At 38.9% G+C, this 115,065-nt stretch overlaps 3 protein-coding genes across 3 annotated transcripts; 1 reads left to right on the top strand and 2 right to left on the bottom strand.

The window, feature by feature from the left end:
* Nucleotides 1-11,420: 11,420 nt before the first annotated feature.
* On the top strand, nucleotides 11,421-65,698 carry KMO (kynurenine 3-monooxygenase). Its single transcript, XM_023216185.1, is given in 16 exon segments — nucleotides 11,421-11,662; nucleotides 28,361-28,430; nucleotides 29,210-29,307; nucleotides 30,487-30,576; nucleotides 41,091-41,139; nucleotides 46,888-46,975; nucleotides 48,389-48,554; nucleotides 50,724-50,795; nucleotides 52,196-52,317; nucleotides 54,207-54,354; nucleotides 59,631-59,688; nucleotides 62,210-62,292; nucleotides 63,798-63,899; nucleotides 63,990-64,049; nucleotides 65,499-65,636; nucleotides 65,639-65,698. Coding segments are annotated over 16 exon segments (1,458 nt in total). The 5' UTR covers nucleotides 11,421-11,608.
* Nucleotides 65,699-67,412: 1,714 nt separating this feature from the next.
* OPN3 (opsin 3) lies at nucleotides 67,413-114,528 on the bottom strand. The gene is made up of 4 exons (XM_023216184.2): nucleotides 114,014-114,528; nucleotides 78,393-78,712; nucleotides 71,564-71,815; nucleotides 67,413-68,509 (listed from the first exon to the last, which is right to left on the bottom strand). Exons 1-4 carry the CDS (start codon nucleotides 114,384-114,386, stop codon nucleotides 68,246-68,248), a joined length of 1,209 nt encoding a protein of 402 aa, XP_023071952.1. The 5' UTR covers nucleotides 114,387-114,528; the 3' UTR covers nucleotides 67,413-68,245.
* On the bottom strand, nucleotides 107,372-114,153 carry CHML (CHM like Rab escort protein). Its single transcript, XM_023216183.2, has 2 exons — nucleotides 114,014-114,153; nucleotides 107,372-110,199 (listed from the first exon to the last, which is right to left on the bottom strand). The coding sequence occupies exon 2, from the start codon at nucleotides 109,887-109,889 to the stop codon at nucleotides 107,919-107,921; it is 1,971 nt and encodes a 656-aa protein (XP_023071951.1). The 5' UTR covers nucleotides 109,890-110,199; nucleotides 114,014-114,153; the 3' UTR covers nucleotides 107,372-107,918.
* Nucleotides 114,529-115,065: the final 537 nt, after the last annotated feature.

Here is a 115,065-nt window from a genome sequence, read left to right as displayed (position 1 = left end):
ATATTTAAAATATAAAACTTCAAATGAGATTGTAATAGTTGAACTACAATCAAAACACACTAGAAAACTGAATGCAAGTTCTTTAAAACATTGCTAATAATGGAGTGACATTTTGTTTTCATTCTCCACCTTCCCAGCAGGTATCATTATTTTGTATATCATTATTTTGATGCATCCTTTCAGTTCTGTGTATTTTTTGCTTCACACACTAATATGCAAACAATGGTTTTAATATTTTACTTTAAAGTTTTGCTGTTGTATAACTGAACTCTATGCTTTTAAGATATAGCCATGATCTCTTAAAATTAAGCATATTGCATCACATGATTATGAAATATTTTATTTATCCAGTTTCTTAAGAACATTTTTATTTGCTGTTACACACAAGTCTTTAATGAACATATGTCTATCATTTCTTCATAGATCATCTCTTTCTTCATTGAGTAATGCCCCTCTTTACTGTTATTGTTGCTTGTCATTTTAAACTTTTTGAAACATTGATATTTCTCCACCACTTTTGTATTGGCTATTGTTTGCCTGATGTATATTTCTCATTTTATTTTATTTTTTGTTTCATTTTTGTTTCAAGCATGTTTCTTATTTTTACCATACAGTTGAACTTTTCAAAATTCAAATTAATAGCCTTTTATAAATAGGTTATTTTAATCCCTTTTAAAAATCACCTATGACACATATTATGTTCTAGAATTTTTCAAAGCACTTTACATGTATTAATTCTTTGAACACTGAAAACCCTAGGTGATAGGTCTTATTATTATTCCTGTACATAGAAGAGAAAAATTGATGCCCAGGAACATCCAAGTGTTTATTTGTATGTTTTACTTCGATGTATTAGTGAAACTGATTTTCTATCTGCAGCAGTAATATAAAGTTCCATTTTTAATTAAATATTCATTTTATTTGAAGTAAAATATTAAGTATATTAGGAAGATGCTATTAAATGACTAAAATTTGGGAAATGTTAACTTTATTTTTGTTAATTAGTAATAAAATTACATAAAGCCTTTAAATTAACAAAGGCTAGACATCTTAATTTACAATGACTTATTTTATCTACTTGAAATAATGTTTTTACTTTGCTTAGAGTTTGGGGTTTTTTTTTTAACTTTGGACTTGTCTGATAATAATATCGACCAGCTTTCTTCTTGTTGACACTTGCCCGGTTTGTTCTAGTTCTTGTTTTACTTTGCTTTCTGTTTAAGGTGGGAGATGTGATTGGTGTCCTGCTGTGAGGGACAAAGGAACAGTGTAATGGTTTTCTCTTGCCTGTATTCTAAATCTCATCACCTGGCTGACAAAATTGATAGCAAGGTACAAATCTTATCAATCAAAATGTTCTCATTATTCAAAATACTTTTGCAAATTCTAATTTAGGATACCTCCCAGCCTGGGAGGTTACCAGACGGTTTCCTAGAGGAAGCTTAATAGAAAGTTTGGAAATACAGCCATAAAAGTCTCCCAGAAAGTACAGCAAATATTCAAAGAGAAGGAAAATAAAAGAAGTAAATAAAATTAGAGAAACAGTTCAGTATGTCCAACATGTGAATAATGTAGGGGAAACATTAGGAAAAATGGAAGAAACCTTACAAAAATTAAAAAAAAAAGTTGTAGAACTAGCAGATATGAACTAGCCAGAATGAGTTATGTCAGCAAGAAATGTTAGAATACCAAGGGCAAAGAGGAGAGACTGGAATCTTTCAGAGAGAAAAATAAATAACTCCCATACAAAGGATTAGAAATCCGTAGACTTCGCAATGACAATATCGGAAGCGAGACAACAGTTGAATGATGTCTTCAAATTGTTGAAGGAAAATTATTTCCAACTTTATATTCCATACCCAGAGAAATCAAGTGTGTGAATAGAATTAAAATGTTTTCACATGGTCAAGATCTCAAAAAATTTACTTCCATCTCCACTTTTCAAGAAAACACCTCAAGTAAGTGCTCCACCATAACTAGGAGTAAACAAAGGAAGAGGAAATTATGGACTTAGAAAATAGGGTCTTCAACACAAGAGACAGATGTGGCATATTGCCTGGATGAGGCTATACGGCTGTGCACTTACCATAGAGAGCAACCATCTCAGACGGAAGCAGGTCACAGCCTCCAGAATAGATTTATTCAAAAAGATAAAAGTGCTAATGCCTTGAATATATTGAGAAGGAATTTAGCTGACTGGCAGAGAGTTTGAGGGTTAAATTTATGATAAGTCTTAGAAAGGTAACCAAAGGGAAAAAGCATGACAGTTATTATACTGACAAATAAAGATAGTTGTATTTTGCAGGAAAGGAAAAATAATCATTATCAAATTTGAATGGCCATAGTTATAATAAATCAAATGTTGAATATTGATCTAATTGAAATATTGATGTAACTGTACTGAAAGGATGGGAAGATGGAAAGAATGTGAAGGTTTGGAGATATTCAGACATGGTGATGAAAAAACATTAATCTTCGTCTTCAGTATTGAGAAGTCATTATCTAATACCTAAAACCACAAACTGAAAACACAGAAACAAAAACCAAGAAGTAGTCTTTAGAGATGTGGAAGTATATATCCAGGAACTGGAAGGGATGCCTCTGTGCAAGGATAAATGGCATAGAGGTAGCAAGGGTGATGACTGTTTAGGTTGGATGGCTTGCAGAACTTTTTTTACTCCTAAGACTATGTGCACGTACAGAAACTTTGCAAAACACTAAAGTTACCAACTAAAAAAGTTAACCAACCTCTCTCCATTCTCCAGAAAAAGATCAATACCTCAATGTGCTGGATCCCATTCCCCCTCAAAGACAGTACCTACTCTTTTTCTTACTTCCTCCGGTTATTTCTCTTAATTGACCCATACTGTAAGTTAATACTGTAACTTTGCTGTCTCAGCTCTCATGTTAAAAACAAACAAAAGCTGCCTTGACTTTGCATCCTACTTCAACTCTCTCCTCATTTCCAGGACATATTTGATCACCATCTTCACTTCACTTCTCATTCTTTCTTCATCCTATTACAATCTGCCTTCTGTACATGTCACTCCATTGATACTGTCCTTCCCAGGGTCACCAGTGACCTGCAAGGTGCAAATACAATGAACAGTTAGTTTCCTATGTTTTCAGCAGCACTGACACAATTGACACCCCTTCTCCTTGGAAATACCTCTTTCTCGCTCTTTGAAATATCAAACTCTCCTTATTTCCCTCTCCCAAACTTCCACTTTGTTTCACTAGCTACTCCTTCACAGTGTTCTTTGACAGATTTTCACTTATAAATAGGGAAGGGACTCAGGAATCACTCCTAAATAGTCTTTCCTTTTTAATTCCTTTTAAAAAATGTAGTGGGACTTCAGGTACAGAGGGTTGAGTAAATACACTGACCTTATAACATTTTATGGAGTATAAGATCCATTCTCGTTTTATTCTTTCTATTCTTACTCTCTTTTTTTATTTCAGTAGTTTTGGGGAAACAGGTGGTTTTTGGCTACATAGATAAGTTCTTTAGTGGTGATTTCTGAGATTTTGGTGCACCCACCACCTAAGCAGTGTACCCTGTACCTAATGTGTAGTTTTTCATCCCTCACCCCCTTCCATCCTTCCCCCTGAGTCCCCAAAGTCCTTTATATGGTTCTTATGACTTTGTGTCCTCATAGCTTAGCTTCGCTTAGCTTCTTATTCTCCTATACCCTTTCTCCTTTCAGACCCCTAGAAAACTATTATAATGTGTTTATTTTGTATCCTTTTGTTTAGATGTATTCCTGTAAAATTTGTACAGTTGTTTTGCGCAGTTTAAATTTTTATGTAAACAGTATTGAATTATGCGTGCTATTCCCTTTGTTAATGATCTTCTCAATCAGTTATCTTTCCATAGGTGATATCTTCATTCCCATGATGTTCAGTACCATCTTTATGTTGATATACTGATGATGCCAAACTCATTTTTCCAACCTAGGTTTCTCCTAGCTCCAGATTTACGTTTCCAACTGTGTGCTTAGTATCTCTATTTATCTAACTCAATACTCACATCTCAAACTTAATATACCCTAAATGATAAATCTTAGTTGGCACCCCGCCCTAGTCTTTCATGCTCAGTAAACTACCACCAGTTAGTCAAGCTAGAAACCTGCGCGTCTTCCATGATTCCTGAACTCTGCCCCCTTTTCCCAAACATATGCCTACACTATGCCAAATTTACCAGCAGATCCTGGTCATTTTACCACAAATTTATGTCTTGAATCCATTCACTTTCCTCTCTTTTTACTTTCACCAATATCTATTTGTTAATAAAACAAGTAAACTAATAAGCCGGGTAGTTTCCTAGAATAGTGAACACAGTAAAGGAAACAACATGTTTAGAGAATGATTGAGAGGTTGCTTCTTTTAGGTAAGGTGATCAAGCTAAGGATATCGTATCTTAGCTGAGAACTAAGCAATGAGAGCCAGCTATACAATGATAGAAGAGTATTCTAGGCAGACAACTGCAAGTACAAAGGGCTTGGTTGAATGAATAAACAATTGTTGAGCAAGCTGATGTCGTCAAAGGGAGATAATATTCTGTCAATTTAAACAGTCTGAGAATGATGAAAACATCAGAGTAAATATTGTTTTAATTAATCCTTTGCTAAATTTTAATTTCTTTTTGTAAATTTTTATTATTTCCAATAACGCTGATTTGTTAAATATATAAATATGTGTAGAATAAAGTGGAAATATTCAGTGTCTGATGTAAAGTATCCTCCTCTTGGAGTCATTCTATTGTAAAAGTGCCAGTTTTAGGGATTAACAAATAGCTGAATCCCAACCAGGATGAATTGCTTACTGCTATTGACACAAATTGCTCTATAAATCCCTACTTATCCTACACGCTCAAGTTCTTCAGGCTCAGAGAATGGGGGAAGCTAGTCTATCAGTTCTTCTCTCCCTCAAGAATATCATCCAGAGAAAGAAGTGACTGTGATCTTGAACTTTCCTGAAGCTCCCCCAATGCAATGCTTTCTACCTGACTTTTAGGAGGAACAGCAGGATAAGTAGCCATGGTCAAAATTGTAAGTTTATAATAATTAAGCTTTGTTCAAGCTTTTGCTGCCCTTTCTCTTTCAGGCACTCTGGACTCTCATGTTATCCTGCAATTTCTAAAAGTCATCAACTGGATCATTCTACTCAGATCTGTTTTCTCCTGCCTAAGCTGATACAAAAGTTGATTACCTCTTCCTTCCTCTTCCAACTCAAAGATCATCAAATCCAAATTATTCAGATGTTATTATAAAATGTAACTCTCCACAGACATGGAATCAACACATCAGTGGCAGATTGGATAAAGAAAATATGGTGCATATACACCATGGAATACTGTGCATCCATAAGAAAGCATGAGATCATGTCCTTTGCAGGAACATGGATGGAGCTGGAGACCATTACCCTCAGCAAACTAACGCAGGAACAGAAAATCAAATACTGCATGTTCTCACTTATAAGTGGGACCTAAATTATGAGAACACACGGATACAAAGAGGGGAACAACAGACACTGGGGCCTACTTGAACGTAGAGGATGGGAGGAGGGAGAGGCTCAGAAAAAAATAGCCATTGGGTACTAGGTTTAGTACCTAAGTGATGAAATAATCTGTACAACAAACCCCTGTGACACAAGTTTACCTATGTAACAAACCTGCAGATGTATCCCTGAACCTAAAAGTTAAAATAAGATAAAATAAAGTTAAAAAATAAAATATATCTATCAATTTAAGTTTCCTTTAGTTTGGATTGTCAAAAAAAGTAAAAGCAACATGAGATATGAAAATTGGCACTTTTTTAGAGTAACAGTCATTTATTACTGACTCTCCCTGTAACAGAAATTGAGGACATTTCTGAGAGGTAATAACAAAATTATCCATTCTAAGAATGAACCGAGAAAACTGGCACTTACTATCAAAGTAATAATAATCATTATTTATCAGTTTATTAGCATATTGTTTACATGCTGCATAGATGTCATGATTCATTATTAGTCTCTTTTATCTCAACTATTGACTTGACATAAAATTTTTTGGCCCATAAATGGAGAGTTATTTGACTCACCTGATAAGTGATGTAGAAACATCATAGAACAATAGTTATCAGCATCCTTATAGTCAGTTTTAATGTCATAAAACACTGTTTTAGCCAGATTATTTGTGAGATGGTCACAATTTGTTACACATACGAGTTAAAGTATCAAAATTTGAAAATTATTTTAAAAATAAGTAAAGCAGGTGCAATACTTTTTTACTCAGATAATATAGTATTAATACGTGCGCTTCTTTGAGTCAAAGAAAAAGCGTATGTTTCTAGCTATTAAGCAGAGAATTGTATGTAAACTTCAGGCTATCGTATCTGTGCCCAAACTGCTAATATTAGTACTTCCATGAGAGTTCATCTTTCAGATGAATAACATGTAAAACGAAAGTGTCGTGTGTTGTGGAAAAGGGTTTTGAACTTCTAGGCTTAAAGAGAGCAAGTAGCCTGACGATCTCTAGTTTTGTCCTATATGGACTATGTAGATACCAAAGGAAGAGCTATTCCTAAGACAGACCTCACTGATACTGCACACGGAGTGAGTGCTGAATCACCAGAAGCACAAGGCAGAAGCAAAAATAAATCTTCTCTAAAGCAATACACTGATGCCTGAAGCCTCAAACTACTTACAAGTTGTTTTTTTTTCAACTGCCATTTTGAGCACTCAAAGTTTAAAATGCTCACAGGGAAATTAGATAACATAAGTATCTACAAAAGATAAATAACCATCAAAACAAAGCCACAGTAGAAATTATCAGACACAGACCATAAGACATTCATGTTTATTATGTTAAGTAATAAACATAAGCTTGAAGATTTTGACAAGGGTGCTGGAAACTAAAAATATTGTAGTATATATGAAAAAAAAAATTCCAGAACTAAAAATTTACAATAATCAAAGTTAAGAACATAATGGATGAGTTTATCAGCTGACTAGACAGCAGAAAAAAGAACTGGGAAATTGAATAATACATTAAAATAACTATCCATAGTGAAGTACAAAAAGACAAGCGATGAAAATACAGACAAAAGGATAAGAGACAAGGAAAGAAACCAATCTCTACTTAAGCAACCCAGTGATTTCCTAGTAGGATCTATAAAAATAAATTTTTATCCAGATACATCTTAGTGAAATGACAGAAAGCCAAAGACTCAAGTTAAAAGATAAAGATTAAAGACAAGACTGGATTTTAAAATGTTCAACAGAATGATGTTTACAAAGGCCACATAAGAATAAAGGAAAGTTGAAACCAAAAGATTGGAAATGATATAATATGCAAATGCTAACCAAATATAAAAGCTAATAGTAATATCAAATAAACTCTGAGGCAAAAATAATTATTTGCTTCATAATAATAAAAGCTTTAGTTTACCAGTAATGGATAACAGCTTTAAATGTGGATTGTTCAATATAGATAGGAATGCTGAAGAAATAGACAAATACCAATCACAGCATGAGATTATTTAACATACCATTTTCAGCAACTGACAAAACAAGCATACCAAAAGTTAGTGAGAGTACAAAAGTTTTGAGCACATGATTAATAAACTTGACCTAATGGATATATGTGGGCAAATATATACACTAATTTCAGAATATATATATATATATATTTCAAGTACACACAAAGCATTTACACAAATTTACCACTTTATGGCCATACAGTTAGTCTTAACCAGTTTCACATGTTTGAAAATCTACAGCACTTATTAGCTGGCCTCACTGGAATTTTGCTAAAAACCAATAACAATAAGAAAACTAGGATGTCCCATGCATTTGGAACTTAAGAAATAAACCTCTATTCCACCCTGTACTGAAGGCACTAGCCAGCACAGAAGGGAATTATTCAATCAGTCAGTGGGGGAGGAGTTGGGGGGGGGAGAGAGAGAGAGAAACTACCGTGATTGTGGTGAAAAGAAAAATCCACCATTCAGTCAATAGGAAAGAAAGACAAAAAAGGAAGGAAGGGAGGGAGGCAGGGAGGGAAGGAAGAACAATCATTGTGATTAGGTTAAAAAAAAATCAAAAAAATCTACAGATAAAATTAATAGAATTAATAACTTTTGCAATGTTGCTGGATACAAGCTCACAAAATGGAAAATAATGTGTTTCTAAATACTATTAATAGTAGAAAATGAAATAAAAGATATTATTTGCAATAAAATTTTAAAAATCAATTACCTAAACATAATAATAGGGACCAAACCTCTACAGGGAAAGAATATAATTTTATAAGCCTTGGAGATGACAGATAGACGGTGGGGAGGGCATATCATATTCTGAATGGAAAGACACAGTGGTCAAAATAGTTATTCTTTCCAGATAGATGTATAACTTCAAAGCAATCCCAGTCAAAAATCCCAACAATGTTTTCATTTTAGGGTTTTTTAAAAAATGGAATTAACAGGTTGATTCTAAAACAGATGGAAATACAAGGCACCAAGAATAGTCAATAAATTATTAATGAAGGGCAAGGTGGGTGAATCGATTAAGACATTAAGTATCATATTAAAGCTATTGTAATTTGGTGTTGGAACTGGCATTAGTATAGGCAGTATAAACTATATGGAATGAAATAGAATAGAAACCTAGAACAAGACCCACACATATATGAACACTGGACCTACACCAAAGGCAATGAGCGAAAAGGAAAGTCTTTTCATTTAGAGGTACTGGGAATATTGGGTATTCATTTGGAAAACAAATAAAATTTTAACATCTATATCACAGCATTCTAAAAACAAAAAAGCTAACTCCATGTTGATCATAGACCTAAAAAATGAAAGGCAAATTATAAGTATTTTAGAAGACAACATGGAAGAATATCCTCATGACCTCAAGGTTATAAAAAAAAAGTGATAAAACATGACATGAAAAACTCTAACCACAAGGGAAAAGAACGTATTAAATGAAGAATATTCTTTCATCAAAAGACACCACTAGGAAAGCAAAAAGGCAAGCCACAGAGTGAATGAAATGTTATTTGTGACATATATAAATACTAAAGTTCACATGCAATGGAACTCAAAAAAGAAAAAAAACTTCCCACTGCCCCCCCGCAAAATTAACACTATCTATACAGAGGAAGAAAAATAAGTTCTTTTTTATTTGCTCAACTTCACTAATAATCAAAGGACTGCAAATTAAAAGAATAATGAAATATAGAGCACATCTACCAGACTGGCAAAAATTAAAAATTCTTGGCAATACATACATTGGTGAGGATAGAGCAGAAGACAAATTTTACACACTGCATCAAGTAAAAGCTAAAGCCCTATTTGGAATGTAACTTTCGTTTATTCAGAAAGGTTAAAAATATGCATAAACATGGCTGGGCGCAGTCGCTCACATCTGTAATCCCAGCACTTTGGGAGGGAGGCGGGTGGACCACTTGAGGCCAGGAGTTCAAGACCCGCCTAGTCAACATGGTGAAACCCCATCTTTACTAAAAAAATACAAAAATTAGCAAGGTGTGGTAGCAGGCACCTGTAATCCCAGCTACTCGGGAGGCTGAGGCAGGAGAATCACTTGAACCTGGGAGGCAGAGGTTGCAGTGAGCTGAGATTGCACCATTGCACTCCAGCCTGGGTGACAGAGTGAGACTGTGTCTCAAAAAAAACACAAAAAACAAAAAAACAAACAAACAAAAAAGCATAAACAGCATATGAAACCTAGAGATACTCATACATATGTACATCACATTGTATACACAAGAGTGTTTATGGCAACACCATTATTCATGATATTAAAAATTTGAAAACACCCCAAATGTCCATCAACAGTAGAATGAATAAATAATATATGACAATAAAAATGAATGAACTGGAAAAACATGCAACAACACAAATGGATCTTAAGAAATATAATATTGAGAAAAAGAAGCAAGTTGTAAAAACATAAACAGTATAAGTTCATTTATAGGGAAGTTCAAAAAGTCAACACTAAACTGTTTTAGAGATGCATCTATGATAGTACAATTATATATAAAAGCAAAGGAAGTTGGTATGGCAGTTACCTCTATGAAGGAGGGGTGATTAACAAGGGGCACGTAGACTTCTGGGATTCTGGCAATGTTCTCTCTCTGCACCTAACTGGTAGTTACATGGATGCTTGCTTTACAGTAACTTATTATACTGTTCATTTGTGTGATAGTTCATAATTTTAAAAATATTTTTTGACAATGATACAGTTCTCTACATATTGATATTGAAGAATTCTGAAGTTATACGTTGTACAGTGAGACATATGGTATGGAAAAAGTTTTAAAATGAATGTTTAAAAGGAAAGGAAGGAAGGGAATGAGGGAGAGAGGGAGAGAAAGAGAGAGAAAAAAGGAGAAAGAGAGAGGGAGAAGATAGGAAACAAGGAAAGAACAAGAAAGACATAGTCAACCTGTAGAAGATTATGGTAACCCACACACCAAAACAGTTCTTGTCTTTGGGCAGGAGGAATAGGTGGCCAAGGGTCAAGGTTAGCAGAATTACTGTTCACTGTGTACTCTTTCGTGTCTTTTTAATTTCATACCATGTTAATGTATTACCTATTCAAAATAAAAAAATACCTAATCATGCTTATCCACAAGGGGTCACTATTGAATACCATTTAGCTCTAGTTCTAACGGGGAAAAAACGTTCTGAATTCTTTATGTGATTAACAGGAAGTGAAGGAACAACTTCATTTATGTTCTTATTTTACTTTACACTGCATCATGTTGCAGAAAACAATGGCAATTCGCAAGTCATGCACAAAAGTATGACATTTAAAATGGAGTGAAAAAGACAAAACAGTGAATAGATAATATGAAGTCAGGAAAGAGTTTACAGAAGCATTGTGTCAGTCATCTCCCCTAGTGGTAATTAGATTCTAAATTTTCGATTCTAAAATTAGATTCTAAATTTTCTAGCATCTGGGCTAGAAAAAAAAAAAAAAAAAGGAAGTATGGTCAGTTACACAATTCAAAATGTTGATCAGGAGAATATGAAAACCTTGCAAAAACTTTTCCCTGGTAGAGCCCATTAAAAACAATCCATGAGGACTCTTTAGATGAAATTCTTGATTGGTCTTACTCACAAAAATGATCCACAGATGAATTATAAAACCATGTCATCTTACTCTCTAAGGGAGGTATGAGATGTTTTTGGATTTCAGATGAGAAAGGTTCCATGCATGGTTAATCATGAATGAAAATGAAACTAAGAATATATGCTGTAGAAAAAGAAGAAGAAAAGCCATAAGACTGCTTAAAAACTTCCGTGTCTTACACAGAAGATAGAAAAAATAGAGTGTCTCCAATTGGATGGATTTTTTAAAAATTTGGTTATTGTAATGAATTTATTTTTTCTTAGAGTTGAGCTGATTGTACTTTGGCCAACTAATGGGTTAATACTGTCAAGGGAAATTAGCCCTGACTAAACATTGCCGCTGGCTCATAAATGCACTGGGCTTTGGGTGGTATAAAAACTGAGAGAAATCAGTGTGTAGGAGAGACACAAATCAGTGTCCCTCAGTGACAGAAGCAACAATAATTGTGAAAAATACTTCAGCAGTTATGGACTCATCTGTCATTCAAAGGAAAAAAGTAGCTGTCATTGGCGGTGGCTTGGTAAGAATTTTCACATGGATTATTGTTAGTGGTGGTATTATGTTAACTATTATTACTCGTAATTATTATTATTTGTCACTTCTGCAAATTGTTAATTTTCTTGTGAAAACTTATCTGATATTTAAATACAGCTTTTTTTATTTTTTTATTTTCATAGATTTAATATAGTATGGGTTTTAATCTGTTCTTCTTCAGGAAAGGTATTTTATAGCCATTAAATATAAAGGTTTCTGTTTTCCCTCATCATTTTGGTTAAGGATTTGTTAAAAAGCAAAAATAATGCAAATTGAATTTGATTTTATCCCCAAATTGACTATGTTTTTAGGAACAGGAATTAGTCTTAATATTCATTTTAATAAAAACATTTGTCCCACTTTGTTTAATAACTCAGTTAATGCTGTCTAATGAGAATAAAAGGGTCAAGAAACATGAAGCTAACATCAAAGTATCATGTTGAATGTTCACTAGTTATATGAGTAATTGGAAATAAGATTTATGTGGTCGCCTGACTTACTTGACTCTTCCAGTGGAGCACCTACGGCAGTGGAGTGTGGTGTTTACCTTTCACTGAGCAAGTGACGTAAAGGTGCTGGGACTTGCCCCACACCTAGCAAGACAGAAGGAAAGGTCACTCTCTGCTTTCATAGTTATGGTGCCAAAGGTAGTTCTGTTTAACGTGGGTCTGCTTCAATTTAACTTTGCTTTTTCCCCTCTCAGCAGAATTTCTGCTTCAGAATACAGACATCCCAATTAGTCAAGGTTAAATCATTTCCTTATCACCTTTGGTCAAATCATTTGGAGACTTTTAATTAATTCATTCATGTATCCACTCAACAAAAAATTTATTGAAGGTGTAACACTGTTCTAGGCTGAATATAGATGGTATCTTTTATGCCACACATGTATTTATATAGTATATGCTAACTTTTTTGTTCTGCCTTCCTTAGTGTCTTTTCCCCAAAGTGCTAGAAAGTTCTTTGAACATTTATGATTCTAAATTTTCATTTAGAAATGCTATCACATGATGTGTCGGTCACTGGTTGGGACATGTGTTGTCACTGCTTCATACTAGGCTTGTGTCCAATTCTCTTCTATCAAAATGTTGCACAAAATAAGTATTAATGTGTTCAACAAAATCTTATTACTTACTAAGTGCCAACATTGTTTTAGGTAGTAGGGATGCAAGGGTGAGAATTCCAGAGAAGAAAAAGACAAGGAAGAAGAAAACAAACAAGATAATTTCAGTTAAAGTGAAGCACTATGAAAGAAATGAAAACAGACTAATGCTGTAGAGAGTCGCTTTGGGAGTACCTGTTTAGAATGTGGTCAGGGACAGCTGCTCTGCTGAAGGGACATATTCAGCGGGGACCAGAGACCTGAATGATCAGATAGGACTAACCAAGTGAAGATCTTGAGAAAGAACATTTCAGGCAGAGGGAACAGCCGGAAGAGAAACCCTCGGGCAATAATGAGCTGCCCAAGTTCAAGGAGCAGAAAGAAAGGCAGGAACCGAATGAGGCCAGAGAAGAGTAGCTGATGAGGCCAGAGAAGCTGACAGAGCCAGATCTTGTAGGATCTTAGAGGTCCAGGCACGATCAGATTTTGTTCAAATTACAATGGGAAGCTATTGGAGGATTTTAGGCAGGAAATTAAGTTGTGATTTTAGAAGGTCCCTTGGACCATTATGTGGAGAATGACTAGGAAAATTTTAAGAAGACAAGACAGACCAGTTAGGAGGCTGTTACTTTTTAGTTCAAGACTTGGACTAAGGTGGCAGCAGTGATATCTCATTTTAAAAATTGTCTCTTAGAAATCCAAGGGAGAGATAACAAATATGTGATTGGATATATGGTTTTGGGGGGCATAAAATGTGGGTGTCATCCATGATTTCTCCCTGAATAACATGAGATCATCATCATGTAACCATGTCATACATACGCTGGAAAATAGGAGACAAAAATTACTACTTGTGTATTAGGAAGCAACTAAAATTCCTCTGCAAAAGAAATCTATCCATCCCATTGCTCAGGTCCATGCTTAGGCATCATGTTTGATTCCTTTTTCCATTTTATGCAAATGCTTATTCTTCTTTCACTCCATCAGTAAGCCTTGAGGCTCTATATCCAAAATACATTTAAATTCTAGCCATTACAACCATCCTGGCCCAAGCCATTATCATCTCCCATCCATATTCTTGCAACAACCTCCAAATTAGTCTCCCAGCTTTAACTCCTATTCCCTTATAGTCTGTACTACACACCACAGCCAGAAACACCCTTTTAAAACATGAGTCTGATCATTATCACGCCCTGCTTAAAATCTTCCAATGATCTCCCATTACAAATAAAAAAACCCAAACTCTTTACCGAAAGTCCTGTCTGAACTGAGCCTACCTTCCTTTCTGGCTTCACCCCTTTCCCTTTTTATTTTTTAATCTTATCTACCAGTATCAGAAAGTGCACACTTTGGGTTTTTTTTATGGTTTTTTTTTTTAACCTGTTTCTTAAATATCTACTCCAACTAGGATATAAACTCTTATTGACCAATGTATTCCAGAGGTTGGAATTATGCCTAACATTATGTATTGGGTGGACGAATAAATGAGAGGAATGAGAAAACTTAATGATACAAAGGTGAAAAATAATAACAGATGCATGTTTGAATATTGAGAAAATTATTTTTAAAAGTATCTACTAAATAGAGCAATTCAAGAAGGTTAATGTCTTTGCATAGAGGACAAGATTACATTTTTGCCCATCTTCTTCTGTTTTTTTTTTTCCACCCTCCTTTCCCATCTCCTTCTTTCCATAAACCATATCCCAGTACCTTATACTGTCTAACACATTAAAGGCTCTCCCCTGGCCCCTAGAAAAAAAAAGTAAAAGTTGAGAATCTTTACTTGGACATCCAAAAAATATAGTGAACTTCCCTCAATTCTTATCAGTGGTAGCTTATCATGTCTAGTAACCTTGCCTAGTGAAAAGTCACCCTGAGAAGTTGTTCTTGCTCTGATGTAGTGATCATCTGATCTTGAGTTAATCCAGTTGATTTCCTTTCTTTGAAGACACGTTCAGTCAAAGAGATCAACAAATCAGTAAAGAAACTCCTACTGAGAAACAAAAGGTAAAAGAAACTAAACCATAATCATAAACCAGGTAAAGTTTAAATATTGAAAAAAGAGTGGGAAAAGACATTAAAATAGCATTTCAAGAACATTGACCTAAATATTTAGAAAAACCACTGTATTGACAGATATTTTCCTCCTTGTGTTAATTACAACTCCCCTATCCCTTCTCCAGCCAATGGGATTACCTCCTGCTAGTTCCAGAAGGTAACTGCAGGAGGATCAACCTGTGAAGACTTCTCCTTTCTTTAAATGCCTACAGGGCTTTGTTTGCCATTATCAAATGCTGCCTTCTGTCAAAATTTTGTTATGCATAGTTTATTCCCCATAGAAGCTTTTTACTTTGTAGATCTAAAGATTATTTTATCTTTGGCTCCTGCTACCTTTACAAAGGTTTCCCAGTGCCTTATAATGTGAACCACACTAAAATATTTTCTGTGCATGAGTGCGATTTCAGAACAAAGTGGAGAATCACTCTTTTAGAAGTTATGGGAAATTCTTTAATGTTTTTTTTTTTTAACACAATTATGGCATAAGGAATGTAGTCCTTTCAGAGAGTAACTTAAAAAAGGATTTGGAAAATAATCTCAATTTTGCAGGCTGGAAGGAGTTCTACAGGTGTAGCTTTTCAATTCTAGCACATCAGTTCAGGAAAAACCTACGTTACAAAAAAACTGCCATACAAACTGCCTTACTTCATGTTAGAGTGATATGTTTTCTTTTCTTTATGAAGTGGGAGAGAAGTAGACAAGCCAGAGAAGTAAACAAAGGCCATGTAACCTAAACAGGTGACCTTATTCCATGTCTGAATTCAGTCCTTGAGAGTCAGAAAATACTGCTTTTGATAGCTATTTTCAGTGTTTACAGGTATGATGAAAGTGATCAGAGCAAAAAAGCACCATTTCAGTGACAGCTAAAGCTACTCAAGACCTCATTTTTTGACTGAAGCCAAGAGCCTTGGCTAAGAGTATCTCAGCTGCCTCCTGCTGTTGCAATGTATGTCGACTATTCTAGCATATATTTTGGAGATGTATTTTAGGATATCATTCAAATATTTCTTCTGTTCCTTTCTGCATAAAAGAAACCCCACTGTAGAGGGTTTTGTGATCTACTCTCCCTATGTTTGACCCAGCAAAGTTGTCCATTTAGTAGTATTTAGAGGGTGATGAGATTTGTACATGTTTCGACTTATTGTTGATAATTGTGCCCTGCCCCCTGGAATTCAAGTCAAGTCAGTGGACTCTGCTGACGAAATTGCCTTTGAGGCACTTTGACCTTGACTCTATGAGAGTTTATGTTTCACAGCTATAGATGTTAAATCTTGTTGTGGATTTATAGGCTCAAAATGGTCTTGATGCTAAACTGTCCCCAAATGGTGTTTCTGTTCTGTTCTCAGGATTTTTCCCCCTCACCCCTTACTTTTCACTCAGCTTCATGGGATGGAAACAGTGTTATTCAGTGAGGAGACTTGGAATAGCAGAGTTTGCAACCAGCTGGAAGCTCAGGAAATCTTACCCTATGGGTCTTAGTTTCTTCCTCTTGGGCTAAAACTAGATTGCTAGTCTTTTAATGCTAAGATTCTACTGCTTCTTTTTCACACTTTCTCGCTCACAGATCTCTAGCTTTGTTCTCAACCTACTCCTTTCTAAAAGCAGAAATTAAATGTCACCCAGAATTTTCACTTTCCCCGAAGTAAACATCCTTAGCACAGATGAACCATCAAATGGCTTATAATCCTGGGTTGAGGTCTACACAGAATTTGATTCAAGTGCATACTTTTTATTTTTTGCAAATATTAATGAGCTACACCATGAAAAAGACCTAATTACTGTTAACCTTTATTGTCATTATTTTATCAATATGAAAATAAACTAAGCTCTATTCACTCTACTTTTGTTTTGATACCAAACCAGGCTTGTTCTGCCAGCATGCAGTAAGTCAGTTACTGAGATAACAAGTGTATTAGTCCGTTTTCATGCTGCTGATAAAGACCTATCTGAGACTGGGCAATTTATTAAAAAAAAAAAGAGGTTTAATGGACTCACAATTCCATGTGACTGGGGAGGCCTCACAATCATGGCAAAAGGCAAAAGGCATGTCTTACATGGTGGCAGGCAAGAGAGGGCGTGCAGGGGAACTCCCTTTTATAAAATCATCAGATTTCATGAGACTCATTCACTGTCACGAGAACAGCATGGGAAAGACCCAATCCCATGATTCAATTACCTCCCGCTGGGTCCCTCCCACAACACATGGGGATTTTGGGAGCTACAATTCAAGATGAGATTTGGGTGGGGACACAGCCAAACCATATCAACAAGTTTTGCAGTAAAGAGAAGATTTTATTCACAGGAGAGCCCAGCAAGGAGATGGAAGAACAGCTTTCAAATCCACCTCTCCGAAGATAGGGCTTAGAGATATTTATGGGGTAAAGAAGCGGGGTGGTTTAAGGTGTGGGGAAAGGTGATTAGCAGTAGGGAAAATGAAGTCATAGGTGGTCTGAGCACGCATAATCGAGGTTCACAACTCTTCATAGGACACGTGTTCAGAAAATGGTGGCATTAGCATGCTCTGAAGGTGAAATTTTTGGCCTTCTCATGTCAGAAAGTCACTTCTTGGGCATTTGTGCAGGCCCAGTTGAAGGGCCTGCAACTCTCTTCTTTCCTTCTTCTATCTGCTTTCCCATTCTCCTATTAGCCTTACTCCATGGTAATAAGGTCCAGGAGTCAATGGGGGAGGTAGAAAGAGGGTTGGTGGCCTCTCTCAAGTAGTTTAAACTGGATAAGAGCTGCCAGCCTAGTTCCTGAAAACAAAAAACAAAAAACAAAAAAAACCTTTAAGCAACCATTACCATAGTGACATACATGCCAGAGATGTTGTCTATAAGGAAGCTAGTGACAGATTAGATGTATATTGTTTGGCTACATGACTTTTAGCTATATGGGCTTTGAGATCAACTAGAAGTAAGCAGTAAAAAGCAAGCAAGGCAGGCTAAGTTTGGTGGGCCTCACCATGTTAGCCCTGGGTTTCAGTTTTCTATTTCATAGGCTCTGAGCCTTCTTAAATATGAAAAACTCTCATTAGTGCCCCATATCTAGCACCTTCTTAATACAGAGGTGGAATGGATTTCTTTGTGGCTGTGCGTTATAAATCCCACTCTCCCCTCAGGGAATTCCTCCCTCAGAGATTCCTTCATTTGCTATCTGGTGAGAAGTATCTGGAATGGAACCATCAACTTTAGATAGCTCCAAACTTTGTTAAGTACCTGCAAAGAGTGTGACTTTCATTCCTTCTCACTTGGCCCATCCTCCTCCCAAATACTCTCAGATTATTTCCCTTCTGTCCATATTCACTCAGGCATTTATCTAGTCCTCTATCTGTCCACTCAAAGAAAAAACAAAAAACAGCACCCTCATACACTGTTCATGGTAATTTAAGCTGCTATTTTTTTCCTGGAAAAGAACTTGAAAATATACACATCTGTAGTCTTAAAAATATGGAGGATTTGGCCAGGCATGGTGGCTCATGCCTGTAATCCTAGCACGTTGGGAGGCCTAGGCGGGTAGATCACCTGAGCTCAGGAGTTAAAGACCAGCCTGGGCAACATGGTGAAACCTTGTTTCTACCAAAACACACAAAAAATAAGCCAGGTGTGGCAGCATGTGCCTATATTCCCAGCTACTCAGGAGGCTGAGACAGGAGAATCACGTGAACCTGGGAGGTGGAGGTTGCAGTGAGCCCAGATCATGCCACTGCACTCCAGCCTGGGTGACAGAGCAAGACTCTGTCTCAAACAAAAAAACAAACAAACAAACAAACAAAAAAGGTCAGGGGCAGGGATTTGCAGAAAGCAGCAATAGCTACCTCACCCTTGAAGTTGACCTAAGCATGACATTGCATTCAGAGAAACAATTGTCCTTCAGCCAATGAGAAATTAAAAGGAAATAGAAACTAATGTGGGCTCTCAAAAACACCAAATCTGGAGTGTATTCAAAACTCGCAACAAAACCTTCTGAAATAATCTTGCCCCACTCAATCTGAATCTTTTTCATGTGCTTTGCAGTTATTCCAAAAGCAAGACAAAAGAAGATTGAGCAGGCTCCTCTTACACTCTAGACCATCAGTATTCTCTCCCCAGCTCACTTCAGACTCTCTTCTTTACCTCTTGGTTTTCTCATTCCCCTGTTATCCTTACTCCATTCCCCCACTAGTAACAAGGCCCAGGAGCCGACAAGGCAGAGAGAAAGAGGGTGTTGGAGCTCAGGATTTGCCAGTGTTTCAATCTCTTTTATTCAAAATTGCCCTTTGGTGGGCCATTTCATTAGTGAGATTTTATCAAAAGAAACATGTATGCGTCATACAATCATTTATAATGCTAAAGAATTAAAATAACTTGAATATCCAAATATAAGCATACAATAAAATGTAAGGCTAGTATTAAATACTTTTTCTTCAGACATCTTTTGACATGGAAACATATTTAGAGTACACTTTTTATTTTTTGAAAGAAATTGTGAAAGAAAATATACAATCTGTTACCATTTTGAAAAGAAATGTCATGTATTTTACATACATAGAAAATGTTAATATTGGTTGCCACTGGTGGTAAAATTGTGAGAAATTACTCTTTTCTTCACATTTACCTGTATTTTCTAATTCATTAGAATTTGTGGTTTGTATCACAGATAAAAAGATAGACAAAACACAAGCCATACCAATATTATTCCTCTCTGAGACTTTACTGCTTGGTAAAGTCAGACAAGACTATAAATAAATAATTCAAGGCACTTGAGACATTAAAACACATCTATAAATATATATATGTATATAATTACAGAAGAAAAGGCAAACAAGTCTTTTGGAGCATAGAGGTATCAGGAAAAACTACACTGAAGGATAGTATACAAAGGCATGGAAGAATAAAAGTGCATGGCATATTCAGAAAACATATAGTAAATTTAGTATGCCTATTACAGATGGTGCATGAGAATAGTGCATCATGAACTGGAGAAAGAGGTAGGGATCACATGTAAGAATCTATTATGTCATGTTGAAAATTTGGAATTTTATCCTGAAAAGATGAGGAGCTAATAAACAACAGTAAGACAAAAATACATCATTCAATGTCTGATTTAGAAGATAATTAGTGAGGCCGGGTGCGGTGGCTCACGCCTGTAATCCCAGCACTTTGGAAGGCCGAGGTGGGCAGATTATGAGGTCAGGAGATCGAGACCATCCTGGCTAACACGATGAAACCCCATCTCTACTAAAAATACAAAAAATCAGCTGGGCGTGGTGGCGGGTGCCTATAGTCCCAGCTACTCGGGAGGCTGAGGCAGGAGAATGGCGTGAACCCAGGAGGCAGAGCTTGCAGTGAGCAGAGATCATGCCACTGCACTCCAGCCTGGGTGACAGAGCGAGACTTTGTCTCAAAAAAAAAAGAAAAAAAGAAAAAAAAAAAACAGAAGAAGAAGATAATTAGTGATTGGGCATGATGGCTCATGTCTATAATACCAGCACTTTGGGAGGCTGAGGCAGAAGGATCACATGAGCCCAGGGTTTTGAGACCAACCTTGGCAACATAGCAAGATCCTGTCCCTACAAAAATTTAAAAAATTAGCCAGGCATAGCAGCACACCTGTAATCACAGCTATTTGGGAGACCAAGGCAGGAGACTACTTGAGCCCAGGACTTCAAGGTTGCAGTAAACTATGATCCCAGCCTTGTATGCCTGCCTGGGTGACAGAACAAGACCCTGTCTAAAAAGGAAAAAAAAAAAAAAGATGACTAGTTCTAGTGCAGAGTGCAGACTGAATGCATAGAGACTGGCGAAAGAGGGTGATTACAAAACTGTTGCAGTAGCCTGGTAAAAGCTAATGAGGGACCCATGTAAGGACAGAGCTGTGGGTGGCAGATCTGTTGTGAGACAGACTGAAAAGGAACAGTCAGTAGGACATATTGCCTAATTTCATGTATACTAGTAGGTAGAGAGGGGTGTTAAATATTCACCGAGCTATCCTGGTTGGGTGAATGAGTGAGTGCAATTGCTATTCTCTAAGATATGAAATATATAAGGAGGAAGAAAGTTTATGGAATACAGAATACAGAAGAAGGAGAAAGAGAGGGTTGAGGAATGGGAATAAGTCAAATTTTAGCTATGTTGAGAGGGAGATGCCTATAGACAGGTTCGGTAGTCACAGATGGAGTTCAGGACAAAGATCAAGACTAGAGTAAGTCATAAATTTTCTTAAGAGCATTCATGGACTGTGAGTCATTCACCGTCTCGTAAGAGGGAAAATCAAGACCACTGCTGGGCTTTAGAGATCAATTCCAGATGACACAGATTGGAGAACTCAGGGTAAGGATCAAATAATAAAACAATAGTTGGCATAACATATGCCCTTCTGGAAGATGTAATAGTTACTAACAAAGTATGAAGACACTTTGATGGGCTTATTGCATTGTAAGTAGAGTTAAGAGTCTGATTCTTCTCATTGCATTGATATAACCAAAGATCAAATTCTTGAGACAGCAAACTATAGTTTCATGACCAAATATGGATTTCAAAAACTATTAACAAGTTTTTTAAAAGTTGGATAGACAGAAAACTCAGAAACATTCATGATTCTTAAGGATTAGGGAAGGTGTTATATGCTTCATCAAGTCCAAAGTAGTTGACACATGTTTAATATTGCACTATCAGATTAATTTCAAACACATTATATGAAAAGACATAAAATGTATGGAATTTTTATAATCCTGTTTCCCCTTCTTGTTTTATTTGTTGTTGTTGCATATCAGTTCAATGTAAGATTCAAGGGTCAACATTTATCAATTTAATTGGTTTACCGTTTTCTCATGATCACCGGCTACTTGAACAATTGCTGCTACAGGGGTCACATGGGAACTGACAGAAAACCTAAGCAACGGAAGACAGGAGAAGCATACCTTACCATTTACAGAAAGGAAATATTCAAATAGTATTTTTAAGTGGTAGGTTAGGCATCCCTATAATGAACCGAGATGGGGTCAAAAGCACACGACCTGTAAATAAGGAAGTATGAAGAAACAGAAGAAGAAAGTGGAGAAGCGAGAGAATGACAAATTGGGTAAATCCGTAATTGTGTAACCAAGGAATGTCCTCAGAGTCTTGTACACACAAACAGACCAGACTGGTTATTCATAAAATGTTTAATTTGCAAAATTATTTTGTGAGCAAACATCTCACTCTTGTGAACGTTTTGTGTTTCAAAACAAACACAGAAAATTTTCATAATTGTTCGTGTCCTTACTGGAAACTGTCCTGTCTCTATTAAGGTTTTACCCTCAGAACCAGAATCAGAAAATCTGTTTTATTTCTCCCAGCTGTCTAACTCTGTCCAATTTCTTCTCTCATGTTCCATTCTCCTTGACTATTTATGTTCAGGAACCCAGCTGTGCCTTAACCAAGAGTTTGTGGTGGGCTTAGCATGCTTTACACACCACATTTCCTTTCCACTTATATATTTATGTCTTAGTCCTTCCTGCCAGCATAACAACTCAGTGGCACTGATAGTTATTCCCAATTAAGCACTTTTTACAGAAAGTGAGAGGGGAAAGAAAATTACAGTCTGAAAGTTATATTGTTAGCCACACACATTACTACCTCTTCCGGCTGAACTGACATAACATCTACCAATGTATTTTTTCTTTAAATTTATTTGAACTTCAGTTACACAGAATTGGGATCATATTCATATAAGTTTTGTTTCATTACACACTATTATGAAGGGTCTTCGAGAAAACACTTTTACTTCTTTGTCTGTTTATTAATAATAATAATAATAAGCAGTCATGAATCTACTACTCAACACAAGAAGTGGTAGATAGCTAATGACTTCATCAACTCTGTACTTCTCCCCGACCCATTAGAAGCATTATGCCAACTCTTATTTATCACTACTTTGCATTTTTACATATCATTTTATCATATATTATTTACATATTTATCTCATATATACATGTACATATAAATACTAGCTATGTGTTTCAAAAATTATATATTTGCATATATCTATAGTTTAGTCCTGATTGTTTGTATCATGCAGTATAAAATCATCTGAGTCTTATTTTTTCACATATAGTATTGCTAATATATTCATATCATATTTCATTGTGTGAATATGCCATAATGTGTTCATCCATTCCTCTCTGATAGTCATTTGGGCTATTCCCAGCTTTTTTACTTGTCTGTTTTACCTATGAAAGGCACTACACTGAACAGCCTGGCACATGTCACCTGATATACATAGAGCAAAAGTTTCTCTTGTGTATATGCCTTTAAGAGGAATTGCTAGTTTGTTCAATATGTGAATATTCAACTTGAAAAGATAATTACAAGCCATGTGTAAGAGATCCCATTAGGCCTCATCCTCTCTAGCACTTAATATTTTCATGAGCCTAAGTTAGATTTAATCTTATTGTGCCCACACTACCCGAGATCCCTTATTCTCCCATAAAAATCATTAATACATGTTCAACTGGCAAACACATAAGTGTTGGAAAGGTATGAATTGGCCTCTGCCAACCTTAGAATGATTGAGGCAGAATCTCCACCCTAGTCATCCCGCCTTTTCTGAGATCCTGGAATCAATTTTCATCAAAGAAAAGGAACATAACAAACCCATGCAACCAGACCATTGGCCCATCATTGGCTTGGAGCTGATCCTTTTTCAACATGGTCACTGAGAGCTTTGTTTGCAGCATTATATATTGTAGCTCCTTTACTGTGGTTGAATTTTTAGGAGATGGATGAATGGATTTCTTGCTTCTAAATCTCAGTCTCTCTCCTTTTAGGCCATTTCCCTACATTAGATTTTCACTGATCACTTGATGTTTAGATTGTGGCTTTAGCATCCTACTTGCCTTCCCCCCTACCTGTTTTCTCAGTAAGAGAGACTCATTTCTATTAGGCTGATGCAAAAGTAATTGTGGTTAATGGTAAAAACCGCGATTCCTTTTGCACCAGTCTAATAAATGAACCTCCTGTGTCTTCATTCCAACTCTACTGACCCTGTTGTCTTTTGTGATAATTGACTTCCTAAAAGAAAGAAGCAGAAACTTCTGGACCAGTTACGGACTATGCTTGAAAATAACTCAGGGGTAATTTCTACTGCGTTTGTTTTGGTCAAAGCAATCATAGGCCCTTCTAGATTTAAGAGATTGTAGAAATAAACCCCATGTGTTGATGAAGGAGTATCAAGATCACACTGGAGAAGAGCATGTAGAATAAGGGATATCATCATGACCATCTTTGAAAAATACAATTTGCCACATTCGTCAAGGCAAAATTAATCTTTTTCATGTGTGTTTTCTAGGACCTCACTTATTCTTTTCGTTCTTTACATTGATTTTTACCTGTGAGCCCAGAACTATTTTGTAAGAGGTCTGTGAAATAACATGCATACAAAATTTTGAGTAAGTAGGATAAAATTACGTGACTTAAACACATAATTATTTTTAAAGTATATGTAGATGATTTGTGATGAAATTTATTATATATTTTTAAATAATCCATGTTAGAAATTCAAATAATATAAAAGAATCTGCAAATTTTTAATGTAAGAAGTGGGCCTCCATACTCAAACGTGGTTCATTAAGCATTGATACATTTATATGTTTGTCTCTTTTTACTAAATAGGGTGTTTATTGGGCACAAGGACTTATCCTGGTAACCTCTGACTCCCTAAAATTTAGCAGATTAAGTTATATTTAGTAGGCGCTCAATAAATTTTGGCTTCACTTGGTGACAAACTTTACTTAAAAATGTAATCTCTACCATTATTTATACACTGAACAAATATATATAAAGCACTTACTATGTTACAAACACAGTGGTAGATGCTAGGAATAAAATGGTGAGCAGAATCTGTTGCTAGCTTAGAAGGATAGACAGATATTGATTATAGAAGCACTCTAAAGATGTAAATTTTCCATTGTGGTAAGCTCTTTGTTTTAGTTTGCTAGGCTTGCCAAAATGAATTACCACAAACCGGGTAGCTCAAGAAACAGAAATGTATTGTCTCACAGTTCTGGTGCTAGAAGTCCAAAATCAAGGTGTCGGCAGGGTTGGTTCCTTCCGAGAGCTATGAGAGAAAGACCTGTTCCAGGTCCCTCTCCATGGCTTGTAGATGGAAGTCTTCTCTCTGTGTCTCTTCACATCATCTTTCCTCAATGCATGTCTGATTCCCCTTTTTATAAAGACACAAGTCATATTGGACTAAGGCCCACCCTAATGATATCATCTTAACTTGATTACCTATATTAGGATCCTGTCTCCAAATAATGCCACATTCTTACGGTACTGTGGGTTAGGACTTGAACATATGAAGTTGGAAGGATGCAATTTACCCCAAAGATAAAGTTCAAAGCACTGTGAGAACTCACAGTTGCAAGATTTGAGGTAGGGTGGCCCAGGAAGTCTTTTTTTAGGGAGTGCAACTGAGTGGAGACCTGGAGGATGAATGGAAGTTTACTATGTAAAGAGGAAAGATAACATTTCTGGCCATGGATATAATACATGCTAAACCCCTCAGTGAGGGGCAGCATGGTGAATACAATGGCTAAAAGAAAGATAGCAAGGCTGGGGCAGAAGGGTGACATGATTAGATTTGTATATTTTAAAACATGGGGAAAATCTGAGGCCTATGGTGATGTCATTTTTTTTCCAGAGAGGATTTATGTTTGTTTCTTTTGGGTGGCTGTGATTACCAGCAATCAAAAATTAATGCAATCTGATCAGGACTAGAGATGATTTCCAGACAGGCCCTTGGACTACTGGTTTCCTTCCAGTTTGTCCTTCTCCTGAGATGTACCTGTTTAGGGCCCTGATCTAAAACCTAAGGGGTTTATCAGAACCTGCCCTCCTGAGCAAGGGGTGTGGGAGTGTCCCAGACTCCAAATATTGTACTTCTAGTTTCACGAGTCTGTCAAAAATTCTACTGAAGTCCTCAGCCTCTCTTGCATTCGTAGATGCCTATAGGCGTGGCTCCAAATGCCAGGTTCATCTCTCTGCATCTCCTTTTCCTCTCAGTAGAGGTATTAGTTCAAATGACCTATTACACCATCACCCTAAATGACTGCTTGTGGAAAATAAATGGGAAAGAGACAAGATGAATGCTGGTAGAATACACAGAAAATGTGATATTAGTCAAGCATAATGATTCCAATAACTAGAGGCAGAAAGGCGAAAGTGAAAAGAGAGGAGTAGATGGAAAAACATTTTCAGGTAGAATTGGCAGAACTGGAAATAGAGTATCAAGGAGAGATGGTGACTCCTTTCTAGTTTGTGCAACTGGATGGACGGCATATCATTCATTTACCTAGGGAATATGTGGAGAGGATTGATGAGATGGGAGGGGATGATTGCAAGTTTCAATTCGGATCTGTTGATTTTGAGGTGCTTTGAGACATATCAGAAGCTATATCACTTAAATATTTGTATGCATGAGCTCGAAAAACAGATCTGGATAGGAGATATAAATTTTCATATCATCATGGATGGAGAAGACAGACTTGGATGGAGATTTGAGAAACTCCAATATTTGTCTGTCTTTGCAATGGTGAAAGAGGAAAAGTGGGACTGGCCAGAGAAGTATGAAGAAAACCAGAAAATGAGAGAAGGTTAGTGTTTCCAGAAGGTCTAGTTAACGGTATTGATTACTGTTGAAAATTCAAGTATGATAATTATATACAGATGACTTTACCAAATACAAGTTGCTAGTGATGAGGTAGTAAACTATCACAACCTATATAAAGCTATTGGGAAGACAACACTATAAAGCTTTAAGAAGACATAGATCAGAAAAAATTATTTATGATCTCAGAATAGGCAAAGATCTCTTGAACAAGACATTCGTAATTGCATTAAAAATAAAATGACAATTGTAATTACATTAATAATAAAATAAAAGATGGATGAATATGGTTACATTAAAATAAACAGCTTCTCATCCTCAAAATAGACTATAGCGTTTAAGAAGCAAGGCACAGAATGGAAGAAGATATTTTTCATGTTTAAAAATGACAAAGACTATATTCAGACTCTACGAACAACTAAAAAAAGAAAAGAAAAAAGAAAAAGAAAGAAAAGAAAAAAGATAGGCAACCCAGTAGAAAATGGGCAAAAGACCTAAACAGACGCTTGGTAAAAGAGGAGATCCAAACAGCCAATCAATATATGAAAAAGTGCTCACTGCACTCCAGCCTCGGTGACAGAGCGAAACTCTGTCTCTAAACAAAACAAAACAAAACAAAACAAAACAAAACAAAACAGTGCTCAACTTCTTTAGTAATTAAGCATATGCAAATTAAAACTGCCTTCCCCTCTGACTTACCAGGTCGCACCCTCCCACTCCACAATAATGAAAAGTTTGAGAACATCAAGTGCTGGCAAAGATAAATTCTGAGAAGCTGTTGGTGGGAAAATACATTACGAACAAATTTTGAGACAGTTTGGCATCATAAAAGTAAAGGCACATAAACTTTTGACCAGATATTCCATTTCCATGCATAGAATCCTCGAAAAAAATATCATCTTATATGTATCAGAATTCCTGCACACAAAAAAATGTTCTCTGAAGCATTGTTAACATATTCCCAGACCAGAAACAACTGAAGTGTCTTTTGACAGTAGAATGGATGATCTGTGATCTTTCATGTAATGAAGAATCATTCAGTAATAAAAAAAAAATGGATGACCTTAAGTTTACATGTAATCATGTAAATGAATCCCATAATGTTGCCTTAAAGAAGCAAGATGCAAACACACACACACACACACACACACACACACACACACACACACACACACACGGTAATACTAACTATACGGTTAAAAAATGGGTAAATGGCTGGGCACAGTGGCTCATGCCTATAATTCTAGCACTTTGAGAGGCCAAGGTGGGAGAATCTCTTGAGCCCACGAGTTTGAGACCAGCCTGGGCAGTATAGTAAGACCCCATCTCTAAAAAAAAAACTTAAAAAAAATTTAATGGGTAAAATTAAAGTATATTGCTTAGAAATATGTACACCTAAAGGCTAAAATATAAAAAAGCAAGAATGGGTTATCATGAAAGTCAGAATAATGTTTACCTCTTTGTGAGAGGTAGGGGACTATAACTGGGGAGGAGGTGGGGGGAGTTTGGAGGAATGACACTATTCTACTTTTTGACCAGAGTAGTGGTTATAATGGATGTAAGATTATAAAGAATTGCTTTCTAATTATTCCGTAAGCTATATATGTTTTATGTTCTTTCTGTTTGAAAATTACCTCACTATAAAAAAGTAAAAAAAAAAAAAAAAAAAAAAGACTTCTAAAATTGTACTAATCTTGAATAAATATTGCTATTTTTGCCATTGATACTTTTCAGCAGAAATTGAGTAAATCAATGTGATAAATGAGGCTAGTAAAATATGACCACACATGATGTGAGGCTAGTAAAATATAGCCACACATGATGCTTCATTTTGCTGCTAAAAATTCCCTATATTTGTGGAATCAGATAAGTATTTAATTTTTTTTTGTTAATTTCTAGGTTGGCTCATTACAAGCATGCTTTCTTGCAAAGAGGAATTTCCAGATTGATGTATATGAAGCTAGGGAAGGTACGTCCATGGTGAAAAATGCAGGATGAAGGCTTGGCACCGTGGCTCCCGGCACTTTGGGAGGCCAGGGCAGGTGGATCGCTTGAGGCCAGGAGTTTGAGACCAGCCTGGGCAACATGGCAAAACTCCATCTCTACAAAAAATACAACAGTTGGCTTGGTGTGGTGGTGTGTGGTAGGAGGATTGCTTAAACCCAGGAGGCAGAGGTTGCAATAAGGCAAGATTGCGCTACTGCGCTCCAGCCTGGCTGAAAGAAGGAAGGAAGGAAGGAGGGGAGGGAGGGAGGGAGAGAGAGAGAAAGAGAGAGAGAGAGAGAGAAAGAAAGAGAGAGAGAGAGAGAAAGAAAGAGAGAGAGAGAATGAAAGAGAAAGAAAGAAAGAAAGAAAGAAAGAAAGAAAGAAAGAAAGAAAGAAAGAAAGAAAGAAAGAAAGAAAGAAAAAAGAGAAAGAATGGAAGGAGGGAAGGAAGGAAGGGAGAGAAAGAATTAATTGCAGGATGTGGTTCTAATTCTTTGACTTATTTTTCTTTAGCTTTTCTGAACTTAAAAAGTTTCTTTAATAAAACAATTTTTTAAGAAAAACTAGTTTTTTTTAAAAAAAACACCAACTATCTAAATTTAATTTAATATAAATTTAGTGCTATTAGCATTTTCTTTAGAAGAATTAAGAAGGTCTTTAATTTGGTTCTGAATGAACCAATTGTTCAGGTGCGGTAATTTTGCTTATCCTGGACTAGGATATAAAGAGTGTGTAACATGGAGTCTGCTTCCAATGTCTCAGATCCTCGAGTGGCTGACTTCACACGTGGAAGAAGCATTAACTTAGCCCTTTCTCATAGAGGACGACAAGCCTTGAAAGCTGTTGGCCTGGAAGATCAGGTACTTAATGTATCTTTCTTATAGAAGATAATACCTGGTATTTTTCAACAATTGCGTGGATTTGATTTCATCCTGGCTTAAAAAGTACCATTTAATACCAAGAATCTCTGCATGAAAACTCATTCTACTAAAGCTTTTAATATTTGAAATTTGGCAAGAGGGTGAACATTGGACACTAGAGGCACCCGAGGGGGTCCCTGCAACTGGATGATTGCTTCCGATACTGGGTTCTCAACAGGATGGTGCATCACTGCCTGTAGAAAGTGAGAGTCAAGATGGCATCCAGGATAAGAGGAGCCAAATTCCTTTTTTTCCCAATTGCACAGGCCCATAATCTCTTATCTACAATTTTACACTCCAAAAAACTCTGAAAATAGAAAGCTGCTCATCACTCATTGAGTAGCAAAACCTGACCTGACATGAGACTCTTTGTAGTCTTTTAAAAATCTCATTTAGCATAAATATGTTTTGCTACAGAAATTTTGTGTTTGATTATGGGATGGGTTTATGTGATATCCAGCATATGGGTACTACACTACTTTCTAAAATTGAAAAATTCTGAATTCCGAAACCATGAAGCCCCATGGGTTTGAATAAAGAATGGTGGGCCTATAGCAGATTTTCATCATATGAGTTTAATGTTGTAGACCTTTTCACTGTCTACGTGTAACTTGGTAATATAAACAGACGTGATATATGTATTTTTCTTGATACTACTTCGGTGACAATGTGTCTTTGAGCTGATAGTACAAGTAAATATGAGTGCTATTTGCATTCCTACTATTTTCTCCCAGGTAGCAGCAGCCATGTGTAAGAAAACACTTTGCATTGAATGTTAGGAGCCCTGGGTTTTACTCCTTATAACATCCCTTTTTGTCATGATGAGAAAATCACTTAACCTCTGTAACAACAAACCACTTTCCTCAATCTGTGATATTTGATTTAGATCAGATAAATTTTAAGCCAGTTCTAAGATCTAAGATTAAAAAAAAAAACTAAAAGCTTCACGATCACCATTTTCATTGAAGGAGTTTCTACCACGCTGGGCTTCTATGGTCTTTCACAACTTTTAAAATGTCTTGGAGAATACTTGAAATTACATTTAAAAATCAACTTCTATCTTTCTCGCATAATGCCATGTTACTGTCATTGAACTCAATATTTCTGGTTTCATTTCAGATTGTATCCCAAGGTATTCCCATGAGAGCAAGAATGATCCACTCTCTTTCAGGAAAAAAGTCTGCAGTTCCCTATGGAACAAAGTCTCAGGTAGGTTTACCCCGGAGATCATTGTTTGTGCACTGATTATAAGGAAGTCAACGTCTGGAACTTGCCTCTTGATGGCCCCTCTCTCTCCAGTCCTATCTCTTACGTTGCTTGGCTTAGTCTAGACCCCAGGAATACAGATACTAGTTAGCAAGTTTATTCAGAGGAGATGCTCAAAACAAGCTCCAGACCAGAATAAACATTCAAAAAGAATTAGCTGTAACTGTTCTTATTGTGCCGTTTCTTGCCTTTGTGCTGCCCTGCTACCTGGGACACCCTTCCCCTCTTTTCTCCTTTTCAATTAGATGGAGACGATGACTATCTTATTTGTCGTCAAGCATAATGTACGAGAACAATCTAGAAGCTTTCATGATGTTGTTGCCCTTCCCTAACTCACCCTCTTGCTCAAAATTGGGCTTATAATAGAATATATAGAATGATCCAGAAATGCTTTCAGTACTACATGATTTCTGAAACAACAGAGGCCAGATGAAGATGGAGAGTTTATGAAAGGAGACTCATCATTCTGCTGTGTGCTTTCCTTATCTTTCACACAGTAACACACAGAAGAGGGAGAAATATGTATTTCATCTAATTAGACCTTCTGATTCTGTTCTTGAGAGATAATGAATACACCAAACATCCATCGACAAGAGAAAAACTCCAACTTGCTTTATTTTTATCCAGCTATGCCTCCTTTTATGAAGTGCAGGGTCTGAGTGAGATTCATATGCTTCGAAGTCTCTGACCCTCAGCAGAGCTCTCATTGAAAGTAGACCCGTGCTTCTCAAACTCACCCAGGATCCTGTTAAAATGCAGAGTCCGACTCATTAGGACTGGGGTGGAGGCGGAGGTTCTACAATTCTAACCAGCTTCCGGGTGTTTATTTGTTTCACTGAGTTGAGAGTGAAATCAACGTAATCGTCTCACTGTTCACTTGTATTAACAAGGAATGTCCGGAGGAAGGCCAAGTCACCATAGCAGTTCCCGCTTAAAAGACTGAACCAGTGATGTATCCATAGATAAGATACGGTTCAAGTATCAGAAAAGCTAAATGAGGAGAGGGACTTGGACCTGACACCATCACCCCCACCACCGTGTGTGTGTGTGTGTGTCTGTGTGAGAGTGTGTGTGTGTGAGCCAGAGAGACTGCGTGCATACATTCCCCCAGAGAGTGAACGTGTTCGTGTGAGTTCCCACTTTGCGACCTTCAATGCATTACAAGGAGGAAACGGCTCCTCCCGCATCATTCCTGCTACTTCTCAATTCTTAAGAACTGAGTTTATGCAGAATTTACAGGGACCCCACATACTTCAGTTTTTCTTTACCGTTACTTTTATATCTCAGTCAAATATGGCGGCCTCCTTGCCCTTTAAGAACTGCATAAAATTGCTTTACCTGGTCAGTTCCACAGCCTGTGGGAGCACAAAGCCATTCCCATGACTCTGGGATTTCTTCACATCCCCGGGGAGCCCACCTTCTCTTGGCCTCGCAAAGTGTTAAGATTATAGGCGGGGGCGGAGCAAGATGGCCGAATAAGAACAGCTTCAGTCTCCATCTCCCAGCGCGAGCGACACAGAAGACCGGCGATTTCTGCATTTTCAACTGAGGTACTGGGGTCATCTCACTCGGGAGTGCCAGACAATCGGTGCTGGTCAGCTCCTGCAGCCCGACCAGCGAGAGCTGAAGCAGGGCGAGGCATCGCCTCACCTGGGAAGCGCGAGGGGGAAGGGAGTCCCTTTTCCTAGCCAGGGGAACTGAGACACACAACACCTGGAAAATCGGGTAACTCCCACCCCAATACTGCGCTGTAACACCGGCACACCGGAGATTGTATCCCACACCTGGCCGGGAGGGTCCCACGCCCACGGAGCCTCCCTCCTTGCTAACACAGCAGTCTGCGGCAATCTAACCGCAAGGCAGCAGCGAGGCTGGGGGAGGGGCGCCCGCCATCGCTGAGGCTTAAGTAGGTAACTAAAGCCGCTGGGAAGCTGGAACTGGGTGGAGCTCACAGCAGCTCAAGGAAACCTGCCTGTCTCTGTAGACTGCGCCTCTGGGGACAGGGCTCAGCTAAAGGAGTAGAAGCCTGTGAAACGCGAACGACTCTGTCTGACAGCTTTGAAGAGAGCAGGGGATCTCCCAACACAGAGGTTGAGATCTGAGAAGGGGCAGTCTGCCTGCTCAAGTGGGTCACTGACCCCTGAGTAGCCTAACTGGGAGACATCCCCCACTAGGGGCAGTCTGACACCCCACACCTCACAGGGTGGAGTACACCCCTGAGAGGAAGCTTCCAAAGCAAGAATCAGACAGGTGCACTCGCTGTTCAGCAATATTCTATCTTCTGCAACCTCTGCTGCTGATACCCAGGCAAACAGGGTCTGGAGTGGACCTCAAGCAATCTCCAACAGACCTATAGCTGAGGGTCCTGACAGTCAGAAGGAAACCTATCAAACAGGAAGGACACCTAAATCAAAACCCCATCAGTACGTCACCATCATCAAAGACCAGTGACAGATAAAACCACAAAGATGGGGAAAAAGCAGGGCAGAAAAGCTGGAAATTCAAAAAATAAGAGCGCATCTCCTCCTGCAAAGGAGCACAGCCCATCGCCAGCAACGGATCAAAGCTGGTCAGAGAATGATTTTGATGAGATGAGAGAAGAAGGCTTCAGTCCATCAAACCTCTCAGAGCTAAAGGAGGAATTACGTACCCAGCACAAAGAAACTAAAAATCTTGAAAAAAAAGTGGAAGAATTGACAGCTAGACTAATTAATGCAGAGAAGGTCATAAACGAAATGACAGAGATGAAAACCATGACACGAGAAATACGTGACAAATGCACAAGCTTCAGTAACCGACTCGATCAACTGGAAGAAAGAGTATCAGCGATTGAGGATCAAATGAATGAAATGAAGCGAGAAGAGAAACCAAAAGAAAAAAGAAGGAAAAGAAATGAACAAAGCCTGCAAGAAGTATGGGATTATGTCAAAAGACCAAATCTACGTCTGATTGGGGTGCCTGAAAGTGAGGGGGAAAATGGAACCAAATTGGAAAACACTCTACAGGATATCATCCAGGAGAACTTCCCCAACCTAGAAGGCCAGGCCAACATTCAAATTCAGGAAATACAGAGAACGCCACAAAGATACTCCTCCAGAAGAGCAACTCCAAGACACATAATTGCCAGATTCACCAAAGTTGAAATGAAGGAAAAAATCTTAAGGGCAGCCAGAGAGAAAGGTCGGGTTACCCACAAAGGGAAGCCCATCAGACTGACAGCAGATCTCTCGGCAGAAACTCTACAAGCCAGAAGAGAGTGGGGGCCAATGTTCAACGTTCTTAAAGAAAAGAATTTTAAACCCAGAATTTCATATCCAGCCAAACTAAGTTTCATAAGTGAAGGAGAAATAAAATTCTTTACAGATAAGCAAATGCTTAGAGATTTTGTCACCACCAGGCCTGCCTTACAAGAGACCCTGAAGGAAGCCCTAAACATGGAAAGGAACAACCGGTACCAGCCACTGCAAAAACATGCCAAAATGTAAAGACCATCGAGCCTAGGAAGAAACTGCATCAACTAATGAGCAAAATAACCAGTTAATATCATAATGGCAGGATCAAGCTCACACATAACAATATTAACCTTAAATGTAAATGGACTAAATGCTCCAATTAAAAGACACAGACTGGCAAACTGGATAAAGAGTCAAGACCCATCAGTCTGCTGTCTTCAGGAGACCCATCTCACATGCAGAGACATACATAGGCTCAAAATAAAGGGATGGAGGAAGATCTACCAAGCAAATGGAGAACAAAAAAAAGCAGGGGTTGCAATCCTAGTCTCTGATAAAACAGACTTTAAACCATCAAAGATCAAAAGAGACAAAGAAGGCCATTACATAATGGTAAAGGGATCAATCCAACAGGAAGAGCTAACTATCCTAAATATATATGCACCTAATACAGGAGCACCCAGATTCATAAAGCAAGTCCTTAGAGACTTACAAAGAGACTTAGACTCCCATACAATAATACTGGGAGACTTCAACACTCCACTGTCAACATTAGACAGATCAACGAGACAGAAAGTTAACAAGGATATCCAGGAATTGAACTCATCTCTGCACCAAGCGGACCTAATAGACATCTATAGAACTCTCCACCCCAAGTCAACAGAATATACATTCTTCTCAGCACCACATCACACTTATTCCAAAATTGACCACATAATTGGAAGTAAAGCACTCCTCAGCAAATGTAAAAGAACAGAAATTATAACAAACTGTCTCTCTGACCACAGTGCAATCAAACTAGAACTCAGGACTAAGAAACTCAATCAAAACCGCTCAACTACATGGAAACTGAACAACCTGCTCCTGAATGACTACTGGGTACATAACGAAATGAAAGCAGAAATAAAGATGTTCTTTGAATCCAATGAGAACAAAGATACAACATACCAGAATCTCTGGGACACATTTAAAGCAGTATGTAGAGGGAAATTTATAGCACTAAGTGCCCACAAGAGAAAGCAGGAAAGATCTAAAATTGACACTCTAACATCACAATTAAAAGAACTAGAGAGGCAAGAGCAAACACATTCAAAAGCTAGCAGAAGGCAAGAAATAACTAAGATCAGAGCAGAACTGAAGGAGATAGAGACACAAAAAACCCTCCAAAAAATCAATGAATCCAGGAGTTGGTTTTTTGAAAAGATCAACAAAATTGACAGACCGCTAGCAAGATTAATAAAGAAGAAAAGAGAGAGGAATCAAATAGACGCAATAAAAAATGATAAAGGGGATATCACCACCGACCCCACAGAAATACAAACTACCATCAGAGAATACTATAAACACCTCTACGCAAATCAACTAGAAAATCTAGAAGAAATGGATAATTTCCTGGACGCGTACACTCTTCCAAGACTAAACCAGGAAGAAGTTGAATCCCTGAATAGACCAATAGCAGCCTCTGAAATTGAGGCAACAATTAATAGCCTGCCCACCAAAAAAAGCCCAGGACCAGATGGATTCACAGCTGAATTCTACCAGAGGTACAAGGAGGAGCTGGTACCATTCCTTCTGAAACTATTCCAATCAATAGAAAAAGAGGGAATCCTCCCTAACTCATTTTATGAGGCCAGCATCATCCTGATACCAAAGCCTGGCAGAGACACAACAAAAAAAGAGAATTTTAGACCAATCTCCCTGATGAACATCGATGCAAAAATCCTCAATAAAATCCTGGCAAACCGGATTCAGCAGCACATCAAAAAGCTTATCCACCATGATCAAGTGGGCTTCATCCCTGGGATGCAAGGCTGGTTCAACATTCGCAAATCAATCAACGTAATCCAGCATATCAACAGAACCAAAGACAAGAACCACATGATTATCTCAATAGATGCAGAAAAGGCTTTTGACAAAATTCAACAGCCCTTCATGCTAAAAACGCTCAACAAATTCGGTATTGATGGAACGTACCTCAAAATAATAAGAGCTATTTATGACAAACCCACAGCTAATATCATACTGAATGGGCAAAAACTGGAGAAGTTCCCTTTGAAAACTGGCACAAGACAGGGATGCCCTCTCTCACCACTCCTATTCAACATAGTGTTGGAAGTTCTGGCTAGGGCAATCAGGCAAGAGAAAGAAATCAAGGGTATTCAGTTAGGAAAAGAGGAAGTCAAATTGTCCCTGTTTGCAGATGACATGATTGTGTATTTAGAAAACCCCATCGTCTCAGCCCAAAATCTTCTTAAGCTGATAAGCAACTTCAGCAAAGTCTCAGGATACAAAATTAATGTGCAAAAATCACAAGCATTCTTATACACGAGTAACAGACAAGCAGAGAGCCAAATCAGGAATGAACTTCCATTCACAATTGCTTCAAAGAGAATAAAATACCTAGGAATCCAACTTACAAGGGATGTAAAGGACCTCTTCAAGGAGAACTACAAACCACTGCTCAGTGAAATCAAAGAGGACACAAACAAATGGAAGAACATACCATGCTCATGGATAGGCAGAATCAATATTGTGAAAATGGCCATACTGCCCAAGGTAATTTATAGATTCAATGCCATCCCCATCAAGCTACCAATGAGTTTCTTCACCGAATTGGAAAAAACTGCTTTAAAGTTCATATGGAACCAAAAAAGAGCCCGTATTGCCAAGACAATCCTAAGTCAAAAGGACAAAGCCGGAGGCGTCACGCTACCTGACTTCAAACTATACTACAAGGCTACAGTAACCAAAACAGCATGGTACTGGTACCAAAACAGAGATATAGACCAATGGAACAGGACGGAGCCTTCAGAAATAATGCCACACATCTACAACCATCTGATATTTGACAAACCTGAGAAAAACAAGAAATGGGGAAAGGATTCCCTATTTAATAAATGGTGCTGGGAAAATTGGCTAGCCATAAGTAGAAAGCTGAAACTGGATCCTTTCCTTACTCCTTATACGAAGATTAATTCAAGATGGATTAGAGACTTAAATGTTAGACCTAATACCATAAAAACCCTAGAAGAAAATCTAGGTAGTACCATTCAGGACATAGGCATGGGCAAGGACTTCATGTCTAAAACACCAAAAGCAACGGCAGCAAAAGCCAAAATTGACAAATGGGATCTCATTAAACTAAAGAGCTTCTGCACAGCAAAAGAAACTACCATCAGAGTGAACAGGCAACCTACAGAATGGGAGAAAATTTTTGCAATCTACTCATCTGACAAAGGGCTCATTTCCAGAATCTACAAAGAACTCAAGCAAATATACAAGAAAAAAACAAACAACCCCATCCAAAAGTGGGGAAAGGATATGAACAGACATTTCTCAAAAGAAGACATTCATACAGCCAACAGACACATGAAAAAATGCTCATCATCACTGGCCATCAGAGAAATGCAAATCAAAACCACAATGAGATACCATCTCACACCAGTTAGAATGGCAATCATTAAAAAATCAGGAAACAATAGGTGTTGGAGAGGATGTGGAGAAATAGGAACACTTTTACACTGTTGGTGGGATTGTAAACTAGTTCAACCATTATGGAAAACAGTATGGCGATTCCTCAAGGATCTAGAACTAGATGTACCATATGACCCAGCCATCCCACTACTGGGTATATACCCAAAGGATTATAAATTATGCTACTACAAAGACACATGCACACGTATGTTTATTGCGGCACTATTCACAATAGCAAAGACTTGGAATCAACCCAAATGTCCATCAGTGACAGACTGGATTAAGAAAATGTGGCACATATACACCATGGAATACTATGCAGCCATAAAAAAGGATGAGTTTGCGTCCTTTGTAGAGACATGGATGCAGCTGGAAACCATCATTCTTAGCAAATTATCACAAGAAGAGAAAACCAAACACCGCATGTTCTCACTCATAGGTGGGAACTGAACAATGAGTTGAACTGAACAATGGACTCGGGAAGGGGAACATCACACACTGGGGCCTATCATGGGGAGGGGGGAGGGGGGAGGGATTGCATTGGGGAGTTATTCCTGATATAAATGATGAATTGATGGGTGCTGACGAGTTGATGGGTGCAGCACACCAACATGGCACATGTATACATATGTAACCTGCACGTTATGCACATGTACCCTAGAACTTAAAGTATAATAAAAAAAAAAAGAAAGAAAAAAAAAAAAAGATTATAGGCGTGACCGGGCGCGGTGGCTCAAGCCTGTAATCCCGGCACTTTGGGAGGCCGAGGCGGGCGGATCATAAGGTCGGAAGATCAAGACCATCTGGCTAACACGGTGAAACCCCGTCTCTACTAAAAATACAAAAAACTAGTCGGGCGAGGTGGCGGGCGCCTGTAGTCCCAGCTACTCAGGAGGCTGAGGCAGGAGAATGGCGTAAACCCGGGAGGCGGAGCTTGCAGTGAGCTGAGATCCGGCCACTGCACTCCAGCCTGGGCGACAGAGCGAGAGTCTGTCTCAAAAAAAGAAGAAAGAAAAGAAAGAAAAGGAAAGAAAGAAAAGAAAGAAAAGAAAGAAAGAAAGAAAGAAAGAAAGAAAGAAAGAAAGAAAGAAAGAAAGAAAGAAAGAAAGAAAGAAAGAAAGAAAGAAAGAAAGAGACATTCTGGTGTTCCTGCAGGGCTGACAAGTCTATCAGTTCCCAGTTGACTGAGGTGGAAAGAAAATATCTTCTCCATGTAAATTAATCTTCATAATTTGGGCCAAGCACGGTGGCTGACACCTGTAATCCCAGAACTTTGGGAGGCCAAGGTAGATGGATTGTTTGAGCCCAGGAGTTCAAAACCAGCCTGGGCAACATGGTAAGACCCTGTATCTACATAAGAAATTTAAAAATTAGCCGGGCATGGTGGTGGGCGCCTGTAGTCCCAGCTACTTGGCAGACTAAGGTGGGAAGATCGCTTGAGCCCGGGAGGTTAAGGCTGCAGTAAGCCATGATCACGCAACCACACTCCAGCCTGGGCAACAGCAAGACCCTGTCTCAAAAATTTAAAAAAAATTAAAAATTAAAAAACCTTTATAATTTGAATGTTTCCTAACATAATTTAAATGACAAGTTTGATTTCTGTTGAAATACAGTCTATTAATAACCTAGCTTTGAGGAAGAGAATGAAGATGTTTCTGTTCATTTTAAATTATACAAAGACAGGAATTTCCTCTTCAGTCATTGCCACTGACCAAGTTATTTTTATACCAAGTATAGATTTAGCTGTTAATGTATACTTCTATTTTTGGATGAGGTGAAGATTCATAAATTAGTATATATGTGTTAAAAATATTTGGTATGTCCCATAATTTGGGAAATTATATGCTTTAAAATTTTAAAGAATAGATTCACCATGAATTACCAGCTTGCATTATGACTTTAATGGGCCCCAAGTGTTACTTTGGCCTCCATGGGCTCCTTTTCTAGAAAAATAATAAATATTAAAAATTAGATTTTAGGCCAGGCGCGGTGGCTCAAGCCTGTAATCCCAGCACTTTGGGAGGCCGAGACGGGCGGATCACGAGGTCAGAAGATGGAGACCATCCTGGCTAACACGGTGAAACCCCGTCTCTACTAAAAAATACAAAAAACTAGCCAGGCGAGGTGGTGGGCGCCTGTAGTCCCCGCTACTTGGGAGGCTGAGGCAAGAGAATGGTGTAAACCCAGGAGGCGGAGCTTGCAGTGAGCTGAGATCTGGTCACTGCACTCCAGCCTGGGCGACACAGCGAGACTCCATCTCAAAAAAAAAAAAAGATTTTTATGGGTTCATTGGTATAAAGATTAATAAAATCCATGCTGGATTTATTATTACATATTTGTTATTATATAATACTTAACATTTTTCTTTTTTTCCTTTTCTTTCTTTCTTTCATGCTGGATTTATTATTACATATTTGTTATTATATAATACTTAACATTTTTCTTTTTTTCCCTTTCTTTCTTTCTTTCTTTCTTTCTTTCTTTCTTTCTTTCTTTCTTCTTTCTTTCTTTCAGACAGAGTCTCACTCTGTCATCCAGGCTGAAGTGCAGTGGTGCGATCTCGTTTCACTGCAACTTCTGCCTCTCGGGTTCAAGCAGTTCTCCTGCCTCAGCTTCCTGTGACTACAGGCACGTGCCACCACGCCTGGCTAATTTTTGTATTTTTAGTAGAGATGGGGTTTCGCCATGTTGGCCAGGTTGGTCTTAAACTCCTAACCTCAATTGATTGGCTTGCCTCAGCCTCCCAAAGTGCTGGGATTACAGGGATGAGCCACCATGCCCGGCCACTTTTTTCCTACTGATTTAAAAATAAACTAAAATCAAAACATTTAAATGGTTGCAGTGAGCTGAGATCTTGCCATTGCACTCCAACCTGGGCAACAGAGCAAGACTCTGTTTCAAAAAAAAAAAAAGAACAGAAGTGTTGTAGGCCCATAGGCACTGTGCCTACCTTGCCTCAGGAGAGGGTCAGCTTTGCTGAATTGTCCTATAAAGTTAGAAACAACCAACACATGTTCCATGCAAGGACTGGTCCTATTCCTATCAACCTTCATCCCTACCACAGCCAACACACACACACACACACACACACCTTTTACATTGAAATGAAAGCCTTCAAAGTTGTCTCTTCAGGAAATAACACTTTGATTCTAGTGATACTGTCATGACTGAAGTTTTTCTAAGAGCTAAATTTGGAGACCTAAGCTGAAAATATTACATTTATGATTTGTTTTTGATATAGAACTCTCTTGATGAAAATTATATTTTAGCTACAAGAGAAGGATTTGATTTTTTAAAGTATTAAACTTTGAAAATGCCTAAGCATAAACTTGGATATTGTATTATATGTGTTTGGCTAAAGTGTTCTGTTTTAAAACAAAAAAAACAAAGGTCATTTAGCAAAATGGTTACAAAATTAAGCTTGCAACCCTCTGCTAAATAATAAATATGTTTTATTGCTGAGTGAATAACTTGGAATTATATTTGTCTATTCACCAGAAACAAACAGTATCTACTCTACTTTTCTTGCAGTATATCCTTTCTGTAAGCAGAGAAAATCTAAACAAGGATCTATTGACTGGTAAGTCTAATGCTTTGATTCACCAGTTGTCATTTTGAGTAAAGCACATGACACTAATCTTGTCATATGATTTACTGGGTTTGTTTGCTGCTCCTTTTCATGGGTTATGAAGAGCAAGACTACGTACATTACAAAGTCCTTCTTAAAGTTAGGTATGATAGCTCATGCCTGTAATCCCAGCACTCTGAGAGGGTGAGGCCAGATCGCTTGAGCCCAGGAATTTCAGACCAGCCTGGGCAACATGGAGAGACCCTATCTCTACAAAGAATGAAAAATTAGCTGGGTGTGGAAGCGTGTACCTATAGTCCCAGCTACTCAAGAGCCTGAGGTGGAAGGATCACTTGAGTCAGGGAGGTCGAGGCTACAGTGAGATGTGAGCGATGTGATTGCACCACTGCACTCCACCCCGGGCAACAGAGGGAGACCCTGTCTCAAAAAAAGAAAGAAATAAACGAAATCCTTCTTGAAAATATCAATTGCCTAAAGCTTTTAGAGATGAGGTCTTGCTGTCACCCAGAGTGGTGTGCAGTGGTTCAATCATGGCTCACTGTAACTTTGAACTCCTGTGCTCAAGCTATCTTCCCACCTTGGCCACTCGAGAAGCTGGGACTACAGGCAAATGCTACCACATACGACTAATTTTTTAATTGTTTTTTAAAGGCAGAGTCTTTCTATGTTGTCCAGGTTGGTCTTGAACTCCTGACTCAAGTGATTCTCCCACCTCAGACTCCAGAGTAGCTGGGATTACAGGTGCTAGCACCCACTTCACTGACTGTTCTCTGAACTGAAATCATTTGTTTAACACGTACTGAATCCCCATGATCTCCTAGGCACTGAGCGAATGAGTGTTCACGCTGATGAAGAACTCACACTCTAATGGAATGATAGATAAATTCAAACAATTCGCAAAGTGACACAATTATATTTGCCTTTTGGGCCAGACGCAGTGGCTCACGCCTGTAATCCCAGCACTTTGGGAGGCTGAGGCAGGTGGATCACAAGGTCAGGAGTTCAAGACCAGTCTGGCCAATATGGTGAAACCCTGTCTCTATTAAAAATACAAAAATTAAAAAAAAAATTAGCTGAATGTTGTGGCACATGCTTGTAATCCCAGCTACATGGGAGGCTGAGGCAGGAGAATTGCTTGAACCCAGGAGGCAGAGGTTGCAGCAAGCTGAGATCATGCCACTGCACTCCAGCCTGGGTGATAGAGGGAGACTCAGTCCCAATAATAAAATAATAATAATAATAATAATAATAAAGATTTATTATATATATTATTATTATACTATGCAGCCATAAAAAAGGATGAGTTTGCGTCCTTTGTAGGGACATGGATGCAGCTGGAAACCATCATTCTTAGCAAACTATCACAAGAAGAGAAAACCAAACACCGCATGTTCTCACTCATAGGTGGGAACTGAACAATGAGCTCACTTGGACTCGGGAAGGGGAACATCACACACTGGGGCCTATCATGGGGAGGGGGGAGGGGGGAGGGATTGCATTGGGGAGTTATACCTGATATAAATGATGAATTGATGGGTGCTGACGAGTTGATGGGTGCAGCACACCAACATGGCACATGTATACATATGTAACAAACCTGCACGTTATGCACATGTACCCTAGAACTTAAAGTATAATAAAAAAAAAGAAAAAAAAAAAAAGATTTGCCTGTTAGAGAGATGAAAAGCCGTAGTGTGAAGACCGAGAAGGTGTTGCAATCTTCAAGGCGTTTCCATAATCTCTGGGCACAAAAGGGCCCAAGAATAAAGCTATAGTAATGTGGTTAGAAAGTAAGGTGTAGATTCATGGTATTTGTAACAGAACAAATCGATAGATAGGGGATATAGAAAGTTGAGAAAGAGAAAGGTGTAAAATATAGCCCCGAAGTTTTAAATTTGTGTAACTAAAAAAGGCCTACCTATTCACGGAAATGCCACTGGATTAAAAATTAAATTTGTAGCTTGCATAGTCAATCCAATCACACTCCATGTATCCCTTACTAAGTTTAAGCCTACATTGTAGTTGCTTTTCCTCCCTTCAGCATTTGTATTAAACAGATTTATTCCCAGCAAAGCATGCCGCTTAATATTTCTACTGTCTTTTAAACTAGTCCCTCGTGATGGAGCCCAGTAGACTCTGATTTTTAAATAGAGGCTATACATGATTTATCTTTGTTTCTCCACAATCCCCTCAATATATCTATTGAATGTAACTGAATCTAATGGGATTAAACTGGGAGGGGAGGGCTATGAGAAATTTCACTTTAGCTGATTCACCAGATATAAGAAAGAGGGTTTAGTATTATTATTCATTGTATTTCTTTAGTTATATTTGTCAGACTGCCTTTTGGATGGGTAGATGGGTGGAGTGGAGGCAGTTTGCTAGGTATATTCAGGTTGATCTCAAGAAAGCAAATGAACCAGCCAGGTGCAGTGGCTCACATCTGTAATTCCAGCACCTTGGTAGGCTGAGGAGGCAGGATGGCTTGAGCCCAGGAGTATAATTGCACCACTGCATTCCAGCCCTGGGCCACAGAGAGTCGTCAACTCGAAAAAATCAAAACAAAACAGCAACAAGAAAAACCCACAAAACAGCTGTTACAAAAAGCAGTATAGCAGATCTATGGCACCGTCTTTCTAAAATCCTCTCACTTTATCAAGATAAAACTAACAGCAAACATTCATTGAAGCACCAAACTCTATGTTAAATGTTTTACATGCATAGATTTGCATAACCCTTCCAACAACCCTATGAGGGGGGAATTACTTTTATTTCAGTTTCACAGATGGTGAAATGGAGGCTTAAAGAGCTTGGATCACACCGTTAATAAGTGGTAGAATGTGGATTTAAATTTGAGTCTGTTTATCCCAAAGTCCATGCTTTTAACTATTACGACTTCTGCCTCCGATATTATATATAAAACATCTGTTGGCCAGGCGTGGTGGCTCAAGCCTGTAATCCCAGCACTTTGGGAGGCCAAGACGGGCGGATCACGAGGTCAGGAGATCGAGACCATCCTGGCTAACACGGTGAAACCCTGTCTCTACTAAAAAAAATACAAAAAACTAGCCGGGCGAGGTGGCAGGCACCTATAGTCCCAGCTACTCGGGAGGCTGAGGCAGGAGAATGGCGTGAACCCAGGAGGCGGAGCTTGCAGTGAGCTGAGATCCGGCCACTGCACTCCAGCCTGGGCGACAGAGCGAGACTCCGTCTCAAAAAAAAAAAAAAAAAAAAAAAATCTGTTAATACTAAGGAACTTAAAACATGGGAAAGGTACAATCTTAGTGTACACATCAGAAGTTCCCCAAATTGTTTTTCATTAGGAATGTGCTGCATGGCACACAATTTCATAAATGCCATAAATACATCAGTAAAATGAATGCAGAATCTCTTCACTCTTCAACTTTGTTGGGCATATAAAGTTCGTTCTTTGTTTACGGGGCATCAAATGTGGGAGGTTTTCATTCCACATATTTAATCAATTATACATGCTCACTTCTCCCTAACTGCACACCCTCCCCTCTGAAAACACTGTCTTGTCATGATTTCCTTACCTCGGCATTTCATGCGGGATTGTTTCCCGGTTCATCGGCTGTTCTGTGAGGTGTTAATAATTGTTCAGCCAAAGCAAACAGACAAAGGACGTGTGGCCAAATAAGTTTGACAAATCCTGCATCAAACAAGTTTTCAGCCTTTTTTCTTATAGTACTTCTCAGGGCTTTTATTCTATTCTTGGTCTGCATTGCGGATCTTCCAGAGCAGCACAGTCCAACATGTGGCCACAAATACCAGGCATTTGTGTGTACTTTTCAAATTTATACTAACCATGTTAAAAAAAAAAAAAAAGAAGAAGAAGGTGGTGTTATTTTTAATAAGACACTTTAACCTAGGCCAGGCACAGTGGCTCACACCTGTAATCCCAGCACTTTGGAAGGCTGAGGTGGATGGACCACCTGAGGCCAGGAGTTTGAGACCAGCCTGGTCAACACAGTGCAATCCCATCTCTACTAAAAATATAAAAATTAGCTGGGTGTGTTGGTGGGCACCTGTAATCCCAGCTACTCAGGAAACTGAGCCAGGAAAATCTCTGGAATCCGGGAGGTGGAGGGTGCAGTGAGCTGAGATTGTGCCATTGCACTCCAACCTGGGCAACAAGAGTGAAAATCTGTCTCAAAATATATATATATATATATTTTAACCTAATATATCCAAAATATTATCATGTCAACATGTAATCAACATCAGAAAGTTATTCACTGTCATTCTTTTTATATATACTTTTTGTTCTAATTTGCCAAAATGCAATGCAGGCAACACATCTCGATTTAGGATAGCCACATTCCAAGCACTCAAATGCTATATGTGGCTGGACACTAGGACAACACAGCCCAAGACAGAGTATTCGGCATTACTCTTCTGTGTTTGACAACGGAACAGTTTTTTTGAGGGAGTATATCCCAGGACTAATGTTCTCTAAAAAATTATTTAGGATGTAATACTATACACTTGTGTAAAACTTAAACATAATTTTGTGAAAAGTTTATTTCACCAACACATGTTACGTTTCTAAAATATATCCTTGGCATATCAGGTCAACTCTGATTACTTCAAAGTTATTTGCCAAACTACTTCTTATACATAGAGGAATTTCTTTGGTTTAGGGTCTGTCAGGTTTTGCAAGAAAGTTAAAATCTTCAAACCCCAAATCAAACTGAAACAAAAGAGAGTAAAATAAGACAAGATTGAGATGAAGAGGGGAGATAAGTACAGGCGGGAATAGAACTCCTGCCTCATTTTCCCCATTTTTTTCAAATTCGACATTCTTTTTATTTACTTTTTTGATATACAAAAAACTGTACGTAATTAATGTATACAACTTGATGAGCTTGGTCCTTAATTTTTTCACTTTGTGTGACCTCAAGCATTTGACCTTTACTTCCAGAATCTTGGTTACTCCCTTTTTAAGATGAAGGATTTTGAACTAAATCATCTCTGAGGTCTATTCCAGCTCTAACACCTGTATTCTGATTTGTGCCTTTAAGAACAGTAAATAGGCTATATTTATTGATGAATACATGAGCATTAATAGGGACAAAATCATATTTTCCTGTTGTAACAAGGACATACTTAATAGTTCATAAACTGAAATTCACTCAATTCTCTAGAGTGCTAGCAGGCAAAACAGAAAATTATGAAGATAATTTGTTTCAGTTTATTGAGAAGTTTCAAAGCTTCTTACTCATTTCCCCCTAACTATTCCACTGTTTGATTTCAAAGTGATTGAAAGTCAACAATCTCATATTTGCAACAACTTCAATCGGAATTCCAGAAAACTAGCTAAAAAGCGATATAGAGACATGCATAATATGAGGAAAGGAGTTTGGCTGAATATTTCCAATCACAGCAAAGCCTGAGATTAGAGGCGACGTCTGAAATATGAGATGCTTGCTTCTTTCCCAGGGTGCTAATAATTACAGCAATGCAAGAGTTTGCACAGTGGAATCAGTTGGATATTTCCTTTTTGAGATGAGAATAATTGATTTTTATTCATCTGTTTTACTAGCAAATTATACTGAAATAGTTACCAAACAGTTGTCAAATTCCATTTAAGTGAACTTATTTTAACATTGTTATGAATAAAATTCTCTACCATACTGTTCCCAGAAAACAATATTTCAATTTCATTAAGTGAAGTAAGAATTGAAATTTCATTGTTTGCCTCTTTCTCCATTTCCTCAGCTGCTGAGAAATACCCCAGTGTGAAAATGCACTTTAACCACAAGCTGTTGAAATGTAATCCAGAGGAAGGAATGATCACAGTGCTTGGGTAACTATGGGTCAGGTTTTGGACTTCAGAGGTGAAAGCTGGGAGTGGAGAATTGTATCCACAAACTTTGTTCTTTGCCTCTTTTGAAAGAGTTAAAAGATTATTGAAAGGATCAACCAAATAGTTTCTAGATTCAAGGAATTTTAGATTGAAAATAGGCCCTGATGCCATCTGAACGCCAATGCCAATAATTCTTAATTCTCATACTCGCTCACCTTCCTACTGTACTGTATTCCACACTAGTGACTCTAATGTGCTTCAAACTCTCTCCTCTCTCACAAATACGTGACCCTCCACTGCTGTCCTGTTCTCTTTCCAGGTGCTATTTCTCTGCCTTTCCTCGTATGATTCTATTTCCTCTAAGGTTCCAAGCCTCGTATCCCACTCTTGCGATATGCTATGGATCCACATGCATGGGTTCAACAACCACATCTCTAAGATGAATGTTTCCAGTCCAAGCCTCTTTCTTCGTTCTAAATCCTTATAGAAGCTCTAATCAATTTATGTTAATTTCTCATCACACATCCTTGCTGGAACATCTTGCCATTATCTCAAACACATCTAAAACTTTGATCACCTGCTTCTCCCGGATCACATCCCATTCCTGACTTCCCCAGAACTAATGCCCGAATAATTAGAATCATTCATGATGTGTTCTTTCCCCTGTCCTCTCCCATTAAATCTATAACACTCCTCAGTATCTCCTACTTTCTACGGGCTTCAGAGTCTGTCTTCCTCCTTCTAGCTGCAGGACAGTACTTCTGGCTGTCATCCCTGCACATGTAATATAATATGTTTCCATCACCTCATCCCTGTTTTCTGCTCCCTTTGGCATTCTGCCTTCACTTCAAAAGGAAGTTTTCTTAAATTGCACCTCTTCATATGTCATTCCCCTAATAGAAAAATTCAGTTTCCCTTTTGCCAGAATAATGTTTTGAAATATTTTATCTTAACATTCAGGATTCTCTTCTTTTCCTCTTCCTTTCTCGCCCTACCTTGTATTCTTTTCTTAAGCTTTTCTTCTAATACCTCTGCTCAAGCCAAATGTATTGTTAGAAAATCCTGGTCACATTCCTGTGGTTGTACATACAGTCATTTGTACACTTGGAACACTTGCCCTGTTTTCAAGATTCTCCGTCTTCATGCAAAAATCTCAAATCCTGTCACAATTCTGTGGCCTACCATGTCTTTATTAATCAGTAGGGTGTTGTGCTATTCTCATTAGCAAATGTATGACTGGAACAAGTGTTTTCATCTAAATGTTACATCTATTAACTCAAAGCTCCAAATCAAACATGTAAAAGTGAGCTTTCTAAGTTATCTGTGGAGCCACTACTTCTCATACCCAGAGGTACATCATCATTTTCACCACTAGACATATTTTTCTTTTGGATGTTTTGTTCTGTTTTTCAGATCTGACAAAGTTCCCAAAGATGTCACTTGTGACCTTATTGTAGGATGTGATGGAGCCTATTCAACTGTCAGATCTCACCTGATGAAGAAACCTCGCTTTGATTACAGTCAGCAGTACATTCCTCATGGGTACATGGAGTTGACTATTCCACCTAGGAACGGAGATGTAAGTCCTTGCCCTTTCTCAACGCCTTCCCACAACCCTTGCACCATGAGTGCAAATGCATATTCTAGTGCAGTCGTTCTCAGCAACATGTCTTGATCCATTTTGAGGCCTATCAAAAGAACTTCGTAATTAATAATAAATTGGATGCATAGGTATCTTTTTAATAATACAATTATCAGTCCTTTCTTTTTTGATATGCTTTCTTGAGTGAAAAAGAAAGCAGAAGGCTGGGCATAGTGGCTCAGGCCTGTAATCCTAGCAATTTGGGAGGCCAAGGTAGGAGGATGGCTTGAACCCAAGAGATCAACACCAGCCTGGGCAGCATAGGGAGACCCTGTCTTGGTAAAAAATACAAAAATTAGCCAGGGATGGTGGCACACCCTGTGGTCCCAGCTACTTGCGAGGCTGAGATGGAAGGACTGCTTGAGCTGGGAGGTCAAGGCTACAGTGAGCTGAGATTGTGTCACTGCACTCTATCCTGAGCAACATAGCCCAATCCTGTCTTCAAGGAAGGAAAGAAGGAAGGAAGGAAGGAAGGAAGGAAGGAAGGAAGGAAGGAAGGAAGGAAGGAAGGAAGGAAGGAAGGAAGGAAGGGAGTCAATATGGGATAGTGTTGTTAAATACTAAATATCTGCCAGTAAAATCCATATTTTCACATTTCCTTACCTTTCTATTTCATCCTCATGGTCAAAATGCATTCGCTAATTTTTTAGTGCTTTTTGCACTGGTTTTCAGATAGCTTCTATTCTCATGGCCTAGAATCTGTAACTCTGGATTATAGGATAACAGAATTCTGCTGAAAAATTGTTCCACACTTAAGAAGAACTGTGCTTGCTAGATTTAAGAAAGCCCTTTATTTTCTAGGTATACATAATAAATAGTAATAATTGATGGTTTTAAAAAATGTCTCCACTCTTTTAAGAACATTGTTTAGGCATAGCAATGTGACTCAGACATGGGAACATTTTGCCATGGCCCAAAAACAATCTTACGAGACTTTCTCTATTTTTCTTTGTGTCTTTTTTTTCTTTTGTTCTTAATGTAATGCATGAAATAGGCACTTGCACTCCTCTGATGGATGGAGTAGGGGCAAGAGATTGGGTAAATGGCTTTCTACCACTAGTATTACTGTTAAGAAGTAATTGCTTTTCATATGTATTCCTGTTGCCTATTCGACTGCACTGTAAGGTCAAGAGTTATGCACGTACTCATTTCTGTGTCTGTGTGTTGGGTTTTTTTTGGGAGTCTGAGGCTAAAAAAGCACGAAAGGCACAGTCCCTTCAGCTAAGACACAAATAACTATGATACAGTGTAAAAATGTTTGCTGCAAGACTATGCTGTTTTTTCAGTATTCTTACTACGTAAGATATACATGGAAGGTGCTCTCGAAACATCTGTAGAAAATAATACAAATTTGAAATAATTGGAAAATTGTTTGCATATTTCCATGTATATAATACCCCTGAGAACCTTCAAAAATTTGGGTCACTTGGGTCTTTAGGTCAATTGATCTACCCAAGCAATTAATACTTATTCAGGCTGTTATTGCATTAATAGTAATTACAGAGGAATTACTAAAGAGATAAGACTCTTCTCTATTATTTATATTATAGGAAACAAATGATAAGAAGCTTGTTTCTAAAATTTTGGTTTGGCTCATGAAATTTAAATGTAAGACTTTTCTGTCCAGTATAGATAAGTTCTGAAATAAGGCAAAAGATAAAGTAAAAAAAATTATATAAGTATATACATAATGTGTGTATATATTATACATGTGTGCATATACACACATGTACACATCTAGATATGTACATGTATGTGTACTTATATACCAGGTATAATTATACCAGGTGTGATTCAAGATTTGAGAACATAAGGTTTCCCTCTCTCCCTGTCTTTTTCCTTACATATACACACACACACACACGCACGTATTCCGAAAATTTGAATTATACCTGGTGTCAAAAAAACCTACCTAAGGTTGAGTTTATAAAGACAGAACACAAAGTGTTTTCTAAGACAACTTCTATTTTATGTGGCAATAGATGTGCATATCATCGTGTATATGGTACTGGTTTTAATTACTGTGGAAACTGTTATAAAGCTGAGTCCGTTTTATAGGTTTGCTATATAATTGCACTAATCAATCATATATTCTTTTTTCTGCAGTATGCCATGGAACCTAATTATCTGCATATTTGGCCTAGAAATACCTTTATGATGATTGCACTTCCTAACATGGTAGTATAGAATTTTTTATCAACTGTAATTTTGCATCTGTAATTAACGTTGTTTATTACTTACGTTTGTACTTAGAATGTATATACCTAATTGATCTCTTCATTGTTTAATCTATTTAGTGATTATAGCTTTGAAACTTTGGGATGACTGAGGAAAAATCTGAAGGATTTCCAGTTATTTACTTTGGAAAGGAGATTTAACTTAAATGAATGGGTAACAAGAGTTTATGTGTGGTGGTGCCTATCATCTCCACTGAAGACAATTTAGGAAGAAATGGCCCTCCCAGTAAAACCAAAGAGATTTAGGTTGTCTATTAGGAAGCGATTCAGCCTTTAAGGTCTGTAGTACATTGGAATATGCATTATCAAAAGAGAGCACGGGGCTGGGCGCAGCGGCTCACACCTGTGTTCCCAGCACTTTGGGAGGCCAAAGCGGGAGGACTGCTTGAGCTCAGGAGTTCAAGACTGGTGTGACCAACATAGCAAGACCTTGCCTCTATCAAAAAAAAAATTGCCAGGCATGTTGAAATGCGCATCCCCAAGTACTCAGGAGGCTGAGATGGGAGCACTGCTTGAGCCCCGAAGGTGGAGGCTGCAGTAAGCCATGATCATCCCATTGCACTCCAGCCTGGAAAGCAAAGCAAGACCCTGTTTCAAAAAAAAAAAAGAGAGCATGGCTTTTCTTTCATTAGACCCTACAGACTTTTTCCTAGGTAGATATAGCTGTTTCCCAGGTTGGGGTCTTTTTCTTTCTGTTGGTATCTGTCCTGGGGTCCAGGGCCTAGTAATACTATCTTAAAAGGAAGAAAAAGAGATGTCAAATCTAACCAACCTATTACTAGTTTAAAGAATGTAGGCTGGTGGCTCACGCCTGTAATCCCAGCACTTTGGGAGGCCGAGGTGGGTGGATCACCTGAGGTCAGGAGTTCCAGACCAACCTACCAACATGGAGAAACTCCGTCTCTACTAAAAATACAAAAAATTAGCAGGGTGTGTGCCTGTAATCCAGTTACTCGGAGGCTAAGGCAGGAGAATCGCCTGGACCCGGAAGGTGGAGCTTGCAGTGAGCTGAGATCACCCCACTGTACTCCAGCCTGGGCGACAGAGCAAGACTCTATCTAAAAAAAAAAAAGAGTGTAGTATTTGCTGTGTGAAAATGGAGAGTTTACAATATAGAAATTGTCCTAATAATCAAAGAAGCTGGAAAGCACCCCTGGGACTCGGCAGAGCTTTTCTTTGGGAGCAGTGGAACAAAGTGACAGTGCCTTCCCTGTCTGCTTGGACATTCCTTCCAAAAGCTCCCTGGTCACAGCAAGAAGTCCTGTGATTTCAGGATCCACCTGCAGTGCCAGCATCACTTGGCCTCTATCCCCTTTCACTCTGTTTCTCTTCTTCTCACAGAGCAAATCATTCACATGTACTCTGTTCATGCCCTTTGATGAGTATGATAAACTTCTAACCAGTAATGATGTGATAGATTTCTTCCAGAAGTACTTTCCGGATGCCATCCCTCTAATTGGAGAGTAAGTTGCAAGATGTGCCTTTTGCTGCACTTGTTTGAATTATTCCAAATTCAAATAAAGGTTTTGCGCCTTATTTCAGTTTGCATTAAACATGATGGATCGTGCAGTAACCTGGACAGAAACCCATATTAGACCAAAAGTCTAAGTGGATATTGTGCTGTGAGCAGGAATTCTGAAAAACACCCATGCCATGGCCAGTTCCTCCAGGAAAGATGAGTCACCAATGTCCCGAGGCTTTTGTACATCTTATGCAGGTTCCTCAGGCTCCTTAGGGCTTGGTGTGCCACAGGAACTGGCTGAACTTTTTTCTACTGGTAGATACACAAATCTTTGGCACAGCAGATACATCTGGCAGCCTCAGGTCTTGGATCCTACACCTACTAGCCACGTAAGCTTTCCCATATTCCACTCATGGTAAAAGGTTGATAAATAGTAGAACCTATCCCAAAGGGTTGTTACAAGGACTAAATGAGATCATGTCTATAAATCATTCAACACAAGGCTTGGTGCATATTAAGTTGTCTATCTAGACACCTCCAATGATGTCTTCATGAAGGCAGCGCAATGCTACAGAGAGTATGCCTTAGTCAGTTCAGTGAGCCATAATAAAACTACCATAGACTCAGTGGCTTATAAATGACAGAAATGTATTGCTCACAGTTCTAACGCCCAAGAAGTGTAAGATCAAAGCACTAGCAGATTCGGTGTCTGGTGACGCCCCACCTCTTGGTTCATAGATGAGTCTTTTTGCTGTGTCTTCACATGCTGGAGGGGGCATGGGATCGCTCTGGGGTCCCTTTTATAGAAGCACTAATCCCATTAATAGGGGGGTCCACTCCCAGGACCTAATCAACACCCAAAGTCCCCATCTCCAAATACCATCACATTGGAGGTTAGGATTCCAACCTATGAATGTTAGGGGAGCATAAACATTTAGTCTATAGCAGAGCAAGATTTTAATACAACTTCTGCCCCTTACTTCCCTGAGTTTCACCTTTAAAATGGGTATCTACCATAGGGCATTTGTGAAAATTAAGTGAGCTAATTATGTAAAAGGGATAACCCACTGCTGGCCCATACCAGGTCTTTAAAAATTGCTAGTCACTTTCTTTCCTGAAGACTAATTTAGTCTCTATGGATCCCTCCTTCTCCAACTGTGAAGAGAAATCTCTGCACACCAGAATTAGCCCTTATGTACTTTCAAACTGGTTTCATGGCTATTTTTTGCCTTTCCAGCCAGATTTAAGATTCTTGAGGCTAGGTACTATTTGTCAACTTAGAGCTTCTTCAACACTTCTACAGATGCTTTACAAATACTAGGTTTTTTGTTTGTTTTTCATTATAAGAACCATGTTGTACAATAGATCTCTTGAACTTATTCTTCCTGTCCAACTTAAAGTTTGTACCACTTCACCAAATGATTCCCATCCCCCAAATGCTACTTTTATTACTATTATCCATTTCCAAATACATAAAGATTCACATTAATTTCAATTTTGGTTTATTATCTTCTAATCAAATACACAGCAGCATTTGCTCAATTTTTTTATGGAAACCTAAAATACACTGCTGTATTTGAAAATCTCATGGCCCATGTGCATGATAATAAAGTTTTAATAACATATGATACAGAAATATTTAAATTATTCAAATACAGCCAAACTCTTATTTTTAATGTTATGAACGTTGTTGCAGACCAAGAAGGTAATCAGAATAATGGAATTTTAGGACTGGAAGACTTCATTTTTTCCCTCTTCTCTTTTCTTCTTGGCATTCTTGTGTATTTTTCAACAAAACTTCGTGATAGTTAATTTAGTAAATCTGAAAGAATTTAGCAGGATTTAATACCTGATTTGATGTCTTTACATTTGGATTATTTTCCTTTGAAGGAAACTCCTGGTGCAAGATTTCTTCCTGTTGCCTGCCCAGCCCATGATATCTGTAAAGTGCTCTTCTTTTCACTTTCAATCTCACTGTGTACTGCTGGGGGATGCAGCTCATGCTATAGTGCCATTTTTTGGGCAAGGAATGAATGCGGTAAGTTGTTTTTCCCTAGGTAAGTCCCTGAAATATTTCTGGGTCAGTCTCAGCTAACAAGTCTTAAATAAAAAACATGTCTAAGACTATCCCCACATAATCCCTGAAAGCACAGTCAATTCAGCAATCATACCAGCTGTGTAGCTAGATTGATCACCAACTCTAATCAGAATTTGGATTACTCAATCCAGTAATCCATAGTAGAAAAAAGCAGAAAGCACAATGCACTCATCCATTGGTATCACCAAGGGATCAGCTCCAGGACCCCTGTGGATACAAAAATCCATGGATGCTCAGGTCCCTGGTGTAAAATGGTATAGTTTTTGCATATAACCTACAGAGAATCTCCCGTATGCATTTTTACTCCTAATATTTTTAAATTTTTAATTATTATGGCTATATCCTAGTTTTATATATTTATGTGATACATGCAATATTTTGATTCAGGTGTACAATGTATATGACCATATCAGGGTAATTGGGGTATCTGTCACCTCAAGCATTTGTCATTTATTTGTATTAGAAACACCCCAATTCCTCTCTTTTAGTTATTTTGAAATATACAATAAATTGTTGTTAACCCCATTCACCCTATTGTGATGCCAAATACTAGATCTTATTCATTCTATCTAACTATTTTTGTATCCATTAACTGTCTCCACTTTATACTTCCACCCTACTACCATTCCCAGTCTCTGGGGAGCATCATTCTATCTCCATTAGTTTAATTTTTTTTTAGCTCCCTCATATGAGTAAAAAATAATGTGATAATTTTCTTTATATGCCTGGTTTATTTCACTAATGTCTTCCGGTTCCATCCACGTTGTTGCAAATGATGGTATTTCATTCTTTTTTTTTATAGTTGAATAATATTCCCTTGTGAATATGTACTACATTTTCTCTATCCGTTCATCCATTGATGGACATTAGGTTGATTCCATATCTTTGCTATTGTGAATAGTGCTGCAATAAACATGGGAGTGCAGATATCTCTTCATCATACCGATGCTCTTTCTTTTTGGATATTTACCCAGCAGTGGGATTGCTGCCACATATGGTAGTTTTATCTTTAGTTTGTTGAGGAACCTCCATGCTGTTCTCCATAGTGGTTGTACTAATTTATATTCCCACCAAATGAGAGTTCTCCTTTGTCCACATTTTCACCAGCATTCGTTGTCACTTGTCTTTCAGATCAAAGCCATTATAACTGGAGTGAGATAATATTTCATTGTAGATTTGCTTTGCATTTCACTGATGATTACTGAAGTTTAGCAATTTTTCATATACCCACTGGCCATTTATATGTCTTCTTTTGAGAAATGCCTACTCAAATATTATGCCCATTTTTAAATTGGATTATTCATTATTTTCTGACTGAGTTATTTGAGCTTCTTATATATTCTGATTAATCCCTTGTTGGATGGGTAGTTTGCAAATATTTTACTTTGTTCTGTGGGTTGTCTCTTTACTTTGTTGATTGTTTCTTTTGCTTTGCAGAAACATTTTTTAGCTTGATATGATCCCATTTGTCCTATTTATTTCTGATTTCTCTATTCTGTTCCAAAGGTCTATGTGTCTGTTTTTTTCTTTGGCTGCCTGTGTTTTTGACGTCTTACTTAGAAAATCTTTGCCCAGATCACTGTCTTGGACTGTTTCTTCAATGTTTTCCTCTACTAGTTGAATAGTTTCCAGTCTTAGATTTGTCTTTAATCCACTTTCATTTTATTTTTGTATATGGTGAAAGATAGTAGTCTAGTTTCATTCTTCTGTATATGGTTATCTAGTTTTCTCAGCACCATTTATTGAAGAGACTGACTTTTCCCCAATGTATGTTCTTGGTACCTTTGCTAAAATTGAATGTGGATATATTACTGGGTTCTCTATTCTGTTCCATTGGTCAATGTGTCTGTCTTTATGCCAATATCATGATGTTTTGGTTACTTTAGCATTGTAGTATAATTTGAAGTCAGGTAATGTGATGCCTCCAGTTTTGTTCTTTTTGCTCGGGATGGCTTCAGCTATTCTGTGTCTTTTGTGATTTCCTATAAATTTTAGGATTATTCTTTCTATTTCTGTGAAGAATGACATTGCTATTTTTATAGGTATTGCATTAAGTCTGTAGATTGCCTTGGGTAATATGGACATTTTAACAATATTGATCCTTCCAATCCATGAGCACGGAATATCTTTCCATTTTTTTGTGTTCTCTTCAATTTCTTTCATCAACGTTTTATAGTTTTCACTGTAGAGATCGTTCACTTCCCTGGTTAATTCCTGGGTATCTTATTTTATTTGTAACTATTGTAAATAGGATTACCTTCTTGGTTTCTTTTTCAGATTGTTTGCTCTTGGTATATAGAATTGCTATTTATTTTTGTATGTTGATTTTGTATCCTGTAACTTTACTAAATTTGTTTATCAGTTCTAATAGTGTTTTTGGTGGAGTCTTTAGGTTTTTGTAAACATAAGGTCATATTTTCTGCAAACTAGGATAATTTGACTTCTTCCTTTCCAATTTGGATGTTTTTTATTTCTTAACAGAAACAGAAGCTTCCATTTATGAGTGCTACATGCATTTCAGGCATGGCCTCCAACATTGTGTAAAACCTGTTAGAAATTCCAGGGTTGGCTTTTTTTTCCCCCCACCAGTTTAGGAAATGGAGGTTCAACAATGAGAACACTTGGACACAGGAAGGGGAACATCACACACTGGGGCCTGTCGTGGGGTGGGGGGAGTGGGGAAGGATAGCATTAGGAGATATACCTAATGTAAATGACGAGTTAATGGGTGCAGCACACCAACATGGCAAATGTATACATATGTAACAAACCTACACGTTGTGCACATGTACCCTAGGACTTAAAGTATAATAATAATATAAAAAAACCCTAAAAAATAAAAGAAAGGCGATCGTTAAAAAGTCAGGAAACAACAGGTGCTGGAGAGAAGGTGGAGAAATAGGAACACTTTTACACTGTTGGTGGGACTGTAAACTAGTTCAACCATTGTGGAAGACAGTGTGGCGATTCCTCAAGGATCTCTTTCTTTTCTACTTTTTCTTTCCAAAGGAAAGGGAAACCTGATTGACAAGGTTAAGTAAAACTATGAGCTGATTAGATGTTGAACACTACTGCCTTCATGGAATTTTTACTATTTTGGCTAGAAAAAGAATTCAGAAAAGAAATAGTGTTTAAAAGTTGAACATTCATTTCAAGGAATCCTAAACTAATTTGTGTGTGTGTGTGTGTATATGTGTGTGTATGTGCTAATAGCTTCATAATCATTAATCATATATTATTTTGGTTATTGGCATATATTCCAAGTAAAAATAGCTTGTGAATCTAATCAATTATATTTTCCACAAAGCAGCAGTAAACATTTTGTTTTATAAAAACATAAGAAGACATTAATTGTAGCACAGTGGATAAGTGCCTCGGAGGCATTAGAACACTTGGTTTTAAATCCTGGCCCCAGAATTTACTGCCAATATATTCTTGCGCAATTTACTTACTTTATCTTTACTTCCTTATCTATAAAATTGAAATTTTAGGCCGGGCGAGGTGGCTCATGCCTGTAATCCCAGCACTTTGGGAGACTGAGGCAGGGAGATCACTTGAGGTCAGGAGGTTGAGACCAGCCTGGTCAACATGGCAAAACCCTGTCTCTATTAAAAATACAAAAAAATTAGGCAGGTGTGGTGGCAGGTGCCTGTAGTCCCAACTACTTGGGAGGCTGAGGCAAGAGAATCGCTTGAACTTGGCAGATGGAGGTTGCAGTGAGCCGAGATTGTGCTACTGCACTCCTGCCTGGGCGACAGATCAAGACTGCATTTCAAAATAAATTAAAAGAAATCAATAATTCAATTTAATTAAATTGGAATTTTAATAATGTCTACCTCAGAGAGTTGTGAAGAGTAAATGAATTAACTTAAACAAAAGAATATAAAACTGTTATCTCAGCCCCATATGGTATCTCTCACTTCTATACTATTGAGACTATGTAATTGATTTGACAAATAAATCTGCTTGTTTCAGATGTAATCTTTATAATTGATGTGAAAAATATTTTATTTAAAAAATATCTTTAGGCCAGGCACAGTGGCTTATGCTTGTAATCCCAGCACTTTGGGAGGCCAAGATGGGCAGATCACTTGAGGTCAAGAGTTCGAGACCAGTCTGGCCAATGTGGTGAAACGCCATCTCTATAAAAATACAAAAATTAGCTGGACATGGTGGCGCATGCCTGTAATCCTGGCTACTTGGCAGGCTGAGGAAGGAGAATCATTTGAACCTAACAGGTGGAGATTGAAGTGAGCCGAGATTGCGCCACTGCACTTCAGCCTCAACAACAAAGCAAGACTTCATCTAAAATAATAATAAAAAAGAACAGAAAAAGAACAAAAAGAAAAAAAATCTTTATACTACCTTTAAAGCTGTAGCTTGAATTCCTAGGAAACAGGAAACATTATTTTCAATTCTCTATCCTCTCTGTATTTAGCATAGTACATTACTAATTTTGTGGACTTCTTAATATTGCTTTAATCTTGAGTTATAGGAACTAAATTAATATGTAAGCAGTTTTATCCTATCGTTAAATTGCTCTAAATGTGAATCTTAAAGACTCGAATAGTTTAAGTATAATTCTAAAACGTATGGTAGAGCAATATGATATCTTCTTCTCAAAGAAGTAATGGAATCTATCAAAATTAAAACAGTAATGTAAAATCTTGGTCGAATTTCAAATCACTATGTCATATATATGTAAATTGGACAAAGATAACACAGTCAAGCATGAAGTCTATGGTTTTTTTTTTAGACAAGGTCTCGCTCTGTCACCCAGGCTGGAGTACAGTGGAGCGATCTCAGCTCACTGCAACCTCCATCTCCCAGGTTCAAGTGATCCTCTCACTTCAGCCTCCCGAGTAGCTGGGACCACAGCCACACACCACCACACTCAGCTATTTTTTTGTATTTTTAGTAGATACCGGGTCTCCTCATCTTGCCTAGGCTGATCTCAAACTCCTGAGCTCAAGCGATCTGGTCACCTCGGCCTCCCAAAGTACTGGGATTACAGGTGTGAGCCATCACGCTCAGGCCCAATGGTCATTTTTAACCATAATTCAATACCATGTGACAACTCAACTGCTATGTACTAGTTGAGGATAAACAGTCTATGAATTATCTTCACCAGTGGAAGTTCTGTTCAAAATCGGTAATAAGGGTTTTTTAAATTATTATTTCTAGTTTCTTATTTCTCATTTGTTTTTTTGTTTCAGGGCTTTGAAGACTGTTTGGTATTTGATGAGTTAATGGATAAATTCAATAATGACCTCAGTAAGTAAGGTCAATTTCTCAACTGGACGTGGACTAGCTCTTCTGACTAATTTTGGACTTATTTCTGATCCTCAATGATCACAAACCTGTGATGTATAATGTATATTCTCTCCCCGGGATTACATATTTTTCTAACAGTCTATGCCACCGTTCTCCCAGAGCAGCAACTAGCACCCAGAAAAAGAAATATAGTTTCTTTTGAAGTTTCTATGTGGAGGTCCACAGAGTGATTCATTCAAAGATAAAAGCAAAGAGTACCCATGCTTGGCAGAGATACGCTGCTGTCTCCCTTTTCAGCCTAGGTAACACCCTCTGCCTGCATCTCTTAGCAGCAGTCCCAATGCTTTGGCACCAGGGATGGGTTTCGTGGAAGACAGTGTTTCCACAGACGGGGCGTTGGGGAGATGGTTTCGGGATGACACTGTTCCAGCTCTGATCATCAGGCATTAGTCAGATTTTCATAAGGAGTGTGCAAGCTAGATGCCTTGCCTGTGCAGTTCACAATAGGGTTCACGCTCCTATGAGAAACTAATGCCACTGCTGATGTGACAGGAGGCGGAGCTCAGGCGGTCATGCAGTCTCATCTGCCACTCACCTCCTGCTGTGCGGCCCGGTTCCCAACAGGCCATGGACAGAGGGCTGGGGACATTTACCCTACAACACATCCTCAGAAACACTCTTAGACGCTCCAGTGTTTTTTGCCCTGTCAAAGATTGCATCTAACTCTTTTTTTTTTTTTTTTTTTTGAGACGGATTTCCGCTCTTGTTACCCAGGCTGGAGTGCAATGGCGATCTCAGCTCGCCGCAACCTCCGCCTCCTAGGTTCAAGCGATTCTCCTGCCTCAGCCTCCCGAGTGGCTGGGGTTACAGACATGCGCCACCACACCCGGCTAATTTTTTGTATTTTTAATAGAGACGGGGTTTCTCCATGTAGGTCAGGTTGGTCTCGAACTCCCGACCTCAGGTGATCCTCCCACCTCGGCCTCCCAAAGTGCAGGGATTACAGGCATGAGCCACCATGCCGGGTCATGCATCTGATACTTTCATTTGCCTTCTGATTAAAATCGATTCAGCCAATACATTAATTTTACAGATAATGAACTTTTAAGTATTTATATGTAATTCTGGAAGTAATTTAAATTAAATGTGTCCAATTATATATATTACATATATAGTATAAATACATAACATGCCGGATGTGGCTGGTCTGAAGAGATTATAGCATTCCATGGAAAATTTCTTTTCTTTTTTTTTTTTTTTTGAAACGGAGTCACTCCATTGCCCAGGCTGAAGTTCAGTGGCCACAATCTTGGCTCACTGCAACTTCTGCCTCAGCCTCCAGAGTAGCTGGGATTACAGGCATACACCACCACACCCGGCTAATTTTTGTATTTTTAGTAGAGATGGGGTTTCGTCATGTTGGCCTGGCTGGTCTCAAACTCCTGATCTCAAGTGATCCACCCACCTCGACCTCCCAAAGTGCTGGGATTATAGGCCTGAGCCACCACGCTTGGCATAAATTCCTTTATTTATTATTATTTTCATTATTTTTCAGTTGTTTCTGTCAAATGCTCAGGAGCCAGAGGCCTTTTGTTCCCTCTCTTCCTTCCTAGCCCTCATGTGACTGATTTACACATGACCATGGAGGTGGTTGGAGGGCTTGTATATTACATATATAAAAGAAGGTGCAAACAATAGCCTGAGAACTGGATAACCTTTTCCTGCTTCCCAGCATCATGTGCTTTCAAAAGCCACCTCTGAGTTTACACTTGTTTCAGGTAAAGGATAGACGAGAGAACTGGCCTTAAATTACACCCAGTTTCAAGTCCTGACTTGCCAACTTATTAACTGTGTGATCTTGAGCACATCACTTCATCTTTCTAAAACCTCCGTTCTTTTTCATCTGTAAAGTGGAGATAATACTCTCAACATCAGAGTTGTGAAGATTGAATAATTCCTGTAAAGTTTTAAAAAGAAAAAATAAAGCCCGTCATTAAGTAAGGTCAGAGTAAATGTTTGCTGTTGTGTTTTAGGAAGTCCAAGGACAATGATGCCTGGGTCTGAAGAGCTTATAGAGTTCCAGGACAAATTTTCTCATCTTTTTTTTTTTTTTTTTTTTTTTTTTGGTTATTTCCCTGTCATGTCTCTCAGATGCTCAGGAGCCAGAGATATTTTGTTTCCTCCTTTCCTAGCACTCGTGTGTCTGGTTTACACATGACATTGGAGGTGGATAGAGGGTTTATGCATAAGAACACACTGTCAACGCTGGTTTGGGGCACTAGAGAACAAAGATAAAACAATAGTATAGATTAACTTTGTTGTGATTTTTATTTAATCACAACAGGAAATGTTCTATGTGTATTATCAATAGTCATAGATTGTTAGTTATACAGAATAGTTATTTATAGTTTAAAAAAAATAGCAAGAGCATTGGTGGTGAACACACTGTTTAATTTGACCTGTGTAGAGTTCGGCACATTTTTATAGAAGGTTTTAGAAAGATGTATTATTTAACTTCCAGGTTTGTGTCTTCCTGCGTTCTCCAGATTGAGAATCCCAGATAGTCACGCAATTTCAGACCTATCCATGTACAATTACATAGAGGTGAGTGAGAAGGTTTATTCCATGAGACGGTTTGCTGATATTCTAACAAATGTTCTTTTCTTTTTCTTTGCTTCAGCCTCCATCTCATGCATGCTATATAAGAATACCTACAGATAAGAACACACACACACACACACACACACACACACACACACACACACAGCATTCCGTAGACTTGGGTGGATTGTGACTCTGTGGCCAGTGACAATGACCCACACACACTATCTCTATCTACACTTTAAGGACATTTAGGAGGTAACAAAACCTCTGATAATTCACATGCTTTTATCTTAGATATTTAGTAATATGTTAATTTAATGAAAGTACAACTTTCAGATGTGTTAACATATTTAGAAAATCTAAGAAATGTTGAATGGCCTTTTCACTCATAATGTTATAACTTACATATTTAGAGTAGCATTGATTATCCTTCGGAACCTTATGCACTAGAAAGAAAATGCATAATACCAAAAAGAAATTCATGTTCAGGAAAACTAGTACATTGAAGAAAAACACATTAATTCCATTTTGAACCAGTCACATGAAAAGTTCACAATAAGTGATTGTGATACTAGTTTTAAAATAATAAAATGAAAGGATTTACAGGATAAATTTAAAGCAGAGTGACCAGCTATTTTCCATCTCTCCCGAAGATAGAAAGAAACTGGTCTTCAGCTTGAGCAAAATTGCATCAGATGTGGTAGAGGATGTCCTACAAGATATTGGAGGATTTACGGATGTATCTTGTCCCATCCTTTAAAAACAGGATGGCTATGACACACTATCTGTCCTAAAAAAAGAGTAGGTCCAGACACACATAGCTTTAAACAATCTCTTTTTGCCATAAACAATATTACAAACCAATCACGAAGCAACAGAAAATTAGACAAACCTGGCCGGGCGCGGTGGTGCAAGCCTGTAATCCCAGCACTTTGGGAGGCCGAGACGGGTGGATCACGAGGTCAGGAGATCGAGACCATCCTGGTGAACACGGTGAAACCCCGTCTCTACTAAAAAGTACAAAAAAACTAGCGAGGTGGCGGGCGCCTGTAGTCCCAGCTACTCGGGAGGCTGAGGCAGGAGAATGGCGGGAACCCGGGAGGTGGAGCTTGCAGTGAGCTGAGATCCGGCCACTGCACTCCAGCCTGGGCGACAGAGCGAGACTCCGTCTCAAAACAAAGAAAATTAGACAAACCTTTGAGCTCACAGATTACCTGCAGATCTGGTTAAACAAACCCTCTACTGAAATAGACTTCCTATATTGACTCCTGAGCAAAATAAACTTCCCTAGCAGGCTTCATGTATTTGCTGTACATTTTCAAGGCAACGTCCTATATGACCAACATTTACTAAAATGGATTGGGAATAACATTACGGAAACAAAAAATTATTTGACTACTTTGTGTTTGGCATTGCGATGAGTGGGAATGAAGAATAATACTAAGTCACAGTAAGAAATAAATGTGTTTGTTCAAAAGCATTCTTTAAGACTCTCATTATTGCAGATGCGAGCACATGTCAACTCAAGCTGGTTCATTTTTCAGAAGAAGATGGGGGGATTTCTTCATGCTATTATGCCATCGACCTTCATCCCTCTCTATACCATGGTAAGGTCTGGACTGAAGACTTTTCCTCATTTTAATTTTCTGTTTAGCTGTTAAGGAATATACAAGAATACTTTTAAAACTTTCCTGCAGGTCTCTTTTTCCAGAATAAGATACCATGAGGCTGTGCAGCGTTGGCATTGGCAAAAAAAGGTTGGAACAGATTACATTTTATGAATTTTTAATGTGATGTGTTAAAATGTCATAGTATTATGATTATGTTTGTTTCAGACAAATACGGAAATCATGGGACACCAACTGTTTGGCTTCCAAACAGAAACTGTCCTGCATACACAGAGGGAAGAGTGCTTACTGAACAACATTACAAAGAGGTGGCAAAGAAAGAGAGCTTTTGAAGGGAAGAGTCTCAAGAAAGAAGTTGATGCTAATATTTCTCAACTTTTTACTTTATTTTAGCAAGATGTACTGTTCTTGATTTTTGCTTCGTGCAATATTCTTATGAGTTTAATTTGTAAAGTCGGACAGAACTGAATCACTATTAAAACACCTACTCCAATGGAATGCTATAATACATTCATTTTGGGCAGTTGGCCTAGAGATGCCATTAAATGGAATTCTGATTCCCTAGTCTTCCACTTTGGGGATGTTACAACGTCATTTATTCAACAGACAGTTTTATTTAGTACACAGCACTGAGCTGTCGTGGTGATGAATGCGACCAGTTCACACCTTTCACAAAGCTCGGAGGCTAGTGGGGGATAGAGACAGTGGCACTGGAGAGGGATACACTGCCCCCGAGGAGGACAGGAGGGGCCAGGACAGGGGAAGGTGGAAGACACATGAGAAACATACTTCAGTGGAGCCGGAAGGCAGCACTAGCGTGTGAGAATGGTCAGAGGGTGGAGGCAGGGCTTTAAACACCTGGAATATTATCTTGAGAGAAACAGGGAGCGCAGGGAGGCCAACAGCCTCAGGTCTGAATTTTAGAAAGATGTCTAGATGGAGAATGGATTGGAAGAAATCAAGAATTATCTAAACAAGATGAATCAAATAGGGCCCCCACCCTTCAGGAGCTGAAAGTCTCAAAGGGGAAAAGATGCCAGCAGGCAGTTAGGATGCAGGACACTAAGTGCGGGGAGAGAAATAGGCCAGGATGCCACGGGAAAGCACCTGACTCAGGCTGGAAAGAGTCTCAGGCCACTGTTTACAGCTAGTGTTGGTCTCCATGTGAGTCGTAGTCACAGAGGCCACCACTCTTCTCCTGGAGACTTTTGGGAAGCTTCTGGGAAGGAAGGAATGATGTGTGCCTCCAGCACAGCGGTACTCTTCTTAGAATTCACAGCTCTTTTTCTAAACTGCAAAGGTTTTTTAATGACTGGACAAAAGCTGATTGCCACATTTTTTTCATACAGAAGACCTCGATTCATGAGTTTCTTGGGAGAGAGGGAGAAGGGAGGCTCCCAATCCTTGTCTTTATCTTGATCTTATCGATTCCTGACCTGGTGGTCATGCAATTAAATTGTTGTTTCAGGTTAAAGAACAAAGAGGACATTGTTTACCCCTTTGTTGTTAAAAAAATGAAGTCTATTTTCAGATTTGAATCTCTGGACAAATGAAATGAGAGTTCTTGCTGTCTTACAGGTGATATACAAAGGACTCTTTTTCTTGGGATCACTGATAGCCATCAGCAGTACCTACCTGCTTATGCACTACATGTCACCACGACCTTTCCACTACTTGAGAAGACCATGGAACTGGATAGCTCACTTCTGGAATACAAAACATGTTTCCCTACAAAGGCCATGGACTCCCTAGAACAAATTTATCTCATTAGCAGGTGATAGAAAAGTTTTGAGGTAGCAAATGCTTGATTTCTCTGTGACCAAAATTAAGCACGAAAAAAGTTTCCATTGCCATATTTTATTCACCAATGGAAGATAGTGATCTGCTTATAATTAAACTGAATGTACTATATCTCTGTGTTAATTGCAATTACTCGGGGTGGGGGACATTTTAAAAGTTGAAACATACAACTTCCTCTACATTATACACACTCAGGTTGAGTCACTCTAACTATAAAAGTGCAATGACTAAGATCTTTCGCTTCTCAGAGTGTAAGGCCCAAGATGCCTCAGGGAAGACCGTAATCATGCCTTTTCTTTAAAAGACACAATAGGACTCACAATAGCATTGGCTCAACACCTGGGACTAAAAATCACAACTTGCCTAGCATGTTAACTGCACTTTTCTATTACCTGAATGGAACTTACCTAACCACGGGGCTCAGATGTACTAGATAAAACCAGAAATGTAAATAAGGAATTCAGGGGAGTTCCAGAGACTTACAAAATGAACTCATTCTATTTTCCCAGCTTCAAATACAAGTCTTACCACCTGTTTATCTATCATCTAATCTATCTATCTCTATTTATTTATGTATTTAGAGATCAGGTCTCACTTTGTCGTCCAGGCTGGAGTGCAGTGGCATGGTCTTGCTTCACTGCAACCTCTGCCTCCTGGGCTCAAGCAATCCTCCCACTTCAGCCTCCCAAATAACTGGGGCTACCAGGCTCAGCTAATGTTTTGGTATTTTTCAGTAGAGACCGGGTCTTGCCATGCTGCCCAGGCCAGTCTCAAACTCCTGGCCTCATGTGATCTGCTCACCTCAGCCTCCCAAAGTGCAGGGATTAGAGGTGTGAGCCACCACTGCCAGCCCAGAGTTACCCTCTAAACTTCACTAATATCATACTAAGTGAAGGACAGGAAAGGGTTTTATTCATAAATTAAATGTCCACATACGCAAAAGTGGAAAGGAAACAAGGGGAGACAACTTTTATAGAAATACAAAGCCATTATTTTATTCAATTTCAGACCCTCAGAAGCAATTTACTAATTACTCTTGGACTACATACTGCAGCAGAACCAGCAATACACTTGATTTTTAAAAGCACATTTAGTGAAAACATTTTCTTTGGTTCATCCTTCTTTAACAGGCTGTTGAGTCACTGAGAAGTCCTTCAAACATGATTATGAAGATGAAACACTAGAGTCATATAAGCAATACAAATTGGGCAATGGGCCGGACGCGGTGGCTCAAGCCTGTAATCCCAGCACTTTGGGAGGCTGAGACGGGCGGATCACGAGGTCAGGAGATCGAGACCATCCTGGCTAACACAGTGAAACCCCGTCTCTACTAAAAAAAAAAAAAAAAAAAAAATAGCCGGGCGAGGTGGCAGGCGCCTGTAGTCTCAGCTACTCAGAAGCCTGAGGCAGGAGAATGGCATAAACCCGGGAGGCAGAGCTTGCAGTGAGCCGAGATCACGCCACTGCACTCCAGCCTGGGCGACAGAGCAAGACTCCATCTCAAAAAAAAAAAAAAAAAAAAAAAAAAAAAAAATTGGGCAATAAGATGATTCAGTGTTTCTTTTCTATATTGTCAATGAAATCCTTGAGTTCTAATAATCTATGTTTAGTTTGTAGGGAAAGAAAAAATAATTTTTCCTTCTACCCACTTTAGGTTCCTTTGCTGGGGCCCCTATAACAAAAGACAGATTAACAAGAGAAAAACAAACATAAGTTTATTAGCAGATATATATATAATATATATGTGGGAAATACAGGTGGAAATACAGGGGAATGAGCAAATCTCAAAGAGCTGGCATCTTAGAACTCCCTGGCTTACATAGCGTCAACAAAGAACAGTAAATGTTTAGAAAACCAACAAAACAAAGAAAAAGAGCTTTGAGTCTGTAGGGGCAGCAGTTTGGGAGAAGCAAATATATGGGAGTTTGCCTTGTAGAGTCCTCTGGTGCTGGTCTCCAGGCTGACAAGGATTCGAAGATGTCTCTGAAACTCCTCTTTGTCATAGTGCACATATAAAAAGTCTTTTGTTTCCAACAAGAGGATTTTCTTTTTCATTCTAGAATTATCTCCTTGATAACTTCATCAGACATAGGACATGACACTGAATAGAGTCCAACAGCACAAAAAAATTCAGTATGTTCTAGCTACTTCACACATGTGTATGCGACAGTTATTTTTACAGTAAGGTATTTTCGAGAACAATGTATTACGTGTTTTGGAAAATAGAGTAATTTAAAAAATATATTTGAAATGAAAATCTCCAACACATTAGAAGATGATGTTAGATGCCCATGGTCTGCCACAAGTGGTTTTTTCATTATGTAAAGCACCCGTTGAATTAAAAGAATTTATTTTTGTTCAACCTCTTCCTGAGGCCCAAGAGCACATGGGCAATTCGGATTTCCTGCTGGACCACAAAGTTCTGCTGATATTACATAGAACGGGTATTCCAGACACTTCTTACGATGGAGGTCTAAAAGTGGCATCCAATGTAAGGCCCCATCTTTCGTTGCCATTCTTCATTCCTACAAAGGACGAACTTGGATCACATCAACTTTGGACCCATTGGTTTTGTCGCTGTCATCAACTGACAGTGATTCATCACTGGTGATGATAAAAATGATGGAAGAAGAGTTGAAAGTCACTTTTTTCTTTGGCCTGTCCCCATCTTTCTGTGACATCACAATAGGTCTGATCTGCATTTCACTCCCAGCTGCTGGTAGGTCTTTAGCAGGCCGCTGGCACCTCAGCAGTCGGAGGCACAGGAGCTGCAAAAGGGATCTTCGAAACTGGGCAGAGACAAAATAAAGGGGAATATGAAGTAAAAGTTGGGCACTCATCTGGATTAACATTCAAGGAAATCAGTTGAGCTGAATTTGAGTTGTTTCTTGTTTGTTAGCGGGTGTGGATGAGGGGTTATGTGGTCATGCTCAGATCTACCTAAATCACCCCGGAGCTTTATGTCTTTTCTTCAGTCTAATTCTTATTAACCAGTATATGTAGGACCATTTCAGTACCTTGTAATCCTCCAAGCTTCAATCTGCACACACTTTCTATAAGGACAGGTACCACTATTAAGAGATTTTGAACATTAAGTCAGTCCACAGATATTTAGTGGGTATCTACTAGGTGACAGTCACTGTGCTATAATTAGAGATTTTTCACTGTAAGCAACAAAAACAGACAAGGCTCTTCCTGGCAGAGTTTAGAGCCTGGTGTACTTGCTAATGTTTCTTTAATTAGGTGAAGAATTTTTTCTATCGAAATTACTAATAAGTTGGGGAAAAAATACTATGGCAGACAGCACTAATGTCATCAACAAACATAATTCTTCTCCGTGTCCTGGGTACAACATCAAATAATATTTCTTGGTCTCCTTTTGGCTTCTCCTCTCTGCTGTTCCTCTCGACAAGAAACTGGGGGCCAACGCGTAAAGATCATAATATCGCACAATGGAAGGGACCTAGATTCCTAAATGACTGCACAGGACAGATCCCATCTCCTCCACCCAATACATTATTAGACTGTGAACTATGACCTGAATGAGCAATAAACTCCGTATTAATTCACTGAAATGTTGGGGCTGCTTGTTATAGTAGTCAGTCCATCATGACCAGTAAAACATACATCAAAAGTTAATGTAATTGTTATCCCCATTATTTAGAGCAAAATAAATGGTGAATATATGGACTTTCTCAGAGCAGGAAATACCACTTAAAAATATAATAGCTACATTGATTTCTGTCTTTTTTGTTTGGTTTTGTTTTACAGCAAACACTGCCTGATAATGTCTTCTTTAAGTCCCAATCTTATGCAAGTTAGCATTTAGTTTATACTCACATTTAAAAATATTTATTTTTTCTATCTGATTCAAAAAATTAAAAAATAAAAATATTTATTTGTTTTGAGACTTTATTCACTAAACCATTGTTTGGTTAAGTGTTAAAGATACCTGATGATAAAAGTTAAATAGAGCATGTATGCCAAAAAAAAAAAATGCTTTTCCATATAAATGGTAAGCTCTTTGAGGACAAGGACTGTTATTTTTATGTATTGGTTTTTGTTTGTGTCTTTTAAACTTCCTGTTTAAAGTATGCCCCTAGGAACCAGAAACATCAGGACCATGTGGGAGCTTGTTAGACGTGCAGAATATTGGGCAGCCATACATACTGAAGGAGAATATTCATTTATTACAAGATTTCCAGGTGTGGGGTACGCACATTAAAGTTCTAGAAGCAGTAATTTATAGCCCATTGGCTGACAGAAAGAGTGCAACAAATAATTGTTAATGTATTTTTATTTTGCCTGTTGAGAGGGTGGTCCCTAAAATACCTTATCCTCTGATAGAAAATTAAAGTTATAAACCATCTCACTAGAAAAATTCATATGTGTGCATACTAAAAAATTATTATAAACCATTTCCAGGGTTGCAATGGCTCTTCTGAGGCCAACTCAAGGAATGTTTAGGTCCTGTGGACTCCAAGTTTAAAATCTCTGGGTTAAAGGAAATAGACCAGTTGAAGGCAACAAAAAACGGAAAGAAACACTGTCAGTGAGAGGAGAATAAGGCACGTGGAAGTGAGTTTATGGAGAGTGTAAGCCAATAATATTCAAAGAAAAGGAAAGGCAAAAGAAGAGGCAGAGAGATTTAGCACTGAACATACTAAAGTTATTACAGAAGTGCCCGCTTCTTCCATATTCTTGAGCATTAGAAGTCACAGTGATTATTATTGCCTGTTATTATTATGACTTGTTATCTTTAAAATTCCAATGGAGTAATTAAGCATTATTTTTAACTTTTAAATTCTCTGAAACTTAGAGGCTCAGCTTTATAATAATCATTTTGTGGGCTCTCCTAGCCATGACTCACAGCCATCAAGTCAAAACCTTTCAACTACAGAAACAGATGATAAGGAAGTTCCTCTTCTTTTTGAGACAGGGTCTCGCTCTACCACCCAGGCTGGAACACAGTGGTGCGATCATGGGTCACTGCAGCCTTGACCTCCTGGGCTCAAGAGATCCTTTCACCTCAGGCTCCTGAGTAGCTGGGACTACAGGCACATGCCACCATGCCCAGCTATTTTTTTTTTTTTTTTTTTTGAGAGAGAGGGGCGTCTCTTTATGTTGCCCAGGTTGGTCTTGAACTCGTAGCTCAAGCAATCCTTCTGCCTCAGCATCCCAAAGTGCTGGGTTTACTGGCTTGAGCCACCACACCAGGCCCAGGAAGTTTCTTGAACCAAATTAATTTAGGCTAGACATTTGCTGTGGCATGTGAATAACAACCCAGACCAATTGCTACAAGTATGTATAACCCCAAGTGAGGAGTTATAAGCACTGGATTTGGGCACTGGATTTAGCAAACTAGGTTCAAATCCTGGCACCAATACTTCTTAGATTAGGCAAATTATTTAACTTCTCTGAACCTATTCACAACCCATAAAGAAAACAAGGAATAATATTAGTGCCTATTTTGTGGAGTTTCGTAAACTTGCTAGTAACTTGTTTGTGACTTGCGTGTAACTTGCTCGGTACAGTAAGAATTTTAAATGTATTATTAACTTCGTAGCTGTTATTACTAGGCATAAACTATTTTCTGATGAATTAAATATTAATTTTACTAGAATTCTACCTAACAAGTGTGAATCCCTATGGGTAGTTCTTAGAATTGTTATGATTTTCTTTGGAAATATTCTACATTTCTTCCTGATCCCTTTACATTCTGACAAAATTCTTGATTTGTTTTTTCAATTGAATCGACTCTGAATCACCTCTGTAAAAGTATTATACTGTCATTGCGAACTCTATCCTCAGAGTGAAAGCAATCAGTTAATTGCAAAGCGTACCTTTCTGATCATGAAGACATAAATCACTGGATTGTATACAGTGTTGGATTTAGCAAAGAGGTACGAAACAATAGATATTGTTGGAGTGACCAGGTGACCATGACCATTAACCACCAAGAAGCAGATCACGATATAAGGCATCCAACAGACCAGGAAGGTGAATATCATTAAAAAGCACATTTTGGCCAGTTTCTTTTCATATTTTAAAATCTTGATCACTTGAATTGTCTGAAGATCTTCCACGCAACGAAGCTGCCGAAAGGAGAAAGAAAGGAAAGGGCTTTAAAAAAATAAAAGAAGGGCTTTCTTTTGTTATTTTTATAACAGATATTCAGACACTATTCTCGGCCCCACCTAAATGGAAAGAGAACTGAATGGGACCTTGGGAGGCTGACTTCTGATCCGAGACTCGTAGCTGAGTCCAGCTTTAACCTTGCTGGGCCTCAGTCTCCCCACTCACAACATAGGGTGGTTGAGCTACATAGCCTCCTACATCCTTCCGTGTTTTTTTAATGTTCTCGAATTTACTTAAGAAAAAATAAAATGATTTTGCCTAGATCTTCAAATCTCTAAAAGACAACTGGAAAGAGTCACGATAAAATGGAAACAATTTCCTCACGATCCTGGAAACTCTAGAGTGCAAGTTCTGGAGTTCTCAAAGCAGACTGCATACTCATGTCATGTCAGGAGTTCTGCATGATGAAGCCTGCAGCTGGCCTTGATGAGAATTTAATCCCCAAGTCCATTCTTACGGAAAACCAGTTTTTCAATTCACTGCTAATGACTATAAAGTAGAATTTCAGGAGAAATTTGTTTGCGATTGGCTTCATTAGGGGCTCACTTGCAGAGAACAGCACTTGGTAAAACTCCTTCCTCTAAAATCAGCCTGTCCACTCCCAGCCTGTTCCCATTAAAGGCATGGAGGAGTGATGATGTACAGTCTGAATGTTCTTTGAGTTTCTTGAATATAAATTTCTTTTTGCTGTTTCTCCTATTATTATAAATGTGTTAGAATAATACATGGGCAAAGAATATTTCTGCACACCAAAACTACGTTCCTAAATAAAAATAATTATCTCTAAACATTGTAATAAGTTATACGACTTTTACTACAAAAATACAAGTACTTTATATATTGATTTTTTTAAGTAGTTAGCATACTGTTGATACAGTATTGATTACTTTATGCTGGGAAATTTACTGCATTTCAATGAACTCTAAGTGTACCATTTAGTTCTGGTATTATCATAAAAATTAAGAGGGCCAGGAGCGGTGGCTCACGCCTGTAATCCCAACACTTTGGGAGGCTGAGGCGGGCGGATCATGATGTCAGGAGATCGAGACCATCCTGGCTAACACAGTGAAACCCATCTCTACTAAAAATACAAAAAATTAGCCATGGCGGCGGGCGCCTGTAGTCCCAGCTACTACTCGGGAGGCTGAGGCAGGAGAATGGCATGAACCTGGGAGGTGGAGGTTGCAGTGAGCCGAGATCGTGCCACTGCACTCCAGCCTGGGCAACAGAGAGAGACTCCGAGATTCTGTCTCAAAAATAAATAAATAAATAAAAATAACAAAATTAAGAGAAAGAATTTCCAAAGAAATCATTTAGAACATGTGCTTACAGTATTTCCAAATATATTTTAATTAAAATTCCCAAATTGCTGATATCCAAATTATATTTAAGGAACTATATTCTTATCAAAATCATGTATTCAGATTAGCAAAGAATAGAGAGAAATAGGAAAAATTTAAGTCGTTGATTTTTTTAGGGTAGAGAGACTGTGTGGGGAAAAGTGGGTATTAAATTTCTGGTATTCGGTTGGTGCAAAAGTAATTGTGGTTTTTGCCATTAAAGGTAAACCTTTGAAGGTAACCTTATTTAAAGGTAAATAATATTCCTTTACCAGTATGCCAATTACTTCAAAAAATCAATATATAAAGTATTTACATTTTTGTAGTAAAAGTAGTATAACTTATTACAATGTTCAGAGATGAAGATTTTTATTTAGGAACATATTTTTGGTGTACAGAACGGTAAATAATTTACCTTTAAATAAGGTTACCTTTAAAGGTTTACCTTTAATAGCAAAAACCGCAATTACTTTTGCACCAACCGAATACTACTATTCTGTGTGCGCAATTCTATTTTAAAAGAAACTCTTTCATTTAATGTGATAGAATATTATTCTATTTTCAAAACATCATTTTGGGGGAGCTTCCCTAGAGTTTATAGGAAGGCTGTGGAGTTTTGATAAAAGCTCTAGATTTGGAATTAGAAGATCTAAGTTTATATCCCAGATTCACCACTTTTGCTCGCAGTGTGATATCAGGCAAGTCAATAACCTCCTCCAAGAGTAAAGAAGAAAGGAGGTTAAACAAAAAACCTATTAGAGTTAACAGAACTTGAGTTCCATTTCCACACGTATGACTTTGTGGGGTTGTTTTTGAGGTTAAGTAGTTATTTATATTTGAACTAGATATGAAACTAACACACTCGTATGTATATGTACATTTATGATACTATAGGATATTTGGAATCATTATTGACTCTTCAGAGTTTCCATTAACAAGTAACATAACCACATCTCAGTTAACTGCCTCCCAAACCTCCAGTATTTAGGTCCAATAGTTTTATCTGTACCATTTTCTGGGCAAGTCAGTCTTTATCCCCTCTATTTATCAAAGCAGAGCACTCATTTATCTATCTTGGAATTACATGCATGCTGGAGAAATTAATTTAAATAAATGTTGGTCTATACGTCCCCAGTTCCTCTTTGGTATAAGGAGAAGATCTTGACTAATGTTTTAGATTATTTGGGTTCATATATGTGAAGTTTTCATGATTATTTTTTATTTATCTCTTTCAGGCCTCTTTGTTTCATTATTTTCTATTCCTTCATTCTGCTCATTAAATATCTTCCCAATAAAAAATTCTATTTCATGCCTTACCCTCTTTATTCAATCATTTGAGGATAGTTTTCAAAATTGCTATGGATCAAGCAATTTTGAAATGATTGGCACAGGCACAAATTTGCCCTAAAGAATGAACCACCTAAAACAAATTCTTCAGAATTCTCTATTAAAGTGTTCTTTGGCCGTATAAATGGCTGATGCCTAGTACTCATTAATCCAAGACATCTGTAGATTTTCAAAGAATTTCACTGTGAATCTTCATTCTCAAGTGTGTAGCTATGTCTCCATCGTTGTTATGAGTCATCTCTCTCTGAATAAGGAAACAGAGGCAAATTACTTGCAGTGAGCTCTCTGTTTCGGTAGCAGCTAAAGTCAAATCTCTTCACACTTTCACCCCTTCTCCTGTCTTCCCCCTTCTATGTCCTCTGCTTGTAACTCATTCCAAAAATAGTCACTGATCACCTACTCATGCAGACACTATTCTAGCTACAGGTGAGAAAATACATAAGACCCAGTCCCTGCTCTTGAGGAATTCACGATTTGGTGAGGGTGATGCACACTGAGCAGGTAGAAGCCATGAGGGAGGTAAACAGGGAGGATACGGTAGTACACAGGATGGGTAACTCGTTCTGAGGGTTAGAGCAACAAAATCCTGCTGTTAGCCTTGTGAGGGAAGGAGGAATTAGTCAAGTAAGGAGGAGAGACAGAATGTTCCAGAGAAAGAAAATGTGCTAAGACAAGAGGTAAAATAACAAGTCAGTGTCTGAAAACAAGAAATATTACCATTTGCCGCATCCCGAGGTGGCAAGAGGAGGGGAGTGTCAAGAAATGAGGCTGGACAGGTAGACAGGAGATGCCATACAGGACCGGCCAACCGCACCCAGGGGCTTTATTTTTAATCACAAGGACAGTGGAACTTCTGAAGGTAATACTTAAGAACAACTACTCTGGTGGCAGTGTGCAAAGAATGGAATAGAGGAAAGCAAAATTTTCTAAAAGGACAACTAAGTTTTTTTTAACTGAGTCCGTGGCAGTGGGAGAGGAAAAAATGTATATACTAAAAAATATAGGGCTGGGCACAGTGACTCACACCTGTGATCCTAGCACTTTGGGAGGCCAAGGTGGGTGGATCATGAGGTCAGGAGTTCAAAACCAGCCTGGCCAACATGGCGAAACCCCACATCCACTAAAAATATTTTTAAAATTAGCCAGGCATGGTGGTGGGCACCTGTAATCCCAGCTACTCAGGAGGCTGAGGCAGGAGAATTGCTTGAACCTGAGAGGCAGAGGTTGCAGTGAGCCAAGGTTCTGCCATTGCACTCCAGCCTGGGCAATAAGAGTGAAACTTTGTTTCAAAAAAACAAAACAAAGCAAAACAAAACAAAAAAAATTTAAGTGCCATGGATAAGAACTGATCAATAGTTGAGTGTTGGGGGAGACATGGATAACACTCAGTCAAAGATTATTCCCTAATTTCTGGTCTTGGTAGCTAGGAATGATGACTATTCAATGAGAAAGCAAATGGAGGAGTAGAGGGTTTTAGGGAAAATACGACAAATTAATCTTTACATTTGTTAAATTTGATGAGTCTGTGGACCATCCAAGTGGAGGTGTTCAATAGGCAATTGACTACCAGGATCTGTTAGAGGCTGGAAGAAAGACCTGAACTGGAAATAGAGATGTGATCAAGCTTGTGTCAGAAGGAGAAATCCTGGCCGTATGAAAGACCACTCAAGGCCAGTGTGTAGCATGGGACAAGAGCTAAACATAGGATGCTGGGGAGGCCCAAAGAAGAGAAGCTCTTGGAAGACATAAGAAGATGGGGCCAGAGAGTCAGCAACAAAGACAGCAGAGAAAGGCACCCTAGAATCGATGGCAGGAGAACATCACAAGAAAGTAGAAGTTGTCAATAGTCTCAAACGCTGAGGATGCTAGAAAGGAATAAAAAGGTGTCCACGGGATCACATATCTGGGAGCTCATCAATGACCTGAAATGAGGGCTGTATTAGTGGCAGTGTGGTAGAGGAAGGAGTCTCCAGTTTGCCTTAAGTTGAGGAATAAGTGCTAGATAAACTTACTAAACTACCAACTCCCTGAACTACAACAGAAATTTCTTTCTCACAGTTCTGGAGGCTGGGAAGTCCCAGGTAGAGTAGCTGACAAGATAGGTATCATTCTGAAGCCTCCCCTCTTGGCTGTTATCTCACTGTGTGCTTCCATGATCTCTTATTTATGCACACGTGGGAAGACAGAGAGACAGAGAGAGAGAGAGAGAGAGACAGACAGAGAGAGAGAGACAGAGACAGAGAGAGACAGAGAGAGAGAGAGAGAGAGCAAGCTGTCTGGTGTCTCTTCTTACAAGGACACTAATCCCCTAATCCCATTAGACTAGAGCCCCATCCTCATGACCTCCTCTGACCCTAATTACCTCCCAAGGCTCCACCCCCAAATACATCACATTGGTGGTTAGAGATTCCACATAGGAATCTGAGAGGGACACAAACATTCAGTCTATTAACAGTAAGAAATTGGCACATCTTATATGCTCAATAAATATTGAGTAAATGCATGCTTACTGAGTGACAACGTGGCACCAAGAGTCACCAATGGTTCTTTGAGTTAGCAGTGACAAAAAGGAGAAAAATAAAGTGATAGCTAGAGGGAGCTGAGAGTAGATTGCGATTTAAAAGAAAAATAGCCTGGTAATATGGTAAAGGGAAAGGATCAGTGGTAAGGGAGAGTGTGAAGATATAAGTGAAAGAGAAAATTATTAAGAGGTGTCTCTGGGGCACGGAAGGGGGTGGGGAAGCAATCAGAATACAGAATCGAGTTGGTCCTGGGGGACGTCTCCTGTCGCCCTGTAACTGGAGAGAGAGGTCTAAGAATCAGTGGTTTGTGTAAAGAGAGGTAAGGAGTCAAAGGAACCCTTGATAATGGCTTTGTTTTGTCCGATAAATCAGAAGCAGGCTTATTTGATAAGAATGAGAGGAGACAGTAGGGCGAGAGATTACAATGAGAAGTGAGATTGTGTAATAGAGTGTGGAGACACTAGACCACACACACAGGGATAGAAAGGTTGCTAGAACAAGGCTGAGAGGACATCTAAGTGTGGACAGATGTGTTTTGTTTTTTTTTTTCCAGCTCCTCTTTGCAGTTTGACTACAGGCATGGAGAAAATAGATGATTGAACTGATCTAGGGATTTTGTCTTTAACAAAGTTGGCATATGTAAAGAAATTTGAAACAAATTATTTAAAGTAATGCATGTAGCTAAGTCCGATTTTAAAAACAGGTGAAAGTTAGAGGGGTTTGACGGAGTGAGCAAGAGACTAGAGACGGAAGCAGAGAACAGAGTTGGAAGAATCAGTGGATGGGGAAGGAAACATCCATGGCTGATGATAGAGACTGGGAAATGGAGCCTGCTCCACACTGGGTTTGAGTTCAAACTGGAAAGTTCTTGTTGGCACCCAACGTGAAATTGTTTGTGGTCAGTTCTTACCCTTTATGACTCTGGTGTGATTGCCAAACCAAACATCTGTGCTGTTCTCTAGTCAAAGTCATATGACCTTTGAATAAACAAAGTTATGGGAAGTGTGGAACTCGCTTTTTTAAATTCTTAAATTTTAAGAGTGTTCGATAATGTAGGGTTTTTTGGTTGCTGATTTTGTCAGTCAGAAGCTTTTTCTTTCCTTCTTTTGGTTGAGAGAGGGATGTAGAGAGAGTAAATGCTATTCCGCATTGATCTTCCCAGAGAGTGACTCATAGCATAAAATTCAACCAAATGGGAAGTCCCCTACAACTGCTCAACCTCCGGGCAACTACTGATGACATAGGAAGACTTTCATTATTTTCCACACAAAATTTTCTACCCTGGATGTGGTTTCGGAGGGGGGCATCTGTAGTCTTCAACTCACCATTCGAATGGAATACAGAATATGGCCATAGCAATGGGTTATGACGCCCAGAGGCACCACCAGGCAGCCAAGAAATAAGAAAAGCACAAAGGAGGAATCGTTGGCATCCTTGGATTTCCAGTCCACAGTGCAGCCTAGTCCGTGTACGTCCAGGATGTACCTGTTCCAGCCCAGAAGAGGTGCTCCTGCCCATGCCAGTGAGTAGAGCCAGATGTAGGTAATGGCCCTCCAGGCCCAGGAAAAATTGATCACTCGGGCATGGACCACGCGAATGTAACGTTCATAGGCCAGCACAGTTAGGGTGGCAATGGATACAATCCCTGCAAGAAGAGAAAGTGGAAAAGTATAGCATGGTGCCGGGGGAAACCAGGCATAAGAGACGTGATACATTCTCCACTGGAAATACCTTACAGAGTATCTGAGACTGATAGAGGGCTAACAGTGTCTTATAGTCCCAAGGAAATTCTATTGAAAACAGCTATCCATAAAAGGAACCACAGAAGGGCAGTCAGTGGCTCACGCCTGTAATCCTAACACTTTGGGAGGCTGAGGGGGGAGGATTTCTTGAGCCTAGGAGTTCGAGACCAGCCTGGACAGCATGGCACACCCTGCCTTTACAAAAAATACAAAAATTAGATGTGGTGCCACATGCCCGTGGTCCCAGCTGCTCAGGAGGCTGAGGCTGGAGGGTTGCTGGAGCCCAGAGAGGTCGAGGTTGCAGTGAGCTGAGATCGTGCCACTGCACACCAGCCTGGGCGATAGCACCAGACCTCGTCTCAAAAAAAAAAAAAGAAAGAAAACATAAAATGGAAAATGCCATGCAGATTAAAACAAAGATTAGACAAAAATTAAAAGCCCTAAATCAGCCCCACCCCAAAGATGCTCCTATTGCATTACACTTTCTCCTGAAGAGAAATTCCAGAACGAGTAAGGGAGAGTCACTAGAGCAAGTGTCTCTTTTACTTTACCTTCTCTTGGCTGTCTCTGACTCAGCCTTTGAAGTTAAAGGGGATTGCAAAAGTGCAAACTGAATGACGTCGCAGTAAAATGACGGGGAGGATGGCCGCAACCTGCCTACTACCAGCAGATGTCAGCATACAAACTGTTCACACGCAAGGATTGCTGACAAGGGTTGGGGGTGCTTCTGGGCTTCCATGGTCTTCACGTATAACGCTATTTTGCAACAAGTCCTCTTTAATGATACTGTTTGTATATTTCTCTGTCATCTTCAGACAGTAAGGTACTCACTTAACAAGCACCTACTATGTGCCAGCTACTGCGCAGTGATGTCCAATGGTGACTAAGAGACAGAACTGCAGACGTCTGAAGGGAACGTATGTGTGTAAACACTGACAATGACCATGCAATGCGTGGATGCTACAGTCGCCACACAATGGATTGGAGACACAGAAAGGGAAGCATTTGCGCACAAGGCAGAAGCACATTCCAGGAAAAGTGAAGAAATATGTACTGGGGCATGGAGACGTAAAAGGACACGAACGGGTCTACAAACGATGACTCAAAGACGCCAGGGCTCACAGGACATGGAAAGAGGAATTTCGAGAGAGCCACATTGACAAAGGCTTCTAATTTTTAGCTAATATTTGTGTTATTTTAATTTTTTGTTTTTTAACCTTTTCCTCTATCAAATAATAAATTATAAATCTGTTACTCTCTTGTCCTTTTACACAATTAAATTCCCCTTGTCCTCCTCCTCCTTTTTCTTCTGAAATGGATGCTCATTCTAGCAGTAGTAGAGAATTTAAAACATGATTGGAGGCCATGGAAACCAGCTTGAAGGCTATTGCAACTGCAGGCAAGACATGATGGGACCTCAACTAGGATGACATTAAAAGGCATGAACAACAAAGTCTGGATTCCAGAAACATTTAGCAACTTGTATCAACAGAATCTGTCTGTTTATGGAATGTGAGGCAGGAGGGGAGAGAGGAGTTAAAAATAACTTTGAGGTTTTTGGCTGGGCATGGTGGCTCATACCTGTAATCTCAGCACTTCGGGTGGCTGATGCAGGTGGATCACCTGAGGTCAGAAGTTTAAGACCAGCCTGGCCAACATGGCGAAACCCTGTCTCTACTAAAAATACAAAATATTAGCCGGGCATGGTGGCAGAAGCCTGTAATCCTGGCTACTTGGGAGGCTGAGGCAGGAAAATTGTATGAACCAGGGAGGCGGAGGTTGCAGTGAGCCGAGTTCATGCCATGGCACTCCAGCCTGGGCAACAAGAGTGAGACTCTGATTCAAAATAAATAAATAAATAAACAAACAAACAAACAAATTAAAAAAGTGAGACTCTGATTCAAAATAAACAAACAAACAAATAAAATAACTTGGAGGTTTCTAACCTGCCTAAGGAACAGTGAGCGATTACATGAACTGAAGTAAAAACCACAAGGTGTATGCACAGATGTGGAGAAGACAATAAAATTGTGAGCTTCCTGGAGCATAAATATTTGTTGAATGAGTGGACGCAGAGAGACTGAAAGACAAGCAGTTCAAATGAAGAATGAACATAGGACTGGTCTCCTGGGAAGTAAGGGAGAAAAGGGTGTGTGTGGGCGGCAAACACGTTAAGAGGCCCGGAGGCAGATCCCAGCTCCCCGTGAAGTAGCCCCGTGACTTTCAGAAAATCAAACAATCTCTTAGACCTTTTTGTTTTCATGAAATTTAAAATCCCTTTATATTTTAACATCTAGTGATTCTGCAATTATGTAAGTATGAAATACAGAGGCCCTGGACTCAGAAAGCAACTGGCATAACATAGTTAATATTCATTTATCCTATGACAGGTTTGTTCTTCTGCGGGATTTGGAGGGTGTGGAGCAGTATTATTCCCAGTGTCTCACATACATGGCATCCAATAAATGTTCACTGAATAAATAAGTGAATATTTACTAAATACTCAAGCGATTGGAAGAAGATTGGGTTTTGGAATAGAGTGGAAGAAAATACTTCAGAGAGTAATGGTATAAGGCTGAGTGTAGTGGCTAACACCTGTAATCCCAACACTTTGGGAGGCTGAGGCGGGTAGACCACCTGAGGTCAGGAGTTCAAGACCAGCCTGGCCAACATGGTGAAAACCCATCTCTACTAAAAATACAAAACTTAGACAGGCACGGTGGCATGCATCTGTAATCCCAGCTACTCGGAGGCTGAGACAGGAGAATTGCTTGAACCTCGGAGACGGAGGTCGCAGTGAGCCGATATTGTGCCACTGTACTCCAGCCTGGGTGATGGAGCAAGACTCCATCAAAGAAAGAAGGAAGGAAGGAAGGAAGGAAGGAAGGAAGGAAGGAAGGAAGGAAGGAAGGAAGGAAGGAAGGAAGGAGAAAAGAAAAGAAAAGAAAGTAACAATATAATAGCAAATAATGGATTTAAATTCAAATCACAGTAGTGGTTATTAGGGCAATGAGAGTATCAAGGTGGATGACTTTTGTATTCAGAAGTCTATTTTTACCTTATTAAATTCTTATCTAAAAAGTGATATTATCATTTCTTTACCTGATATTATTCCTAGAAAAATATCTAAAAACCTAAAGATAATGACATAAGCTGATGCTAATGAAATACTGTCGGTTTTACGTAGTTTACAAACTTTCTTATTAAGTATAATGGTATTTACTTTTATAACTGCCTTTATGTGTTAAAACATAATTTGGCCTTCAACTTTTAGTTAATTTACACTGAATATGATTTACTCTTTTATAGGCAAGAAAACTCAGTAAAAATAATTACACTGTTGTAAATTAGTAAATTTCAAAGTACCTTAGAGAGGAATAAATGAGTTCTTATGGTGAAAGCAATAAGCTGGTAAAATAAACTGGTATGAGTATATCATGTTCATATATTCATTCATTCATTCATGTAGTCATTACTTATTGCTTGTGATGTTTCAGTCACTGTGCTAGAAACTACATATAAAGAGGTGAGTGAAACCAACCCTCACGGCCTTAGGGTCCAGTGGGTAAGAGAGACAATAGAAAAACAAATCAAACAAGCAAATCAGGGCAGTGCTATGAAGAACAGAGAGTGCAGGAATAGAGAATAACGTGAGGCACGGTGGGAAGGACACAGAAAGGGATGCAGCTGGTATTGGCAGGGTGTCAGGAAAAGACCCATTGCACTCAGAGCTGAAGTACGAAAAACCCCAGCCTTGTGATAAGTCAGGGTGCAAGAGGTTAGTAACATTTTCCTTCTGGTTATGTTGCTCAAAGAGACTTTAACATTGACTAATACAGTTTTTGATCATGCCTGTGTCTTAGCAAGCACAATGACTTTCAGGTGCCTGATTTCAGTCGTCATGTACCATGACATGTTAGTACAGACCTAGCAAACTTTGTATTTCCTAAGTCTTCCCTGATAGCACGAGCGTATCACTGAGTGGCAGTGTCAGTCAGACTGACTTAGTCTTCGAGGGCCACCCAACTGAGATGATCTAATCCACATCTGCCTTGCAAAATATGCAGCCCTTCTCCCATCAATGCTTTATTTACTAACAAATTTTGGTCTTGAGTTGGAATTAATTGCTGTATTCTATTTGAGTCCCACAACACTCTCCCAGGAGGATGAGAATGAAAGGACTGTTTTACAACTACTTTAGACCTTTAACTGATGTTAAGCCTTATTAACGGAAATAAAAACTACATGGTGTATGAGCAGATATGAGGAAGACAACCAAATTCTAACTTCAAATGGTGCATCCATTTCCGTGAACACTGAAAAGCAATGGGAATGATGAGTGCTGCAAACTAGGTGCCGGTTATGCACCAGCTCCCATGATCATCACTCCACATATGATATGCACTCTTTTGGAAAGAAGGTCTGTGGCTCCAAGGGTTAAGTAATTGATGTGTCCACTAACAAGTGGTGGAGACAGTTTTGAGAACCCAAGATTTACTTCAAATCCCGCGATTTAGTCTTAATACCACCTGCTGCCACTAGAGGGTGACTTCTACCTCTCCACAAATTCTACCAGTGGTGAAGTGATGTCTGTGCCTTCACTGCAAAGCTGCAGATTGATCAGGTATGAGCCCATCACTGTGCCGAGTAGGTCTTTTGGAGAAACCAGATATGCGTGGCTCCTACTCTCAAGAAGACTGCAATATTGTATTTTTATATCACACACAACATTGAGAACAATGTAAGATGATACGTGATCATATGTCAAAGTTATAGTGCAAAAACAAACCAGAAAAAGTAAAATCCCAGTGGCCTACTGGCTTCATTCAGAGATAAAGCTTAACTTGGGTCATAAAAGATGGAATAGGTGCTAAGGAACAGAAAGGATTGAAATGGGCATTTCTAAAACTGAAGCCTCCTTGAATTATTGCGAGAGTGCCTTGGACTCTGGCTGTGGAGCCGGGACCAAGAGGTGGGAAGGTCAGTCACTAGAGGGATGGCGCAAAGCTGAATCTGCCTTCCGTGGCTATCCATGGTCCACAGCGGGGATCTTCCATCTTTTTCTTACTCTTTTCCCTAATAGAATTTTGAAAAACTATGTATACAACCATATTTAAACTGTGACATCTACATTTTTTGTCTTAAGTTTAAAGAATTGTGTAATATAAACTTTTCAATATTGGAACCATTGGAAAGGGCTTATGTACCTCTAGTGGTTTTGAAGACAGCAGTCTGTAAAATCAAATCTCATTGGCATATCATTAGGCTTTGCCTAAGCTTGCTGCATCGGGATACACACCATGCCCAGGCTGCAAACTGCCCGGCATGTTCACTCAGCTGGCAGCTTTGATACTGCCGTTCCTTCTGCCTGAATTGCTGCCAAAGATCTCAGTCTGGAGAAGACAGATGTGTAAACAAATAATTAGGGGAATGTGTTAAGAGTTACACAAAGCTGTGTCGGGGAGCTGGAGAACGCAATGTAGGAAGTACTTATCTCTGCCTGGGGAACCACTGGGGAAGGTTTTAAGGGAAAGCAACATTTGAATTGATGAGTGGGAGTATTTTATCAAGTTGACAAGAGTGAGGATATTTCAAGGCCAAGGACACAGTATGTGTAAAAGCACAGAAGTGAAATAATATATTTACATGTCTACTCTGTGCTTCAGTTTTGAGTCAAATAGTTCTTTCCGATATAACTTAATGATTATACACTCATTTGCAATATTTATCAACAAACACATGTCATACACATACTGTGTGTCAGGCACTGTGCTAGGCAATAAGAAAAAAAGATGAATTATAAACAGAGAACTAAACTACTATAAAACAGTATGATAAATTCAATGATAGAGAAATGTGTTTGAGGCCAAAAGTCCTGTATTCAATTCCAGTTTTCTCCATATTACCTAATGAATAAATCATCTGACTTCAGATCAGTTTCTTTTTTCACATAATTACTATGTGACCATGGGAAAATTAATTAATGTTCTGGAATCTCAATTTTCTCACCAGTAAAATAGGGATAATAGTACCAAAATGCTGTCTCATCGTGTGGGTGTGGGGGGTGTATTAAATGAGAATATAAATATGTTTAGTAAAGTGGTAATGCATAAGGTATTATTATTATTACTGAATAGTTGAATATCTGGGAGCAAAATTGCTTTAAGTAGTAGAAAGTGGGTGGAAGGCATGGGAGTGGACACGGCTCTGGAGCTGAAATATTAATACAAGGTGTGTCTATCAATGTACAACTACCCAATAATACAGCTATTTTCTCACTTTGGCCACTAGATGGCCACATTGACTAGCTTATCTATAGTTCAAGTATCTAGACTGGGGTAAGCGAGTTCACACTAAACAGAAGAGCGTGCTTCAAAAAAGGCCATGACCTAGACTTGTTAATCCTTATCTGTTAGATAAAAAGTTTAATATAACAAAACTCATGCCTTCAAGGAGCACAGAATCCAGAGAAGGAGGTGGAAGGAGAAACTCTGCCTATAGTGGGAGGAGGAATACCCAACTCAGGAGATTTTCTGTGGAAAGCAGGTACCACCTGAGTAAGTCTTAGATATTAAGCACACTTTAACGAGGTTAAAAAAAAAAAATGATGGGGAAGAGGCAGCCAATCCTCTTATCCTATTCCAGGAAGAGAAAACAGCTTATGTAAATACATGGAGACCTGACAGAGCTTGCACTATTTGGGTGCCTGCAAATAATTCCAAATGTTAACAAATGTTAGGATGGAATTCTAAACAGAGAATGAAAAGACTAAGGACTCTCCTAGGAAAACCCTTAAATGCCATGCGTGGAGCTTGGAATGTGTCCCGAGGGCTCTGGGGAGCCATTAAGTTGTTTTTATTCACTTCCATCACTGTATGATTCTAGAGAATTTTATTGTCTTTTGATTTGGCTTTTGGAGATTTTCCTTATGGGAAGTTCCCTTGGACTGCAATGAGGAAAACGGATTGTGCACCACGCCTGGTTCTAGGGAAACCTAGTGGAGAAATGTGGTTACTGTGATAAGGAATGAAACTGATGCAGTGGCACTAGGGAAGGAGAGACGAGGAAGGTCCACCATATTTAAGGAAGTTAATCTTTGTTGGCTGTGGGAATGAATGAAGAAGAATCAAAGGAAGTCTTGGGTTACTGGTTTGTTATAATTAATAGATGATGTTGCATTGACTTAGAAAAGAAATGAAGGAGAAGTAAATTTGGAAGTGAAGATGATTAGGGGATAACTTACGTCATCATAGATTCTCTGGATCATTTTGAAGAGTATCTGAATGGACTGTATTTCAGATTCTCTACCTATAAAATGGGGCAACTGTAAATACCTGTCTTGTGGTCTTGAGAGCTGGCAGGGTGGATGAGCACACAGTAAAATCTTCCAAACTAAGTGCATGCATTTTTCTCAAATTAATGAAAATTTTGCTCATTCAAAAATATATCGATTTATAGCGATTTTAAAGGATGCAGTTAAACTATTTTTGTTCACAGATAGTAATGGAAACAAAACTCTATGAAGATTGCTTAATAAAGACGCTACTTTACTAAGTAGTGGTCTTTATGAAACCATCCTTAGAAGCTTTATAAAATTAATCAAGGAAAAAGGGACAAGGGGAATGTAAAATAAACCAAGCCTGCGGTACATTCACCCTGGATTATGAGGTCAGCTTGCTCTCTGACCTGCTTCCTTATAGTTGTTTGCCTCTTGTCCCAGAATCACGTAGACCCTGTGACAAAATTATAATTCCTCTTAACTGCTCTATAGATAACAGCTTGAACATTATATAATGTTAAGTTTTCCATTTGAGATATTCTTTCAGGTCCTACATACCAGTGAAACTACTGACATCAACTTGCCTGAAGGATCCCACGAGAAGCTGACTCACCAAAGAATGCAGTTTCCACATCCTGATGATTTCATCCCCATGTACTCCAACCAATCAATGACCCCAATTTCCCATCCCCTTTCTCCTCATGGTCCCCTTAAAAATCCCAGCCCAGAACTCCTCAGGGAGATGAATTTCAGGGTCTCCTCCCATCTCCTCGTTCAGCACCCACTCAATCATGGCTGTTACCATGCAGCTGGCATACCATCCTGTTGATCCTATAATATCTACTCATATTTGAACAATATTAAAGAAAACCAGTAAATTTAATATGCCTGAAAAAGCTTGTTCTTTTAAGCAAGTAACCAATTCTTCCTTGAAATCTTGTTTATAGTGCTTATTTGTTGAGAAAGTTTCCCTCCTCCTTTTTATTTAATTGACAATAGTAATTTCAGTCCACTAACACTTACAGAGAGTACTTACTATGAGTCAGGGACTGTTCTAAGCAGTTTGCCTGTGTTATCTCATTTAATCTTCATAACAACTCTGTGAGACACGTAGAAATTATAATTACGATTCCCATTTTACAGATGAAACTGAGGCAAAAATGGTTTAGTCATTTGCCAAGGTCACGAGCTAAAAAATAAAAGAGCCAAGACTCGAATCACACAGTCTGCTTCCAAAGTCCATGTTGTGCTATACTTGTTTTCTAATTCTCCTTTGAGAATTATCAAAAATTTTATATTAGTGATGTAGAGTCTCTACAGGAAGCGTATTTAATCCATTATCTGCTACATATGTTCTGTAACCATGTCCACCTTTGATATCAAAAGAAGTCATTTTTTAAACTCAATATTCTTACATTGAAGAATTTTAGAGAAAATGAAAGACTACTTTCATTTGAATAGTATCTCTCAGCTGTCAGAATGAGTGCTTTCCATTTGACCAATAAAAGCAGTTTGCTACAACAACCAAAATGATGGTTGGTGTTTATTATATATGTTTTTAGGCATTTACTAGATGTCTATTAAATTTTTCATGTTCAGTAGTCTTCATGTTTAGTGCACAATGACTCAGTTCCAAAGGAAACCCAGGATAACATCAAAGTTAAAACCCTTTCCATGGGTTAAAAAACTAGGATTTCAGGCCCAGTGTGGTGGCTCATGCCTGTAATCCCAACACTTTGGGAGGCCAAGGAGGGCAGATTACCTGAGGTCAGGAGTTTGAGACCAGCCTGGCCAACATGGTGAAACCCTGTTTCTACTAAAAATGCAAAAACTAGCCAGGCTTGGTGGTGTGCACCTGTAGTCCCAGCTACTTGGGAGGCTGAAGCAGAAGAATCGCTGGAACCCATGAGGTGGAGGTTGCAGTCAGCCGAGATCATGCCAATGCACTCCAGCCTGGGTGACAGAGTGAAACTCCATCTTAAAATTAAAAAAAAAAAAAAAAATTATGATTTCAGGTAATCAACTTCTACAGAAATTTATTTCTGACCATTGTGTGTCATAACTACCCAAATGCTTGCAGTGTGTTTAAAAAGGAGAGCCCCCTTAAGAGAGGGCCAATGAACGACCAGAAGAGAACGACTGAATGAGGCAGGCCGCACGCTGTGGTCTGTGGCTAGCTGCTCAGTTTAGAATGCCGCACTGTTGTTTCCGTTGTGGTCAGTCATGCTATCCTTCAATGGTATTTCACATGCGTGGAATCCTTTTTTCTATTAAACTTAGTGACTTTTTTCTTCTAATAGGGGACACAGGGGCAAATAGTTGATGTAGTTGTTAAAGCATACGGACTTTTTTCGCCGTGAGCATCCCCTCCTAGGCTACACTGGGCACCTGTGCAGTAGCTTGGAAATCATTCTGGGCTTATCTTCCCTCTGTTATCTTTGGTTCTTTTAATATCAGTTCCCCGTGTTCTCTGACCATTCTGGCTTCAAACTTGGCTTATTTTCTGCCTGTAGTCCCATTTGGACAGATATCCTAGCCTTAGACTCTTTGACTTGCCTCTGATTTGACAAAGTTTTGTTTCCCCCCAGTAATTGCCTAAACTTCACATACCGTAACCAAGGAAAAGGAGTGCCCTATCTTGGAATAGGACCTCATTAGAACTTTTTCCACACTTATGCCTCTGTTCGGCAGGAAAGGATATTGAACAAGATGGTTAACAATGAAAAAAAGGCTCATTATTATACTAAGAGACCCAATAAATATCCATTATGACCAGAGTCTATGGGCTGAGTGGGAAAAAACACTTTGAATATAAAGTAACTTCTCTGTGGAATTAATTAAGGTTCAGAAGAATCACAAACATAAGCACAATGAGGCCAAAGTCTAAAACACACACACACACACACACACACACACACACACACACACACACACAAAACAGCTGGATGAAAGCACTTAACAGGAACTGAGAATTCTAAATTCTAATCCTAAATCAACTGCACTCATAGAATAAAAGTGTGAAGTTGTGGTACCACAGATAAAATGGGAGGCATACACTTTGTTTCCAACACTTAAAATTATTTCATGAACACAGCAATCTAGGTTTTATGATAACCCACCACAGTATGCTCAAGAAAACTGCATCAGACTCTGATCCGCTTTAGGAACACATTGCTTTGCTTAGTCTTCCCATTCCTCTCTCCCCTATCTCATATGTGCTTTTAAAACCAACAGAAAACCTTTCTTGGGAAACATTTCTAAATTCATTTCTGTGCCTCATACCATTCCCACTATTCTAGTGCAGGTTCATATTCCATAAATGATTGCTGTCACCCATCTATGACTAAATTTCTTTTGTCTATGCAGCCTTTGTCATCTTCCTGGGAAGCACATACCAGATTAATCATTGACTGGACTCTATGTGCCATCCCAGATCTCCGTGACCCCACTCACAAGCTCCCACTCCCAACTGTGCCCTATTTGCCTTGCTTCCCAGCAACGGTGGCTCTATGACTGTGGTTACAAGGCTTCAGCTGCTGCCACTGTCACCACCAATGCACACCTACATGCAGAGAGTGCCTCGCTGCACTGGACCCACAGAGCCTCTGGCTTCCCTACTGGCTGGCTGCCTGAAGCTGGCTGATGCAACCTAGAGGCAAAGGGACATTAACACCTCATGGAGCAGAGTTGGACCAATGATCAGGAGACAGGAAGAAGCCAGAGATTAGATTGCTTGCCCTCTCCTCTCATCCTGTGGGTTGTTTCAAGCTGCATTAGTATCAGGTAGTTTCTCTGAAGACGTCCTGCAAGACCCAGTGACCCTCTGTGGTCAGCTCAGTGGTGCACCCTCTCTCTCAGATTTGGCCTCCTCCCTTCCCTGCCTCTTCCTCTATTCCCTTACTCTTGATTCCCTGGGATTATGTTCCCCAGTAAATCATTAGCATATATGCTTTGCCTTAGGCTTTATATGTGGGGAATGTGTGCTAAGATAATCATCTTATTACTTTCACAAAGCCCTTTCTAGAATAATGACCTGCAAATCTCCCTTCGCGTAGCATGCTGGCTATTAAGAAACTGTGTTATTTCTTGCACTACCTAGTCAACCTTCTCTTTCACCATTTATAACTTCCTTAGTGCGTACCTCGCTCTGTCCATCCACGACACAAACAGACTATCTTCATGGCTGCTATTTCCTACTTAACTGTGTTTCGGTACAATTCTGTGTACTATGTCTTACCTCTCCAATTAAATTGTAAACTTAAGCATGATATACTTAAATATGTCTTTGTATTTTGACATCATTTTGGCACCTAGAATAGTACAAGGCATTATTATGTATTTGTTGCTGATAAAAGTTATATACACATGACCGACCATGTTTCTTCCCAAATAACAAGGAAAAATCCTGGAGTAAACATGGTCATCCCTGTAATTAACCAAACTCAGGTGAAACGTTGCTTAGAAATAGCCACAGTGACATTTCAATGAAAAAAATTTTTTTCCTCAGGAAACTAGCAATACACAGGTTGGAAGAACATAAAACGAGGCCAACTCCCTGCTATTTTACCTAAAGGATCTCTTTTTCAACTCAAAATATGATTTGACAGTCCTTACATGATAATTTTTGACTATTAAAAAATCTATAAAACATTCATTTTTACGAGTGTTGTAAAGTCAAATGACAATCCTGTCAGATTTATCATCTCTTATTCTCTAATCAAAATAATACATTATAATAACTTTGTTCCATACGATATTTTATAGTTTTCAAAGTACTTTTTAATGTATTTTTCTAATTAGATCTTTCCAGACATGTCAGGCAGGAAAATCTCATTGTCCCCATTTGATGAGAGGGTGAAAAAAGGGGCTGATATCCGTGACTAGCCTAAGGTCACAAGACTAGGAAGGTTCTGTTTGAATGAGAACCCAGATCTTCTGACTGTGAGCGTGGAGCTCTATTTGGATTTTCCCCAAAAAGATTACACAAAGCAAGTTGTTTCTCAGCAATGGTGAAGCTTGAGGTCTTTTTAATTCTGTGAAAACATTCAATACATGAATAAATTGTGGAACAGCTCTGTGGCCTGCAATGATGAGTCTAGTTTCTAAGTGTTCGTTCCTAGATTATGAACCTGGAAGCAAATGAAAAAAATCCGATATCCCAAAGGAGCAAATTAAAAATATGAGGGAATCTCACAGGCACTGAATTAAATCTTCATTGCATCATTTATAATTTACAAAGCTCTCAAGGGAGCTCAGGGTTTAGGTTTTAGAGCAGGTGATAACAACACTGATTCCATTTAAGTCATTTTCTATTACCCTGCTGCTGATGCAGATGGAGAGTACGGAAACGCAGTCAGAGGGTGAGTGTGACTCTTTTCTCAAGAATGAATACCATGGGCTCTACTATAATTGTGTGTAAGTAATTAATCAACCAGAAAATGTGATATGATATCTCACGACCATATGAGGAGAATGAGAGAGGAAGCTTGTCATATATAATGTGCTAAGGAAAAACATAATTGCTATATAGCCTGTGCAGTTCTACATTCGGGCAAAATGCTTTAAGTTTAAAACAAACATGTGAGGTGGAGGCGTTGGGAGTATAAAGCAAAACCCATATTGGTGACCAGTGTGGAACAATTTGGACAGGCAAGAAAAATCTCATTTCCTTGAAAGTCTTAGTCATCCTGATCTGAGAATGTCAAGTAACGAAGAACTAAAAAATATTAAAAAAAAAAAAAAAAAATATGAAGGTGGGAGAAGAAAACTTCACAAATAAGAGATATTTTCCCCAAGACCACAAAGTAGGTGTTAGAACAAGGCTAGTTCCCAGACCTATTCACATTCTACCATTTCAAGCTTCTCTTCCACAGTCAAATTGGGGTTAACATGAACTCTCCTCTTTGATGTTCAATTTAACACCTTCTGGATCAGAGCAGCATGTCTCTTTCCCTTCAAAAGAATGCTGTTTCCGAATGCCAGCTTTTGAAATAGGTACATACAAAACTACTGAGGAGACTGTTTAAAATGCTGATTCCAAGGCTCTGCCCTTGAAAATACTTGATCCAGTAGGCCTGGGTCAGAACCTGAATATCTGTATGTTTAAAAGTTACCATTGATGATTCTGACTTTCAGAACAATGGGTCAAGATTAAAATCAGATTTTCCTTTAATATAATTTCTATGACTATTTGCTGATTCCCCAGCTTCTCCTCAATACCCATTACTGGTGCAGGAGCACAAGAAACCACTCCAGATGCCTCTGAATCCTTCAGTCTCAATCCCACACCAAGAGGTGCACGGCAGAGGGGTGCCCCTCTCTCCCGTCTCTGACAGATTCTGTAGCCAGCCCATTTCTGGTCCATGCTGACCTCCATCGTTTTCAGCAAAGCAACACCACCATCATTCTGTCTCTTTGTCCAGGCAGCAGCACAGAATTCAGAATGTATTTAAGGACTTTAATGTTCTATGGAATAGTTCTCTTCAATGAGAAGATTTTCACGTGTATGCTAGGGTTTCAGCAGTTTAAGGCTTTCTTCTTTGCTCACTGTATCATATTTTTTTGCATACCCACTTTTGTATTTATTTATTCTAGCTTATTTCATCTTATCTAAGAATTCTTCTACATCTTTAAGAAACAGAGAATAAAGAGATATACCTCAAGCCTCCAGTGGACAGACTAGTTTATATATATATATATTTCAGATATAAATGAGGATCACTCCAGGCAAGGAAACAGTGCATACTTACAATTCAGTGCTATGGTGCCTTTTATGTGTGAAATCCTTCATTCTTCAGAGATCTTTCTATATCAACACTCCTTCATCCTTTGGAACTTGAGAACTTTCAGGAAAACCTTCTGATTGTTTCATACCGGGCTCTAAAACTTGCTTGCCTTTGTCCCTATCTGCTGCTCAGTGGCTGCATATTAGGAATTTGGAAATTGCCCCAACAGAACTGAACCATTCATTTGCATTAACATTTCACAAAACAGTACTGCACAGGACACCAAAAGCAACGCTATGCACAAGGCTCCCTAGTTGAGAGGGTCAGTACGGATGTCCAGGTACCAGGCTGAGCCAGCCCTGAGGAAAGGGCATCTTTTCTGGTTTATATAGGCAGCTCTGATTTTTGTACTTTACGCATTTCTAGCTTTTATTCCTCTTTACCTATCTCCTTGTCTTTTGCAATTCTGCTGCTTCTTATAGTCCAATAAACTATAATAATGCCATATTTTATAGAACCTGGCACAGCATATCATAAAATGCCTGAAAGTGATGTCATATGAAAAGCTCTTAAAAATCTAACCAAACGCCCTTGAGCTTCACCCTGGCCTCGCCAGTTCCCTAGACTCCAGAACCCATCAGGAAGTGAGAAGCTTGTTGGGGAGACATGGCAGCTTCATCATGAAACAGACTGATGTTACTTCCTAGGGACTTCTCTCACACTATGGAGAGCAGAAGCCTGGATGTACAAGAAACTTGTGGCATATTCTAAGTAAATCAGATAAAATTGTTTCAGGACAAATCACAGTCTAACAGCAGACAGTCACCAGGCCGGTGTGTCTAAATCTTTTTTAAATATTTGAGTGGCTCTAATGTATAGGGCCCTGAGCTTAGCTCTGGAGAAGCAAAGTCATAAAATATAGTCCTTGATGTAAAGGGGAAAACGCAATATGAAAGAACAAACTAAAATACAAAATTGCGTATTTGAAATGCCAAACGAGACATACAGATGTTAAGTGCCAGAGGAGCCCAGACACAGCAACGTTCACCAAGTACTGGGTAACTACGGGGCGGGGCGGGGGTGGAGATGTTAAATAAAGGGGTGGGACTGAGGGAAGTTGAAAATAATCAATCTGAAAATTTGCCCAGCCTGTACATGCCTAGCAGTTTCAGGTTTAATTATAAACCCTAGAGCAGCATTGTTCAGTAGAAATATGTCAGCCACAAACATTATTTAACTTTTTAAAAGGCAAAAAGAAACAGATACAATTAACTTTAATAACATATTTTATTGTACCCAACTGGTATGGACTGGATGTTTGTGTCCCCCCAAATGCATGTGCTGAAATCCTAACCCCACAAGTGATGGTACGAGGTGACATCTTTGGAAGGTGATTAGGACATGAAGGCAGAGCCCTCGTGAATGAGATTAGTGCTGTTATAAGAGGCCAGAGAGCTAACTCTAGTTCTCTTTCTGCCATGTGAGGATAACACAAGCAAGCACACTAACCTGGAAGAGAGCCCTCACCAGAACCCAACCATGCTGGTACCCTGATCTCAGACTTCCAACCTCCAGAACTGTGAAATATGAATTTCTGTGTTTATAAGCCATCTACTTTACAGTATTTTGTTATAGCAGCTTGAATTAAGACACTAACATATGCAACATATTTCAATTTGTAATCAATATAAAATTATTGAGATATTTTATATTTTTCTCATACAAAGTTTTGGAAATCTAATGAGTATGTTACACTTACATCTCAGTATAAACCAGCTACATTTCAAGAGCTCAAGAGACACATGTGGCTAGTAATTATCCTATTAGAAAGCATGGCCCTAAAGAAACTCTGTGCATTGGGCAGGAATAAATGTGTATAAATATATACTCCGAAGCACTGTATTATAGTAAAAAACAGGAAATGGACCTCCATCAAACAGGAGAAGTGTGTAAATAAACCACGAACAAAAGGATGGAAGCATTGCTTGGATTCACCTTAAATTCACGTTGGTGACCTCTGGGAGGAAGGAGGTAAAATGGAATGGGGGAAATACATAGGTGTGAATTTTATCTGCAATATTTTAATTCTTTAGATTAAAACAAATACAGAAATACTAGTCTTTGCTCAATGGATAGAAGATACATGGACTCTTACTGTATTATTCTTTGTATTTTTCTGTATTTAAAAGTTTTTAAGAAAATTACAAAATAAAATTCACTGAGGATATGGGGTGCAAGTAGTAGACATTCAGAAGACTGGCTCTTTGAAGAAAGAATACAGTCATAAGTCAAGGGACAACTGGGGATAGTCGCTTGGTTTGTCAACTGATGGGAATGATCCAGAAAGGAGAGTTAAGGCTGTGAACGAGAGGCAACAGCTGAAGTTTTATATTCCCTGCGCATCTGTGTGACAAATGCGAGTTCAATTTTGCAACCTCACATTGGGAGAGTGTTGATGAAGCAGAGGGTTTTATAGAATGAGGGAGTAATGCTTCAAAAGCAGCAGTGATACTTAATGAGTCACCTATTCCACTACCTGGCCCTGGAGCATAACTGGTGTTAAGGAAAACACAGCTGGGAGAGGTGGGAAAGTAGGGTTCTTGGGGGCAGCCAGGGTTAAGTTAAAGTAAGGAGGTAATGTGCAAATGTGTGGAAGTTATAGGGGAGTGTACTGCTCATGAAGGGAGGATCCAGGGGGTGTACAGTGGATGCTCAGGATTGGAACAGATCAATAAATATAATGGGTCAAAAAAAAAAAAAAAAAAAGATGCGAGCCCAGGCATGGCCAGCTGGAGAGGTTTTCCCTTCTGGCACCAACTGGTTTTCGCAGGAATGTGAGGTACTATGGGATCAGTTCTGATCATCTTCTGGGGAGAGGCAGGGTAAAAAGTATTTCCAGCGTGTAGGTCCTGAATTTCTTGGTGGTATGTTGATTTCTGGAATATGTGCTCTCTCAGGCTTCGAATTGAGGACTTTTGAATTTCTTTCAATGTTTCACTGCTCTAACAGTGCTGTGGGAAGACAGAGTGAGACATAGTGATCAAGGGCACTGGGTTTAGGTTCCATATCCTCCACTTTTTGTGTGACCTTGAACAAATTAATCTCCTGGTGCTTTAATTTTCTAAATGTAAAATGGAGTGCTGATATATCTAACTACCTCACAGAGTTGAGAGAAAAATAAAGAGTTCATTAACATGCATAAAGCTCTTATCACAGTACCTGGCATATGGTACACACTAAGTGTTAGCTATGGACATGATAATCAGTGTAGCTATATATTTATATGCATTCATGATTATCTCCTTAGGTTAAATTCTTGACAATATAATTGTTAGGTAAGAAGGTGTGCAAAATTTTAATGCTTTCATATAACTTGCCAAAATACTCACCAGAAGATAAATTAAATCTTGCTACCATATCATCTGATACTTGTTTGATTCCCTCTTATTTATGTCACAACGCATGACAACCCACTACCCACTCAGGAATCGGTTACAATAGTCCGCTGTGTACCTACCGACCCACAAAGCAGGAGTGCGGCCTGGTGATCCACATTTTAAAGAGAAGCCCATTCAATTCATTAGCAGTCTTCAGTTTAAAACCATTGTTCTAGAATTTCATCAATTGATAAATCAATTGCTAAAACATTGGTTTTACCCAGTCTCTTTGCAATGTTAACACTTTGGCCCACGCTCTTGCTAAAATTCCTCTTGGCTTCTATAACACTTCTCTCTTCTGCATCATCTGCTATTTCTATACTGCATGCTTTTTCCCTTTAAGGAGCAAGTAAGTGGGTAATCTTATGTAACTGGCAAGTCCAAAGTGGCACTGGCTTGAAGCACAGTGTCCAGTACAGAAATATGTGGGCCGTGTCATCTAGGGGCCTGAAGCAATGCCATCAGGGCTTTGGCTCTCTCCTCTCATCACTGGCTTAGTTTTTTTGTATTTGGACAGACTCCCTGGCAATCAAAGTACTGGCACACTCTGACTCAAATCCCTGAGCTTTCAGAAGCCCAGGAGGATTTTTTTTTTACGTCTATACCTAGAAATCTTAAAAAAAAAAAAACAAAAAAGGACAATCTTTATGGCTCAGGACTAATCCAGGCGTGGGAGTTACTATGCCAAATCAGACAGGGTACCATGTTTGCATTACCAAGTCCACAGCTATTAATTTTCTTCTGATTTCTCTTCCATTTTTGCAGTACTCCCATTCAGTCAATCACTAAGTCAGGCTAATTTATCTCAACAGTTCTCAAATCTGTCCTTTGCTGTCCTCACTACTATTGCCCTAATTCAGACTCTCACCATCTCTTGCCAAACTATTTTAATAGCCTTCTGTCTGATCACCCTTCTCCATTCTCGCCTCTCCTTGATTCGTCTTCCATACAGACACAAAGAAAAGCAAATGCAATCTGTTTCCTTATTTAATACCATTAGGTGCTTCTCCACTAGGATAAAGTAGTCAGAATTTCCTTAGAACGGCATACAAAGCCCTCCAAGATCTTCCAGAGCCATCTACTGATCACCCTGTATGACCAAAACTAATCCATTCGCTTTTCCTCAAACCCTGTTTCCAGTTAAACGAATTACATACATTCAGATACCAAAGCTGAAATTTTAGACATTCTCGATTCCTTTCCCTCTCTACCGAACTTGTAGACATTTTCCAGATCCTGTATTTCTGTCTTCAAATTGTTCTCTGCCTCTTTCATTCCCTTCGTTCTGCCCTCTCCAGGTCTTATCACATTCTTCCTCGTTGCCAGTCACTTGCCTCCAGTATCCACACCTTTTTCCCAGCCTTCTCTCCACTGTCACCAGGCTAACCTTTGAAACATGTCTTATCAAGAAAAACCTTCCACAGTACCTCATCCACTGAATAAAAGTCCTCAAATCTTAGCAAGTTATTCAAGGTTACAGACACTGTGGACCCTCTTCCACCCGTCCTACCTCTCCACGCCAGGCCAGACACTCCATGCTCCAGACACTGTGGACCCTCTTCCACCTGTCCTGCCTCCCCATGCCAGGTCGGGCACTCCATACTCCTGCCATGCGGACTGTGTCCTCAATGCCTCCATGCCTATTTCTGCTATTCTTCCTACACGGGGTGTTGTTCCTCGTATCAGCCCATGGAAATCCTTCTCAACCACCAGGGCCAAGCAGAAACACCTTTTCTTTTTTGAAGCATTCCTAGATTTCCCTAGTAGGACTACTCTGTTTATATACTGTAGAAATGATCACAGCCTGATTAATATAGTGGTTAATTGTGCATCAATATCAGGCCCAAGAGCTTCAGCGTTCCAGTACTTGCAGATTCTGACTTTCAGAGAGTTACTGAGCCTTATTTCTCATCTACATATGGAAACGTTAATACCTACCTCACAGAGTTGCTTTAAATATGGAGACAAAATGTGTGAAGAAATCAGAACAGTTCCTGGCACGTAAACAGTTACCAGTGTTCCTGGACTTCACCAGATACCTCCAAAGGCACCACATCACATCTCAGTATAGCATGTGCACTAAGCTTAGGGGTTATGGAATCAAACTGCCTGGGTTTGAAGCCCACTTCTACCACTTACCAGCTGTGTGATCTTGGTCAAGCTCTTTGTCTTCACATTGTTTACCCGTCTGCAAAATGGGGATAATAAAATACCTACCCAATTGGGTTTTCATGAGGATAACATAAAATAAATATAGCAAGCAAGGAGAATAGTACTTGGCATCCAGTTAGTGCTAAGTGTTAGTTACAATTTCATCTGTATCCCAGAGTCTAGCACAGAAACTGGGACATGGTTCTTGCTCAACAAATATTACATTGTATTGAACCCTATGCTTCACTTGGCAGTGTCTAGTTAAAGTTCTTATCTGCATTAAGCATACTGACTCATTTCATTGCAATTAAGTATTTTCTATAGTTAATACCCATCTACAAAATGCCAAGCTGCTGCCTATCTCATTGCTTGGTGAACCACCAGTGAGTGCAAATGTGTGTACAATTATGGATGGTTTATTTAGTCTTGAATAGGCTTCTCTGAAGCCATAATATTGTTATATACGTATAATTTGATTAATATGCCAATAGTCTGTCAAGTGAATAGCACCCCTTCCAAAAACAGTACGCTAAAATGTTTTTACATTGATTTTGAGGTAGTTGCCATGCATAGAAAGATTTCTACTAATATAATTGCTTTGCAGAGGAACTGTATTTCTGCATAAAAGTATTTTAAAAATACCAAAAATTGCAAATTTCTACCTATAACAAACTGGGGCAGGATAAAAAATATTCTCTAATTCTCCGACTTTTGTTTTGGAATCTGTGTTATAATAAACCACCAGAAGGAAGCCACTGTGGATTGGTGAGGGAAGGGAGTGGGGACCGGGGAGACCTATTTGGGAGCAGCAAAGACAGCAGTTTCCATCAACAATGACCCTGTTGAAGAAGCACTGATAGGGGTCAGAAAACCTAAGGAGGAAAGCAGACTCCTTATGAATAATCAACACTTGCTCTAGTGCAGTTTTTCTCAACTTGGCACTTATCGATATTTGGGGCTGGACAATTCTTTGTTATGAGGGAGCTGATCTGCACATTGCAGAATGTTGAACAACACCCCTGCCCTCTACCCACTAAATGCCAGTAGCATCTGATTCCCAGACGTGAAAACCAGAATGTCTCCAGACTTTGCCAATAAAAGGCCAAACACTCTGGTTTAAGAATCACTGCCTTAATGGGAGAAAATCAGCAAAATTATTTAGATGGAACCTCTTATATTTAAATGTGCACTATTTTTAAGTAGCTTTATTGACTCATATAGACTTACCCTAAAACTAATGATCTGTACTAATAATACAAGAAGCCAGGACTATGATTGCAATATCTTTTACCAGAGATGGGTCCTAGCAGTCCTCTGTTCCTCAGGTTGGACCTAGAAGAATGTGAAGGCAAGAGGATGACATAGAAGAAAAGAGCCACTGGAAACTGCTAGCTGGTCTTTCAATTAGCAAACCATTTTGGGGATACCTGTGATATACAGGCAATTGCAGGGAATGCAGAGGTACACATAGACTTTGTCTGAAAGGAGATTACAATCTCCTGACAAACTATTTCCAGTACAATTCTCATCTTTTGCTTTTTTTAGTATCTGGTTGGTACTTACATTTCAACAGCAGGGGCCATTACAAATAATGTTATGTAGTTATAAAACAAGAACGGAACAATGTACAGCTCGTTTCTCCATAATACTTCACTTAAATCACTTTAGGAAATTAACTGTATTATTAATTGCCTAAAAACAAGACTCCAAGCACCTTCTCAGCCAGTACATTCCCCCAAATTTTTCCTTTATAGTTGGTAAAATACTGCAATGGCTACACGAGCTTTAACTGTAAATTTAACTTACAAATAGAGTAAAATTAACTTAATGATAAAAAATAAAGTTTTCTCATACTGAGTAATATTTATTTTTATGTCCGAGATGAATAAGGAACAGGTAGAAGTCTCAAATGAGCAGAAATAGAGAACTCAAGGGCTTTAATTATATGATGTGTAATAAAAAGAACTGGCATAAAACACACTGCACTAGTATCCTCAAGGATTATTTAAAACTATAAAATGCCTACATATGTATCTCATTCTGACTGAATTATAATCAGGTATTCATCTTCCTGCTACACTCTGTCAACCCTGCACCTCTGAATCCAGTCACTCCTCTGATATGTATGCCTTTATTATTAAATAGCGGTCCAGAGTGTATTAGAATTAAATATATATTTAGCAACAAGCAAACGCCAGGAATCATAGGACATCAGCAGGGATCAATGAAGGTATTATATATAAAGATTTTAAGCTCTTGACATGTCAGAATAAAGAAACTGTTTTTCTGATTTCAGGAGTGAACTTAGTAACTCCCTTCTCCTCTCTCAATCACAGTTGGCCCATTTGATTGTAATTATACACATTGTAATTTATAGGATTATTTTGCTATCTGTTGAAAAGTCAATCTATTCTAAAGTTCCAGAAGCCACCACTTTTTAAATAGTGCTTTATGTGTTATATATTCTTACATGTAATAAATTACTCTTGAGATGCAAGCAAAGCAAAACAGTAGCATTTCATTTCCCATTAATGGGTCTAAATACAAAGTAGGAGAGTCCAAGTGAGTCACTTAACTCCTCCAGGTTTTATTTACAAAAAAAAAAAAACTGGTATAAATACCTGCCCTTTCTTACCTTACACAGTTGTCCTGAGGATCACATAAGAAAATGTAGTTGTCAGGAAAAACGCATACCCACAAATGCTGGAGCAGAACTGTTGTTATATATTTTTGTTATAGCCAAATTCTTTCAGGTGAATCACTCAGCTTCTGTACTGTTCATGCCTTACAGAAAGCTGGAAGTACTGTGTCCCCTGCTGTTGAAATGTGAATACATTTGGTTGTTGGTTAAAACGAAATGAACTACACTACAAACGCCTCTTTATAATGGAGGTAAAAATACTAAAATAAAAATCTGAAAATCTTCAGAGGAAGCAGCTACCTCCACGCAACAGGAGCATGACTTTCACTTAATCCATCGAGATGAAGGCAAATAAAATTAATCTTAATCAGAATTTCTTCATATTGAAACTTTATGATCTAATTTCTTTATACTTCCTCTCCCTAAGCCCTTGATGTCCTGGGCTCCTGGACTCAATCCCCTGGAGCTCCTCTTGGCTCCTTCCCCAGGAAAGAGAAAAAATTCCCGATTAATCTGAAAAACTTAACTCACTGAATGTCATCCGAAATAGACTTCGGAGAGTGTTAAATGATTCGGCTTTTAACCTTTAAGCCACCTGTTTTCAACTGTGTAGTACGTTTTGGTGCCTTTTAAAAGGGATGCCATGCACAAGGCACAGAATTCTGTTTTGTTTTTTCTTTTGCCAGGAAACAGGAAGTGCTAGTTACAGTGGGGAGTGAGATAGGTAAAAAATGTCTTAAATGCTCATTAAGGTAAAATGACCTTACTTTAAGGTAAACATTCCAACAGAATGTTTGTCAGGTACAGAGCACTTATTTTTATATTTCTAATTTCCCAGAATAATGCCAATTCATAACCCCCAGTAGGTGTTCAATGGATGTTTATTAAATTAAATCACCTTGATTTGGATCTCTCAGGCTGACTGGAAGAAAGGGTCAGTCACATCCTCAGTCCCCTGAGATCTGGCCTTTGCACAGGTCTCTCTGCAAACAAGGTTTGGTCACATCTACGAATCCATGGCTTTTAAGATTCCCAAGTGACATGTTTGCATTTAGGGGCATATTTTAATTAGTATATGATGTCTTCATGCCTATGTCCTAGAATGTATTACTAATATTTCTATTACTATTCCTTCATGGTGATCAACTAAGAAAAAATAAATTATGAAGTCCATCTTGACCAAGAATTCCCTCCCACCAAGATTTGTAAAACTTTCTGCCACACATATTTGAAGATGATCTTTTTTAACACCTAGAAATATATATTTTAACTTAAAATAGAATTTTAGAAACTTCTAAGAAATCAGTAATTTTCTCACCAGTTCAGTAAACCACTTTACCGATTAATCTTTTATTTTTTATTGCATACATCAATATTTAACAGAAGAAAAATAAAGAACCCCTAATGTTAAACTGAAGTTAATTACATGTTATCTTTTGATTCTTTTCAATGTAGACCTAAATTTTCACATATATCAGTAAACATAATTTATGTTCTTATTAACATTTTTGAATCTCACACTTTTTTGCATACAATTTTACATATATCAATATTAATGGCTATATAACATTCTGTGATAGCACTAGCAATACACCAAAATTTACTTAACCATTTCCCAATTGTTGGGCTTTTTCCCCCTTAAAGTTATCTCAGTGGGGCCGGGCGTGATGGCTCATGCCTGCAATCCCAGCACTTTGGGAGGCCTAGGCGGGAGGATCACAAGGTCAGCAGATCGAGACCATCCTGGCCAACACGGTGAAACCCCGTCTCTACTAAAAATACAAAAAATTAGCCAGGCGTGGTGGCACGCACCTGTAGTCCCAGCTACTCGGGAGGCTGAGGCAGGAGAATGGCGTGAACCTGGGAGGCAGAGCTTGCAGTGAGCCGAGATCACGCCACTGCACTCCAGCCAGGGCGAGGGAGCAAGACTCTGCCTCAAAACAAACAAAAAAAACGGTTATCTGAGTGGAATTGCTAAAAACCTTTGTACAAACAATTTTTCTTTCTTTTAAATATTTTCCCAGGCATATGCCACTCAAAGTGAGTATGTCAAAAGATAGATCGGTTATAAAGCCCTTTTTATATTATAGTCTTCTACATAGTTCTCTTAAAAGGCTACTAATATACAATGCTGCTGCTATGAGGACACATGCAATTAAAACAATTTTGCTAATACAATAGCATGAACTAAGTCAAAGTTGCATTTTTAATATTAGGAAATTTGAATACCATTTAAATAACTGATTTTTTATATCATGTATACATGATCTCTTTATAAATTTGCCTAAAAGTACAAACCCTTATGGATATGTATATAGTTTTACAAAAATTGAGTGCATCCATGTGTAATGCAAATAGCTTCTTTTAAATTCCATCTTGTTTTGTCTTTTTCCTATTTACTACACATTTAAAATTTTTTCTCTTAGTTGATCCACCTTATCAATTGCCATGAAGTTCCTTTGTACCACTATTGGTGTGAGACTCGTAGTCTTTATTTTTCTTTTTATACTTAACACTTAATTCATTTGGAATATCATATGTAAAGTGGATCTAATCTTTCCACACTGACATCTAGCTAGTCTTTCCACCAGCAGTTATTAATATTTCTTTCTTTCCATTGGTTTATTAGTTTTAGTTAAACTTTATACTTGGCACCACAGAATATTCAGAAAGGTTGCTTAATAGCATGTTTTAAGGATTTGGAGGCAAGACTCCCATTTTTTCCCCCTAAATTAAAAAAACTTACATCTTTGCTTGCTTTTCTAAATAACTTATTACAATTATGCCATATTACACACAGCACCCAGTTGGAATGTTAAATGAACTGTAGTAAATTTCATACTAATGTCACATATTGGCATTCCTTTGGATATAGCTTTATATTTTAATACACACTATCTAACTTAATCCTCACAATAATTCTGTGAAGTATTTCTATTCTGTAGATGGTGAAATAGATACTAAGAGTGACTTTCCCAAGAGTATACAACTGGTAAGTAGTGAAATGAGAACTGTAATTCTGGTTTTCAAAAAACTCCCATCTCCCCATGTACTACTTTTCCATTACACCAGCATGGCTCCCATGGGCGTTTGCTCATTTTTAAAAATATAGCTCCTTAAACTTGCTTCTATTTAGGCATCTTTCTTAATTTATCTCAATGTAGTTATATAACTTTCTTTAAAAGTCTCATATATATTAATAACCAAACACTTTTTAAGTTGCAGTTTGTCACTGTTGAGATGTAGAAAGGATATTTTTAAAAATTTTATATCCTGCAACTTCTTGAATTAGTCTTTTATTGTGAGTACATTTCTATAAGTTTAAGCAGTTGTAAAGCCATGTTAATAGAAAGTATTTATGCTACTTTCCTTCCTTATCTTCCTCATTTTGTGAATGCTGGCTTTTACTGCAATGACAGGTTTCTTTAATCATATATAAAAATGGTGCCAACACTATTTACGTTCCACTTGAGGAATGTTTATATTTTCCCAGTAGGAATAGTAGTAGTTCTTGGTTTAAGTACTTAAGAGACTCCAAGAAGTCTATGAAATCATTGCCAGAAATAATTAAATCAAGGGTGAATGATTAATTTTTGAAAAGTTATCTGTAGTTAATACTTTGGATTTTTACCATGTGTTCTGTTGATGCTGATTTAATGGCTGTTCTGCTGAACACCACCAGCCTTATAATCCTGAGTGATAGCAAATTATTTGCTCTATTGTTTGCCAATATTTCATTCTGCATTTTGCATCTGTTGAGAATAAAATCCTTCTAAAAATGTCTTTTAGTATTGAGAACATATTTGCCTCAAAAGACAATCTGAAGCATATTGTCTTTCATGATAGATGGATAGACATTATTTAAACATTTTTAAAAGTTCACCAGCAGGCCAGGCGCGGTGGCTCAAGCCTGTAATCCCAGCACTTTGGGAGGCCGAGAAGGGCGGATCACGAGGTCAGGAGATCGAGACCATCCTGCCTAACCCGGTGAAACCCCGTCTCTACTAAAAAATACAAAAACCTAGCCGGGCGAGGTGGCGGGTGCCTGTAGTCCCAGAGGCTGAGGCAGGAGAATGGCGTGAACCCAGGAGGCGGAGCTTGCAGTGAGCTGAGATCCGGCCACTGCACTCCAGCCTGGGTGACAGAGTGAGACTCTGTCTCAAAAAAATAAAAAAAAATAAAAAAAAAAGTTCACCAGCAAGTCCATTAGGGTCAAAATCCAACCTGTCAGAAAATTATACTGAGTTATAATATCCCCTAAATTTTTAAATGTTTTTATTGGTATAACTTCTCATTTCCCACTTATTTTGTATTCAGTGAGAAGTATATTCATTTTCTTCATTTTTAAATCAACCTTTATTTTGGACTAATTTTTCCTATTATATTCAGCTATACCATATTTTGCAACTTCTCATTGTTCCTGTCCTCAATTTGTTACGAATAATTTGTGATACTGAAAATCTTTTCGGTAGATCTGGAATACCTTTCACCGTCATTTTATTTATCATCTTATGTATTTCTCATTTTAATTACTATTTTATAGGTCTATTTCAAGTATTTCAGTTGTTTTGATAGATTTAAACTTTAGGATAAAATTTAAATATGACATTACCATATTTTTAAAAGTCAACACAATCCATGACTTTGCTACTTTAAGTAAGTTGTCAGTTACTTAAATCTGTCTGGTCTCATTTTCTTCACATATAGAGGAGCAAAAAATGAGTGTATTCTGAACAAATTTTGGCCTGGTAATTTTTTTATAACACAATCTTCAGACCAAGAGATGTGTTACTGAAGGACATTTTCTTAAAACTTAGCCAAATTCTGCTTCAATGAGATCCATGCTCTAAAATACATTTGTTTAGTTCATCTTAATCTTCACATTTCTCTGATTCAATAAGCTGCAGGACCAGTGTGTGCTTTTCACCCCGGTAATGCTCGACTAATTTTCGTGGGCACTTTTTCTTTCTCCTGCAGTGCCTACACTCTTCTAACAGTGAATGTTAGTAGAAAGATCAAAGGTTTTAGAATCACAAAAGACTGGGTCCCCATGTTGGCTCTTCCACATACCAGATTCTGAGCAAATTACTAATAATTCTCTATTTCTTCTTTGGAGGTGAGGTGGTTTGGCTGTGTCCCCACTCAAATCTCATCTTGAATTGCAGCTCCTATAATTCCCATGTGTTGTGGGAGGAACCTGGTGGGAGATAACTGAATGATGGGGTTGTTTCCCCCATACTGTTCTCATGGTAGTAAGTAAGTCTCACGGTATCTGATGGTTTTAAAAGGGGTTTCCCTTTTCATTTAGTTCTCATTCTCTCTTGTTCACTGCCATGTAAGACATGCCTTTCACCTTCCACCATGATTGTGAGGTCTCCCCAGCCACATGGAACTGTGAGTCCATTAAACCTTTTTCTTTATAAATTACCATCTCAGGTACGTCTTTATCAGCAGCATGAGAACAGACTAATACAGAAGGTATATGCAAATCTGCCTCACAGGATTGCTGAGAAACTGTCATGAGAAAGCATAATACTAAGTACCAAGCACATGATAAATGCTGTTTCAGAGCAAAAACTGTCACAAGGATCATCATTCTCTGCCTGAGGAATGGAAACTGGACTAGGGGAAAAGCAAGTACATGTCTTCTGACAGCTCCACAGGTTTTCACTATTAGAGTACTACCAGTTTTATGATGTTGGGTGGTTCTGGGAGAAAAAAAGTTTCTACACACTAGATAACAGCTAAGAGGCAAGAAAGATTACAGAAGGTTGTTACTTCACAATTTGGGAAGTGGGACACAACCAAAAGGGCATGGTAAATCCTCCTTTGATTCATTTCTATCAGTTATGTTAGTAATATTAATTAAAGTGGTAGAGCCAACAAGGTGGTAGGTTTCATTCTCACTGAAAAACCTTGAGTAATCTATTTATAGAGGGTTTTATAACTATCTGTAATCCCAGGTTAAAAAGACTTCACTCTGTTTCTCCTTAGGGATTTCAGAATAGCCCTTCTGAAGTATCTTCTCCTGGGGCACTTCATTTTTCCTTTTGGTCTAAGTTACTTGTTGGAAGCTCTTTAAGTGCCAGAGCAGGGCTCTGCAGAAATTTTCTGAAGTATTAAATGAGAATAAATCTTATCCTTCAAATTTTCTTTGCAATCAACCTCCCCAAAATGAGCTTTTCAATCACTAATTGAACTCCTTTTTGTAAATTAGAATACTGTGGTGGCATCATTGCCTCATCAGTTACAAGGGTGAAGTGGGAATTATAAACTTCAGACCTTCACAATGAATAAATGATCATGCAAAGCTAATCTTTTAACGATTATAGACAAATGTATTTTATTATCATATTGGCATTTGTATTAGTTGCTATTCCTACCACCTTGTCTATACATTTATATTATATGCAAAAGATCCACATAATTTACCATTTGTGTGTGTTTCACTATTCGAACAGGCCGCAGCAACTATAATAGCTGCGAAAGTAATTAAAATATTACTTGGTATTACTAATTGTTCTATAGACAAAGATAAAATCTGAAGATCATTAGCAAATACAACATTACCTTTAAGCTGAGTTGTTAATACGGAACCCTTACATACATACCCAATACTAAAATACAGCTAACTCTGTTTTAAGATTATGGGTCATGTAGCCCATTCTAAACAAAATGTTCAATAATCAATAAATCACTCATTAATAGGTTAACAAAGATATTCAATGCTGAATGTCTGAGAGTCAAAGACAACATCTGCATAGCATTCATCATATATAACCACTTCTAATTACTCATATGGGAAACTGTCCTTTAAATGAGAATATTCTGATGCCATGAAGGAGGTCCAAAACAGCATTTCCAGATTGCTCTTTTCTAATTTTGAAGGTGCTTCTCTGGGCTTTCTTGGTTTTTGCTTTCCTCAGAGGATTCTAGTTTGGCCACTATTACATTATTGGTTCCAGGAGACTCTGGCTGCTTATCATCGCCATCAAAGATAATGTCTTCTGGATTTGGAGGTGGAGGGCAGAATTCTTCAGTTGGAAAGATCTCCTGGAAAAGTGTTTCAGCTTGCTTGACAGCGTGCTCATTTCCCAGGCCACAGTCAGGCCCAGAGCAGACATAAACATTGGAAGGCAAGCCATTATATGAGCTTCTGCTGATTCCCGAGGAATCTCTCATATTAAAATAAAGAGCCCACAAGAGTCTTGGCTTTGTAAGTTCTTCCTTGTTTATTTCTGTTTCAGTATATGGAGTGAATAATTTCTTCACCACTGATTCTAAGTCTTCTCTTGCTGTTTGAGAAGATGAACATGTCAAATGTACCAGATAGGTGTCCTTCATGCATGTCATGGTTGAAGAACATAATTCTGTGACCCGTACAGCACAAGCTCCTGGCTCTGCTGGAGGAACTATCAGAATGGAAGTCTGCTGATCTGAATCTGTCTTTAGTATAGACTGATCTGTAATAAGTACTGCCCTAGAGATCTGCTTATACTGCACATTTGAGCATGTTTCCTCAGAAAGGTAACTGTCTTCCACAATAAAATATTTAGCATTTATTCTTTGACCAAAGTGATCTATAATTGCTTTACATCGTCCAGATTCTTTGTCAACTACAAAGCATTGTACTTTATGACGAAGACAATAGATTCCACCAAAAACTGCACACATCCTACAGAAACACTGGGGAATTTCTCCTTGGCCATATAAGGGAAATAAAAAGGGAGTGTTGCCAAACCGTCCGAGACACTGAAGGAAGTTTTTAATTGCGTTAAGGCCATCTATTGTAGTGCAAGATGACTCTGATGTCATTGCAATTGAGTGCAGTACAAAATGTTGAAGGTTGGGAGTTAGTTTTTTAGTTTTTAAGTATTCTGAAAATGAACACTGCCTGAAAGCTTGGTATTCATCAGGATGTTGTTCATACTCTAAACAAAATGTGAGAAATTTCATCAGCATCCTCTTTTCAACCATGGTGAGTTCTTTGCTATTAAAGACATCTGCTCTGGAACAAGGCACTTGTTCTACCTTTCCTTCCCGAAATGCAAGAATCCTAGTGACATTTTTAAATTCTACATAACGACTAACATCTGATTTGATTAAAAGATCAATTAGCAATCCTTGAGAATACAGCAGTTTCGATACCAGATCAATATTAAACCTCCTCCCTTCTTTAACTATTTGAAGGTAAGTAATCCTATTTCTAATTGGTTGATTGGCATTATCTTCTGTAGATTTGCTTTCATCTTTATTTCCATCTTTATCTGAAACTGTGTGCATACAAATTTTATCTCCACAATACTTTTCCTTCTCCACTGACTTCTCTACATCAGTTACTTCTAGTGAAATCTCTCTATCACTTTTCTGAGTGTGTTTGGCAGACATTTCATCGCTATTAAAATATGATGACTGGCTGTCTTCGGGCAAGCCTGCAGAATCCAGAACTTCAGTGAAGGTACTAGACACCCCTGAAGAAGGATTTTTCTGCAGAGCACCAATCTCTTCAACATTGTCCTCCATATCCTGACTGTCATAACAAAAAGCTTCTGTGTGTTGGATAGTTTCATCCTTCTTGCGAAGAGAGATGGCTTCTTCTGTTTCATGGATCAGGTCCTGCCATGCAACAGTACTTTCTTCCCCAATGTCATTGTTTTGCTGATACTCCTTCAACCAGGTTAGCAATCCTGAAAAGCTGAAACTAGCCCAGTTGCCTCCATAGTAACTTCTTGAATCAATATGCAGAACTCTCTGACCAATTCTTGAACATGCAGCTGCAAGGATGGATTCGGGCAAACCTGTCCCTATTATAACCACATCAAACTCTGTGGGAAGATTGTCCGCCATTCTAGGAAGTAAAAGTGTCTGGTGACAGTTGCTGATGAAAGAAATGAGGTGTGATTATACTGTAATAAAATCTGTCCTTCTGATGTTCCAGTTTATCCCAGAAGCACTGAAGTTGCAGGTCCTAGCTGTTTAACAGTTACCCTTTTAAAATATACTTTTTTCCTTATAAGTCAGTAGCATAAAAACATGAGCAAGTACATCTAATCACATCTGAGAATACTAAAATGGATGTGTGGTTTCATTTCTGCATTTCATCTTAGCAGTAAATGTCAAAATGCACCATATATGCATTTGTGACTGGAACTCTTCTCTGAAAGAAGAAAATTCAAGAAAGAATACATTGTAAACAATATAAGAGAAAAATAATTTCATGCAACAATGACAATCCATTGGAGTACGACTTCTTATTTGGACATAAACCTCCACTAAAGCATGTCTTAAATGCTTTCTCACATATTCTAATTTCTTGAAAATGGACAATAGAGATATAACAGCTCTCCCAAGAATCAGGCAACACAGTAATAGAGAATGAACATAATGTCCCACAAAAATAAAGAAGAAATAACATAATACAATTCTCTAACTTCAGCTTTTAAGAAAACTATCATGTGAATAAATCTATACACAGCTGTGAGCTTAGACTAAAAGGAACGTATGGCTCCATTGTTTGTAGAAACAGATTATACACTATGTACATACTGCCATGATTAAAAATATTTCTGTGGCCATTACAGTCTGTGTGTGATTCCAGAAGAGCTGAATATAAGACCTTTTCATGCCACAACAACCTTAGGATCTCATGATAGCAACATGAGACTATTTCTACTCAATTACTAGTGAGATTATTGTAAAAGGATTAATTCAGTAAAACAACTGGCCATTTAAAAATATTTAGGCTCATAACAGAATAGGCCTGAGGAGGAAAACCTATATATTAAAAATATGTATATGAATGTACACATGCATATAAGTGTAAGTAAAAAAGGAAAAAAGTATATAAGTAAAAAAGGAAAATTCCTGGTTTCATATTAAAATATCTTAACATAAATAATGCCTACTTCTAACATTTGAATACAGTGATGTTTGCATTTTGCCACTGTCTCTGCAACCCTGAATCTCTACCCCAAGCAAAAGGTCTATGTAAACATCCTCTGCCAAGACTAATGTTGTTTGTTCTTATTTTTGAAGGAAAAAAAAGGCTCTCCTGTTAACTTTGAGCATAATGCTGATTACACTCCACCTGCAGAAGACATCTGTGTGATGCCTCGTGTGGCCAGAGGTAGAACAGCCAAGGTACTGAAGAGCATACTCACCTGAAAGTCTTTAGAATAAAGTATTATATACACATTACTGCTAAACTTTCTAACATTCATCATTGCACTGGTTTGAGCTCTGGTTTTCACTACTATTAAACCTACTGAAATATAAATCAGTACAAGCTAGACCTGTCTAGGCCAAGATGACTAATAATCCTGGATATTAGTAAAACAAGCCATTCAGTTGGAACTTAAATTGCATAGGGTACAGACCTTTAGTTTAACTAAAATGGCAATCCTAACAGTCCTGTCTAGTCAAAGCCTGTGTCTCAAAAATATCAAGGATTCCACTCATTTTTGGCATTCCCTAAGAAGCCAGGAACTAAGTACAGAATGAAACAGTTGCCTGGCCCACTCAAGTATAAATTTAAGTATGTCTGAATTACTTATTCTGCTTCTTCCAGCAGGGTGTGAAGAGGGAGACTGAATCTATGATGGTATCTGAAGAGGTGTAACCATAGTATATGCTGCTACTTGGCTTAGAAAGATAGGGCTCAGGGTAGGAGTAAGAGCAGAAGACACAGGCAATAAGTGCTAAGATCAGGCACGTTCTAACCTACAGATATCAAAGAAGTCATCAAAATGCAAAGCAAGTAGGATGACCTTACAGAGCATTAAGTTGAACTACCCAATAACAGAGATGAGAGAAGTGATGGTTGGAGAGATTAAGTGACTTGGGAAAGCCCACACAATATATGAGCCGCAGGATCAGGAACAGGATCCACTCTTGTGCCATCAGGCCAATGGTCTTTCCAACAGATAGGGCAAGCCTCTCCAAAAGCCTCTGCATCAAGAAACTACTTCCCTCATTTTTAAATGTCCTCCCCTTCAATACTCCACTGTTAGGTAGTTCTAGCTCAGGGATAACTATGCAGGAAGTGCCCTCCTTTTTTCATCCTTAACCTGGATCTAGAAGCACAAACTCTGGAATTCACTCCAGGCAAAGGAATTGTCTTTGCTAAAAACTTTTTAAACTCTGTAGTAACTTCACTACTAACTTGCCCCCCGGGGCTTAAAAAAGTCTCTGAATCTCTTACCCCAGGGTTTCCACCTCTACAATAAAAACTGGGAGAAAATCATGGTTGAAAGCACTAAATGCCCTGAAAAATAGGGCAGCCCTTAGGCAAATTTCTAAGTTCTAGTGAACTTAGAAAATCACTAGGTTGGGACCCTAAGAGGGATGGTGAAGAAGAAAAACAGGAAGGGAGAAGTGACTAGGAGACACACGAGGGTGGGGTCAGCAGAGGAAAGAGGTGAGGAAGAGGGTGGATGACAGCTAGTACTTATAAAGAATTCAGTACACCCTTGTGTTCAAACTCCCGGGAACGAAAACAGAATTTTCCAGCACAGAAAAGGCACTTCCAAGAAAAAAGAACTTTGATATCTGAACAAACACCTGTTGACTACCCCGGAGAACACTACTGATGATACTTTAGGCTTGGGCTGGAATAACCTTCTTAGCATTGCCAAAGAAATTGCCTGATAGGTATTTTTAAATTAATATAAGGAGTGTAATCCCATAGCCATCCATATCACAACCTACATACACTTACAGTCCCCCTCCCTAAATTTCAAATGTTTGTTCAAATGAAATTATCAGATTAAAGCTTATGAGGGGCGGGGAGGAAAATATAACCTCTGAAGCAATCAAATAAAATCTACATTTTCTATTTCCTTCAAAACGCCAAAAAATGAATCATTACAAATATAATATTTAGGTTTGTCATAGCATAGAGGTTACTGAATAAGAAAATACTTTTGATAATTCTACAAAGATTTTGTTCTTCCAAACCTACCAATATAAAAGCAATAAAGTATCAATGGATTTCCGGATTTAAAAAAGGAACTTTAAGCCTTGAGAAATACACATTTCTATTTCAAATCTCCCTACAAATGAAATTTCTGAGGCACGCAAAAAATAATTTCTTTCCTACGCTTCCTTCAATGATTTGCTGAGTTGTTGATCATCCTGCCAAACATCATGTCTCAGTGAAATTTAAATCTTCCATAAGAAGAGTATTGTCGAAATAAATCTTCAACAATCAAGTTCTACTTAATGAAATCTACCGACTGCAGAGCTAATTACAGTATTTGTTCACCTGAGATGGTATTGGCTGAGCCATTTGTAATCTCACCCGAGATTGTGGTGCGCTGGAACCCATCTATAAGAAGGAAAATAGTAAAAATAGCTTATAGGGCACATGCCAATTTGCATTCTGAGGACCTGAATGAAACTCTCTCTCTCCCTAGAAAGCATTCAAAGGTTTACAAGTACTAATGAGAATTTTTTTTTTTTACACATTGCTATTTTAGTTTTCCACTCTCATTTTAGAAAACAAATAGTAGTATATGAATCTAATCTCATCACCCCCTCCAACTTTAACGAGTTAATCACTTCTTTTCTTGAATCTCTTGACTCTACAGGCCCTCGTCTCATGCCTCAAAGTGTAAAAAAGTCGTGGTTTCGTGCCTTGTCGAGTGATCTTAGGAGGTAAAAACAAATGACAAGAAAGGAGACGGGTTGGGGTTTGGGGTCAATGTGGGGGCAGATAAGAGACCACAGGAATGGAGTCGTGGACAGCGCGGGGCGGGAGGGGCCGAGGAAGAGGAAGGCACCCGACATGCGGCTGGGGTCGAGCAGCGTCAGGAGGCGAGCGGGGAGCGGGGCGGGGTCGGACGGGGGGCGCGGGGCCGAGCGGGAAGCCGTGCGGGGCGGGCTGGGGGCAGGCGGACGCCCGGAGCGGGCGGCGGGGCGGGGAGTGGAAGTTTGCAGAGGGGAGGCTGCCTTCTCCTCCCAGTCCAACTCACCGAAGAGGCTGCCGCTAAACCCGTCCCACACGCAGCCCACGGTGTCCCACACCCAGCCGTTCCTCAGGCAGGACACGAAGGTAAAGGTGACCCCGAAGAGGGACACCAGCAGGTCGCTGAGGCTGATGTTGACCAGGAGGAGGTGAGTGGGAGTGCGGAGCCGCTGGAACTTGTAGTAGAGGACGAGCACCAGCAGGTTGCTGCCGACGCCCAGCAGCCCAATGGAGCCCAGCAGCAGCGCCAGGCGCTCGTAGGTGCCGGGGCTGAAGAGCGGCGCGGGACTCAGCGTCCCCGCCGGCGCCGGCCCCTCAGCGCCCGCGGCCCCGCCGCCGTCCCAGTAGCCCTGGCCGCCGCTGCGGTTCCCCGAGTACATGGCCCGGCGCCGGCGCGCTTGGCGGGCGGAGGCGCTCAGCGTGCGGCGGGGCTCGCGGCGCGCTCCGCACTGGGTGGGGCTCGGGCTCCGCCGCCGTCTCTGGCCATTGTGCACTGAGGGGCCAGCGCTACCGCGCGCCGGGCCCGCCCTCTCCCCGCCCCTTCCGCTCGGCGCGCCCCGTGGCCCCGCCCCTCCCCGCGGCGCGTCCTCGCTGCTCAGCTGCTCCCGGGGCGTCCTCTTAGCCCCCACCCCGCGGGCGCGTCCTCGTGGCTAGCTCGCCCCACCCCCCACTGGCCGGGCCCCCTCCGCTGGTCGGCGTGGATGCGTGTCGCGGGATAGCCCGGGGGCCAGGGCCGCAGGGTAGCCTCGATGGCTTGTCACATCCCCTCCTCCCTGCACCCAGATTGAAAGCTTCGTGTCCACTGACATATTCATTCACTCACTTATGCATTCATTTATTCCTAAGTATAAGCGCCTGCGCCCACCACGTGCTGGCAGGAATTGGGCTTCTCCCCTTCCTGGGAAGCTGTAATAACCCATCACCAGCCTACGAAGCCCATCCCACCTCATACACTTAATGTAAACAAAAGCAACACATTGAAGAGCTCGGGGTAGTCTTACAAACCGGAAAACTGAGAAGAAAAACAACAAATTGATATACAGGTGCCTGCCTAACTAC

The sequence above is a fragment of the Piliocolobus tephrosceles genome, chromosome 1, assembly GCF_002776525.5.
Source record: "Piliocolobus tephrosceles isolate RC106 chromosome 1, ASM277652v3, whole genome shotgun sequence".
Lineage (NCBI taxonomy): Eukaryota > Metazoa > Chordata > Mammalia > Primates > Cercopithecidae > Piliocolobus > Piliocolobus tephrosceles.
This window is presented reverse-complemented; position numbering and strand designations above follow the sequence as displayed.

Coding starts and splice junctions, on each gene's coding strand:
- CHML (XM_023216183.2), bottom strand. CDS start 109,889: ATGGCGGACAATCTTCCCACAGAGTTTGATGTGGTTATAATAGGGACA.
- OPN3 (XM_023216184.2), bottom strand. CDS start 114,386: ATGTACTCGGGGAACCGCAGCGGCGGCCAGGGCTACTGGGACGGCGGC. Junction 78,713..114,013: donor GTTTAGCGGCAGCCTCTTCG/GTGAGTTGGACT, acceptor CTCTTCTTGCAG/GGATTGTATCCATTGCCACC. Junction 71,816..78,392: donor TTCTGTATTCCATTCGAATG/GTGAGTTGAAGA, acceptor TCCTTTCGGCAG/CTTCGTTGCGTGGAAGATCT.